The sequence below is a fragment of the Topomyia yanbarensis genome, chromosome 1 (assembly GCF_030247195.1).
Source record: "Topomyia yanbarensis strain Yona2022 chromosome 1, ASM3024719v1, whole genome shotgun sequence".
Lineage (NCBI taxonomy): Eukaryota > Metazoa > Arthropoda > Insecta > Diptera > Culicidae > Topomyia > Topomyia yanbarensis.
The window spans coordinates 51,028,456-51,172,634 of NC_080670.1; the positions used below are offsets into that span (position 1 = coordinate 51,028,456).

General features: G+C 37.9%; 1 protein-coding gene across 2 annotated transcripts; it reads right to left on the bottom strand.

The window, feature by feature from the left end:
- Nucleotides 1-5,128: 5,128 nt before the first annotated feature.
- Nucleotides 5,129-103,606, bottom strand: LOC131677591 (uncharacterized). Of its 2 annotated transcripts, XR_009303399.1 has the most exons (6): nt 103,534-103,606; nt 39,242-40,057; nt 9,687-10,376; nt 7,229-7,414; nt 5,856-6,821; nt 5,129-5,749 (listed from the first exon to the last, which is right to left on the bottom strand). XR_009303399.1 is itself a non-coding variant. In XM_058957483.1 (5 exons), exons 2-5 carry the CDS (start codon nt 40,029-40,031, stop codon nt 6,649-6,651), a joined length of 1,839 nt encoding a protein of 612 aa, XP_058813466.1. In that variant the 5' UTR covers nt 40,032-40,057; nt 103,534-103,606; the 3' UTR covers nt 5,824-6,648. The 2 variants fall into 2 exon arrangements, 1 of the variants encoding a protein (XP_058813466.1); XM_058957483.1 differs by lacking the exon at nt 5,129-5,749 and having other exon boundaries at nt 5,824-6,821.
- Nucleotides 103,607-144,179: the final 40,573 nt, after the last annotated feature.

Genomic DNA, 144,179 nt, shown 5'->3' on the forward strand with positions numbered 1-144,179 from the left:
AACTACGCTATGCCCGCTCTAGAATATTATGCAAAGAGTTTAGTAGTACATGTTGAAACGAGTGAGTACTTCTGTTTATAAACAGAAGAGAAAGACCCCAAAGAGAATCTCTCATTGTTACTCATGGCCTTATCAGAATGCGCTCCAGTTTTGTATTTTTTGACTATCGTCTACTAGATTTACGTTATGTTCCAATTCAAATTATTTCATTCACTTGCATAATTTTCAACATTTCGTAAAGAAAATTAAAGAAAATATTGTTCAAATGTTATTTCATTATATGGAAATAGACGGATAAAACAACGCTCTCTGAATCGTCAACTACTTTTTTCTATGAAGCTCAACGTCCACATGAAAACATTTCAGTAAAACACATTTGATATTACATAGGTATTTCTTAGTATAGGAATGTGAATGATGTCCAGAAGCTTCCTGCGGGCAGGTGAACCCATTCCAACCGACAAAGTTTCTCGTATGGCAGCGCTCTGACGATGGAAGCTAACTCTATAGGCAAACAATTCAACGTAGACGCTCGTTACATCCCGACACTCGTTAGAACGATCCCAGCCTCCTGTAGAATTCTACGAAGTCACAGTCACTGGTCACCGGCAAACTGTTGGCACGCGGTAAAAGCTTTTTAATTGCTGTTAGGTACCTCTGTTTCTCTTTCACTCGTTGTCAAATTTCGATCCAACAGAACTGATTTAGCCGGGAGATCACCACACCATAAAGTTTATTTCTGAAAATTGATTTTCACTTTCCCATCCCATTTTGCGCTATCCCTTTGCGTTAGCACTCACTCCAATTTGTGCAGATTTATGTCGAATTAAACGGTCTGTTTGGTTCCCGTTGAAGTTCACGGTTAGCGAATTTCGACAAGTGTTTTATTTATTTTATCGTTTCATTCAGGATTTGTGGAGACCAATGTTTATTTTATTTTATTTTATTATTTCAATTTGTTTCTGCAAACACCTATTTTAATATTAATTTTCTGATTAACAAACGATTTCTGATTAATCTATCAGCATTGGAGTCAGGACATGTGAATCTTGTATTAATGAAAAATTCAGTTTCGATTAGTTAAGAACCATCCATCATTGCACTGCGAAGTTGTCTCTAGCACTTAATATAATTGGAAAATTGTTCAACCGCAAACTTTTGGGCAGTTGGAGATCGTAAATTTCTTTTCGTTTGCATTGAGTCGAACAACTGTACAGGAGACTGTTCATCGGAAAGTTAGATGGTTTGAACGAAAATGTTTCAAATGTACTGAACGCAATAAAATCATATAGAAATTCTTGAACTCTTATCCTATCCAGACATTTTTTTTTGGTTTACAGGAATCGTGCAAAAGATTTGTCTACCAAGACAGAGTATATGTTTGCGGTTCACAAAACATAAAATATAGTTTTGATTACAGTGGATGCTAGAAGTGCATGTATAATTTACAATCTATCTTTCTGTGTGCAACGCAAAGATATGCTTACATTTCAAGAGGAAAGTCAAAACTTAATTAAATCACGTTCGTTAGATGAAGCAACAGGAATGCGGGCGCACATTCTCATATTGCTTCCTAGAAGTAGAGTGCTGCATAAAAGTCGGTATGCTGGTAGTCTGGAAACTAAGTGCATAGGCATATTTTTTTCTAAATCAGTGTCATTGTCATAATACAAGCACGTAGCCAGAAAAAAATCGATGTTTCGATATACACTGATGTCTTATTTATGCGGATTTTCCAAGTTATACGCTTTTACGTTATGCAAATACATTCTGGAATTGCTATCCTTGATCGGGAACGATCATGACATCGCTACGTGAAGCTCTCTGGATGTACGAAAAATATGGGTGGGTAATGTAAGAGACATGACCGGAGTGAAGTAAAATATCTTTTAGCGTGTTAATACGAATTTTTACTATCATCTGGTAAATTGTATTAAAACCAGTTATTTCGTAATTTCTAATGGAAACACCAAAATAATTTATTTTAATAAAACTTTTCAGAAATTAGTAAAAATTGCAGCCTTCGTATTAAAAGCCTAAAGTTTATGCTACTTCATTTCGGTTATGTCTCTGACATTACCAACCCATCCATTTAATCTAAAATAGAAAAATTGTTCTGGAAACCTAATAATTGCATAACCTAACGCGATTTAAAGCTATATGTTTGTGAAATCCCGACAGAAAACAAAATTACATGTTTGTCCAACAAGCTTTCTGGTCCGTTGTTGTAATGAATTATGGCCTCTTGTTGTGGTGAAGTTTAACCCCGCAAAAATGTGTTTTGCCCCGCCCATTTTTCAAAGCGTAATTTAGAATAGTTTGGAAATATTACATATTTTACATGTTTTTGAACATTTTGCAAAGCGTTATGATCTTTTCCTAAATAATAATATGCTCAAACCTTAACCAAGCAGATTTCTTAGAGTGAAATTTTCGCAATAACCCTGCAATTGTCACGTATGATAACCGACAACGAATGCAGTATCAGGAGTCAGGACATTACTTTTAATGGAGCCTTTCACTTGTTGAGCCGCGATATTCGCAAACAAAATAAGTAAAAAGCACATTGCGTTATTTAGCCGCATATAAAATAAGCCAGCCCTAATGTGGATGCAAAAATCCCGTCATGCATCAACCTGTTATACAATTAGTCTGGTTTTACGGATATTTATTTCACTGTGTTTATAGCATGATGATATGTAAACCTTTTTCTCAGTTTGCCTCGAGGACCGAGTATTTTAAGTTTTCTCGGGTAGTCTAAAAATGCTTTATAAACTCGTAAATAAGCTTTACGAAGTAACTCATATCAAATCATTAACAGAAAATCATAATGCCAGCATCCAATAAGCCAAAACCGTCTCCTTTACACAACGAAACAACCAGTGTTTATCAAATCGTCAATCGCACCCGCACTACCGCTTGTCAGAGGAAACACAGATAAATTCACCACGGTGCACTCTGGAACGTGCGCTGTGATGAATTTATCTGAACACGCAACTGACGCCCCTTGTATTTTAAATAACAAGAGAACGCGGCTCTCTCGCACCAAACCACCCCATCGTCAATCCATTAATTTAGCTCCGAAAGAAAAAGCTTTTTGCTTTTTCTGTGGTGTGTCATCGTTGCATCTACTGTGTATGCATGAAACTGGTACGCCACTACGTCAGTGCATCATTGGAATGAAATGCTATTAGCGCCTGGTGGCAGTCATCCCGATCAGAAACACATAACAAAAATATTTCAAAACTTTATCCCCCGTTGTTTCTTGTTATAATTTTCTGTTATTTTAACTACTAACGAGACCAAATTTATAGCACAATACGTTACGAAAATTGAGCTCTGTTATAAATTTGTTATTTCATTCTGATCGGAATGGGATTTATTACCTACCACCGAAGAATGCGAGCTGGCATGAAACGCAGCAGCTGCTACGCTTACAACGTCAGAACACAAACTAGCGAATTTTTCTTATGTTCCCTTTTTATACGTGTCGAGGTTCACTGGATGACAATGAGGCAGTCCTAGCAACGCTCGCTGCTTGGTCGAATTGTACCGACGAATCATGGATCAGATAATTCCTGCTTTTATAAAATTCATTATTTCCGTTATTTTTAGTTATTGTACATTCTACGGAATTGGATACAAAATTGTTGTAATCTTATTATTTTCATTCAGTGCAATGGCAGATATTCACGTTCAAAAATCGGATAAAATTCCGGCAGAAAATTTTGAAACGTTAGAAGTATTCTAATTCAAAAAGTTCATGGAATTCTACGACTGGTTCAGTACTATATGCTGTTTGGCCCTATGCAAAACTGCCTGAGTCAAATTGAGAACTGTTGAAATATTTCGTGGATTACAAAATAAGTATTCAATTTGATGTCTTGCCAAAAAAATTAAAAACGAGAAGCACAGCCAAATGAGATCAAAATATTTCAGAATATTTTCTAGAAGTGAAAATGGAGCATAAGCCTACGAAAGTCACCTTTCTTCAGTATCAGCACCTATGCAATGCAGTAGAGTCTTGATTCGCTAATTGGTCACTTTTGAATTGAAGCACTTTTTAGTTGGACCTCCGCTAATTGTACCATTGTCCAACACAGCATCTGAATGCCAAAGTCTCATTTCATATTTATTTTGGAAATCAATCTGACAATAATTAGAAATGTGAACAGATGCATTTACACTGATAGTTTTTGAGGGGGTTGCCCACCCAGCGAATCACGACTGTACTGAAATCATTCAATATGAACAATTCGTTTTGCACTACAGCCTAAAATACGGGGTTAAAAGTGACAGTGTTGGTATTAAGATTTCCGTGTATATAAAAATGAAAATGTAGAAGTAAGGCTATCAACGCGTACCTCCGTGAACCAACTGCAAATACACATCACTCGGAGTGGTAGAATCCTTTACACCTGATACTTGGAAAAACTTTTTCCCGGATATGCATAATGATGTTTTTTGTGGTGAGGACGCAACCTCGTCGCCCTTGACTATACAATTCAAACACAACGGAACGAAAATTGAACAAGTCATGTTGTGCATCCATAATAGGCAGATTCCAATGTGCAAGTACTGTAATTAGACGGGACACCATAGAAACCTTGCGCAGAAGATGGTCAGGAGAATGCATTACAACCGATTGCCACCCCATCTACGACAAATCATTCCAACTACCATCACCTGAACTACAAAAGATTGCCAAATTTGTGGCAACTGTTCAGCTGCAAACACAGCATCAAGCACCTCAATATCAACAGCCAGCACCATCAGCACAAGTTTTGGGACCCGTAAGTGCAAAAGATAAGGAAGAATATCTGATCGTGAGCACTAACACGGAATTACCGATTAGAGGTGAGCAGAATGATTCTGTAAAAAGAACTCGATCACATGATTTTTTCGTTCAGTTGAGTTTTTAATTGTATATAGCGAATGATTGTCCAAACAGTCTGATTTTAGAATACCGGAAGGGCACGAAACAGATGCAGTATAATTTCGGAGCGAAAGCTCCCCTTGAACGTTTACCAGCTGAACTGTTACACAGGTTCGATGAAGAAAGTCAATTGTTTATGATGAAATGACAGAAATAGAGTAAGAGTAATTTTTCTATTTTTCTTTTATGTCGTTCTTTCAAACTAAGAGCATCCAGGACGGTTTGTGAGACGGCAGGCCCATTCAACATCGTTCGTTCGCCTTAAAATTGGCCCCTTTGATCTGCTTAGGTGATGGTCAGTTAATTCGTTTATAAGCGAATTGAGTACTACTGTACTCCTGTTTATTCATTTTTTTTTTTGAAGAATCGGGTCTCCTGAACCGTCCGCGAATAGATTGCCCATATTTACGTGAATGACAAGGGAAAAGTAAATGGACCTCAACTTGCATTAGGCGTGCAGACGTGTTTCCCCGCCGCGAAAGAAGCTATTAGATTTTTTACTGACGCAGTTAACCTCACTTCTCTTGACAGTTCACTAGTACTGTTTACATGGACTTAGAAAAATTTGTGGACGACTAGATTCGCTCGAAGCAAATCGTAAAGCATTTTTCTAAGTTCATGTAAACAGTACAAGCGAACTGCCAAAAATGAACATCGAGTTCATTTGTGACGTCAGTGTAAGTATTCAATAGAATTGAGATCTACAAGATGACAACACGAATGAACTCATGGTGAATGAAGTTCATGTTTGACTATTCTCGGTGGTTTGTTTACTTTGTCAGTTGCAAGAGTGCGAGTGCAACGGGTGCTTATCTATTACATTCGATCTCCCGTAACTCCCAAGTAAACAAACCACCGAGACTTGTCAAACGAAGTTCAATCGGCTCATTTTGTGGGGTTATGTCGGTTGGTGTAAAACCGACGGGCAGTCAATAACATTTGGTTTTGTCTTTTGTTATATTTTGTAAACATATAAAATACCCACGGCTCCGTTAAGCCATCGCAATGAGCCGTATCGAATAAACGAATTATAAAAAAAAATCATTCAAGGACAGTGATTTGTTACACTATTCACCACTCCCTAAATATGAACCGTTATAAGAAATGAGTTGCAGAAATTCTACGTTTCTAAGTTTATTTATTTTCTAAATCGCCTGTAAGAACTATTTTGTCAGAAAGGCACTCCCTCTCTTTGCAAGCCGACTGGAGCCGTCTATGAAGACATATTAAACTTGCTTTGTTCTTTGGAATAGGCGTGAGAGTTGAGCAATCATCATTTAATTTTTAATTACACTCCATGTTTCCCGTCTTTTTAAAAATATTCAATATCGGAGGAAACGACTCTCTTTTAAAAGGATCCCTTGCCCCTGGGAATCCAAATTTCAACAAGCAACAGCATGTCAACATTTTTTCAACACCTTGTTTCACTGGCATGAGCACAATGTAGAACATGTCATAAAACGGAACCAAGCCAACCTGCCAACTTGAGTTAAAAAACTTCAAAATGCCCTATTGCCTGCATGTTGGCCTTTCATCCTGTCAATGTGATCCCATTCTCTAGAATCGGTTACTTGGCAAGAAACGCCAATTGTCAAATCCCTCTTGACACCGCAGCTCTAAAATAGCCTTCCAATCTCGAAGCTGCTCTATCGCTTCATCGTGCCACCGCACCGACATGTAGATGTATCTACTACTTGTACTAAATAAGACACTTAACACTTACCGATAATATTGGAGAAGGTCGTCTTGCCGCTGGTTCCACCGATTCCGCCACTGCCCTGACCCGGCTGCCCCGAATCGAAATTGCCCAGCTCGTGGATGGTGGATTCGGCTTCGCAGAGCAGATTGTTCAGATGCAGTCCGACGTTGCTGTTGGCGGCTTGAACTAATTGGCCGATGCAGAGCGGGGAAAACAAAAGACGGAAGTGAGTTTTTGCCAGTTTTGTTTGTGTTTATTTAAGGAGCATTTCCCGTAGGTACCGAAGGGAAGCGCTCTTCTAAATTTAGCATTCTAGAGCTCTTCAGCCCACTCGATGGTGCCGAGGGCTGGAGCACAGCGCCATATTTAATTATCAAATTTAATTAAAAACTAATTATTCACTTGGGAAATTTGAGCAGCCGTCGTATCGGCATCAATGACGCACAAAGACAGAGCTAGCGACAAATAGGACCCGTTAGCAAAGTTAGCTGCCTGTCATACGTGAGTGACACGACGACGAGCGTGTCCTCCAGCTTCAATTAGCAATATAGTGTAGGCAACGTTGTGTACTAAGAACGAGCTAGTTAACTTACTGGTGTGTGCATTCTCGATGGCACCTTGCTGTAGCAGCATCTTGGTCATCGAACGATTATTGCTCAGAACTGCTACATCCAGGGGGGACAAACCGTCACTGTTTAGGCTGTTGACGTCAACGTCGGTGCTCTCGAGAATCGTGCGGGCCTTCTCCAGGTGCCCGTGTTCGACTGCTGCGAAGAGGGCTGCAATGAAGATGGAGAGAAAGAGAGGTAAGGAATTGAAATCACATCGCTGGCTGTCGGTTTTCCACCAATTATAGGTTGCCCGTAGGCTCGGTCGTGGATTGAAACGAATCAGTTCTAACCATGCTCAGTCGTATTAGCATGACGCTGTGGGGATAGAATCTGCAACCACATATATACAAGCAAATCGAAATGAATTATCTATGTTTGTTTAGTACGTCTGTCGCTGCCGACAGAACAAGAGAGGTTTACTTCAATTGTATCAAATGACCAAACCGGGAGCTTGCCAAGTCGGAACGGGAGTGTGACCCAATTAATCGCACTGGAGTTGAATAGAAATTTAATTAAAAACAACTGAGCAACGATGTAATTTGTAATCGAATGACATCAACGTTCGAGCGAGTTGGACGCAAGCTCTGTTCATCTAACCAATTTCAGCCTACAATAGTTGGGTGGAAAGTCGCCAACTAGTAGGTACAACTGAGAACATATTTGTTGAGAGCTTTTTGCTTTTCTGTCGGTAAAATGAAAGGTGTAATACCCCCCAATAGGCATCTATTAAATTTCGTTTGATTTCGAATTCTGGTTCTCAATATACAGTCACATGAGTGCGATCGCGTGTAAAACATTTTGAGTTCCATTGCGAGTTACGATTGTGAGCCTGTTCTTTGTGTTGTTTACCTTGTCGTTGTTCACAGAGACATTGCTGGTGGGTGCGTAACGTTACGGGCATAACTACGGTAGGCATAATGGACATTAAGCATAACGGACGGTTGGCATCACATACGTTAGGCATAATGGACGATATGAATAATTAACAGCAATACATATAAAAGTAATCGGAAGGTTTTCTTCATTGTAGATTTTTCAACATTACGCTTATTGTTTCGGGTTAGAAAAAACATTGCTTGGCTAAACCATACCTTCGTATAAATTTAACGAGAGATTGCAAAATGAAGAACCCGTTTTAATCCACCTAGTGGTGCAATTGTGCCTTTCACATTAATCCAAACTACGATTCCATGGCTGGTTATATTTAATATAATGGTGGAAATGTCTATTAAATATTCAGTGCTATTTACACATACGTACAATGAATCGACAGCTACGAACTTGAGTCGCTATATGTCAACCCTGACGTATCCCCCTGACTACGACCCTGTTAAAATACAGAAAACCTATGCAAATCAAAAAAAAATTGGCCGGGATTACGTTGACGATGTTCAGAGTGATTGCATAACCTATCTATAGGAGAAAGGCAAAAATGTGAATTTGCTGTGTGTCCATACTCTTAAGCCCGTAACTCCGGAACCGAAACTCAGAATTTAATGAAATTCTATAGCAACCTATGGGAACGTTGTACCTTTCATTTGAGACTAAGTTTGATGAAATCTGTTCAGCTATCTCCGAGTATCGGATGTGCGTATTTTTGGTCACATACATACATACATACACACACATACATACGAACACACAGGCATTTGCCGAATTCGACGAACTGTGTCGAATGGTATATGACAGACGGCCCTCCAGGCCGGGATTAAATTGACAATATTCAGAGTGATTGCATAACCTTTCTATACACCCAAAACGAGAGATGAAGTGATTTTATATGCTTGCAAAAATTGCAAGCGGCTTTAACTGCAAAATTGCAAGCGATGCTAACATTATTTGCAAGTAATTGTCGCTTGCAATTATTGCAAGAGATTTTTGTTTTAAGTGTAGGAGAAAGGCAAAAACATTCTAGAAAAGGTCACACAATAAAATTCAATCTTGTACTACCGCTTATTGAAAATTGAATTATTACACAGTAGATGCTACATCTAGACGTTTCAGAAAAAAAAACATGTAATGCTTATATAATATTAAATAACAGTATTCATTGGAATCATCAGTACATCTATTATATGGCATTAAAGCACCCAATCGTCAGATAAGTGGCTTTACAAAGTGTTGCCAATTAATAATATTAAAAATAAATTGATTCAAGCCCGGAGATCACAACATATTTCGCACACCCGCCACTTAATTCATCGTTTGTTGTTGAACCATCCATCAACTGAATTGTATGGAAAATATGCCCATCACACACACATTAATTGACCCCCTTCCCCAATAGCTTCGTTTCAAATTACATTCAACGTACAATCCACGATCGGTAAACAAATGCGATTACAACAAAAGATACAAAACAAATTAAACCACTCAATTTAATTTACAAAAAAAAAAGAATAACCACTGATAGCCAAATAGTAAAATCAACGAAACGTACCATGCAAATGAATATTTATCTGTGTCAACTTGTCCAGCTGTGCCTGAGCCATTTTGTTCTGCTTTTTGGTGATTTTATGCTTCCAGTAGGGATGGTGCGAGTTGGGAAAGGTGCTTCGATCGCTTGGTAGCTTCCCGGTCGACGCTAGCACATCGATACCGCCGCCTCCATTTACAAAATTATGATTATTATTGTTCGTCTCGGTGTGGCTACCGACGGCACCACGGTGGTTAATGGTTTTAGGACTATTGGCACCTATCTCGTCGTCGGCGGAACTCGTGGAAAGGTGTCGTGTTTTCTTGATGATTTTCGGTGAGATTTGCCGCTTGGTGGGTGCCACAGCTGGTTGCGAACCCGGCGGGTGCTGCTGGTGGGGCAGCAGGAATTCCATCTTTTTCCCTTGAGCCGAACTTAGATTCGGCGAGCTGGCGCTAGTCATTCGGCTTAGATTCGGGGCGCGTTCATCTTCCAGGGTAAGAACCACCGGCACCGTTAGGGTTGTCGGAGTTGGCGATGAGATCGGAGATTCGACAGTAGCTACATCTGGTGCGCTGGAGCCGTGACTAGATTCCGTTGGGTACGGGTTGGCATTTTCGTCACGACGTGTCACTGTGGGACATATGACGTTGCACGAGGCCGGAAGTCCGACAGTCGACAACGAGCGACTCACCAGGTCCGGAAGACTGATTTCTAGAATGTAAAACAAATGAAAAAACGAAGGATAATGTAAAAATAAAGTAAAATAAATGCGGATAACTAAAATTAAGTTTAAAAGTAAATGATACTCGTGACAGAAATAACGAAGGGGATAGCAATTTGTATCAACATGCTCCAAAGGCACATTCACGAGTCCCGCATTACGTACTAGGAGTGGGGTTGAATGGTGTAGGAAATTAAACACTTTTCTTCTGTTCCGTGGGGGTTACTCGCACTGCGACACCGTCCTTGAACTTGGATCGCACCGCTGGCACGGGGGTGAACAGCGCAGTGCAGAATTCGGTGCCGATGTATGGTTGGCAGAAAATAATGGAAAATCACTTTCATTACATGGTAATGGTCGTACTGGTGCGTGCGGTTCACCCGGCGAAAGCTCATAGGATACATTCATTTTACCCTGTCCTCAAGCGAGAAATGAGCATCATTATGTCCTTGCGATCTGAGGACAGTAGAGCAGAAGCTCAGCGATCCGGTTGGCCTTTGCTACTGACATTCGCCCGTTTCGACGTGAGTTGACAGTTCACGACAGAGTGTAATTGGCTACGGATGAGCAATTGTATGTGAAGCGCCACATTTTGTGCGTCGCCCAGCACATCCCGTTTGATGAATCGTGTGTGTGTTAATTGTCATTTCTACTGAAATTTCCTACCGGAGGTAACCATGATTGAGAACGATTGGTTGTCTCGGACGGTGCTGAAACATCATTAGTGCTTCCCAGTATACAGTGATATAATCGACCTAATTCTGTAATCAGAGAGGAAAGGGGGAAAACAATTTCCTAGACTGACTTTTCTGCTTTAGTCGTAAAAAGGCAATCACTATAGAAGTCGGTTTCTTATTCACTTGGAACAAGCAGAATCATAAATCATAATTTACCAGTTTGAATTTTTTGGAATTCCAGGGTCGATGCATAGCGTTAAAATAATATGATTATAGAGAGTTTTGACCGATTTATTTCCAGTTTAATTAAATTTTCTTTGAGGAAGTTTGAACGACGAAAGAAAATAACTGGGATAAGTTATGTTAGCAAAATTATTTTTTTGATTAAATTATATCGTAAAATCTACAAAAATAGCTCACTTGTGATTTTATTATTTAGATAGCTGTTTGTCATTATATTAAATACGAACTTCTAATGCCAAAATAAAAATGACGCCCGAGATCGCACAGTACTCATTCGAAAGCTTTTAATTTAATTTAAATTAATTCATTCTCATTGAAATGAGCCTATATTAGTATTGCGAAAAGTTTCAATAAACAGTCGAAAATCTGCAAATGGAGACGCATGGTTATTACTGATAATAACTTCAAATAATCACTTTATAGCTGGACTGATAAGACGATCTGTACAACATGCAAATATCATTGAAAGAAAGTTTATACTTGATAAGTGACAACCAATTTTTCTCCACTGCGAAACTAATTGGGTTAAACTACTTTTACGCGTGAAGGGCACAAAACCTATCACTAGATTAGTTATGGAATTTGCGTTTCGATTTCGTTTCATCAAAATCCGACACTAACTTAGCACCAGGACCAGTGTAGTCACTTTTCTTGAGGGCAGATACGTAGATTTTCGGTTAAAAACAATAAAATGCGAAAAATATACTTATTCTAAAGACTTGTTTTGAGAAAAAGAATTCTTCTTAATCCAACTATCATACCATAAAATAGTGAAAACAAAGAGGAGTACTTTGCTAAAAGCATTAATCAGAAAAATATGCATATTTTGCATTTTTTAATCACCAAATAATTGGGATCTTCAGCGCTGTTAATTGTTTTGTAGATATAAGTTATTTATGTTCGTGTGTAGAATACATTTAAGATCCTGGTTGAAAGTTTTGTCCGGTTAGGTAGGAGGAGTAGCCATTTTCGCCCAATGTGCTTAGTGGAATACAATTTAATACAAATATTGCATTAAATGATATAAAATTTAAAAAAAAAACTGTTTGATAACCATTGTTCACAATGAAAACAGATTTAGTTTGTTTCATGAGTTTGTTAGGATTGCAAATTATTCTTTACATACAAAAGAACGAACACCGAGTCAGGGAAGTGTTGCAAGCAAAGCTATGCCTATAGTCGTTCACTTATACCGCATGCGAGAAGAACTGAACTGTGCTGAATAAATGCGGTAGCTGGTATATGCGAGAAATCGAAGATATGAGGGTTGCACCTCTAAGTAGTAATTCATTTCAGAAAGATCGCAGCTGCCCAAAGAGGGGCACATTAGCTGAAACTTGCACAGTTGTTTTGAAATAATGGTAAATCAATCGCATATAAAACAAGTCCTGGCTTTTTAAGATATCACCAACTAGAATGTCGAATAGGATCTCAGGACCGTAGGCCATTCTCTAACAGGGGTTACAATCAGTGAGTACGATATGCTAAAGATGAACGTCAAACATTTAGATGTTGGACGGACAATAGAATGTAGTCACCGTACCAGTTTCTCATAATTTCATGAGGTTTACCAACTGTTGAGCGTTCTCTGTCAAATTCATTTAACTCGTTAGATCATTGTAAAATAACACTCTATACTCTTTTTTTTCTTCTGAACTAGAAAGTATACATTCTCATTTCCCGAAATTGAAAAATCAAATCATGATCATTTATATCATTTCTCTGTTAAAGCACTCAGAGATTCTCGTATATTCCTCGAAAAATAGAAGGAGAGGCTAAACCGTTGTGTTAGACTGTTAGTGAGGATGAAATAATGGTCTAGAGGCATAGTGCCCATTCTGAAAGTATTCTGAATTGCAGGCAATTCTGTGTGGTAAACGAAATTAGGATGATACTGAAGTGATTTAATTCTTCGATATGTATGTGTCAATGAGGAACACTTTCTCGTAGGCAACGTAACTACCCGTATTTATTTATTTGCAAATATTTTTAGAATCACCTACGAATGAAGGTAATCCGAAATTCCACAAGCCTCCTCTTGAATAAACCTATCGAAAAACCAAGGGAGTTAGAAGTATCTTAAAGATTGACACGATAGGAAGGGTTGGGTTTTCTGGATTATGAATAGTAATTCCTGTCACTTAGCTCCATTCACGAGAAACAATATCTTTTTCAATTGGAATTTAAAATCAAAATATTTCATTCGTTTCCGACCGGTCGAGACACAAGTGTTTTGTTTCCAGCCCGTGCAGTGTATAGCGACAAAGAATAGTTTCTGCGGGTTTACCGTTATCCGGCCAGTGACCAGCGAAGCAGTGTTTTTCTAGTAAGTCGTCTGAATACCGTTATACACACAAGTTAAGTACCGCGATTATTTTAAGTTTCCCCTTCTTGATTCTCCCACTGGGCAATGGGCCCGTGCACAAATGTCTTCCCCTGACAGTGGTTCATCTCAAGGTGAGATGGATGTCGGAACAAAATCGGCTCCCTGGCTCTAAAGTATATCCAAGTTCGGCTACCGGACCCTTCTCGATCTTCTTTCGGACCAAAGACAAAAAGTGTTTGAATCTATTGCAGATTTCTCGAGTTCTGACAGAGCGGTATTCGGCCGTGACAGACATATCAAAAATTCGCCCAGATAAGCTTAAGTAAATAGTTTGAATCAGGCAAAAGATATTGCTGGCTACGGGCCCTTTACGAAGGAGTACAGAGTGTATATTCGAACTAACAGAGTTGAAGTCTGCGGGGAAGGAGCGCGAGGAGAATCTTAAGCGTCCCCCTCAGGGACGCTCCAAGCGATCTTTTGCAGAAATGCTGAAAATTGCTAGGCCATCGGCCCATAACATCTATACTTACTTTTCTGCTGACGAAGGCGATGAACCCGATCAGAAACACATAACAAAAATATTTCAAAAACATATCTCGCGTTGTCACTTGTTATAATTTTCTGTTATTTTAACTACTAACGAGACCTAATTTATAACACAATTTGTTATGAAAATTGCATTCTGTTATAAACTTGTTATTTCATTCTGATCGGGAACCCCGAAAGGGAACATCTGACCCATTAAAAGCATCTTGATCGTCTTTCTCCCCGCAGTAAAAACTTTCTTGATGCAGTTCACTGCGAAATGGCCCCTCCTTTCAGTGATTGTATCCTTCGATGGCTAATTCATCGAACGAGGTCACGGATTAAATCACTGTTCTACAGCGGAATATCAGAAGCATTATCCCGAAAATCGATTCTTTTGAAATCTTACTAAATAACTTGAAATGCGATGCATTGCGAAACATGGCTTATTTCATAAATAGACCTACACTTTCACGAATTTAATATTATTTGCATGTATCGAAATGACTCTTACGGAGGAGTACTTTTGGGGATCAAAAAGTGCAATTCTTTCAATCGAATAGACCTCCCCTCGACACCAGGCATTGAAGCTGTCGCTTGTCAAACCAGAAGTAAAGGTTTGAAGGCATTGCTTCTACCTATATCCCCCCCTAGAGCCTCAGTTCGCCGCCAACGGCTCGGCGATATTGTGAAACCCCTCCCCGCACCTAGGCTAGTTTTAAGTGATTTTAACTCCCATGGTACGGCATGGGGTTGCCTTCATGACGATAATCCATCTACCTCCATTTACGACATCTTCAATATGACTATTTTGAATGCGGGTGAAATGACACGGATTCCGGCCCCTCCAGCGTGTCCGAGCGCCTTAGACTTGTCCATCTGCTCGACATTGCTGCGGTTAGATTGCATGTGGAAGGTAGTCTCTGATCCCCACGGCAGCGACCATTTGCCAATCGTAATTAATATTTCTAGCGGTTCAGGACCACCGAATACAATCAATGTTTCGTATGACTTCACACGAAATATTGTTTGGAAGAGCTAGGTAGACGTTCGCGATAGCCGGAAAAATCTAGTCCACACAAGTGCTTCCTCCGGAGGAAGAGTGCCGGTTCCTCGAAACCGCGATTCAAGCTCAGACTAAACGCGTACCAGACGCGAACTCTCGCGGGCATACTCCCAACCCATGGTAGGACAAAGAGTGCTCAGACGTGTACGCGCGAGAAGGCCACCGCGTATAAGACCTTCCGGGACGACGGGCTAACCGCTAGCTATCGACAGTACGCGATGCTAGTAACGCGAATGAAGAGTTTGATGAAAGCCAAGAAACGTAGCTACTGGCGCCGGTTCGTTGACGGGCTAACGAGAGAAACATCGATGAGCACTCTTTGGGGCACGGCCTGACGCTTACGAAACCGAAACAGTATTAACGAGAGCGTGGAATATTCAAACCGTTCGCCAAGAAGGTTTGTCCGGATTCCGCACGGCACAGAAGTTCTACCGCGCCGCGTTCCATCACCATAACACCGTTTTCGATGGTGGAGTTCTCACTTGCTCTCTTATCATGCAACAATAAAATCCCAGGGCCAGACAGAATCACATTTAACTTGTTAAAGAATCTGCCAGACTCTGCCAAGTTTCTTGAGAGCAATATTGTCCCTCATGACTGGAGGCAAGTGAAGGTCATCGCCATCCAAAAACCAGGGAAACCAACCTCCGACCACAACTCGTATCGACCGATTGCAATGCTGTCCTGAATCCGAATGGTTTGAGAAAATGATCTTGTTTCGCTTCGACAATTGGGTTGCAGCAAATGGTTTACTGTCAGATACAGAATTTGGTTTCTGCAAAGTCAAAGGTCTTGCGTTTCTCTCAACAGAAATTCAAATAGCTTATGCTAGCAATGAGCACATGGCATCAGTTTTCTTAGATATAAAGGGGGCTTTTGATTCACTTTCTATCACATTTTTTTCTGCTAATCTGCACCAGCATGGTCTTTCACCGACTCTAAACAACTTTTTGCTAAACTTGCTGTCTGAAAAACAGATGCATTTTTCGCATGGTGATTTGTCGACATGGCGAATTAGCTACATGAGTCTTCGCAAGGGCTCATGTCTAAGCCCCCTTCTCTACAAGTTTTACGTGAATGACATTGACGAATGTTTTGTGAATTCCTGTACGCTAAGGCAGCTCACAGATGGCGGTGTGGTCTCTGTTACAGGTCCCAAAGCCGTCGACTTGCAAGGACCATTGCAAGATACCTTGGACAATTTGTTTGCTTGGGCCCTCCAAGTGGGCGAGCTAGTCGTATTTCCAAGGAAGCGTGAACCAGCGCAACTATAGCATCAATTAATGGGTCAATTTATTGCTCAGGTTTCAACTTTCAAATATCTCGGGGTCTAGTTCGACCCTAAAGGAACGCGGGGATGTCACATTGGGTATCTGAAACAGAAGTGCCAACAAAGGATCAACTTGCTCCGTACAATAACCAGAACATGGTGGGGTGCCTATCCAGGTGACCTGATCAGGCTCTACCAAACGATATTGTCGGTGATGGAGTACGGGAGTTTCTGTTTCCGCTCCGCTGCGGACATACATTTCATCAAACTAAAGCGAATCAAATACCTGGGTTTGGCTTTGGGTAGCATGCACTGGACTCATACGATGAGTTTGGAAGTGCTGGTGGGCGTCCTTCCGCTGAAAAATCGATTTTGGGAGCTCTCATATCGATTGCTCATCCGATGCGATATCTTGAACCCGTTAATAATTTGCAAATTTCGAGAGGCTTGTCGAGCTCAATTCTCAAACCCAACATATCTTGGATCACATATGTCTGCAAGTGATCCCAAGTAGTAAATTTCGAGAAGTCGACTGCAACAAGATGTTTTGCACCGACGGGTCAAGCCTCGACAGCTGCACTAGCTTCGGTATATTCAATCAAAACCTCACCCCTCATTCAAACTCAATGATCTTGCTTCAGTTTACGTCGCAGAACTCGCTGCTATTTAGTATACCCTTGGGATCATTGATACTTTGCCCAACGATCACTACTTTATTGTCTCGGATAGCCTCATTTCAATCGCGGCTCTCTGTTCACTGCAACCTAGAAAGCACATTCCATATTTTCTGGGGAAAATCTGGGAGCGCCTGCGTGCTTTGTTTATAACATCGTACAAGATTACCTTAGTTTGGGTTCCCTCGCATTGCTCCATTCCAGGTAATGAAGAAGCGGACTTTTTAGCTGAGGTGGGCGCTTTAGAAGGTGATATATATGAAAAACCAGTATTACTCAACAGAGAACCCTCGAAAGCTGGAAAAATCCATGGAGCAGTGGGGAACTAGGAAGGTGGCTACATTCTTTAATCCCTAAGGTATCGACGAAACTTTGGTTCGAGGGGATAGATGTGGGTCGGGATTTCATTCGTGTGATGTCTCGGATCATGTACAATCACTACACACTCGACGCTCATCTCCGATGTATTGGTCTCGCGGATAGTGGTATCTGTTCCTGTGGCAACGCTTACCACGATATCGAACATATTGTCTGGGCATGCGCTGAGTACTGTTCTGCCAGATCTCAACTATTGGATTCCCTTAGAACCCGAGGAAGATGAACTGGCAAACCGCGATCTCCTCTATATGTCCCTCGCATACACCTTGCTAAAAACCATCAACATTCCGATTTAACTGCCCCTATTATTTTTTATCATTCTCAGAAGTGCCCTCTTTCGCCTACCGTACCCCAACGGTGCACAGTGATCACCTTCCATATAAAAGTCGGACAAAACCTCAAAAGTGGCCCGAATTTGATGAAAACTTCACATTACGGTAATTTTGCGATGCTGAATTCATATTTGACGTTTATTTTTTGTTTTTTATTACCTCAAAAATTTGGCACTTAGGGTGATTCGAAAATTCAATATTTACGAATATAAAGTGCACTATTTCCGAAAATTCATTTTCAAAAAATTAGGTACGGTGAATTTTTAGCTGAATACACATTTTTTCAATTGTTGATAATAAGACACATCTATAAATTATATTGGAAACCCTGGGTAGTCAAAGGCTACCATGCGTCTCCTTCAGACGTATCATGAAAAATCACCTTTTTTCATACCTCGGGGCAGAAAGGGGCAAAACAAACATTTTCGGAAAGTACACTAATTTTCAAGTATCATGAACAACAAGCGATCTTTCCGAACCGTTTCAAAAAAAAGTACAGCCACTTTGAACATTATAACTTTAAACTATTGCTCGATTTACTATTTGTTTTCCATGTCTGAGCGAGAAGGAAGGCTTGTATCGACTAAATCGAATGGTAGCTATAAGTCCAGCGAATAACCTTTCCAATGAAATCAGTTTGACCCCAAACCGGAATCTTAACTAAAAAGATATATTCATTTGAATAACTTAGATTTAAAAATAGTTTTCCTCAGAATCCATCATCTATTTCACCTTTGAAGTTCTGTAAAAAATCAAACTCTCGTCCTCATAACTTAATATTTTGAGAAGACTCTATTGAACCTGTTAAAAATCAGAGAAAAATGTTAAATCATGAAAAATCTAAAATAAAATTTTGAGGTTTTGTCCGGCTAGGCGACACTGTGCGATGGTTTGATGCGACTCCAAGATGACACAAAACATCTCTGTCAAACGACCTAACGAACGCGAGACCTACAGCACAACAATACACGCGCAACGCGGTGTGTTGCCGATCCGCATCTGAGCCGTACTACGAAATCGTCTGGAGGAACCCCTGCCGGCTCGAGGAAGACCGCCCGGCGTCCCAATACATGATGCATCCGTCCGAATCTGTAATCCTTACCGTTGATTCCCGATTCCGGAAACGGAAAATTAATATTCCCCCCCCCCCCTTTCAGCCTTGTCCATTCTCTCTCCCCTGTCTCTGATACACAGATGTAGGACTTCACCGCCCCCTCCTCCCCCTTGAATATCTTCCTAACATTTATGTGTCCCCCTGTCTTCTAGTTTTAGCTATATAATCTCATTAAGAAATGCCCAGTACAGTATCACTACTTAAAAATAGCCCTAATTAATTCCCTCAAATCTTAATAAAATTGAACCACTCCCTCTAGTTATATCTATTTTTAATATGCTTGTAAAATGTTACGTTAAGTTAATAATTAATTGCTCCAATAATCCTTCTAAAAATCCTAAAGTGCATTACTATAAAAAACACAGACAATGACCCCCCCCCCTCTAATCTTACGAATACTATATTATCCCCTCTTGTATATGTATAAGTTAGTTTCTTTAGTTTCATTATATAAAAACAAAATAATATTTGAATGTGTACTGCCCATATAAGCATAAGAGTCCCATATGGATTTTTGTCGAAAATGAGATATCTGTTGGATTGTATTCTTTATCACCACTGAACCACAATGTACAAATAAGATTACCAGGTTTGTTCAGAAAATATCGAAAAAAATACCAAAACATGGTTGTCCCATCCATAAGGCTCAATGAAAAATGTAAATCTTGAACAGCGTTTTTCTCGGCTTGCTGTTTTTCAATATGGGACTCTTATGCATATATGGGCAGTGTAGCCTAGTTTAAAAAATTCAAAATGTAAAACAAAGAAAAAATGGCACCTTTATCAAATCAACAAATTGAATAAAAAATGTTTTAGCTAGTAACTTGATCAGAAACACATAACAAAGACATTTCAAAACTATATCTCGCGCTGTTACTTGTTATAATTTTAACTAATAACAAGACCAGATGTATACAACCAAAACGTACTCGGTACGATTTACTTTCATTCATAAAATTGTACATAAGCTGATTGATTTTTATGAAGATCTAAACAGGATGCGAAAAAAATGCTTTTTTCGTTTTTTTGATTTTTCCCATTCTTTGTCCAACCTAAATGCAATAAATACGAGCGAAAATTGCAAGCGTTCTAGTAATGTGCAAGAATTGCAAGAAGCTTCCTTGCATGTAATGCAAGAAACAGAAAAAACGAATTTTGGCTATATATGAGCGATGTATGTGTATTGGTGACCAATATGCGTTAGATAAAAAGGACTGCTGGCATTGTAAAATGAGTCCGCTCGAGCAGATCACTAATCAATACCCAATCTATCTAACCATACTATCAGATAGTTTTAAGTGGATAAAAGTTGTATATAAACACTTGGATGATTTCGCGATCAATGAAAAAAGTAAAAAACGCTGCAGGACTTGAACTCACGTCCTTGCGCATCGCAACACACTGTTCTATCTTCGCACATATGGACAGAGCGTTAAAACTCGTACAATCAGCACATCCGCAATTTGATGCTATATCGTGTGCAATGAATAAGCCACAAAACTGCGTTTGATGATGTTGGTGAGGAATGAATAAAAAATAGACGGAAAATAAAAACTTGCCATGCGTTGCTGTAATACCCAGCATAGGCACGTGAATGTGGTGGTAATCCGTTGACAGTATGTTGAAGAAACGTATGTACGTATAACAAGGGATGAAGAGATTTTATATACTTGCAACAATTGCAAGCGGCTTTCACTGCAAAATTGCAAGCGGCTTTCACTGCAAAATTGCAAGCGATGCTAATATTATTTGGTCGGTTGTCACGGTAAAGATGGACTTGTCTGCCTATACCAGGACACATGTTAGTGAACTCGGGTGATTCGTCGTTATGCTGCTTAAGCTCGACCCTCATTAGCGGAAGACAAAAATTAAGCCCGTACGGTATTAAGCCTGTTCTAATGACCCTGCCACTTCTAGTTTTCCGATCTGTTTGCTTCACATCCTTGCTCTCATTTGAGTACTATGGCTCTAATATTCATAACTTTCCCTACCCAGTAATCTCTAGCTAATTGAATGTCGTTGAAATGTAAAAAAATATTTGCAAGTGATTGTCGCTTGCAAGAGATTTTTGTTTTGGCTGTAACACAGTTTATAACGAAAATTGCATTCTGTTATAATCTTGTTATTGCATTCTGAACGGAAAGCTATCTATGCTGGCTTATTGTGAAAACTTTCAGTTGAAAAATAATTTTAAAACACGTCTGCAAAAAATGAGCAACTGGATAGATCCCCAAAATAAGATACATTGATTACCCGCCAAAGTAGCAACCTGCCATAATAGCAGAAACTCATCCTCCCTGCTGTTGTAGGAAGGATCTGCTCTGCCCTCGCAGGTAGGAAAGATGCAAACACCAAAAAGTCACTGTCAATAAAAATAGTTCCTAAAGGCTTGATGAGATGTTGCGAGGCCCCCGATGTTCTCTGATAGCGGACGCTCGAAGCTCGAACAACAAGAGAGGTCACAAACAAACGACGAACACGTAGTTACTGAAGGAGGAAAAATCACGTTCATTTTATTTGACTACCTGCCGGATGCGTAGCGAAACTTTCATTGGTATCATTCTCGTTGGCCGGAGGTGGTGCACTTTGATGGAAACGATTCTTTGAAGTAGTTTACATTATTGGAAAAAAAATGTTGGAAAAAATTTAATAACAGAAAAGTTTCTTTCTTGTACAATGGAAGGTTGAATCGATATTCGAAGGAAACGCACGGGAGTTCATAACAAATCACTTATGCGCTACCTTCAGGAACCATATCAAAGGAGTCGCAGGGTAATTGACGTTGAAGGCAGTATAATAAAGGTAAGTATTTCTTAACTATGAATAATTAGTTGAACAGATCCCGATTATCATGGACAAATAAAAATTATATTTTGAAAGAAGTCATTTTCTTTTTGGGGTAAAGATGCCAAGCTCAGAACCAAAATGCGAATTAGAGTAGGCACAAAATATGTCCTGTTTCGTAAAATACTATAAATATGTTTGTAACGAGAAATCAATAAGCCATTGTATATTTGTAGTCAATATTCCCAGAAAGTGTTAATTGTTTTATTTTGAGAAATTAAAAGATTAAAGAATTGGTTAATGCAAAATCATTAAATCAATGGCTGATGATCATGCCATCGTTTAATTTCATATAGCCATCTAATTAAATATAAAAAATCTCATTTGAACTGAATAAGCTAAAAAGATTATACCCACTGTTGAAAGGTTTAAGCAGAGATAGCGGTATCACCTTGTTAAAAACCTAACCTATATTAAAAGCTCTGCTTAAAAAAGAATCCGCTCGTAGTTCTCCATCCATTCACTGTCAGCTCCACTTTCAACATAGGGCAATATTAACGAGCATGCTACCAGACTTGCCAGGTGACACAGGAGGTAAGGCCTTGATATCATACGCACATCATCACATGTTCGAACTCCGACCAGGAGGCAGTGTACATAGCATCAGTAGGTGTCCTATACCCTGTGAATCTGCTGTAAAGTCTTTCGAAAATTGAAAGTCAAGTTCCAAAACGAAATAAAATACATAACAAAGGCTTAACTTTGTTTTTACTATCATGCTGTCAGTAGATGCTATATCCAGTACCTATCCGTCACTCTCTTCTCCCAAGAGAGATCAAATAAACCCGTCGGACAACGGATCAGATTAAAATAATGAACTTGTGGCAACTTCAAAGTAGCAAAGGTCTGCCTCTTATACGAACCGCAAAAAAGCTTTCTGCATCGATGGTAAACGGATGGAAAGTGCAATAATCAACTGCTGTTGGATATCAGGAGCGAGCTGTTTCTGAAGACTGGAAGATGTCAAAAGTAAATTAAATTCAATATTTTCTATTCTGTCATCGTCGGTGCGGCAACCAGCAGGCATCACGTCTGCCAAACGAACAATGTTAAAGACAGGTAGAATGAACAAAGACCGAGAGCTGAGAAGCTGAAACAGTTTTCATTTAGAGAACCAAAAGAAGCATAACTGTGAACAATATTTTGCTTCCTCACATGCACTTTTAGTGCAGAGCTTTGACTCGAATTGTCTTGGAAGCTAAAAATAGCAGCACTCAGTTGAGTGATGGAACAAGAGATCCTAGAGTGTCTCAACTGTTCGTTGATGAGAGCCTCCTTCCCCACCCTCCTCAAAGAAAGGTTGACACTATTGTGCCACAGAATAAATATTGGGTTTCAAAACCGGAAAACTTTCCTGAAATGATGCTTCATGTTAATGCTTTACTGCCATTTCCCCATCCCCTTTCGTTCCGAGGACAGCGAACGACACGTTTTTCAACAACGTGCACAATATAAACACATAACGATCACACGCCCCCATTCACCCGAGAAAGTCCTTTGACTGCAACCATGTTCATGGGAGGAGTGTGGGTGGTTATTTTTAGAACGGCTCTCAGGATTTGAGTCAATGAGTTTTCGCTTCGAATGCACTTTAGTCAACCTCTGTGTGTCGGCTACAGACAGCTTCAACGGGCGGCGGCGACAGCAGCCACCTCCGGTGGACCGCCGGATGCTGCGAGGTAGAATGTAACTGCTTTCCTCAAACTCATCCCGGATATTTTTTGTGTGACCTGTGCTTAAGTAAAATTTATCGTCCTCGTTTGTCGACGTTGTTATTTTTTTTCTTTTTATTTTGCTCTTTTCTGGCCAAGTGCAGTCCAACGAGAGGTAGATTTAGTTAGACGTAAATTTGCTCGATAAATTATAGAAATAAGTTCGACGGCGCGGCCGGTGAAATCTGTTCTCCTCGGTGCTGTTGTTCTGTTCTGCGTTACAGAGAGAGAGACAACGTTAAAATATGTCTGCGAGTCAAAGTTTTTCTTCGGGCGAGATTCGTAAGCATCGGTAAGATTGACGATGGAGAAGTTTGTTGGCGAAGGATTCCATATGATTTGAAAGCTCCAGAGACAATTTTGAAATGAGACTCGTGAATCAGTGTCAGATACAACAACATTCTTCGCAGCAGCATTTTTTCCCCGTGGAATATTTTGAGAAGGTTTCTAATATCAGTGTTGTTGCATTTTTTTGCCTTTCTCAATAGAAAGGTATTGCAATTGCTCTGAAAACCGACCGACAGAAACCGAGTGACATATACCATTCGATTCAGTTCGTCGAGTTCGGCAAATGTCTGTGTGTGTATGTATGTGTGTATGTATGTATGTGTGTGTGTATGTGTGTGTGTATGTGACCAAAAATGTCACTCATTTTTCTCAGAGATGGCTGAACCGATTTTGACAAACTTAGTCTCAAATGAAAGGTGCAACGTTCTCATAGGCTGCTATTGAATTTCTAATGGATCCGACTTCCGGTTCCGGAATTACAGGGTGATAAGTACGAACACGCAGAAAATGTCGATTTTAATAAATTCTGCAATGAATGTATAAAGGTGAAAAATTTTCCAAAATATGACCACAACTGCTTCGATTTGTAGTATTAGGTCACTAACATCCATTCAAAGTCTATTTGGCCACATTGGCCACCATCCTCGGTTCCGGAAGCCCCGGCGGAAGTATCTAAATTCAGAATAACAGTCACATCGGTTTCTCGGAGATGGCTAGACCGATTCGACTAAACTTAGCCTCAAATGAAAGGTATTGCGTCCCCGTAAATGGCTATTTAATTTCATCCCGATCCGACTTCCGGTTCCGGAGTTACAGGTTGTGGCGTGCGATCACATAGCAAATTGTGATTCAAACCGATACTCCGATGAAAGCAAAAAAGGTAAAAATTTCGCTAAAATGTCTCTCAAACAACTTAAATTTGCTGTTCTAGGTCACCGACGGCCAACCAAACTTTCGTTGACTACATTAACCACCATAGACGGTTCCGGAAGTGCCCGGGAAAAGCGGCCATCTTTCAAAATTTACGAACTCACATCAGTTTCCCGGAAATGGTTGGGCCAATTTTCGCAAACTTAGTCCCAAATGATAGCTATAATATCCCCATATATGTCTATAAAATTTCGTACGGATCGCTTATATGGTTCCGGAAATATAGACTAAACCGTCCGGTCACATATGAAATTCCCATATAAGCCGGAGACTCAAATTTTTTTTCAAAGGGGGGACCTCATGAAATTTCAGAAATCGAATTCGTATTTTTGATGCCAAACATCTTTAAAATGCATGAAACGTCGAGATTTTATGTTATCTCGAAAAAATTTTTTTTTATAAAAATCGACTTTTTGGGACTGCCGATTTCGCACCTTTTTGCCTTTCTCAATAGAAAGGTATTGCAATTGCTCTGAAAACCAACTTTTTAACGGAGGCCCGGAGGGCCGAGTGACATATACCATTCGATTCAGTTCGTCGAGTTCGGCAAATGTCTGTGTGTGTATGTATGTGTGTATGTATGTATGTGTGTGTATGTGTGTGTGTATGTGACCAAAAATGTCACTCATTTTTCTCAGAGATGGCTGAACCGATTTTGACAAACTTAGTCTCAAATGAAAGGTGCAACGTTCTCATAGGCTGCTATTGAATTTCTAATGGATCCGACTTCCGGTTCCGGAATTACAGGGTGATAAGTACGAACACGCAGAAAATGTCGATTTTAATAAATTCTGCAATGAATGTATAAAGGTGAAAAATTTTCCAAAATATGACCACAACTGCTTCGATTTGTAGTATTAGGTCACTAACATCCATTCAAAGTCTATTTGGCCACATTGGCCACCATCCTCGGTTCCGGAAGCCCCGTCGGAAGAATCTAAATTCAGAATAACAGTCACATCGGTTTCTCGGAGATGGCTAGACCAATTCGACTAAACTTGACCTCAAATGAAAGGTATTGCATCCCCGTAAATGGCTATTTAATTTCATCCCGATCCGACTTCCGGTTCCGGAGTTACAGGTTGTGGCGTGCGATCACATAGCAAATTGTGATTCAAACCGATACTCCGATGAAAGCAAAAAAGGTAAAAATTTCGCTAAAATGTCTCTCAAACAACTTAAATTTGCTGTTCTAGGTCACCGACGGCCAACCAAACTTTCGTTGACTACATTAACCACCATAGACGGTTCCGGAAGTGCCCGGGAAAAGCGGCCATCTTTCAAAATTTACGAACTCACATCAGTTTCCCTGAAATGGTTGGGCCGATTTTCACAAACTTAGTTCCAAATGATAGCTATAATATCCCCACAGATGTCTATAAAATTTCGTACGGATCGCTTATATGGGTCCGGAAATATAGACTAAATCGTCCGGTCACATATGAAATTCCCATATAAGCCAGAACTCATTTTTTTTTTCAAAGGGGGACCCCATGAAATTTCAGAAATCGAATTCGTATTTTTGATGCCAAACATCTTTAAAATGCATGAAACGTCGAGATTTTATGTTATCTCGAAAAAATTTTTTTTTGTAAAAATCGACTTTTTGGGACTTTGCCGATTTCGCACCTTTTTTCAGTTCAATATTACCGTGGCTGTTTTTTTTTTCAAAATTTTAGAACTCGAACTCTTTTAATGAATATAAACAACGCACACATTCTCGTGATTCATAATTGAGAAAGGCACAATTGCACCGCTAGGTGGATTAAAATAGGTTTTTTCATTTCAGAACTACATTTTTTGTCTTTCTTCAGGAATTTATCTGATTAGTATAGATTTTATATGAGAAAGGAATTCCATTAGAAAACGAGTGACCATAAAATATGAGTATCGTCGATTCGAAACAAAACGTAACTACAACGTGTTCGGTTTATGCGTCCCCATGCAGCCAAAATAAATTTATACGAAAAGTTTTGCGCGATAAAAAGATGTGACATTTTTGACAGAAACAAAAAATCATGTTAAAAAATTATATTGCAAAAAAGCCATTTTTTAACTTATTGTTTGTTATCGACAAAAACTTACAAAAAAGGAAACACTAAAATCCAAATAAAATCTTCCAGAATATGAGGTTTTGAGATATTTTAAATTTTGTTTCAACACAAGCAAATAATTCGTAAAATTACGTCATCCACCTTTTTCCATCAACAACTATCAACACGAGATCCAACAGATAATCAAAAACATTGGAAACATATGCAAATATTTTACATATTGTAAACATATCAAAGATCCACGGCACCGTTAAACTATCGCCACGAACCGTGTTTATTAATTGCAGTTAAAAATATAATTTTTTTATAAAAGATAATTCTAAATGACAAATCAAAATGCTCATAACAGGAATCGTCTAAAATGTAGTCGTTATCAAGATATTTTAAATTTTGTTTCTACAAATACAATTACTTCTATGAACTTTTCATAAATTATTCGAGTTTTCCCATCAAGAACAATGGGATTCTCGTAATGCAACTTAATTTTCCTGTAACTTTACTTTTGGCATTAAGGTGATATTGTGAACTATTTGAAAGCTACACGAAAACACTAAAAATTGGATTCATCTACAGAATTGAATCAGCAGACCATGTAGATTAATTATATATTCATTATTTTCGTGTAGGTTTCATATCATATCGCTTTGATGTCAAAAGGAAAATTATAGAATTTTTGGTGATGATGTACTAAGTAATAATGCAAAATGAAATAATGCAACTCTCAAAAAACATTATTTGAGACTTGAAACTTTCAGCTTTTTTATAAATGGTATTAGGAACAACTTTGTTGAAGACATTAACCTTCCTTAAGTGTTAACTTTTTGTAACGAATAAGGTATTAGCGAGTCATATTGACCCGGATTCCGAACTCAGTTTTAAGATACATTTTCAGCCGAATCTATATGAACTTTTACCCAAATTGTTCGATTGAGTTTTAATTTTCAGTTTCTGGTAAATATTACCGTTTTTGACTTGGTTGGCTAGTGGGAATCGGTGCCGAATGGGGTCCTGTTTGGCATACATAGATGTATGCAGAACCGTCATCATAAATAACAGATTTATTGACAGAATACTAATAATAAAACAAACAAAACAAAAATGAGAATGTATATGTCAAATGTGTACATGATAGACCGATCTTGGATGTTCCGGATTACGATTCCGATTCCAGCTGTATAATAATATTTCTCATAATATTGAACGAGTGACAATGTGGTCAATCAATATGTAATTTTCTTGAAAGTTTATATAAAAACCTCTCTAAAATTATATTAATACTTTGACTCAGCTATTGACCCTGAATTCTACGTGAAAATCATCCAGAAGACCCGAAACATCCATATAATAACACCGCAAATTTTTTTTTGCGGATCTTCCGGAAAGTTTCAACGCAACCAGGATCTTTGTTACGGACACAAATACTATTCCTTTGCAATAATAATTCTGAAAAATGATAACCACAGACTTGCAGAGCCAATTACCAGTTAGCCAAGCCGTTACCAATAGGGTCTCTATGCCGGTCAAAAGTACGAATTGATATGCGAATGATATCTCCAAAAATATTTTCGGAAAAATCTCAGAGCTCTAGGACAAGATTCATGAATTGGCCTGCTCCACAGATGTTCCAGATCTTCCATTAGGTCATTATGTAGCAAAAAACATGTGTATACATATTTAGTACGAACTCATTCAAATGAAAAATCAAGAAACACTAAAAACACCTGGTACTAAGACCAACTTTATGAATCGATTAGGTCAGCGAATGTTCCGGACTTTCCAGATGGTCATTATGTGACCAATAGGATAAATTTTTCACTCGGAAGTATGAATTTATGCTAAACAAATGTTTTATGTCAACAAATAATTAAAAAAAAAATCAAAATTCTAGAACCAGATAGATGAATTAGATAGTTTTACGGATGTTCCGGATCTTCCGGATGATTTTCACGTAGAATCTAGTATCAGTATTTAAATCACAGTATTAATATCATTTTATATGGGATTTTATATAAGCTTTCAAGAATATTAGAAACCTTTACGATCAATTTCATTAATTGACCACATTGTCGCTGGTTTAGTATTATGAGAAATACTATTGAATCGCCGGAATCGGCATCGGAATCGTAATGCGGAACATCCAAGAACGGCCGTGTCATGTACAAAACTAACATGTACATGCCAACCAGGTCAGAAACGGTAATATTTACCAGTAACTGAGCACTCTAACGAACAATTTGTGTACAAGTTCATATAGATTCAGCTGAAAATGTGTCTTATAATTGAGTTCAAAATCTGGGTCAATATGACCCGGTAACACCTTATTCGTAACTTTTTTTGTACAGCCCTTAAGGAACGTCCGAAAATTCTGAACTCTATTGAAAATCGTTGCTCTCCATGAAAGAGGGAAAGTCGAGAAATTCAAAACTTCTAGGTACAAAACTTCAAACAGTTCTCGCATTTTGAACGTTCAATTTGGGTCATATTGACCCCAACACCTAAAGAAGGTTAATGCCAAGGTTAATGCTTTGTGTATCGAAAGATAAGGCAACTTGTGGAACGTGTTCGGAGCTATTTGTAGACATCATAAGCCAAGCCATATTGTATTGCCATTTTAATGATTAATCTCCTTAAAAGTGAGAACTTTATTGCAAGTGTATATATTAAGAGTATGTTTCCGGCAAAGTTGTAGAGTATGCTTTTGCCAACAACTTCGCTGAAGTCTTTATCTTAAAAACTTTCAACATTCCTGCTGGTTACTTGTGGAAAGCCAATTCCTTTATATAACTTTTTAAATATCATTCTGACATGTTCCATGTTCAGTAAAAAATACTTTTTGTTATCAAAATATACAACTTTCTATATTACAACATTTAATTATCTTGTGTATTTTCGAAGTAATTCGGCATTTTTTTAAAAATATGCTGTTTCAAATAGTGTTTGGCTTTTTATGATAAAACGACTGAGTCAATAATGTGTTCAGAATGCTTATCAAGAACTTGCTAGGATTTTAGTGATTAATCCTCTTAAAACTGAGATTTTTAATTAACTTCTTTCGTAGAAGAAATTAGCTGAAGATTTCGGCAAAGTTATGGAGATTGCTTTTGTGATCATCTTTGCTGAATACACTGCGTCTCTTGTTTAATTATTTTAGAAGTTATAGCTAAGAAGCTCGTTATATTTAAATGATCCCCACATTTTTTGAAATATCGTTTCAAATATTATTCTAACGAGTTTCGTACATTAGATAAAGTGATTCCCATCATCAAAATATGCAACTTTCAATAACACATATTTTTGTATCTCGAGTATTTTCAAAGATATTGGAAATTTTATTCGTTGAGTTTTGTGTTATCAATATAACGTTTCTTATTGAACTAGGACCGGCTGCCCCTTCAAAAGTTACTATCAATGATTCTTTCGCTAATTTTCTCAAAAATTACCCAAAAACTTCTAAATTACAAGAAATAGACCGATAATCTCCTCTGAATCTGATATGTATTTTGATAAGACGAACTGATGCTCAACCTACGATGTTTGAGTAATTATGATAAAAAAGTTTAAGGGGCCATTCACAAACAACGGTATCGTACAAAACATAATGCGATAGTAGGTCATTATACGCATTACATCTTTGTACATCCATAGTCTCCAATACCATTACTTGAAAAACAAACAATTGCCAAATTTGTGGCTGATGTTCAGATAATATTGACGGGAAAAACTGCGTCTAATATCTCAAAATTAACAGTCAGCACCGTCATTCAGGAAGTCGACACTCATAACGCCCAAAAGGGCACGAAACAAAGATGAAATCAGATATTCGCGAACATAGACGTGACAGTAACCACGATGATGACACGGAAGTGTACGAGATAGAAAGGAACGACCACTAAGACGCTGGTGGTTAGGAAAAATATTTCCAGCCTAGTAAACAGGTCTCCACGCGCAATCGCTAGTCGATCGCACGAGATATGTTGGACAACCATTGCGTCTAACAAAACTCAGATATTGGTCAGAATAAAGTCGATTAAATCATACACAAATTGAATTTCTGTGATAGGTTAGTGCACTGTATGCTTAGTACCCGATCAGAATGAAATAACAAGATTGTAACAGAACACAATTTTTGTAACATATTGTGTTATAAATTAGGTCTCGTTAGTTGTTAAAATAACAGAAATTTATAACAAGTAACAATGCGAGATATAGTTTTGAAATATTTCTGTTATGTGTTTTTGATCGGGTATAAACACCAGGCCTCTTACTAAAGCATGCTAGACAAAAACATTTCAATTAGCTGATGACAATATAGCCGAGAAGACAGTTTTTGTTTTGCAATAGTATTTCTATTGTCCGGAAAATCGTGATATTTTAAACAATCGAACAATATGCAAGAAAAAGGCAAAAAATTAAACAAACCAAAACGTGGTAACACAGCGATTTTTCTGAGGTGTTCATCAACCCACGAATTTTATACTATCGTATATTACAAATGTTGTTGACATACAGAAACATACACAGTAACGCTGGGACTAACTCTCGTGATTTTATCCTTACTTTCCATCGGATGTCAATTGATGGTAAACCACTTAATCAATGAATCATAATAAACTCAATATTGCAACCAGCAGCATCATTTTAGTCGCTTTCGATAGTTTCCAATTAATGTCTATGAAAGTTGGGAAAAAAAACGTGACGATACAGTGAACAGACATCAGTAGGCTATCACGGAGAGCGACTAAAATGTTGTTGGATTATTGTTTCGATTTCTTGTTTGCAGCATATGATTTCCTTTTTTTTGTTTGTTACGGAATAAAATGAGAGAGATTATCAGAGATCACGGAAAAATGGATCAATGAATTGAAACATTGAAACTATTTCTGGTAAAACCTGTACTCAAACCGACATTACAGCTTTGCTTTGTTCAAGTAGTCAAACATCTTCCAATTCGTATGGTAATGGTGGAAAAAAAATTGTGCGAATTATTTTTATTAGAAAACAAACCAATTATTGAACAGATTTGTGTCAATATATTTCTTTAAGGAAGTGACGTTAGAAAATATCACCAAAATCATCATAGAAAGTTGGCCGTACACTTACGTTACACTTCGGCAAAGGGGAAGCAAGTGCGATGTATTCCTTTCCATGTGTCGGAATCAAGAGATGCCAAAATTATTGAGCTTGTTCATATTTATAATTTCTAGTTATTTTAGTGGTGTCATCAATGATACATTTAACAAATTTTACCTAAATTAGAAGGTATTAGTAATCAGTGTTAAGTGATTTTCATTCGATTTGTGGACAATTTTCTTTAATAGAGTAAATTCTGAGCAGTTTCATTTTGTTGATTAAATCATTGCAATATATATGTTGATCCTATTGATCACCAAAAACTCCCTTCCTAATATAGTTTCATTTAAAAATATATCCAAAAATTGTGTTAGCACGATGCCTTAGAACTGGTAATAGTTGCAGGACGCCAGATCGAGGAAATAGAAGTTGAACCGTTTCTGTGCATCTACAAATCGCTTGCTAAATCAGAAAATGTTGTTCAAAATTCAACATTCTTTTAGTTTAAACATTTTATGGATAATTTTCTACTCATTTTGATAAGACGTCTTCTACACCTTTTAAACGTGTAGCTTAGAACACCTTGCGTTTTCCAGCGGCGTCAAGGATTGTCATATTCGGTTAGCGCATAAATGCTGTGAACTCTAGAATATCCATTGTTGTAACAAGAGTAAATTTTAACTTGTAAATAAATTGAAAATGTCTCTTGACTGTCGAGCTTATTTTGTAAGGGATATTTTTCGGCTTATCAGTTGTGAATTAGACATCGAAAACAACAATATTGTTTTTACTTCCAACTTTTCGATGGATTTATTCCACCATTATCAAGGATTAATTTTTTTGTTGTTTTCTTGTTATGTTAAGATTCGTGGACAAGTAAACCGTCCTAATATTTTATAAATAAATAACAAAAATCAAATTCAACATCAATAATTAGTTCAGTTATTGAGCTGATATTTGTAACTGTTAGGGCTAAGGAGAATGGCAATAATCACATGTATTTGCCTTACTTCTTTTTGTGAGCAAATCTTGCCTAATCCAAAAGTTATAGCTGTTTAGGAACGTTGTTTTTTATAAACAACATTGGCATGAAGGAGTTAACTGGTTTAAAGTACTGTCTTATTTCTGATGTAAGGTCAATACCCTTGCTACCATTCAAAAAACTAACTGAACACCAGGCATTGCATTTATCGCTCATATGAGTAAATGCGCCCGGATAGCTTGCTACTGCGACAATAAAAACTCACATTTTCACACGAAAAGTTATTGGCACTCACACAACTTCTCCGGATAAATACAACGTGTTATTTCTCCGGATAAAAAAAAAACAGCCGGAGAATGAGAGAATGAGTTTGTCACGGTATTCTTCATTCGCTCGCTGCTTTCCTGTCGTTATTCCAAAACACGAAAAAACAAGTCTATCATATTTCTTCGCCGCTTTTCTTTGTAATTAAGTGTATTTTTTTGAAGTTTTAATTGATTTCCACAAAATTAGAATTTTATCATCTTCTCCGGTGAGAAGGAAAAAGTCAAATAAATTTTATCCGGAAAATCATTCTCACGCTATTTGTGGAGACGGAGAATTTTGCGACTCATCTTATCTCGGAAAAGTTGGACCTCGGATAAGCTTCTTCTCGCGTGAGTGAGAGAGAATTACAATGCCTGCTGAACACACAATCTAGTTTCGGATGGAATCCGGACACGTTATTTATTATGCAGAAGCGACGGGGACGGATTTTGACAGCGATTTATTTACTATTTTTTGTTCGATTCTAACCTTTACTCGGGTGCGCGACGTTTGGCATAAATACGTTAGGCATAAGTACGTTAGGCAGGAGTCCCTCAAGGGTCTCATTTGGGCCCGCTATTCTTTATTTTATTTGTTAACGACATTTCCTTCATTCTAAAAAATGTAAAAGTTCTTATATATGCTGATGATATGAAACTATTTCTAGAAATAAGAAATGGTGAAGACTTTCAGACATTTCAAAACGAAGTAAATATATTTTATACATGGTGTAATAAAAGCCTGCTGAAACTGAATGTAAAAAAATGTAATTCCATAACATTGAGTAGAAAGAATAATATACAGAACAATAGAATCTTATTGGGAAATCAACAAGTAGAAAAGTGTGACAGAATAAGAGACCTAGGAGTTATTATAGATTCCAAAATAACATTCATAGATCATTATAACACAATAATTAACAAAGCAAACAGCACACTAGGTTTTATTAAACGCTTCAGCTATAATTTCCAAGATCCCTACACAATAAAAACATTATATGTAGCCTATGTGCGTTCAACACTAGAATATTGTAGTATAGTTTGGTCGCCTTTTTCAGCAACGCATGCAAACCGGATAGAATCAGTACAAAAGCAGTTTTTGATGTTCGCTCTTCGTAAACTAGGTTGGACTGGACTACATTTGCCATCTTATGAAGCACGGTGCATGCTAATTGACATACAAACCTTGAAAGATCGTCGTGAATTTTCTATGGTATCATTTGTAAACGACATTGTATCACATCGTATTGATTCAATCGAACTTTTATCGAAACTAAATTTTTATGCTCCTTCTCGACAACTACGTAACCGCAGCATCTTTTGTACAATTCGCCATCGCACTAATTATGCCAAGTTTGGCCCGTTAAACCAAATGATGAATATTTACAACAAACATTGCGAAAGCATTGACTTCACTATGTCGAAAACAAAACTTAAGCAGCAGTTTAAAGTAAACCAAAATTTTAACTAGTGTTAAGTTAGTTTAATAATTATTGTAAGAAACCGGTCTACATCTGATTGACGACTTGAAATAAATAAATAAATACATACATACGTTAGGCATAAGTACGTTAGGCATAATGGACGATAGGCATAATGGACGATTGGCATAATGTACGTTAGGCATAATGGACGATAGGCATAATTCACAAAAATATAAAAATAATCGCAAGGATTTCGTTAGAGATTTCGCTTGTTTTTTCAGGTTAGGAAAAAATGACGCTTTGCTATACCATACCTAACTCTGCGAGAGACTCCAAAATGAAAAATACCATGCGATATATTTAACCCTTGCAAGTGTAGTTTTTTTTTCTATTTTTCTATAGACGAGATGAAGAAAATATCCTTTCAGTTTTAATACAAGCAAATTTTTAGCCTTTTAGATGTATTACCAATACAGTTGCATCCAAATATTTAAAAAAAAAATCAAAATAATGAACAGACTGCTGTAAAGGCATTAAGTTAGCAAGGGACTGGAAGCTGAAGTATATTTTCAATATTAAGAGTCATAGTACTCAAGGGAGAGCAAGGAGTTGAAGATCGATTCCGACAGCATGAAATACAAAGTTAATTTACGCTCGTCCGGACATGCCGCAGACTAGGGTGATTCGCATTTCTAATGCCAAAAGATCCTAACTCATGCGGTAACAGACAAAGGGTTAAGTCGCCGGGAAACTCCAAGCCAAGCTTTTCTAAACTTTTTTTCTTCAACTCCTTGAGTACTATGGCTCTTAATATTGAAAAATATACTTCACCTTCCAGTCCCTTGCTAATTAAATGCTGTTACAAAATTTAACAAATTGACGCAATAGGTTGTTAACTAAAAAATGGAAATAAATAATGAACAGACATTAAGTTTTTGATCCAATGGAAACTGGCAGTGTTATATACAGGATCAACATTAGGCTACGGATTCTACGTTTGTGACGATAACTTTTTCGTTTCGGTAACTCAACAGTACAGGAATAAACTCTCTCACATCAAAGAGTTTCCGTAGTTCTATTTGTGATGGTCTCGAGAATACAGTCATTGTGCTTAAAAATACGGGAGATAATCAATACAGAACCAGCAATTTTCGTATATTCGTTGAATGAATAATAAAATGCATCATTCTTTCTTTCATGAGCTGTTCTTCTAGGTTATATATTTTCTTCTTGGAAAATTACACCTTGCATGCATGAAGAACTAATCTAAGTTAATCCTTACATGCCCAACTTTTTTATAGCGTTCATAGGGTTCAAGAAACACGAAGAACTCGCTTTGAAAGATGCTTCTTTCGCAGTGCTGGAAGCTGCTCAACACAATTCTCCTAGAAATTTTTCAATATTCTATATGCTAGGAAAAGATAGTCGAAGACGGTCCAAATTGATACGCTTAGCAGTTTTCAATAATCATGGAAAATAATGAAGATATATCAAAATTTCTTTTATCAACGCCAACTGTAAATATTAGACTAATAGCAATAACTTCAGTTCTAAGTTCTAATAGTCCCAGTTACTGGTCTTCGTTGTTTTTGTGAGTAAATTCTGCCTAAATCAAAAGTTTTAGCAGTTTAAAAACATTGTTGTTTAAAAACAACATGGGCATGAAGGGGTTGATGTGTTTTATTCATACCTTAATACAAAATAGACTGATTTTCAACAAGAGTAGTTAGCCTATTTTAGAGATGTGCAATTTGTTCATTCGTTCATTCGATGTTCATTCGTTCTGCATCTTTTATTTGAGAGAAGATTTCTTGTGGTATATACAATAGAATAAAATGTTGATCGAGTTTTATCAGAGTAATTCAAAATTTTTTAAACATTTGCGCTCTTACCACCCGAGGCTGTCACCACCAAAAAGTTATTTCCTTAAAGGATACTTCAATATGATAATTTATGCCTAACGTCCATTATGCCTAACGTATATTATGCCTAGCGTCCATTATGCCAAACGTCTTTATGCCTAACGTACGTATGCCAAACGTCCGTATGCCTAACGTATTTATGCCTAATGGGGTACACCCCCTTTACTCAGCAACCCATGAAAATAATCCTGGAAAACGCAACAGTGTGGTTTATTGTCAACATAATTTTTTGCATATTTTCGAGGTGGACATAGTGTAGTTGGTAAATCGATTGCCTTATACGTAAGCTCACATGGATTCGATTCCCAAACCCGCACATAGGATTATACATGGTTCTAACCCGAAAAGAGGCGAATGGCCATAGGGTTAAAACCTCTCTAAACGAAATAAAAAAATGAATGAAATATTAAAACGGATTAATTTTTTTGTTGTTTTCTATTTTTTTTGTTGTTTTCTTGTTATGTTAAGATTCGTGGACAAGTAAACCGTCCTAATATTTTGTAAATAAATAATAAAAATCAAATTCAACATCAATAATTCGTTGATGTACTATAGCTTTTCTTGTGATAAAGAACATGTTATTGGATTGTCTTAGATTTAGAATTGTTTTCATTAAGACCTTTTCAAAACTTCATTTTGTTTCTAGTGAAATTCATTAGAATTTAGGCAACTTTATGCAATAATTTTTTAAAGAACCTCCCGAAACAAATTCCTGCCTACGGGCCTGGCAACCAAGTTTCTCTTTTGTATGTACAATTACAAGCGATTTTCAAAACAAAAATAGTTTTCTTCAAAGCTTATTTGAAAATCGCTTGTAACTGTGCAAACAAAAGAGATAGAAATTAGATTGCTTCGGCGAAAATGTGCATTTACTGTAGTACTAAAAATCTCTAGAACAAAGCATTTGCAGGAAACTAACACATACACAGATATAAAAAGAAAACCAATTTTCGAGAGCCACCCTACCTTAAATATTTAAAAAATCATATCACTTGAACCATTAGCGAAAACCATATGGTTCATTCAGTAAAGTTGCATCAATTTGATTGTTTTATAACATCTGAAGTAACTTCATTATACACATCTAAAAATGTTGATATTTTGAACACCCTAACCACAAGGACCACCCTAATTTAACTAACACTAAAAATCAGCAAAAAGTACTAAGAAAGTTGTTCGAAGACACCATATATCCAAAACTAACGGTTTGGGCGCAAACAGTTTTGTCTTCCGAAATACTGCTTTAGGATCATGGTGCGCTGTGTGCAAGGAAACTTGAGACTGGTGACCCAAGATCGAGGAACCTGGAAGTCTGAAATATATTCGATGATGATTCACACGAATATTTCGACCAAGATAATGACGACTATGTTGCTTAAGTTATTATTAGACTCGACTATTAGGGTTTGAGCGCAGCCCTCTCACTATAAATCGAACGGCTGTTGTTTTTCAACATGCATCACTAAATCCATGTGGAAACGAGTATCCGCGTTAAAGAATTATCAAGAGAAAATTTAATCCCCTTTGACACCTTGACTATGATGAAAACAACTCGTAACGTAGGATTGCAACATTTTAATCCCCGTTCTTCAAGAAAAATCCCGTTTAATCGTTTGGAAAAGAAGTCATGTTCCTAACCTCGTCACAAAAGAAAATACTCCAGAATCCATAAAAGCTGTCAAGTTTTCAACAACCCGAAAATCCTTTTACTTTATATTACGTTCCCCTTCTGCTTGTTGTCAATTTCACTCTCTCTTTCTCTCTCTCTTTCTTTTTCTAGCATCTTGAATCACAATCTATTTCAACATTTTGAGTCTTTCGATTGAACGAATCAAACGGAAGGGGCGGTAAGACTCAGCACCAAAACGTATTGAATTTGTTACCCATTCCAGCGTGACATCGATCCACACTTCAGCGATATTCGCCATCACTCTTACTTCTGGGATAGGGAAGTGTGAAAGTATAGATATTAAATTAAAATTTATTTCATTTACTTTTCGTCGCCTTCAGGCTAGCTTCCATTTGATTCTGCAAAGGATTTTCCCACTCATCCATCTGGGGCTGGGAAATGGAATGGATGGCTTTCGCCACGATTCTCTTACGACTTCCACATTCAGTAATTTAATATTACGTTTTGCTTCGTAACTGGATCAACGCGAACGGAACGGGGTGTGAGTCCCGGAAGTGCCGTTGAAAGCGAAGCTAAAGGTAAACGAAAGAAGTGCCATTTGGAGTGTCCTCTTTTCTTGTTTGCGCGGGTGACACCCATGTGCAAATAAAAGAAGAGTGGGCGGCCGGCTGTCGGTAGGTTTCGCGTGGTCTAAGACAAAAAACGTCGACGGCCAACGACAGCCATTTGACGGATGATTGGGTGTTGTTGAGATTCATAATGCCCTTAATCTGACAGCGCTAAGCGTGATGGTTCCTTGTCGACGACCCATGAAGTAGCTTTGATGGATGTTTCGTTTCAGGATTATCAGATTATTGCTGTTTTCAACGATGTGATTGTTGATTTATTTAGATTTGAAGTTCGTTCATCTCATAATAAATAATTTAGTATGTCTTTGATTAGGCCATGTCATCCTTCGTATCTATGGCATAGTTTCAAACTTAAAAACGGTACTAAACACACATTGAAATGAGCTTCTAACTTTGAACATTCTGATAAAGATTTATCCCCAGAGAAGCCCCCCGAAAACAATCACAAATAATTTCTTACTACTGCTGCTGCTGTTGGCCCAGACGGAGCTTTTCCGGATGGTCGCCGTCCGTGCGATAGCCAGATTTTGGGCATCATCGTTAGCCCTCGCTAATAGCTGCGTTGTCGCTCCCGACTGTAGACTTGTTTTCCGTACCGTCAATTTGCTACTGCCACTGCCGGTGCCAGGTTTACCGGGGGCGGCTTCTACCGACTGTCCTCCTATGGTGGCTGCATATCTGGGTTCACACATGGCTTCGCTAGATATCCGCAGGGACTGGGAACGTTGGACTCTTCGTCGGGTTGGCTCCTCTAGCAAAACTGCCGCCGCCTTCGGTGGAATGTTATGCGGTATTTTGAAGTTAGCACTGCCCCCGGTTCCACCGAGTTCGACGTGCACTTTGGTACTGTGGCTAGAGGATGTTTGCAACCGTTTGAATTCGGCGTATGTTTCCCGCAATTTTAGCAGCTTGGTTTTCAGGTTGGCTTTAGCAGCTGCGGCCGCTGCCGTGGTTAATGTGTGCTGCTGATGTGGCTGCTGGTAATGCTCCCGCCCCGGTGACGAAAGTGGCCCGTATTTTGCGGCTGCCGCTGGATGTTTCAGGCGCGTTTTCAGACTTCGCAGCGAGGTGAAGGACGATCGCATCGAATGGCTGCGGCGGAACGGTTGCTGTTGGCCGTTTTCATTATCGTCACTGTCCTGTGGTGTATTGCCGGGGCTGCCAGCTGGATGGATCCGAGACGCTAAGGAGGAAGATGGTCGGGGAAGTGGGCTCGCAGCTAGTATGCTTTCGAAGCGCTGGTAATCCATGGCTTTTCCAAATTGCTTTCTAGATTCTGTATGGACGGGTAGGATAGAGAGAAAGAGAAAATGTAATGTTCAAATTTCGGCCGCATCCGAAGAGCCGAGAGCGAGAGGGAAAGAGAGAGAGAGAGAAAGAGTGTGACCCATTCGCGGAGTTTTTTTAAATCCAGCAGAATAAAGGTAATTTTTTATGACAGGTACACGTGATAATTTGTTGCGACAAATAAAAGCGTGGTCGTGCACTAAAATGGTTGTTCATCCAAAATGAATGACCACATTGCGTTTAATTTACTTATTTACACGTTAGATAAAAAAGTAGCTACGTAAAAATGATTCAATTTCATCGCTATATATTCACAGCTTTTTTGTAATTTAGTTACTTTTTAATACTTTCGAGGTTACATTGTATAGCAGCAATCAGCACCAATGAATAAAATCCTCCCCGAAAAAGCGGCTGAAAATTAATGTAATCAATACCCTTTCTACAGTTCAAAAGACAATTGAATGAAAAGAAAATTACCGATATCGAGTTATAGGAAATTTTCTCCGACACTAATCCGATTTGACAAACTTTTTATAATCCGATTATTGATATAAAATCCCGAAAAATCCAATCTGTTTCAAGGATTGCAGAAGCAACAGGACTACTTCACATGGCGGCTTTCAAGTATCAATTATTAACTTCTTTCACAAGCACTTTGGAGATTTTTATTGGGTTAGTTTTAACTGAATTCGTTATTCACTTCGTCTCATGAGAGTCCGACGCTAACTTAGTTATTCCATAACTAATTTACTTATATGTTTTGTGCCCTTCAAACGCAAATGAAGTAGATTGTACCTATATTTTTCTCCACTAAGGAGAAATATAGCATAGAAGTTTAAATCCTTTCATGTCCAAATTTTTTCTATAGCATAAAGGGTTCCAAAATTATTTTTCCTTGAAAATGGTGAGGTCAAGAAACTCGAATAACATTTTTCTATAAAGATAGGTGCTTCACTCGCAGTGTTAGAAGCTGCTCAATTCATACCTTTCAATGCTCAATACAATTCTTCTAGAATATCCACCATAGTCCAATTGCGTGGAAAACGTAGTCGAAGACAGTCTAAACTGATAGGTTTTAATAGTTTTCAATAATATTGCAAATAAGGAAGATATTTCAAAACTTCATTTTTCGTCGTCAACGCAAACTGTCCCTGACAGCACTGGTCAGTCGGAATCCAATCAGATTAATTGCAATAAATTCAGTTATTGAGCTGATACTTGTAACTGTTAGTACTAAGAAGAATGGCAATAATCACTTTTTTTTGGTGAGCAAATCTTGCCTAATCCAAAAGTTATAGCTGTTTAAGAACGTTATTTTTTGCCTTTCTCATATAGAAAGGTTATGCAATCACTCTGAAAAACGTCAACCTAATCCCGGCCCGGAGGGCCGAGTGTCATATCCCATTTGACTCAGTTCGTCGAGATCGGAAAAAGTCTGTATGTGTGTGTATGTATGTATGTGTGTGTGTATGTGTGTGTATGTGTGTGTGTATGTATGTGCGTATGTGTCAAATAATGTCACTCATTTTTCTCAGAGATGGCTGGACCGATTTGCCCAAACTTAGCCTCAAATGAAAGGTGCAACCTTCCCATCGGCTGCTATTGAATTTTGGATCGATCGGAATTCTGGTTCCGGAATTACGGGTTTCAGAGTGCGGCCACACAGAAATTTCTCATATAAACTATAGGAAAAATTAAAAATAGAATTTTTATTTTTGATGCTAAATGTGTTCAAGGTGCATGAAACGTCGAGATTTGATGCAAACTCGAAAAAAAAATTTGACTACGATTCACTTCTTTGGATTTTGGCACATTTTTGCCTTTCTCATATAGAAAGGTTATGCAATCACTCTGAAAAACGTCAACCTAATTTTTCGACTCGTTTAGGGTTTCTGGATTTTAACAGGGGCGTAGTTGATGGTTTACGGAGAGGGGTTACACCCCCCCCCCCTCTACTGTTCGCGCCCCTCCTTTAAAAATCTCCTTAAATCACCCCTCAGACCACCACCCCATCCAGCCCTCATACCCCTCCCTTTCAACTCCATCATCTTTAAACCACCACTATATCACAAAGCATACCAATTTAAGCTGGGGAGTCGTTCGTTCATGGGACTTTCGCCCTCTTCACATATCCACCCCCGCATGACAAAATGAGTTAGCAAGCAGATAACATTGATCTAATGCTGATTAGGCTAATGAAGTATGATATTTTTTTGTTTCAAGTGTTTCACCGTCGACACGTAGCTCATCAAGTTCGTGGTTGGCATGCCATTGTGTATAAGTGCAAAGTGTACTAAGAATTTAATGGACATTTCCACGATTATGTTGAACATAAAAAGCCTCCGTGCCATAGTTTAGAGAAATGAGAAAGGCATAATTGCACCGCTAGGTGGATTAAAACAGGTTTTTATAAATAACATTAGCATGAAGGAGTTAACTGGTTTAAAGTACTATGCTACAAGCAAACATCGGATCTGTCTTATTTCTGATGCTACCTTTCAAAAAACTAACTGAACACACAATCGAGTGTCGGATGGAATCCGGACACGTTATTTATTATGCAGAAGCGACGGGGACGGATTTTGACAGCGATTTATTTACTATTTTTTTGTTCTATTCTAACCTTTACTCAGCAACCCATGAAAATCATTCTGGAAAATGCAACAGTGTGGTTTATTGTCAACGTAAATTTTTGGAGCATATTTTCGAGGTGGGCATAGCGTAGTTGGTAAATCGATTGCCTTATACGCAGCTCACATGGATTCGATTCCCAAACCCACACATAGGATAATACATGGTTCTAACCCGAAAAGAGGCGAATGACCCTAGGGTTAAAACCTCTCTAAACGAAATAAAAAATGACTGGAATATTAAAACGGCTGGGCTCCTTTGCATAGTTGGGTTTGAAGATGATTTAACATTTTGCAGTGAGAAAATCGTTCATTAAATGAATCATTCAACCGACAAATCAGTTCGAGGCGAAGGGAATCGTACCGCCCGATACTGATTTAAGGGGCCAATTTCGACGAACAGAACCGCCAGTACTCCGGATATGCATTTTGTCGATTTAGAGTTTTCGGTAAAGTATCTCGGGGTGAATTTAGGTATTTTGATAACTTTGGCTTTGATTTAGATAACTTGAAACTGATCTGGATCAGATCTATCTGTGTATCGTAGAACAAAAATTTCTTCATCAAAGTTGTTTGTTTTGATGTTTGCAAGAAGATACCTATTCTCCAAACGTGAATTTTGAGGATTTTTTAAATTCAAAAATATATTTTTGTGTCTTTGCATTTTTAACAAAATATCATCAAATATTCGACTTTTATTTGTCTCAAACCACCACATAAAAGTTTTTTGAAGTCATATTCAATCTCTAATTATTTTTGTTTCTATTTTTTCAAATTATGTAGTACGTAGTATTTAAGCAGGGTTTTTAGCGTATTGATCTCAGAATTAGTTATTAGGTACTGGATTCATTTGTATGTATAATAATAGTATTTTTTCATATTATATGTATTGTATAGCATTAATTAGCTTTTTGTCATATAAAAAAATGAAGTTCAAAGCCCACTGTCAAATAAAAGAATGAAGTTTAAAGCTCACTGGAGCAGAGGAAAAAATAAGCTGCACTCCAGCGAACCTTTCCCTGCCCCACTAATGAACAATAAACAATAAGACCAATTGCAGCGGGCCGTGATTCTGATCGTGATATTGAGTGAACGGTTCAGATATGGGGACATGGTGATATCATGATTGTGTGGAAACGAGCGTTTATATGTTCGCGCTTGAGACCGCGTTTATAAATTTGTAAGTGCGAACACGGAGTGTTTTCATGTTTGTGAGATCGCGATGGAAGATGTGCGTGTATAATCGCGCAGACTTCGAGTGTTTGTACATTACAGTCTTTGAACGTGTGGGCGTTGGTAGGTCCCATGTGCTAGCTGATATATGAAATTTCACGTGTATAAATGCGATTGTGTAACTGTGTTTACAAATTCAACTTGATTCTTATATGTTTGCGTGAACCGCGAGTCTGGTGTTTAACTTTAAGTATCGGCTAGGAAAGAACGGGTTTCCCATTTCACTAGAGTTCCCGACAAATGTTACCCTTAAACTTGTTGTCTAGTAATGTGAGCGTATTTTTTTGCGAATGGTCCAACTGAAGGCATGGATCTAGGTTTAGAGGACCGAGGGTAGGGGCTTCCAGGAGGAACCGATTCAGTCTCGCGTGGAAGCTCCCGTTTGTTTGCCGTATGTTTTTTGGTATACTTAATCACAGGGGCGTTTTTATATTTGTGAAATCGCGGGCATAGGTTAGGGTGGATGATCCTATAGCATGGTGGATGATATTTTAGCAGAGAGCTCGAGCGATTGTATGTTAACGGGTTTTATAGAGAAGGCATGTGTGCCCGAACAGCTTATAATTTACTTTGAATAATTTGATGATAAAATGTTATTTTCCCAAGATGTTCCTACAAATACTACAAAGCGCCATCCATGAAAAGTGTAGAGTGTATTTTATATCAGTCAAAACTATTTTTAGTGCGATGGTACACCCAAAACGGCGCGCTCAGATTTTCTGTTTTTGGGCTCACAATCTCATTCCCAAAAGCAATCCTTTTTGAACATTGAGCTGTTCGCGCACAATTCGAGATGAGTGCAACGCTCGCGAAAAAAATGATGACACACACTCACACACAAGGAAACTTTGTTAGTGTTTCGTATCTTTCTTCTACACCTCACATTCCCCCCACCCAACCGTACCCAGCAATCCCATCATCATTGCTGCTGAATTGCATTTTGTTTTGTTTCATTCTTTTCTCCGCTGCTATAAATAGCTCGTGACCTGAAACTTCTAGCAAAAAAAAGTCTGATATCAGATTCTAGATTAGAACCGACAAACTTCTATTCGGTAAAAACACCTCTTTACTACCCGTACCATGAAGACACACTGGTGGAGTAGTTAAATGGCATATATAAGTTTCACACTAATGATGAGTGAGATAATATCGTTTGCCTCCCCGCCGCCGTGTCGGTATTTCGCATCGTCATTGACGCATTTTGCTTTGTACCATTTCTCCGCTGTTATTAATATTTCGTTCGTTGGTGTGTTGGGAACTAAGCCTTACTAGAAAAAAAAAAAAGATCAACGGATAGCATCAGGACTAGAACCGACAAACAGCTACTCGCTAAAACGCCTACTTTACACCTTAGGCCATAACGACGCATGATGGGTAGTCGTTCGAATAAGCTATATAAACTTCGCATCATTGCAGCAGCGGTCACAAATGGGACAGCATGGATACGATGGTATGTGTTATTCAAGTTATCCCTGCACTACATGAACCAATAATATTGTCTTATGATAATTCAAAGATGCCTTGTGGAACATGAAATCATAGCAAACCGATTTGACCAAATAAATGCTGTTTCATAAGATAATCCTATGATTTACATACGTGCTACTTGTGGCTAAAAATTATACGATATTCCTATGAAAATCGCTGTATTTTTTGCCTGAGTGTACTAGTCATTCCGTGCATGATCAAGGCACGTGTAATCGTGCTTCACAGAATTGAACCAATTTCGGGGGTATTGCTCATCGGGGGCCAATGGTAATGGGAACACCCTCCGTTTTGACAAATCGCCAAAAACTTTCTTCAGCACTATGTTCACTCCATTGTGCTTAGAGATCTAAGGTGATTCGTCTTTGGTAGTAATTAGATGAGAAGTGAGATAAGCGTGCAACATGCTGCGGGGGAGAAAAATGACAGCAAACAACTGTGTGTTCCAAGTTCCAATCCAAGCAAACATGCATCGAGATGAACGTTTGATCACTAGTAAGTAGTAAACAATGTTGTTAGCTGTCGTCTTTAACAAAACATGACTGATCAACTGAGAATAAAAGCTCTTTGGTTTACTCTAGATTAAATCGGCGAGATGCTTTTAGGTTTTTCGGTGGGATTTAGAAAAAGTACTAGCACGGTGTTTTTCTCGCAATATATAATTTGATTTTGAAAGCTAATGACATCGTGTTTCTCTGACATTTTTACATAAGAAACACATAAAATCTCAATATAACTTGAGCCGATTTCTAAATACACTGTTTTGAAGCAAAACAACTCCCATTTTCTTTTATACGTCCTTTAATATCCAATGGAAAGTGTCCCATTTCATTAGTTCTCATCAGGTTAAAATGAGCTTCTTTTGTTGCAGGACATCGAGCTTGACGTGTCTCCGTTATTTTGGAGCTAACGTCAATCCGGCGCTAGCTGAACCCTGTCCCTAAGCTAATGTCGGATTCTGATGAGACGACTTTTCTTGACTAACGCCATCGGATGTTTCGACTAACGCCATCGGATAACGCATCAAGTTGCGCTCAGCAATGGCGGATCCAGAAAAAAAAACTTGGGGGAAGGTGGGTGTTTTACACAAGCATGTTTGCACAAAACTGGATAATTTCAGTGGGGCGCAAATATGCTTGTGTAGTACACGGTTCTGTTCTGGAAATGTATATTGAGCGTAAACAGTGGGAATTTGAATAAAATTCAGTGAAAAAATTGATTTGATTTAAAAATAAAACAATGTGTTATGTTAACTCGTTACTGTTTTACAGAACGATATCCATTTAAAATTTCTCAACAAGTTGAATATATCGGAGGAGCTCCGAACCCGCCGGACCCCTCTCCTAGATCCGTTCCTGGCTGCCACAGGATTGTTTCCGTACAAATTGAAATTTAGACGAACGGTATAATGTTCCCATAGACTGCAATGGATTTTTTGTCGATCGGAGTTCCGGTTCCGGAGTTATGGGTTGAAGAGTGCGGTCACACAGTAAATTTTCATAAAAACTAGTACCACCATGATATCAAGGTAATGCAAAACTTATTATAATGGACGTAAAATTGCTTGAATTTATCGGTCTAGATTACAAATGGCTAACTAAAGTCGCTTTAACCACAAGAACCACCTAGAACGGTTTGACGGAAACTGAAAAATGATTAGAGATGACAGTCAAGGAAATTTCAGAAATTAAACTTGTATCTTAAAGCGCATTAAACGTCGAGATTTGATACAATTCTCAAGCAAATCTAAAAATCTATTTTGTTTCGAATATTTTTACGACCTGATAGGATAAAAATACTTCTGAGTCGTAACGTCACCTAATCTTCAACTGCCACATAAATGCCCGGCATTAGCATAACCATTTCTCATTGCATGCAATCTAAATTTCAAACTCCTGTTCAAGTTCATTAATTCATTTTCCTATTTTTAACGCTCGAAAAAGCATCTTAAAAAGCCACCTGCCATCCACAGGACGCAACTTTTGCTGTAGTTTGTTTTTTATTTTTTATTCTCCATCTCGATTAGAACCCTCGTTAACATCAATCATAATTTTCGCCGGGATGTCTCTCTAAGAACGAAAAGAAAGCAAAAGTAGCAGCTCAGTTTGACGTCAGCGTTTTACTATTCGGAACGCACAGACTGCCGGATCTCTGTTTGCAATTGTAACATCGATGACGTCGTAAACGTCACGAACCGACCTTTATTTATTAGTTAATTAAATTAAACCGAGAGGGTCCGCGGACAAGTCATAACTCTTGTGCTGGGTGGTGTTTGCTCTCTGTCTGTCGTACATTGTTTATCTATACATAGCAGCCATCCACACGCTCGGCTTGGCCAACGCCCGCCCGGGATGGTCGGTAGCTTCGTGAGTATGTCTCAATTTACTGCACTTCCCGATACGCTTTCTTGTTCAGCTGATAAACGATGAGGGGATCAGACGGCTGATCCTGCGATACTTACAGCACAAATCATGACCATCCTTTATCATCGGATCCCACTGGGGAGCGAAGAAGGATTACGTGCCATTTTTTTCTACGGTCGTCCGACGAATGTTATATCACTTGGTGCATTTCTATCATTTATTTTAGTTACTGACTAAAAACAGATCCAGAAAGTGTTTTCAGCGTCAAAGTTTGCAGCAGTTGGATTCTGCTGGAAACCATAATGGGAAGCAATGAGACGCCAACTTTTATATCCATTCACATTGAATTAAAGAACGGTGTTGGGACTGCACAAGTTTTCTTCAACAAGTGCAAAGTAGATTCACGAGTGTAAACTTTCTTTAGCTGCGCTAATCGTTTCCAGGCTGCCCCTCCGGGGGTTGTGTAGTCTACTGAGTGCGCAACGTTATGGAATTCCGGCGCAATCGGCTGATAGTTTCAGACGGTCGCCCAAATGTAGATAATGACGCGACTGCCGGAAGGTAATTTTTTCTGCCACCATCTTCATGAGCCGGTTGTTTTTATCAAATGAATTTCGCCCACCGGATGGTCTCACTTGATCCTCTTTTTTGAATAAATGACATACCACCAAGCATAACACTATTGTTTTGGCAGAAATTTTTATGTACTAGCTGTTTGGAGAGTTTCCCGAAAAATGATCTGTGCTAAATTTATCCCGATTCGAGTTACATTGCAATCTGAACACCGTTCACTCAATTTTATTCCTCTTATTTTTTAACCAGGGTATTCATTCAAGTGCATCGAATTGTGTAAAATCGTGTTCTACCAGTTCAATCATCATAAGCTGCCCACAACAAAAAAACCTCCAAGTTAATTGTGTCCGACAGCTGCTAACGAGTGCCGGCTCGAGAGCGTAGCCATAATTCCCCCCAGAAAGTGACTTCCGATGACATTGTGGGCGAAATCAATTTTGGTCAAATGTTGCCTTCATTTCTCCGCGGCAGCAGCTGCTCACACTCGAGTGCACAAGTACTGGTAAATTGGACAATTTGAGTGGTCCGTTTACCACATTATTACCGGTATAGTTTCCAAATTTTCCACCAGGACCTTCACCGCCCACTTTAGAGCATTTGCTCGCTTCAATCAATTGTCGACAGTTGGCTTCGGGCCGGGCCGGGCTGGGAAGGTAGTTGCAAAATTGAACAAGACCTGCTGGAAGGGTTCCATGCGAAAATATTTGCTCATCATTCATCACAATTGCTATTGCCCTCGATAGCGATTCTCACCAGCTTCGGAGTACTCAATGTTGAGCCACGGTTTCGCCCCTTAGGGATGCGGCCCCCATGACAAGGTAGTTTGTTATTTGGCTTCAGTTCTTCGCGTCCTTTTGTCTGTCTTATTTTATTCTGCTCAGCTATTGTTATCGAGGGACTTGCTCGTCTCGGTTGTTACTGCCGCGAACCAACATTTGTATTTTGCTATCTTGATTGCATATTGCTTCTCTTCTGGGACGACGAGGGGAATAGGTTAAGTTTCAATTGTTTTGCTCGAAGAGATTTCTGATGGTTCTGTAGAATAACGGTTTACTCTTGTGTATCAAATCACATTCCGGTTTAAGGAAATCGAGTTCACACAAGATTAGTCTCAGTTTATTCCGTAATTGCGTCTTTTCCATATACTTAAACAACGATTTTCAAAACTAGTAACAAATTCAATAATTATTTTGGGATTTAAAACCTACTGATTATGGCCCGTTTATTCGAAAGTGATGAATGTAGTCCGAGATACTTCGTGTAGTCGACAATATACTAGACCTTAAAATGCAGACATTTGGATTATTGTCTCCAATCTTTGTCATAAAACTGTCATCAGCCGATCGAGGATTTCCGAGAATTCTTGAGACCGCTTTTTTAAATTTTTAAGTGGTGAAACGTTCACTTCATTTTCGCGAAATAGAGGGCGTAAGAGGGCGTGGATGATCGAAAAATTGCCAACATATTTAAAAAAAAATGTGAAAATTGCACAAAATTTAGGGAAAACTCATGTTTAATCATCATACTCTATGGTTGAATAATATTTTGATTGTTTTCGTGTAGCTTTCAAATGGTTTACAATATCGCCTTGATGCCAAAAAGAATTTTACAGGAAATGTTATGGATCTTTTGAAAAACCTATTGTTTTTGATGAAGAAAAGAGAATAACTTATGAAAAGGTCGTAATAAAACGAAATAATCGTATTTTAAAACAAAATTTAAAATATCTCGAAAACTACATTTCAGAATTTTTTTGTTATGAGCATTTTGATTGAAAATGTTGTTGAGAATCATATTCAAAAAGATAATTGTATTTTTTACTGCAAATAGTTTATTGAAAGCTTCTCCCTGATCAAAATACACTGAAAAAAACCTTCAGGTCTTTAAAACGATAAACATTAGATTGTTGACATTGTATGATGCGGTAACACGAATAACTTTTAAAAAGGGCATAATTGCACGAAATAATGTTTTTAGCAAAATTCCAAATATCTTGACAACATTTGGGAAGATTTTGGTAAAATAAATTTTGATTTAAAATGGTACTTAGAATTATATTCTGTAATAAAATTACAGTTTTATATGTATATGTAAGAAATTTAAAAACATGTATAAAGTTATTGTTAGAAAATAAAATTTACCATTAAGTTCTCTATCATGCAATACATTCAAAATATTTATTTTCTCTTCAGATTTTTGTTGACAAAATATAAAAAATAAGAAAAATTCTTTTTTTTTGCAATTTAAATTTTTAATATGAATTTTTGTTTTTGTGAAAAATGACATTTTTTTCATTGTATATTTTTTCGTACAGAAGTATTCATTACATCTAACCCGTTCCCAGATAGTTTTGCTGTTTAAAATACAGTAATCAAGCAAAAATTTAAATTAATGCACGTAGAAACGTCTACGTTCTTTAGAAAAATTGCTCTTGTATCAAAATATTGCACTTGGCAGAGAAAATCATGGAGATTCATAAACCGAACACTACTGCAAAGTTTCATTTGAATCGACGATGGTCATACTTTGCGGTAAGCCGGTTTCTCATGGAATCCCTTAAATGCATTATATTTTTTTTTGGATTTGAAGAAACAGAATATAAATTCGGACAAAAATTTTACGGTCATTGATTCTTCTGCGGGTTTTGCAAATCCTCAAACCCTACGTGTGGTGGCTGGAAAATTACAATTTCAAAACTAACAAAAATTGCAGGAATTAGGAATATTATTTGCCAAAAGTTATAAAAATTGTAAATCACAAAAATTACTAAAAAGCACATTACAAACATTACAAAATTTACAAAAAAGTGAATATACAGAGGAGACCCGAATTTATGATTTTACTTTGTCAGTTTTTGACTCGATTTCTTAAGCCTTGTATGTTCTATATTTAGGGATTAAATAAGAATATTTTAACAGCTTCGGTCCCGATTTAAATAATGTCACGGTTTTGTCAACTTAAAATTCATCAAAATGATTCATGATAAAAACGGGTCCTTACTGTATGACAAAATTCACAAATATTGCAAAAGTTTGAAAAATTACAAAAACTACAAGAAATGCAAACGTTGCAAAAATTACAAGATTCGCAATATTACAAGATGACAAACATAAGAATAGAACAAAAACCACAATTAAAATTCCGAAAAAAATTTTGGAATTTGATAATTTTGCAAATTTTAGGAAGTTTGTACATTTTGTAAATTTTGCAAATATTTCAAAATATTGAAGCAGTTTATAAATTTTGAAATTTTGGATAAATTTTAAAATTTTGGATAAATTTTGTAGATTTTGCCAATTTTTTTTTGTTCTTAAAATTTTGCGGACGGTGAAAATTATGCAAATTTGTAAATTTTGTATTTTGCAAATTTTGTAAATTTTGTAAATTTTGCAAATTTTGTAAATTCTGTAAATTTTGTAAATTTTGTAAATTTTGTAAATTTTGTAAATTTTGTAAATTTTGTAAATTTTGTAAATTTTGTAAATTTTGTAAATTTTGTAAATTTTGTAAATTTTGTAAATTTTGTAAATTTTGTAAATTTTGTAAATTTTGTAAATTTTGTAAATTTTGTAAATTTTGTAAATTTTGTGAATTTTGTAAATTTTGTAAATTTTGTAAATTTTGTAAATTTTGTAAATTTTGTAAATTTTGTAAATTTTGTAAATTTTGTAAATTTTGTAAATTTTGTAAATTTTGTAAATTTTGTAAATTTTGTAAATTTTGTAAATTTTGTAAATTTTGTAAATTTTGTAAATTTTGTAAATTTTGTAAATTTTGTAAATTTTGTAAATTTTGTAAATTTTGTAAATTTTGTAAATTTTGTAAATTTTGTAAATTTTGTAAATTTTGTAAATTTTGTAAATTTTGTAAATTTTGTAAATTTTGTAAATTTTGTAAATTTTGTAAATTTTGTAAATTTTGTGAATTTTGTAAATTTTGTAAATTTTGTAAATTTTGTAAATTTTGTAAATTTTGTAAATTTTGTAAATTTTGTAAATTTTGTAAATTTTGTAAATTTTGTAAATTTTGTAAATTTTGTAAATTTTGTAAATTTTGTAAATTTTGTAAATTTTGTAAATTTTGTAAATTTTGTAAATTTTGCAAATTTTGTAAATTTTGTAAATTTTGTAAATTTTGTAAATTTTGTAAATTTTGTAAATTTTGTAAATTTTGTAAATTTTGTAAATTTTGTAAATTTTGTAAATTTTGTAAATTTTGTAAATTTTGTAAATTTTGTAAATTTTGTAAATTTTGTAAATTTTGTAAATTTTGTAAATTTTGTAAATTTTGTAAATTTTGTAAATTTTGTAAATTTTGTAAATTTTGTAAATTTTGTAAATTTTGTAAATTTTGTAAATTTTGTAAATTTTGTAAATTTTGTAAATTTTGTAAATTTTGTAAATTTTGTAAATTTTGTAAATTTTGTAAATTTTGTAAATTTTGTAAATTTTGTAAATTTTGTAAATTTTGTAAATTTTGTAAATTTTGTAAATTTTGTAAATTTTGTAAATTTTGTAAATTTTGTAAATTTTGTAAATTTTGTAAATTTTGTAAATTTTGTAAATTTTGTAAATTTTGTAAATTTTGTAAATTTTGTAAATTTTGTAAATTTTGTAAATTTTGTAAATTTTGTAAATTTTGTAAATTTTGTAAATTTTGTAAATTTTGTAAATTTTGTAAATTTTGTAAATTTTGTAAATTTTGTAAATTTTGTAAATTTTGTAAATTTTGTAAATTTTGTAAATTTTGTAAATTTTGTAAATTTTGTAAATTTTGTAAATTTTGTAAATTTTGTAAATTTTGTAAATTTTGTAAATTTTGTAAATTTTGTAAATTTTGTAAATTTTGTAAATTTTGTAAATTTTGTAAATTTTGTAAATTTTGTAAATTTTGTAAATTTTGTAAATTTTGTAAATTTTGTAAATTTTGTAAATTTTGTAAATTTTGTAAATTTTGTAAATTTTGTAAATTTTGTAAATTTTGTAAATTTTGTAAATTTTGTAAATTTTGTAAATTTTGTAAATTTTGTAAATTTTGTAAATTTTGTAAATTTTGTAAATTTTGTAAATTTTGTAAATTTTGTAAATTTTGTAAATTTTGTAAATTTTGTAAATTTTGTAAATTTTGTAAATTTTGTAAATTTTGTAAATTTTGTAAATTTTGTAAATTTTGTAAATTTTGTAAATTTTGTAAATTTTGTAAATTTTGTAAATTTTGTAAATTTTGTAAATTTTGTAAATTTTGTAAATTTTGTAAATTTTGTAAATTTTGTAAATTTTGTAAATTTTGTAAATTTTGTAAATTTTGTAAATTTTGTAAATTTTGTAAATTTTGTAAATTTTGTAAATTTTGTAAATTTTGTAAATTTTGTAAATTTTGTAAATTTTGTAAATTTTGTAAATTTTGTAAATTTTGTAAATTTTGTAAATTTTGTAAATTTTGTAAATTTTGTAAATTTTGTAAATTTTGTAAATTTTGTAAATTTTGTAAATTTTGTAAATTTTGTAAATTTTGTAAATTTTGTAAATTTTGTAAATTTTGTAAATTTTGTAAATTTTGTAAATTTTGTAAATTTTGAAAATTTTGTAAATTTTGTAAATTTTGTAAATTTTGTAAATTTTGTAAATTTTGTAAATTTTGTAAATTTTGTAAATTTTGTAAATTTTGTAAATTTTGTAAATTTTGTAAATTTTGTAAATTTTGTAAATTTTGTAAATTTTGTAAATTTTGTAAATTTTGTAAATTTTGTAAATTTTGTAAATTTTGTAAATTTTGTAAATTTTGTAAATTTTGTAAATTTTGTAAATTTTGTAAATTTTGTAAATTTTGTAAATTTTGTAAATTTTGTAAATTTTGCAAATTTTGTAAATTTCGCAAATTTGGTAAATTTTGAAAACTGGGTAAATTTTGAAAATGTAGATTCTATTAATTTTTAAAATTTTATTAGCTTTAAAAATTTCATAAAGTTTGTAAATTTTGTAAATTCTATAACTTTCGCAAGTTTTGAAATTTGGTAAATTTTGTGAATTTTCTAAATTTTGTAAATATTGTAAATTTTGTAAATATTGTAATTTTCTAAATTAAGCAAATTTTCAATATTTTGTAAATTTTATGAGTTTTTTAGGATATTGTCAACTTTATAAATTTCACATTTTTTACACAAAATTAAAAAAAAATTGCAGTAAATGCTGTAAATTCTATGAATGTTGTCAATTTAGTAAATTATGTAAATTTTGAAAATTTTCTATATTTTCATAATTTAGTAAATTAAGAAGATTTAGAACATTTTGTAAATTTGTAAATGTTGTGAATTTTGTAACCCTTTTAAGCCTTTATTTTTTTTTAATTTAAATTTATTTTTGATTTTGTATATTTTGTAAATTTCGTATTTTTATGTAAAATTATGTAAGTTATGTAAATTTTGTGTATTTTGTTAATACAAAACTATATCTTTTAGATAGTCTATTATCAAAATAATTTGTATATGCTACGAAGGTGTAACTCATGAAAAAACAAAAAACAAATTTTTAATTCAAATTTTTCATTTTTTGTGAGCATGACTTTTAGATGGCTTTCAGAATTTTTGAGGACCAACTTTTCCTTTTCACTCATCAAAGCTTTGATTGAAGCTGTCATTGTGATCTCAATTTTTTCTCAATTATACCTCGAATCGCTAACTCTTATATATTTCAAACAGAAACATCATTTTTGACGAAAAAGTGCCCATAACTTTACAAACGATAATAGTTAAATGTGTGGCTTGAAACAAATTTTCCGCTCTAAAATAATCTAAGAGTTGCCTAAAGATTACATCAGTTTTAAATTAATACCGCAAAAGTTATATGAATTAAAATGCCTTTTTTCTAAAAAACACCCTGAATTTCTAATTTAAATTTCTTGTGAGTTGAGAAATTTACTGAAGAACTGTGTTCCCAACATCGCCTCTAGGCGGTCTCTTTAAGAGTCTAAATAAAACAACTAAAACATGATTGTACAAAAGTTTTTTCAATCCAAAAAAATTGGGCGATAGAGGGTTAAGGTACTACTGATTAGAAAGTTAATTTTCCATCTTACTAAAATTAGAGCCACCCTAACTGGTGTTTAAACAAAAATAAACTACAAAAAACCTCTCAAAACAAAAAGAAACTACAAAAAACCTCTCAAAGACATAATAAGGCCAAGTTGTTCAATTTTAGTAAAACGTTAAAATTCCTGTTAAATTTGCATTGCATGACTTTTTTTGAGGTACTAAAGCTATTGCACACTACCCATTTGATAATTCAGGATGATCATTTTTATTGGCACCCTAATACTCAACGCTTCTAGATATATGCATAGCTAGCGAATTTTTCTCACCCATTAATACAGAGTTGAACAAAGTCACGTTCGATGGAAAATCGATTCAATGGCGGGTTATACCATCAAGACTATTACGTTCCCTTCTCGAACAAAACAATTCTTTTGAGTGGAAAAAAGGGATCCCCATTGACCTTTTTTCTTGCGGGTTGCGCGTAAGTTGAGTTGGGGTTGGAATGACACTTTCGCAGAAACAATAGTTGAAGTGTTCGGTACCACGATTATAACCTGCGAGCTCGGCAGGCAATAGCTGTAGCAATTAAATAAGCGGATAAACAGCTGCTTTCGCACGGGTAGGACCTTATGAGCATCGGTACGGTAGAAGGAGCTGAATATTTGATAAGGGAAAATGCTGACAGTATTTGGTGAATCTGTGGTACTATATAAAATTTTTATATATAAACACTGTTATATGACAGTCAGTACCTATTCCTGAGAGATACTTCGCATAACTTTCAACGTTTGAATTTAATAATGACCCAAAACATTATAAACCGCACAGCTGCCAGAATAGTTAACCAAGTCACCCGTGTGCTAGGGACATACGTGTATTATGCCCTACAGAAACCATTTGCGTATCGGTCTGTCAGTGTCATTTATACCAATTCAAACAATTTTTATTGTATTAGCAGGTTGATTTTTTTTCGCTAGGTGAATACAATGCGATACAATAATTTCACAGCATCGTCATCCTCGTTCGGGCTACCATCGAGTTGAGTTAATTTACCTATAATTCTTAACTAGAGGTCGGTCCGATGTGCCAGCGAAAATCTCGGAACCGTGTAGGAGAGGGGAAAGAACTGATTAAGCATTGAGATGCTTGATGGAATCGAGACTCGAAAGCATTACTCCTGGGAAATCTTCTCGACAGCACCTTCTCACAACAACAACAACAACAACAATAACGATTTCACAAAGTAATCTTTCAACTGTGATTATGTTTTAGATGCTACGCTGGAGTGAAGGCCAATCTCCTGCCAGGATGTAGTGTTTATTAGATGTAAGTGAAGATGACTGGATGGTGCGGGAATCCTCTGTTTACTTTGAGAAGTCGAAAAGCTTCGTTTTGTTTCGAGCGGATTAATTACGGCTTAAAGGAGAATGAATACTGGGCAAAATTAAATGTTCCCGAGATGCTTGATTAGTAATAATATTTCAACAATTTCCGGATAACTAATCTGAAATGTGAAAGCTAATAGCTCGAGCCTTTTGACATCGAAGCTAATTGACTGTGGCAATTATGGTACTACAGAGCTGAAAATGAAGCAAAATTTTCTTTTGAGTAACCGTAGCTAATGGAAATTGGCTTCAAATTAGCGAATGTCGAAGAAGCTAAACTACAGCCTAATTTCAATATCGTATCATTTTGCATAATTGAATTGAACTTTTTCGAGAAGACCTCGGCATTTCTTGGAATACATAATTCGGGAAGTTTTGCGTTACAACCCAACGAAATATGTAAATTCTGCTATTTACCAAACATTCCATCCTATCCAAAGATTTTTGGGGTGGCGTGCGGCAAACACCAACTCAAAGTGGAACAAACTTTTCGCTTTAATAACAGTTTTATCCTGCCATGAGCCGACAACCTATGTGACTCGGTCTTTCACTTGTATATCCATTATTCATGCTTTAAGTGTATGTTCTTTAATGGATTTCTAATGAATGAAACTTTTTCAAGAGAATCTAATGGAGAATGTTTCAGTCACTTTCGTGACAAGCTACGATTAATTATATGGAATTTCTTAATTAATAGAAATCATGGAAAGGTAAAAAATAGCAAACCTAACTTTGGTGTGTCTTTCTCAATAGTACATATTAAACAACGTAGAACGTAAAAACTCTTTTAAAAATAAGCTGTAAACTATACATTTTTTTGCTCAGCCAAAGATTATGTTGGCTATTGGTGTCGTAAGCGATCTCCCTAGCAGGCTTCATCAGTCAAAGGTCAAATCATCAGTCAAAAGTTTTTAGTTTTTAGCTGTAGTAAAAAGTACTTTCAACTATAATCAGCGCCATGGTGTTTTTTGTGTTTTAAGAAGTTGCTTCAGATGTAAGTTGTTCAAAGAAAAATTGACAAAAACTTTTTTGGTTCTTGAAACAGAGATTCATCTTATTTGGACAAACAACGTAATTCAATGTGCAATGCCACGACCGCATAAATTAAAAAAAATCATTGTAGAAGAAGATACCCATCGCAAATATTACTACATATATCGATATCGTTACTATATAGAGCTTTGGTATATTTCAAATATATAACACTTTTAAAAGAGTTAATTACTCATCCCATGGAAAATGAATACTGAATGAATATACATGAATATATGCGTCTTTTTATGTTTAGAAAAGTTGTCGAGAAAACCGAAATCCTCCAAATCAATGGTTAAAAGTTGATTAATTTTGATCGCGAAAATTGCGTTTTGAAACACTCTGTTATGGCGAGTTTGATTCAGTTAGTTGCTAGTTTTGTATAATATTCACAGTTTACTGGTATTTGATATCTTTCTTGGAGTCTCAACTAGGTATAGGACAGGAATGAGTCACGCATGAGTTTATTAAGGACTTTAGAATATAGTGGCACACTCCATGATCGCACTCCTGAGTCGATTCCTAGTCCCACTAAGAGTACCTGATCCAAATCTGAACTTTATTAGTGAAGAATGAAAGTTTAGAAAGCCGTGGAATTGGGTCATATGAGCAAGCTTAGAATTCGACGACACTCAACAATTTGTCTTGTACCGCAAGAGTTATGTTGTTATGAGTTACTGCCCATGATCGCATATTTATCCCCTTTTATATAGGATTTTCTAGCTTTATGGGACTGATTTGCGATCATGGGCAGTCTAGCTACCAGACCAACTTACTTGAAACTTGTAAGTAATTGTTCGACACATGGAAAAATCCTGTTGCTCGATATTTTTGCCGCAAGGTGCAACTATATTAATAAGCCTATCGCCAAAAGTGAGCTTCTGAAACATAATTTTATTGGTCACAACTTTATCGAAGACTAAAAATCGATCCAACTTCAATAGGATAATTTTTCTATAGAGTGGTCTTACTGGAGCTGTATTCTCGCGTGGGTTCCCTGTCAGAATTACTCACTACAATTGCAGACGAGTCGGGGAATGTCACACGTGCTAAAATACTTCTTAAGGCCACTTACAGCGGGTCGTGATTCTGATTATGATAATGAGTATACGGTTAAGATGAGGGAACGTGGAGACGTCATGACTGCGTGGGAATGAAAAACATTATGGAAATGTCTTTCATTCTTATTACACTTGGTAAGTATATATAAGAGCACCTTTTTGCATTCATCGCGGTATCGGTTTGAATCGGAGTTTGCTATGTGATCGCACTCAACAACCCGCAACTCCTGAGCTGGAAGTTGGATGGAGATGGAACTTAATATCAGTTTCCGGGAACGCAACACCTTTCATTTGAGACTAAGTTGAACAAATGGGTCTAGCCATTTTCTAGAAACCAATATAACCGTTATTCTGAATTCGGATGCTTCCGAATCCGTCGATGGTGGCCAGTGTGGCCAAAGAGACTGTTGGTGACCTAGGTCTACAAATTCAACAGTTGTGTTTACATTTTGGAAAAAAATCACTTTTTTACATTCATCGCAGAATTCGTTAGAATCGGGATTTGCTGCGTACGTATCACCCTGTAATTCAGGAACCAGAACTCGGATCCACACAAAATTCAACAGCAGCTGATGGACCTTTCACTTAAAATCAAGTTTGTCAAAATCGGTTCAGAAAATTCCGAGAAACCGATGTGGACAAATCAATAAATTTTGTTTTGTAACCATACTCTTCAACTCGTAATCCGGAACAAAATGTCGGTTGAAAATGAAATTCAATAGCAACCTATGGGAATATTATACCTTTCATTTGAATCTTAGTTTGTAAAAATCGGTTCAGCCATCTCCGAGAAACCGATGTGGACATTTTGTTAACAAATCCGCACATACACACACATACATACATACATACATACATACATATATTCATACATACATACATACATACATACATACATACATACATACATACATACATACATACATACATACATACATACATACATACATACATACATACATACATACATACATACATACATACATACATACATACATACATACATACATACATACATACATACACACATACATACACACATACATACACACAGATATTTTGCGATCTCAGCGAACTGAGTCGAATGTTATATGAGACTCGGCCCTCCGGGCCTCGGTTAGAAAGTCGGTTTTTGGAGCAATTGCATAACCTTTCTATATGAGAAAGGCAAAAGAATAATATTTAATTAGCTTAATCAGCATGAGTTCAATGTTATCTTCATGTGATTATATTTTGAAATGTTGGTGGAATGGGTTTGAAAGTGGAGGGAATGGGGGGATAGTAGAGTGGAAGTGGAGGATGCGTCAGAAATCCTTCATCTTATTTCGGCATACGGGGTGGATGAAGGAAATGCGGGCGTGAGGGTGGTCCAAGGGGAGGGGAGTGATGAAGAAGGGAGGTGTAAGGTGAAGGCGGGGGGAGGGGCGGCGACGCAATGCTCAACTGCATATTTTGCCTTCCATTTGAGACTTGGTTTGAGAAAATCGGTTCAGTCATCACCGAAGAACCGATGTGACTTTAATTGTGGAATATGCCCGGAATTCCGGACTTCCGGAATCGTCGATGGTGGACAATATATTCAAAGAATGTTTGATTGGCAATCAGTGATCTAGATCTGCGATTAGAAGTAATGTGGTGACCATTTCAATAGTTTTTAGTCTCTGAGGTATTACGATTGTACCGATTTATATGGGAAATTCCAGTGTATCCTTACTAACACCCCTGTAACTCCGGAAGCAAGAGTCAGAACCGAATGAAATTCAGCAGTAGTCAATGGTATTACTGTATCTTTCATTTGAAATCAAGTTTGTAAAAATCGGTAGAGAATTCGTTGGGGAATGGGTGTGATATTAGCTTAGGAACTTGGCGGGTTCCCCGGGAGCGTCATGAACCGTCATAGGTGGCCAGTGTGGTCAAAGCTGCTTTGATTGATCATTAGTGATCCAGACCCGCAAACTAGAGTAATGTTACATCTATTTTAATATGTTTAACATCATTTGAACATCATGGTGGTACCAGTTTATATGGGAATTTGCTGTGTGACCGCACTCTTCAACCCGTAACTCCGGAACCGGAAGTCGGATCAACTAAAAATTCAATAGCAGCTTATGGGAGCGTTATACCTTTCAGATGAAACTAAGTTTGCGAAAATAGGTTCAGCCATCTCTGAGAAAATTGTGTGAGTTTAAATGACACACACACACATACACACACATCTCGACGAACTGAATCGAATGGTGTATGACACTCGGCCCTCCGGGCCTCGGTTAAAAAGTCGATTTTTACAGTGATTGCATAGCTTTTCTTTATATGAGAAAGGCAAAAAATAAAAGGAGACAGTAATAGATAAAAAATTTCAATTTTTTCGCCACGCCTCTTATGTATACCTCGAGCGTAATTAAAACTTAAAATGCGATTTTCTCGAAGTCACTTTTTTGAGCTAAAATGATTTTTGATAGTTTTGAAAATTCTACAGTATTTTCATAATTGATTTCTTCAATGATGTACATAGGTTTCCTTTACCGAATAAATATGTTTTTTCATAAACAGTTTTGTGTCGACTTGTATTACATTTTCTACATTTTTCACCAAAGATGGCGCCATTTCACCATTTTGTATTTCTAAATAACGAAAAGGTCTTACATACATCGCATATTATTGTTATAAGAAATCGAAAAAAGTTACGTCAAAAAGGAATCGAAAAAAGTTAAGTAAAAAATAATGGGAGATAGATTTTGGGCCGCAAACCCTTTCAAAAAAAAATGCGCTTGTGGAAAATGCTGTACAGCTGCCATCTTATGACAAAATTACTTGAAAACATTTTTTTGTACTTCGTAACTAGTATTATAAATCCCAGTTTACAAGATCTCGAATCATCTCTTAATTACGTTAATGAAAATAACCGAAATATGCCTAATTTTTCGTGTTATACAGTGAAGTACAGTGGAGTTCACTTAATCACCGAGATGTTTTCGTGTATGCGAGATCACGGTAGTAGGTTTGCGTGGATTATCGCGAAGGCCTCAAGTGTTTGTATGTTCACGTGTTGGATCACGTGGGCATTTGTATGTCGAGCATACTAACGTGTCTGTGATTTCGCCTGTAGGAATGCGACTATATAATCATGTGCCCATTTACATATTCGCGTGGGTTGTTGTCGCAGACCGCGAGTTTGGCGTTTGATTTGGAGTGTACTGTTCATATACTAGAAGACAGTGAGTTCCCCCGTATCACTAGAGGTCCCGGCAAATATCGCCCAGAAACTTGTTGGCCAGTTTTTATTGAAAATGGTCCAACAGCTTTAAGCTTGTAGCAGCGAGAGTAGGGGCTTCCGGATGTAACCGATTCGGGTTCACGTGAAAAGGCGCGTTTGCATAATCGGACTTTAAAGCGAGTTTGTAAATTCGTAGGTGTTAAAACGTACACTTAATCAGCAGGGTTTTCATATTTGCGAAATCGCTAGTGCAGATTTGCGTGGACGGTCACAATTGCATACTTGCGCCCTGAGACTAGTTGTTTACTGCATATAAGTTTCGTATCTTAGAGTGTGGAGCTGCTGGACGAGTATGATGCATGATCAAGCAAGTGTGTTCATTTGCATATTGGTACATGAGACTGCGTTGCATTGCGTAGTGACGATGATTTTGGCGGATTGCACACTGACTTCATCATGTTTGTCTGCTGATTATCTAATAAGAGTTGCTTAGGAAGTGGTAAGTAGGAATTCATACCAATCCGACCCATACTAAAACCTCAACAGCATGATAGCCATCATTGCCGGCAGCCCCCATCTCCATCGTTCACGTGGAAGGATAAAGGATAAGGTAGACGGGAAGTGTTGATGATTCACCTACTTAATGGCAGGTAAACGACTCATCAGACTCTTTCATAGGTATCGCGGAGTTGGTGGTTTGGAAGGGTATAAGGACTAGGTTTCGCTCCAAGCAAGCGATGCGACCTGTAAAGCATGGTTTACATTGCCACATGAGACTGCGTGTATAAATTCTTAAGTGCATCCACGCTGGCTTAACCGCGGTAGCTGTTTCGTCTTTTAATTTCTGAAATCTCCCATAATTTCTGTCTCTTCTATCGTATTCTTAAAATAACAAAAATTACGTCGGGCGCTAGGCCCGTGCATATATGAATTCTTCTGAGAAAAAAAAAACTTAGCCGATGGTAAAATGAATATCGAACATTCGTTATTGAAGACTCCGACTTTTAGTAAAAAATCATACACATAAAACTTAGTCTGATTTATCTTCTGATTAAAGAAAATATCCTCAGCATTCTAAAACTTTCGTAACAACTGTCACAGAAATTTTCTGCCATTATCTGTCTCGAAAGTTCGGCGAGATAAGTTCAGAATTGTGATATACTCTAAAGCAAGCAAATGACGTTACTGTCGTCAAGTATTTTATGAAGCACTACCGTGTCTACATGCCCGCCCACAATGCTAAGATCGACGGTGTGGTCCTCGATTCGAGTTTGTCATGAGTGGATCTACTGAAGCACGAGGTTGGTTGTTTCATGCATTTCTTGCTTAAGTGAGCAAAGATTATGAGTGGCAATCGCACAACACGGGACAAAATTGTATGTATGTACAAACAGCGCTCGGAGAATCTGAAGTGTTCCCTTAAAAGACGCTGCGAAATTCACCAAGACAATCTATTATACTCTTTTGGCTCAGGAAGAGATCCCTTTGTGAGGACAACTTTTATTTTCTCTTGATTCGCAGACAAATATGACAGTTCGATGAAGCTCTGATACAAAGCCGAAGCAAACAGCTACTGGTCATAGAAATTTAAGATCAAACGAGGAGTTTGCAGTGCTTCCAGGAGCACCAAAAAACTCAAATGGCTCAACATTTTAACCAGAAAGTACTGTACCGGTTGGGCTTTGACAATTTTGTGTTATTGCGGAGCTGCTCCCAACACCAAGGAGACTTCAAGTCTCACAGTAGACAAGGGGTTGTCTTTTCGATGATAATCGATCTAGTTTACTCCACGATCTTTGCTACAGCTTTAAGGACCCATGAATGGGGTGTGTCACATTTATGTTTATACGAAACTGAGGAAAAGAGCAATGAAGTTTGCAAGAGTTTTCGTATGGAAATGGCACCCTTATTCTAACTTATTTCATGAAGTAGACCAAGATTTCAGCGGCCCTCTAAGTACGGTCCCCATGCAACATAACAAAGACCTAGCCGGCTTCCTCGATGAACCACCTCCGAGGCGTTTCGCAACGAATATCCTACAACAAATTTTTGTTAGAGATCAATATGAAAAGCTACAATTACGTTCAATATAATATGAAAGGGCTATTTTCCTAGTTGACACTTAAAATGGAGGTTTACGAATAAACTGTTCAATAAAAACCTGTTTTAATCCACCTAGAGGTGCAATTGTGCCTTTCTCATTTCTCCAAACTATGATTTAATAGCTGGTTCGTACAATATAACATTATGGAAATGTCTTTCATTCTTATTACACTTGGTAAGTATATATAAGAGCACCTTTTTGCATTCATCGCGGTATTGGTTTGAATCGGAGTTTTCTATGTGATCGCACTCCACAACTCGTAACTCCGGAGCTGGAAGTCGGATGGAGATGGAATTTAATATCAGTTTCCTGGGACGCAACACCTTTCATTTGAGACTAAGTTGATCAAATCATTCTAGCCATTTTCGAGAAACTAATATAACCGTTATTCTGAATTTCGGATCCGGCCAGTGTGGCCAAAGAGGCATTGAATGACTGTTGGTGACCTAGATCTACAAATTCAACAGTTATGTTTATATTTTGGAAAAAAATTCACCTTTTTAGATCCATCGCAGAATTCGTTAGAATCGGGATTTGCTGCGTGACCGTGCGTATCACCCTGTAATTCAGGAACCAGAACTCGGATCCACACAAAATTCAACAGCAGCTGATGGACCTTTCATTTAAAATCAAGTGTCAAAATCGGTTCAGAAAATTCCGAGAAACTGATGTGGACAAATCAACAAATTTTGTTTTGTAACCATACTCTTCAACTCAGAATCCGAAACAAGATGTCGGTTGAAAATGAAATTCAATAGCAACCTATGGGAATACTATACCTTTCATTTGAATCTTAGTTTGTAAAAATCGGTTCAGCCGTCTCCGAGAAACCGATGTGGACATACATACATACATACATACATACATACATACATACATACATACATACATACATACATACATACACACATACATACATACATACACACATGCATACACACAGATATTTTGCGATCTCGGCGAACTGAGTCGAATGTTATATGAGACTCGGCCCTCCGGGCCTCGGTTAGCAAGTCGGTTTTTGGAGCAATTGCATAACCTTTCTATATGAGAAAGGCAAAAGAATAATATTTAATTAGCTTAATCAGCATGAGTTCAATGTTATCTTCATGTGATTATATTTTGAAATGTTGGTGGAATGGGTTTGAAAGTGGAGGGAATGGGGGGTTAGTAGAGTGGGAGTGGAGGATGCGTCAGAAATTCTTCATCTTATTTCGGTATACGGGGTGGATGAAGGAAATGCGAGCATGAGGGTGGTCCAAGGGGAGGGGAGTGATGAAGGAGGGAGGTGTAAGGGCAAGGAGGGGGGGGGGGCGACGACGCAATACTCAACTGCATATTTTGCCTTCCATTTGAGACTTGGTTTGAGAAAATCGGTTCAGTCATCACCGAAGCACCGATGTGACTTTAATTGTGGAATATGCCCGGAATTGCGGACTTCCGGAATCGTCGATAGTGGACAATATACTCAAAGAATGTTTGATTGGCAATCAGTGATCTAGATCTGCGATTAGAAGTAATTTGGTGACCATTTCAATAGTTTTTAGCTTCTGAGGTATTACGATTGTACCGATTTATATGGGAAATTCCAGTGTATCCTTACTAACACCCCTGTAACTCCGGAAGTAAGAGTCAGAACCGAATGAAATTCAGCAGCAGTCAACGGTATTACTGTATCTTTAATTAGAAATCAAGTTTGTAAAAGTCGGTAGAGAATTCGTTGGGGAATGGGTGTGATATTAGCTTAGGAACTTGGTGAGTTCCCTGGGGGCGTCATGAACCGTCATAGGTGACCAATGTGGTCAAAGCTGCTTTAATTGATCATTAGTGATCCAGACCCGCAAACTAGAGTAATGTTACATCAAATTTAATATGTTTTACATCATTTTAACAGCATGGTGGTACCAGTTTATATGGGAATTTGCTGTGTGACCGCACTCTTCAACCCGTCACTCCGGAACCGGAAGTCGGATCAACTAAAAATTCAATAGCAGCTTATGGGAGCGTTATACCTTTCAGTTTGCAAAAATCGGTTCAGCCATCTCTGAGAAAATTGTGAGTTTAAATGACACACACATACACACACTGAAACTGAATCGAATGATGTATGACACTCGGCCCTCCGGGCCTCGGTTAAAAAGTCGATTTTTACAGTGATTGCATAGCCTTTCTTTATATGAGAAAGGCAAAAAGAAGATTTTTTCAGTCATGTAGTTTAAAATAAAAAAAATTCAACGAATTCAGTATTTTTTATTTAAAAAATAATGCTTATTCTCCAAAAAAACGTCAAAGTATATTGGAGTAGTGGCCCTGATCAGCCGTACGGCGTAACTTAGACGCGATGCTCTCACAAGAGCGCTGGACGGCACTGACGTCCATCTTCCGGATACAATTCCAGATCGAACAGGTCACCTGCTTCGTATCCTTGGCCCGCCAATTATTTTTGTACACTAGGGCACTGAGGGAGCCGAAAAAATCCTCAATGGGACGGCACTGGGGCAAGTTGGTCGGATTTCTTTCTTTCGGCACGTACGGTATCTTTATCTGCTCAAGATACTCCAGTGTCTTTTCGGCGTAATGGGAAGACGCCTTGTCCGGCCAGAAGGCGTACTTGCCATCCGCATGATGGTCCTTTAGGAACGACAGAAGAATTTTCTCAGGACACTTCACGACAAATATGTCAAATGGTCCTAAGTGCAAATGAGAGCCTAACTTGGTTTCTCTTTCGATTATTACGGCGTCATCTTAAAACTTTTCAATATTGTTTCAGGATATGCGTTGCGTTGCGTTGCGAAGCACGGTGCTATTCGTAGATTGCATACTAACGATTATCATGTTGCCTATCGGTAATTTAACTCATCTTGCTTGTGAGATAAATGATCGGAAATGAGCATTATCTCTTTTGAGTTCAGTAAACCAATAGCATGAGAATCGATATTGCCGGCCACGACCATCTTCACCGATACTTAGGATAGGGTAGGAAATGTTGATGTAATATCTACTTAAGGAAGGCCACCGACTCAGCGACGCTTCCATAGGTATTACGGAGTTGGATTTTGGGACAGGTATAGGTCTAGGATTCGCCACAAGCAGGCAATGCGACCACGAAATGAAAGTTTTTATGCGGTGGGATGGTTAGTCTCCGAGTATACGAATACTCAAAGCAAAAAGATATTTAGTTATGTTTTTTTGTGTTTAAACTCTGGATAGCCGGCCATCGAGAGTGATTTACTTTTTCCCTAAACTTCAGCAACTTGAACTCCAAACAGCCGGCCGTGGGAGTATTGCTAAAACTGCGAGCTAATCTGATATCTTTAATCGACAATCGGTACGATCGCGCGTAATGTGGACAAAAACTATATATAGTGCAAAATAATCGCGATATATCAAGAATAAAGAGTTTGTGAAATTTTAGAATAGATCGCGTGAATGAATGAAACGAACGTCTATATAGCTTTACCTACGATTTTTGACGGAAACAACACTGATCGAGGTGTATTACGATGTTTCCGTACCCGAATCTATAGAATAAATCGCATTTCTAGATTTTATGATAAACGCGCCGAAAATTTTCAACAAAATGCTTTGCGATCTTGACAGCTACCCACGCGCGGCGTTCAAAGGAGAAAGATAAACAAACATATCGCGACGCGTTCAAATTTCAAAGCCAAACAAAACCCACTCGTTGGATTTAGCCCCCTTATACATTTGATATTTCAAATGTTCGAAGCCCCCTAGACTATTATTTATTTCGAAAATAAACAACTGACTGGTTCCCCGATTCAACCCTTTTACCTTCGTTGATATCAAGAAAATATTTGTAATGTGAATATATTCCTACCTTGTTCGTTTGCATTTCACCCCGATTCATACTTGCCAGAGCCCTTTTTCAATATTGTTTCAGGATATATCGAAAAACTCTGATTTCGACAAGCTTATTTTGCTAAGAGTTGAGTAACAAACGCATAAACTGCTGAGTTATTAGCGAAAGAGAAAGTAAACAAAGAGAATGTTTGGCTAGACTTGTTGATTGATGGCCATACCGCGGTAATTCTTCGTCATCCAACGGCACTGCGATTTCACGATCGCTATCTGGTCGTTCGTTTACTCGGGGGACCGAGTCTTCTTCCTACAGATGATGTCCTCCATCTTGAGGGTTCGGTGAATCAAGGTATGGGAGCAGTGATATTTTCGGCCGGCTTCACGCCACCTTGTTCCGTCCTTGTTGTCGAACAGCTTTTCAACACATCCTTCTTCTTCTACGTCCTTTTCTGCGCCGGATGCCCACTACCGACCTTCCCCTCCATGCTCAGGGATGCCAGGTCCGGTAAACTGTACTCACGTTTTCGCACGTGTTCGTCTCGAAAGTGATCTACCGTAAACTTTTTTCCACGATGACTATGCCTTTAGTAAAACCGTACAACACGCTCGCGGAGTGCAGAAGCAAGTAATTACAGAAAGGTATTGAAATCGTTCTCATTTTTTTGAACACCCGTTAATATTACTTATCGCATAAAACGTTTGTAATACCGTCAATCCAATCAGCCTGTGGAAGGGACATAACTGAGATAATTACTATATTTTCCTCTCTAAAATTCTGGAAAGCTATTCCAGTGAAAACAAGTCAATCACTTTAAATCATGCGGGATGACTACGTGTTTACGTTGCGAATATATTCGAAACTGATGGTTGTTTAATGACATTAACATACTAATTACACTAACATACCAAAATAGTAAGGTTAATAACACTAATACACTAAAATAATAAGATTCAATGAAGTAGCAACATTTCCATTATCTCGAGCCAATGAAGACAATTGCATGACAATCTATTTTATTGTTCTAGGAATCGAACTTTGTCATTGCCTTTCAAAACAGTTTTTCAATATAAGCAGCCCTTCCATATTTTACACATCGAGATTTTCGAAATAATACAACAAACGATCAGCTTTCTAAAAATTCTCGACAGCCGACTACCCAGAGTAAGTAACACACGATAACACTTCTAAGAGTTGCACAGATCGTATCACTTATCAAGGCGAATCCAGATTTATGTTACTACCCGAGCAAAGTCGAACATCAAAATTACAACAAGTAGAAATCATATTTTGATAATACCATCAAATTGAAATCCTATTTTGCTATCAGTTTTAGATTTTTTTAAATATGACATCAAATTTTCATCTCATTTTGCTATCCTACTTTCTTAGAAGAATTTTCTATGTTGATATTTCTTTGGTGAAACATCAAAGTGAATACATATTTTATCAAAAAAAATTTCAACATCTCGATGAGCTTTCAATTTACTCTCACTGATAGCAGAATTAGTTTTTTGTTTGATGTCATAGGACAATTTTGCTGCTCTCCATTTTGATCTTTTAACCGTTAAAACGACCAAAACGACAACAACCTGAGTAATCATTTGCCGAACATCACAACATCAAGTTTAGTTTTCATTTTGTTGTCAGACTCTGCTCGGGTATTTATCCCATCCCGCTAACAAAACCTCTTTTTCATGAAAACCGTGGAGATGCAGAGGTTTAAGCTATCTCCATAACAACGGTTATCACACTAACATTCCCTTTCTTCCCCGATGACTGTAAGGACGTGACCGGCACCGTTATTGACATTTCAAATTATGGAAAACTCGATACATTGATAATGTATAGATGTACATCACAGGGTCCATCCGTTGGTTCTCTGTGCTATTTTGCTTGTACGGGTCAACCACGGAGTAACAACTACGAATTGTATGGTCATCACGCTCATGATAATGCTCATGCTAGAGGCATTTGAAGACAAATAAGTCAATTATAGGAAAAGACCAACTTTGTAACTTTTGAGATTTAACGAAACGTATTGAAATATTTTTCCCCCAAATATCACCCTTCGAGTGATTCTGAAACAACCTGTATATGACAACTTTTCCAAAAAATCAACACGATACTCGTAATCCTTTGAAATTATCATAGTGTAGGCAGTACGTTGCTAGGTCAATATGAACAAAAACTGCTAATGAATCGGTTTTGCCAGCTGCTACAGCGCATAGTATGGACCCGCATCGGAATTCAGCCGTACCGTTACATGATACCATAATTCCATTCGCTTTGACACCTACATTTTTCCATTCACTAGACATGTTTCTCCTTTCCGACATTCGAAGGAGAAAGGGTCACCTTACTTGCCTTATCTTTGCCAGTGTTCCGGCTGACAGACCAGACCACCTTCCTAGAACAGTAATTCTCCTTTGGATTGCATGGTAGTGCCCCTTTGAAAGGTGGAAATAGCGTCGTCTTTCATTATATTTCAAATTAATTTCTCGCTTTGTAGCCTGTGCTTTATCGCGGAAGCTTATCTGATTGACTGTTAATTGGGGAAGCGTAATTCTTTGTTTCCCTTGCTAGATTTACATTTATTCTATAATTTTGAATGACAAACTTCCTCCGAATAGCCCCGAACTTCGATACAATCTAATCCGGCTTTTGTCCCGGGCATAAACTTTGCAACAATACACCCATTCTTCTTAGTAATTTCCAACAACAAACTTTTGCTGAAAAGTAGCATTGCAAGTACACAAAGCTCCGGAACGAAATTATTACTTAATTCAACTTTGTTTTATCTCGTTATCTGCACTCTCATTCGCTGGCTTTCGTAACATTGCATAGGGAACATTCTCCCACGACATCACAACCGCTCTGGCCGAACTCCTCGGTCTTCTTCAGTTCGCTTGAGTGCGGAACAAAACGGATCGTAACGAAAGTGAAAACTTTTCCCCGGCCAAGTCATGCACTAAGATGGTAACTATTTATATTTTTTTTCTTTTGTACGATGGCACCTGTTGGGCCCGTCTGTTTCGACTGGGGAAGTAGCGTGTGGAGTGCATTCCACCTTAAGAGGACAACCAACAATGGATCATCTCGTCGAAATGAAAGAGAATCTGCGAAATGGCGGCATAAGAAGAACGGCTCATTGACTGCTAATGAATGGCAGTTGGATAAGCGGTGTACGGTAAGGTGGAACGAACTCTCGTTTAGTTACAGCATTTTGTTTGGTGTGAGATTTTCTATACGTATGGTAACGAGCTTTTTGCCATCACTTCGGAAACAGGTGTGCCAACGATGAATAATACACTCGTACATGAGAAACAGGCCAGGGTGCATTGTATACTACTAAGGATTCCGTAAATCGTAAGCAAAACTTCACTAGACACATCAACACAAAAAACCACAACGTCCTCAGACGTTCACCGACTACTGCCTATCATCAATATTCAACAATAGTCCTGCGATTTCCTGCCCTTGCCAAATCATCTTGCTCGTTACTCATTGCGCTGTCACAACAAAATCAAGCAGCCCTCATTATAGGACAGAAAACAATCGTTCCTTGGAAAAGCGTATTTCATTCGAGATTGGCCGGTGGGAAAGAAGACCAATTCGGGTGAACGAAGCATGAAGCAACGATAATATCGGTATTTTTCCTCACAAAATTATCCACCCCCACCGATAGAACGAAACAGAATCATACGCGCCACTGGAATTCCCCCGGTTAAGCTCATCTCAAATGAGATTCTCACCCCGGGAACAACTTGCCCTTTGTATGAAATAAGCCAGGCTGACCGAAGAAAGCCAACATCTATCTTTTAGATAACTCGAGGGAAATTCAACCGTCGATAATGGATATTTTTGCTGCGTGCAGTACGATTCTCATTGGGTAATCTTGTTGTGAGTTTTTTTTAGCAGGAGTGGGGGGGGCATACTTCGGGGAATCCTGAAAACGGTTGTAAATCCTATTTTGATATTTTTATTTGGTTCTGAGGCGATGGTACGTAGGTAGATGATGCAATAAAGTAATGGTTTTACACTTTTTCACGAGCTTCGCACTCATGGTATTTAATCTTCGTTTGGCCGTCCCAACCTTGTACTGCTTGGCGCCTACGCGTCTCCATAGAAATTTCTGTTCTGACAATCTGCTACGGCAGCAGCGTGAAATTTAATTAACTTTTTTTTGCTTTGGTCGGTCTGGCGGGGTTTGCACGACAGTGGTCGGTTGAGGTTAAAACTGACGATTGAGCCTTTGAACACTGGGGACATTCAGCACGCTTCCGCGGTAGTTTACCTTTTTATGAAGATTATGAATCCAGCACAAAAAAATTAAATTGTGAATATAATTAGCATCGTATGAATAGTAAAGATAATCAAACATAATAAAACAGTGAAAATAGTAAGAAAAAACGAGGTTCACAATTTTCTCTCAGATTGTCGTTTTCGAACTCTTATCGGATCGTATATAAACTTTCTCGAGCTAAAATTTATCAGAGGTACGAATTACACGGACAACGCGCCAATCAGGACTTCACCTGATGCTCATTCAGACCAACTTTTCCATGGTTTTTAGCATTAAAATGATTTACTCGACTAACTAGGTGTAAAACCAATTGTAATTTAAAATTTGATCCGGGTCACGAACATGTGGTATAATTTTAAACGATTGTACTACCGTTATACGCATAATTGTCTCATGTATATAGGGAATCTCATAGAACATGGGACAAATATGCGTATAACGGCAGTGTAGTTCTGTCAATTGTTGATAGATTTGCATAATTTAATCAGCAATCGATTTAGTAAAGTGTCCAACTTAAACGACACTAAAAACTGTTTGCAACCTCATTTTGGTATTTCAATTGTATACTATTCTAAAAGTCCGTATTATTGTGAAAACATTGTGAAAATGTGAGAAAGCTAAGTTTTCGCTTACGTTTTGTTAATTGTTGATGGAGACCATTCCAAATAGAAATTGTTGTTTAATTTATTTCTTTGGCTTAATAGTACACTACAATTTCCGCAAAGGCTTTCCCTCACACAGCCATCATCATCATACTTATAAGCGTCATAAAAGTCCAATCGCATGATATAAAGGAAATATTTCTGATCGAATGCCTTCACTACCATGCCTACTCCGTTGGCTGGCTGAGTAAGATTATAGCTTCTGTTTATCCTAATAGAATGTTTCCACAAAAGATAATAAGATGCCGAATTGTTCTTTCATCTATCATTTCACGAGATCATTGGACGGGACACGTTCGGCGATGCGCACTGGAAGAATTATGGCGTTCGTGGGCTCAAGCGATGATAGCGCAACAGAAGCGAGATGCCAAATCTTCCTACTAACTTGATTTACCTTTGCGCTTGTTAATAATTAAGTTCTACAAGATGACGACACGAATGAACTCATGATGAATGGGTGCTCATCTGTCACATTCGAACTCACGTAACTCTTATGTAAACAAACCACCGAGAATTGTCAAACGAAGTTCATCCGGATCATTTTCTGGGGTTATGTAGGTTGGTGTAAAACCTAATTAATTCTGTGGCTTTATCAGTGAATAATAACATGAAAAGCAAATCTTCCACAAATCAATATTTCCAATTTTTTATTAATTGAAATAATCCCTTGTGCATATATACTTGAAAAAAGTCCTCCTTAAATTAAGTTTGATTTTTGTGTTTCGAATTGGTTAATAACTAGCTACAGCTCAGTGTCTTGTTAAATGATGTATCTAAACTAGTACCCAAATTAGCACTAGCTGGACACGAAAAATCCAAACAGTTCACATGACACATGTGAACGTCTATAGCAACTTATTTGTCCCGAGTGATGTCCCGGGAAGCAGAAGCCCTGGTTTGCTGACGAGAAAGCGAATTCTTGTCTTTTGGCAAGGGAACCAAACGCCTGGCATTACGCAATATTAATCCTCAATAGGGATTATCAGGTAAAAAATACCCCGTACCCGCCCATTTCTAGCGTTAACCATGTCACTAAACGACACTAAAAAGGGGGCGGAAATATTCTCGTTTATTGCACGAAAGGCTACCTATCCATCTGCATCGCAAAGCTTATAAAAGACGTTGCCGTGTTCCAAACGTCCATGACACGAGCTACGGAAACGAAACGTTCGTCGATGCATGCTGCAAGGATTCGAGGTTCGTTGTTCGAAAGGGTGATTGCACAACAGATGGTGAGATGCCGAATTGCTGGTTTATACCGTGCGTATGAGCCGTGCCAGTAAGTTTCAAATTGTTTCATAGGATTCTCGACCCATATCACAAAGCGTGGTTATCAGCAAACCGTCTTTGTTAGGACTAACATATAATGGAAAAAAACATTTGAATTAGAAAAATTCTTCTATTAATTTGATTTACCTTTGTGCATGTCAATGATGAATTATATGCCTTAACTGAAGAATAATAATATTTGAAAATGATATCAAGATTGTATAGTTATTCACCATTTTAATATTATTTTGTGATGAATCACAATAATAAATAAGTTGAATCAAAATGCGTATCACTGTAAAATTGTTTTCATTCATCTGTTCCGTACCACCGCACATTTTGCCACATTGATATGTGTTGCAGGTTAAACGATATTTTAGTTGTGATGGTGGAAACAAACAATTAAAGCATGCCTTATACCTCACAACTTGCTATATTTGCTCTGCAGATAATGACAGGAAATAGGTATATTTGTACGACATACTTGCCGTATAAAAGAATTGTATCATACTGTGACTGTTTCCTCTCACAATCGGCAGTGATGCAAATGACCATCACATAATTTGGGGACGTTCAGCTATCTATTTGAGAACCTTTGAATTGATGGAATACCTAAGCTGCATAAAACAGCAGATACACAATGCAGGAAATCTCCAATCACTTGCACCATCTGGCAAGGATAAGTTGTTAGATGTAGCCCTCTGCTCCAAAAGTATTACACATGAATTAGAAAACTGGCTCGTACCGAACGTGCTCGAATTATTATCTGATCATAATACATCATCTTCGATTATTTAAACATCTCGGTAAAAATTGTTAGATATTGTAATTCCAAATCGACGGACTGGGATTTCTACGAAAAGAGCTTTGCGATTAGGTTTTGTGGGTATTTTCCAACGATTGGATCTCCAAGGGACATGTACGAGGTCGTTGATAAAACAAACTCACGCATAGTAGCAGCTTACCAAAAAGCTTGTCCGCTTGGAGTTATGGGTGCTTGAATAGAAAAACCCACTGGTGGAATGGCGAGTTTGCTAGATTTCAAAAGGATCTTGGAATCACAGACGCAAAGACGGATCGGAGGCATTTGGGTCTGCTCGTAAAGGTTACATAAATGCCATTCGATTCTCTGAGTGAAGTAGTTGGAAAAGCATTTGTACAAATGTCTCAACACTCAATCAGGTTAGTAGATTAAATAAATTACTTTCTAATACTTCTATATAAGTTCAATTAGCAATGGTGAATGCTATAGTCAGTGCTTAATCATAGCCTTCCATCAAAACTGAATTTTATTGACACTGGATGGGTCCAAAAAATTCCTCCGAATAGGCGGAGAGACATCCGATTCGTTTGTGGCGTTAGATGAATTGAAGTAGAGTGATGCTCTCTCTAGTTTGCTGCTCAAGATAGCGCTCGAAGGTGCGATACGAAGATCTGAAGTGCATAGGAACGGAACCATTATCATGACATTATTAGCGTTGATCGCAGAGCAGTGTAAGAAGCCAAGTTTTTGAAAAGGACCATAAATTCTCACAAACCAGATTGCAGCGTAACTAGTAGAGAGTAAGACAGTCAGAACGATGTTGGTTCTGAGGTGGAAATCGAAATAATTTCCCGCTGCTTTGGGGCATCGATTATACGGTACTTTTACTCTGTCGCACTAATTGTTATCAACCAATTTAGACTTCACGGCCATGCATTTGGAGGTCGTACGTGAATGGGTTTTGCGAACGGTCATCTCAGCTGAGTATTTTGCTTTCAATGACAATACGCTCCCTGGAAACCTCTTGGTTTCTAGCTTCCCCATCGGGTACAACACTAAAAACAGCGTGCTGAAAGGACAATTGCTAGTTTGAAGTCCACGCCACTTCAGCCGAACTTAACCCTTCTACCAACAGTATTGAGGTGTACTATCAGAACATCGGTGGCCTAATTTTTTCAGCTATTTGATCGGTATCACCGGCTCCCGATATAACGTTATCACATTGACATTGCTTGATAATCGAGCATTGTCTCGCCCACTGCCGCTTTCGGCATTTGCTGTCTTCTGCTGTAACCCCAATGACCCCTACAACAGAAAACATCAGGTGGTGGTGTGCTTATCGCTATTCGCCAACTGAGAGCAATTGTGGCCATGAGTAAATCTTTCCAATCGAACTCTATTCCTGTGTGTCGTAGTTGGATAAAAAATCGGATGAAAATCTGAACAACGACGACATAAAGAATGAAGTTGTGGTGGTTTTTAAAGTCTTAGTTAGCAAATCAACCGTTATGCGCCAAAATAACAAATAATTTCGAATAAATAGACTCCCTGCTAAACGAAATTGATTTAAAAAGTTCTCGAAGACGTTTACACTATGGAACCATTACTTCAAACTAAATCAAAAATATCTAAACAACAATGCAGACACGCCTGTTGCAGACTCCTGCGAAACGTCAAACGCCAATTAGATTTTAAGTTTACTGATGTGAATAAGTACCGAAAAGGATCTGAACTACCATCATGCATGTCGTTAAATGGAGCTCTGGGTGCCGACACTACAAAAAATTGCCAACGAGTCAACATAAAATCGCAACAATCAAGCTGAACAAACTTGCTATTCGTGGATAAATTCTTAGTAATTTTATCAGTTGTTTGTGGATTGTAAGACGGCGTACGATTCGGTAAAGCGAAAAACCGAAAGCGGATAAGGTGCGAACATCGTTTTCCGACTAGAGTGAATCGGGGGGGGGGGGGGGGGGGGGGGGGGGGGGATTATCAGAATAATCATGCTGAGTCTTTGTGCATAGTTCAAAAAATTTCCACATTAAAGACTTTTTTTGAAGACTTTATTATAAAAATGGTAAATCTTTTTTTTTTTTAATATATTCGATAAATTTGAATATATCTGAAAAAATGTGTCGATTTGCGCGTTAATATCTCCCAATTGAATATTTTAATGAAAAAAAAATTAAAATGGTCTTCAAATTAAAAAAAACAAGTTTAAGTTTTTAACACTTTCCCACGCATAAAAATTCAGTATAATTTAAACCATTTATATAATAATCCCTCCTTAACCCTATTCGTTAGACTCTGGAATGGTTAAAATCAAGCGTTAAAACGCTGAAAAAGACATCCGACTAGATTGTGCTAGATTAATTAGAGCAGATAGTTCCACATTTTTAGTTACTGCTCATGTGTCATACGAAGATTTCATATGATGAGACAGAGTGCATTCATGTACAGCGATAATCACAGCCAATCTGCTCAAGTCTCATATTTTGCAAAAAAAACTAACAAACAACAAATGTTGCCTGTTGTTAGATATAATATCCTTACGAATACTAAATGTTCTTCTCATGTGCTATATGAAATAATATTTGAAATTCGTCATAAATAGGCTGCAATGAGAAAAAGGAAAGAAACTTTATTGATAACGCGCTAAAAATAATATTACTCACAACTTCTTCAAAACAAAATGAACGGCGACATAAACACATTGGAGAATGTATTTTATTAGAAATATACAGCGACAGACACCGCGACAAATACGATACAAATGAAAAAAGCGAAAATTTTCTCTCTATTCAGAAGACAATATCTCAAAAAAAAAGAGTCGGAAATAATTAAAGACAAATTAGATTCGGAATACCGTTTGGTAGTTGTAAACTACCTAAAATTCTGAAAATTAGTTAAGCATTAGTGTATCAAACAACATTTTTCAGCTGTTTCTGATATCCCACAAGGAAATCATCTCGGATCGTTCGAATTCTCACTGTACTTTAATGAAAAGAATGATATGCCAAATAAAAGCTGCAAAATTCAACCAGACGGGTGCTGGTCTTATTAACTCAATACTACAATACTATATACTACAGTGGCAAATGGTACAAAGCGAAGTATATTTAATCTCTAAAAGAGATTGTTTTTATAGGGAGATCTCGGTGGAATATTTAATCCTTGACAAGAATTATAATACAAACTACACTGAAGCTACCGTAAGCATCTATTCCGTTCAATTCGAGCTCCATTAAATAACACGTTTCTTGTTGTATTTCCAGCAAACTTTACCATCAATTTAGCTCCACAATCAGCGTTCCTAAACTAGAAAGAAAAGCTTGCATGTTCAACCGACGTTATCGACCTATCACCAACCGAACGGAATAAGCTAGAACAAAAAGAAACTAAAACTAAAACCATCAGAATGTTTCTAACAACAGGCAATCCTTTCTGGAACAAACTTTTGGAGTAATTGTACCTGTTTTTGATTAAACACAGACAAAACTAATGGAATCGTAAAAAAGTGTAATTTTTCAATGGATCGTTAGCAACCCAACAATTTCGAATCGAACCGCACTGGATCGTTTGCAATTTTCAGTGAACCGGTCCAACTAACTTGTTTATCGAGGCGTGAAAATAGGTGCAACAACCCCACATTATACGCCGGAATAGATTTCTGCGGGTAACAAAAAGGTGAATCGGAAAAGTTTCTTATTCCGGATTGCAGATATATTTTGTTTTTCGTTGCCAGGTTGAATTTGTAGAGAACCAAAAAAAATCGGTTCGTTTCGGTGAAAATTAATCAAACCATATCGTTTCCATACACGTACCGGTTCGAGATGGAAAGAAATGCTACTCTATTGGCTTGCTCGTGTTCTCACCGACTGTGTGTCTTTCTATTGCTGTTGAGTCGGAGTTTGTGTAGGATGCTTTGACTATGTGTGTACGAATGTGTGAGTTGAAACAAGTTTTTTGGCTGTGCCCCTGTATGCTGCTGCAGGTTTGGTGGTTTTGATTTGAAGTGCTTATTTATCTTTGGAAACTTTTCCGAGCGGGAACTGAGTTTGGGGATTTGTGAAACGATTAAATTACATTTTATCCGATTACGTTGCCTTTTACCTTACAGGTTAATCGCTTCACCGAGCTCCATTTGTAATATTAGCTCACGGAAGTCGGTAGACGACAACTTCAGCTTTTAATAGCAACATTATGAAACGATTGGCGAAACGGTCGATGGAAATAACCGAGGATATATTTGTTCGTTTTTTTCCATTTTGAGTAAAGGTTGCATACGAAAATATCCGGATTGTGTAACGAAAACTTTTGGATTAATTTTAGTTGTTATTTATAGATTTACTGTATAGCGTTCGGAATGTGTAGACGACATTCGCCAGACGAATAAGTTTTAGGGGATTGTAAATGACATCTACATCTGTTATGATGCGATAGGTAAAATTGTTGCAATTACTGGCTAGTCTCACTAATGCCGCAAGCTTAATTTGTATTGTTTTGTTAAAAACTTTTTTGGTGACATCCAATGGGGAAAACAGTTCGAAATGGTGAGTTAAACCAAAGCAAGCATGGGACGAAAAATTCTCCCCAGTGGCAGGACTCGAACCTGCAACCCTTGGGACTCCGGTCCAATGCAAAAAAACCTTTATGATATTCCTGGGCTACGATGACGTCCTAGGAAGAATGCATGATTAATGCATTGATGACATTGACGTACCTCTAGAGCGAGACCACATACAACCGTTGCCACCCAACACATTTGATATATTTAATTTTCCCGCTAGATACCGACATAGTTTGTACATGTTTGTACATCATGAAAATACAATATACAATATAAAAATTATCCCGATTGTAAAAATAATAGAAATTACAAAATTTATAAAGGATGTACAAATTGCAAAATCATAAAAAATTGTAAAGTCTATAAAAAATAAGACAATAAGTAAGACACAGCCATTGCCTTACACAATGTAGCAAACCCGCCACGACTGTAAGAACAGTGACAATAGTCTAATAAAAATCTATTCCGGCATTCAAAAGGCGAATAGAGATGAACAGCAGCAATCATCATTAAGATTGATACTAATCGTCGACAGGTTTTTAGTGGTGATCTTGCGTGGCTTAATTTTTGCCGGTTGTCACGGTAAAGATAGATACGTCTACCTTTATCAGGACACATGTTAGTGAACTCGGGTGATTCGTAGTTATTCTGCCTAAGCTTGACCCTCATTAACAGAAAGCAAAAATTAAGCCCGTACGATATTAAGCCTGTTCTAATCACCCTGCCACTTCTAGTTTTCCGATCTGTTTACTTCACATCCTTGCTCTCACTTGAGTACTATGGCTCTAAGTTTCATAACTTTCCCTACCCAGTAATCTCTAGCTAATTGAATGTCGTTAAATCGTAAAAAAAATGAAAAAAAAAATTATGAAAAATATTTTGTTTTAAATTATAGAAATTGAAAAAAACTATTAGAAAAATTATAAGTAATGGGGTGGTCGTAGCGTATTGGTAAATCGATTGCCTTGTACGCAGCGCACCTGGGTTCGAGTCCCGACCCCGCACATAGGGTTAGAAATTTTTCATAAGAGATTTTTCTAACCCGAAGAGGCGAATGACCTTAAGGTTAAAACCTCTATAATCGAAATAAAAAAAATTATAAGTAATAATTATAAAAACCTAAAAACATCTAAAAAGAATGTAATTGGAAGGAAAACTTCACAGCTATAAAATTTCTTTTTTAAATAGACCTTTCTCGTCCGACCTATTTTTTCTTATTTTTATTTTTTCGACCCATTTTTTCTTATTTTTATTCAAAAGACTACACATTTTTAAGAATATTTCCGTTGAAATGAGACTATTTGGAGCTATCGTGAGTTTTTAATGATTTTTTTAAATTTGAAAAATGCAAGAATGTTGAGTATTTTTTCACCTTTGCAAGAATGATGGGACTCAAAATGTGTGTTTGGGCAACACTGTTTTGTATATTTTTGCTTGAGTTCCTGGCAACGCGGCAAATGAAGTGGTGAGTCGCGGTACAAAGTTAATTGATTATGTAAACAAACTAAAGTGAACCTCTCGGTGGAGAACATTGCATGATAATGTTTAACCTCACTTTTTTGCCAGTTCAGAGAGATTGTTTACATGGTCTTGGAATTTTTGTTGATTCGATCATAGTATGAGAAACTTGGTTTGGTTCGCTGCCAAAAGTTAACACTTTCCAAACAAGGTCGCTCAGCTGTAATTTTTTATTTGATGTCGGCATCATACATTATTCAGTTAAATTTAACATTTTTACTTTTCTTGTACATGATTCATTGAAGAAGTAAGGAATTTCTAGCCAAACATTTGAAAAAGGCCTACTGCCAAATGCAAACAAATCGAATTTTCATGTTCTCTATTAAAATCCTGGGACAAAACCTGTTGATAGATGTTTTCTTTTTCATTTTTTCTGTTCATTTGATCTCTTGTCTTGCATAGCCACTCTTTCTTCCTCACATATTTTAAATGGACTGGCTACATTTGACAGTTCCCCCTGACTGCATTTGACGGTTCCCTTTGGCTGCATTTGACAGCTCCCCCTGGCTGCAATTGACATTGAGTTTTTTCGTATCCACACGTCACGTCCCAGTTAAAAACTATCTATCTGGCCATGTGCATAAACATAACGCAACAATGGATTATGAAGAATTTTGATAATGATTTTATAACAAATTATAAAAGGCCGGGCATATAAAAGTCCTAACTAGCAATACGCTTATTATAAAATGATTATAAAGGATTATTGTAACTGATTCCAAAAGGATTATAAAGGCAGTGAAATACGTACTCAATGAATTAAGGGGAGTGTCTGATGTAAACAATTTGCGCAATCAAACTAAATAAAACAGTATTAAATTTTTAAATAGAATTATAATGAATTCGACCAAAACTTCTTTTGCCTTTTTCTCAAGGTTTACGTTTGGCAGTTAGACCCTTTTCCAATGTTTCAAATGTTTGGGCAGAATTTAGATTATTTTATCGTTGTTGCGATCAATTTCATTTGGTTTGTTTTGTTCACAATATTAGTCGCAGAGCATTTTGGTCATCTAAGGCAATTGATGACCTTTACACCCCATACTAGGTCCGCTCCTGTAGCAGCTGTTTCGCCCTGTCCGGCACCGAGTCAACCGATGTCCAGCCTGCGCCGCACTCGTCTGTCGCTATGCCAATGGCAGGGACTTGGATTGAAGGCTAAAATGTCAGCTACGGCTGGTGGTGTTGCTGAAATCGGTTTGCCTTCGGCCACGTTGGACATTCGGCTAACAGGAATATTCAGCGATTCCGATTCGAAGGAAGCAGCGCCAGTAGCAGACTGCTTCGGTTCAACAATACGCTCCGGTATCGGACGAAGCTAACACTCCGGCAGGACGAAGGTTTCAATGAGGGGCTCAGGCATAAGTAGCAGAGTCCTTGCACTTACTGCTTGTCGAGTGAACAATTCCGACGAAACCACTGCCGCTCTCGCCAAGTTTGATCACCGTGATAAGTGCGACGTCAGCGGTATAGTGCCACGAATAGTCGAGAAGAGTGCCAGGACTGACTTGCCTAGAGCTACAAGATTAAATAGCAGGGCGTTTTTAAAGTGACCGTAGTATAACGTAGAGGCTTTAGGCAGATGATTTATTCAGCAGAATAAGATAGCAAAATTACCCAAAACATAAGAGCTGGCTGCCGAAGTGAATCCACACACATCATCACCTACAGAGGCAAGCAATATTGGAACGCAGCGAAATTCCTCCCAATGAATTGATCTCGTTAGAAGAAATTCCAGGAAGTACAATTTTCATAGCATAATTTAATCGACCGAAATTGTAGCCCTCAGTCGAGAGAGAGACTGATAGAGTAGCAGCAGCTAGGAATTTTCTTTCGAAAGCTAGCAGCGGTTTCGCGTATCCTGCGCTAAGTAGAGAGCGTCAAGACAGATCTTCGAAGCATGTCAAGTGCTATCAGATGAGAAAAAACGTCGCATCTATGACCAGTACGACGAGGACGTCTGCTGACCAACGGTTCCGTCCAGTACCACCATAACACACGGCACCGGCGACATATATATTCACAACATACTAATTACTTATCCTTCAGAAAAAGTAAATAAATTGACTATGAAATCTATCATTCGCTGCCTAGTTATTTCGTGCCAATAGGGATCTTTAATTTGGAAAAATTGTGCCAGTTTTTCATATGTATTGGTAGCGGGTGTCCTTACGAGTACACTCATATCATTCTTAAACCTTAATTATTCTTTTATGATTTTTAAATTAAAAAAAACCAAATTAAATTCAACCAGCAAACTGACAGTTGTCCTACTAAATGACGTATCTGCAAATATCTCGTTCGCCTCATTGTTAACCGGGACAGCACCCCACACAGCATGATCTGGTACTTTGCCAATCCGCTAGCAACCTGCCATCCCAAGTTTCATCTGCAAACTATGGTAGATCTGATAAGGCAACCTATAGGGTCGTGCAAGTCGCATGGGTTTGGATGTGTTATTGTCCTAAAAGGAAACAAACTAAAAAATGTTTTTTTCAATAGTTTCGGGCCAAAAAATTGAAAAAGGACTGAGATATTAACTCACGGTACTAATCTGCATCAGAATATGCCTTAATCCGCACACCCCTAAAGATCCCTATTTGAACACGACAGCAGTTGCAGATAGCTTTATTGCGGTGCCAAAATGATGGCAACTCGGGATATAATATAAATTTACATATAATTTCTCCTCCCTGATATTCTACCAGAATATATAATGCTCTGCATTATTATCACTCCAATCAAATCCTTCTTACTCCTTATCGTCAGTGCCGAGCGCTATTTTGCATTTTCCGGCTAAATCAACGACAATGCGATAATCGACGAAACTTTTACTGTAATGGAACTTGAACACGAATAATAAATGATTGTTCCATTCGAAAGCGATAACCTTGTTGTCCTCATGTTTGCAGCTATTATACGCTGGTAGGCATTTTGACCAATGGAAACGTTCTTCGATATGGGCATTGAACGATCAAAATCATTTCAACAACTTATCATCGACCGAATTCGTTACCTATATAGTTCAGGTAAACTTCACCACCTAAAAATGAATAATCAATCGGATCATCTTGTTAGGAATTAACCCACGAGCAAACAAACAAATGTGTACAAATCCTTATCCATCATCCAGAAAGCAATCGTTTTATAGCCCAATGCTTGATCTTTCGATTCAGCATATGCCACCGGGTTTTACATCCAGCGCCGATTGGTCAATGTATGAACCAGGTTACCATTGTTCCAATCCTCATCCCTCTTGAGTTGATATTCTTTCAAAGAGCATCGAAAGTATTCAAGTAATGTAAATTTTAAAAGTCCGTGTAAACAAGTCTTAGGTAAACAAGCACACCGAACTGTCAGAAAAGTGAGGTTATACATTTTAATACAATGCTCTATATTTTTGACAGATATATGAATGAATCATTTCAGCATCAGTGATGCCAGGTCTATTTAAACAATAGCCTGCAGTAAAAATATAAAAGTCTGCAGATTGCTACAAAAATCTTCAATAAATGCGACGTAGAAATGTAGTATGTATATCATTTAAATGATCAAAAATGTTGAAGGCTGGTGTATAAATATGCTGGCATAGGCTGTGTTCTGCTAAATATTTGTAATCTGCAAAAGATCTGCAGTGAAAATGCAAAATCTACAGATTTATAATATATATGCAGATATGGCATCCTTTTAGTATTCCCCACAGGAAATTCATCCAAATGGTGTAAAAATACGGGGAAACAAGGCAAGATAGGTATTCAGAATATGGAGTTAAATGAGAAGCTTGCACTATTTTTGATTTTTTCAATAGTTAGAGGTACCAAATCATCGCGACAATAGGAAGTAACGAATTGGGGATAAAAAAGAAAACATCCTATCATATAAAATTTTTTGACGAGAAAGGTCTATTATGAAAGCTAGTAAAAGCAAAAAAAGGAAAATTATAAAAAAATACCAAAATTCTAATACACATAACAATAATAAAAATTAAAAGATTGGAACAAGTTATAATTTTCCTTTTCAAAATTATTGAAATTACTAAAATTACTTCAATTATAAAAATTATAAATAACATCAAATTAACAAAAAATATAAAAACTGTTACAAAAATTAAATATAGAATCTACAAAAATTCTAAGAACGATAAAAATCGAGAAAATATTAAAATTATTGAAATTATGACGATTTTAAAATTTCTAAAATTATGAGACTTACAAAAACTATTGAAATCGTAGAAAACTTGGAAAATTATAAAAATTACAACAATTATAAAACATTTAAACTATCGTAAACATCAAAATTATAATAATTATGAAAACTTGAAAAATCGTTAATTTGAAAATATAAAAATAATTAATAAATTAGAAAAAAGTCGTTAAGACTATAAAAATAGTTCTGAAATATAGAAAATTTGTCAGAATTATAGGAATCATAAATATTATACAAAATTGGTTGCAAAATTTATGGAAATTATAAAGAATATTAAAGACACAAAAACAAAAAAGTACCAAAAGCAAAAATTAAGAAAATGCGAAATCTATAAATATTATAAAACATAGGAAAATGATGATAATTATGAAAATTTCATAAAAATTTTGAAAAACCATAAAATTTGGGTAATATCTGTACTAAATCAACCAAAAACATAGGCGGTCGGGTTTACCCCACCATTTTTGAAAATAGCAAAAATGTACGTTTTCGTAAAACGCTTTTATCTCAAAATTTTCCCAAGATACGAAAAAAACGCTATATATAGAAAGTTGGCCAGAAGTTTAACCTTTAATTTGGTATATAAAACGACTTGAGACGATGTAAACTGAGCATTTTACAGCTAACACCATTTACTAGGTCAGATTTGCCCCACCTTACCCTATTAATATTCTGAAATTCCCAAGAAGTTCTAAAACATATAACAATAATGAAAATCATTAAAATTATTAGAATCATAAAACATTGTAAAAACTATAATTGACATCAACTTGGAGCCAGTTAGATAAGTCCAAACTAGCACCAAATTGGCGCCAGTTTGACTATAAATCCATTATAAATTGTTTGAACGACATTTAAGGAAAAAAAATTGTATAGTGCCAGGCGTTGAGTCCTTGAACCAAAAGACTACTTTTGGATTAATCTTCCTCACCAGCGAACCAGAACTTCTGTCCTTACTACCTAAAAATCTGATCAGGGCTTTTGGCCTAATGGCCCGACGACTATGAGTTACTGACGAGGAGAATCCAAAACACAAAATATGAGGATTATTAAATTTATAAAAAATAAAAGGTATACAAATTAAAATAAAATTAAAAAAATATTTGTTTGAAATTTTTAAATTATAAAAATTGTTAAAATTACAAAAAAAGTAAAGCTATAAAAATTATTAAAGTTAATATAAAATAAATTTAAGAAAATTGTAGGAATTTTAAAAAATTATTAATATAATGAAAATTAAAATAATTGCCATAATAATGAAAATTATAAATATTTTAAAGATTATAAAAATTTGAATATTTATGAAAATTATAAAAATCTTAAAAATATAAAAATAATATATTTTTAAGAATTATAAAGGCTTTAAATGAAAATATTAACTACTTCAATGATAATAATATTTTCTTCGAACTTCGAGTCAACAAGATCTTTTAGATTTACGCGAAGTCTCTTGGAATATGCTTTTGTTTTTAAAAATTTATATCTTGAAATAGATTGTCCCTTAACTAAACGAAATTCGAAATCTTTTAATCCACAGAAAAGCAGCATCATTCTAGCCATCGCATGGAGCAACTCAACGTGTCAGCACGTTGAAAATTTCAGCGAAAGTGCGTTTGTTTGTGTGTCTCTCAGTACTCTTTATTCTAACATATCAATTGCCACCTAAACATCACTATAACAGTTTGAAAAAAAAATGAGTGCCACCCACCCGGAGTCAATTTTGTCTATGCAGAAAGTCAACTCGCCCATTCATTTTCGTCTAGCTATATTGACCGCTATTCGTTTGAGAAATTGTTCCAAATAATAAAGTTGCACAACTTTTCATCGGCCGTACACACGAAACACAAACCCCCATCAGTCAGCGGAGTGAAAAGTGCGACGACAACACCGCGACCGCATCCACCATCACCAACCGCCAGTCAGTGTCATGACGAGTGAGAGAGAGTGTCAGTCAGTCGACAACGTAAACAAATTACCGGCAATAACTCAAATGTGTTCTGCCAGGCGCCGTAAAGTCTGCTTCGGCTCATTATGTGCGATAAATTGATAAATTTCAAATTCGGCGCTCGGTCCCATGGCGTGCAGACAAATAATAGTGATGTCTGCGAGTGGTTCAGTAGCTTCGAATTAGGTACAAGCTTGTTACTCGAAGTTTGAAACCGTACCCCACTCTCAGGTTTGGAAAATGGCTACACCTGTGCAAATTAGGATGGTTCGAAACTGGATCAGCGTAACGATGTTGTTTGTTTTCGCTACGCAGCATGTTCAAATAGCCAGCGCGAATAAATGTACCTACTTAAGCAAAAAAAACTTGTTTGACAACTGTACCACTTCACAATTTTCACCATTCCACCCTGTCTTGTTTTGGCGGAGATTCGCCCAGCGAAACAAGAACAAGCTCGTAAAAGAGGCTTTCCTTACAAGTGTCGAACATTGTGCTTGAGTGTAGGCAGCTAAATCGTAGCAAACAGCTGGCAGCTGTTGTTGTTCAATTTCGTGTTTTAATGCTTTAAAACACTTTTCAGCTGATGCACGAACATGATCGATTGGAACAGTTCGAAAATAGAACATTAATTACCAATCCCCAGCGTGCGGCAGATAACGAATCGGAAAGCATCATTCATCTGAAATGAAAAACAAAATGCGAAAGCCTAGGGAAAAGAAGATTTCCGCTCGCCAAACAAGCTCGTTCTGTTGTTTCCACGTACCTACATCCGGTTCGGTTGGAAACTTGGGACACTTTTCCCTGGCGGAAAAACGGTTCACCCCGAAGGCAATCAGCGAGAATGAGCACCTTTTGTTACTTTGATACAGATCGTGGAACTGACTTGTCCTCCGGGGCTCCCGAGCAGGGGTAATAAATTTGCATGAAACTGAATGTACCTTCGTAAGATACTTGTACTGTTACGTGCTATTTAGTGCTGATAGATAGAGCCGTTTTTTCATCAAAGGCGTTTGTACTTTTAACTCTGTTCACATTTTTTCATCAACTATAGAGTTTACATGTTATGAGCATAGTTTTGAACTGAGAATTGAAGCGCATATTGAATTCGTATACGTGCTAGTACACCTATTCGTATTATAGACACAGCAAGTCAGAACAGAATGCGCCAGCGTTAATTGGAGGAAAGTTAATCTGTTCCCTTATTTAGTTATTTGTCATTGATATGGTGGTTTCGAGGGTAAGGCGTTGGTCTTAAGCAGGGCCGTAGCGTGGTCTTCTGGCGCCCTTGGCGGAGTCTCAGTCTTGTACCCCTCGAGGAATATTTTTTGAAAACGATGTTTTCAATCAAAAATGCCTAAAAACTTCACACTAAGAATGATTTGAAAGGCCATCTTTGTAAACGAAAAGAGCAGTTTTGAAGATCTGACGCAAACATATTCAGCTTTGACAGATATATCGAAAGTTCGCCCAGAATTGATATTCTATATAAAGTAGGCAAATGATGACATTGGCGATAAGCCTTTTATTAGCGATTATCACGTCTACATGCCCACTCACAAAGTTGAGATCGACGGTGTAGTCACCGATTCGAGTCTTTCATGCGTTGATCTACTGAAGCACGGGGTTGGCTGTTTCAAGGAATCCTTGCTCCAGTGAGCAAAGATTAAATGGAAATCGCACTGGATAGGACAACATGGTGTGTCTCTTCAAACTCGTGTCGGGTGAACTTCGGCCGGAGTGCTTGGTGTTTAATTACGACTTCTCCGAAAAGGATAGCCATCCTGTTATTCCATCAGTTATTTGCACAAATGACCCATGGTAACAGTAAGGCGCGGTATGACAATTGCAAAGAGAATTATGAGAATCGCTCATGCATTGGGAATGCTGAAAAGTGTGCCTCTTGTGGAGTGAATCCACATGATCTATTACCATTCTCCGCGTGCAAACTGCTTCCGAGGAATGCTTTTAGCGTTGCTTTAAACGGCGCTCTAAGTACTCTTTAGCCCTTCGTTACCAAGGATTCCTGGTACTCAGAATATCATTACTTTATTTCGAATTGCCAGCTGTTGTAAAGATGTGATAAACTCCCAAACAAGTTTGGACTCACATTTCGATGACCTTATTGCCAACTAAGATGGGATGTTCGACTGGTGATTAATTAATCTAAAAGGTGCGTTTCGGCAGTACAGTCAAATTTCTTTTGCGTTGATTATTTCGTTATCTTCCCCAACGTTTCGACCCGCGGTTTGGGCCTTCTTCAGGGCTCGACAAAAAACGAAAAAAAGTCACAAATCGTTTAGTATACCGGGTAACAGTCAAACAGTCGGTTAACCCAATCGAAACTGACTGTTACCCGTATATCGAACGATTTGTCGATTTTTGAGGAGCCCGGAAGAAGACCCAAACCGCTGGTTGAAACGTTGGCGAAGATAACGATATAATCGAAGTAAAACAAATTTGACTGTAATGTCGAAACGCACCTTATTGCTAACTCGCGTCATTGTACATGTCCATGCAGCGATCGCTACTGTTTACTTGCTGTTCATGGTTGTTTGTTCTTGTTTGTTTATTGTTCTTATGGGTCACTATTGTATATCTGTCTTCGTCAACGTTTGCTTGTTTATTGGTGTTGCTGGCTGTTGATTTAGAGGCACTGGGCGCAATCGCTGTTGCTGCTTAGTTGGAACTGGCAGTAACTTTCAAGATACAAACTCCATCATTTATTGGATGGATTTTTGATAGTGTTTTAGCAACGTATGTCTAAGGTTGTTTATTGGTCTCGATTGTAGTAGGTTTATTTTCTTAACGGCGGGCCAACACATTTGACCAGAGTAGGTACACAGGTTACTTGCTTATATACTTTCGTCCTTTGGATGTAAAATTCAGATAGGAAGAGAAAGGTTAGATAAGCCAATCGTATAAACGCCATTTTGAACGCTAGTGAAATGGTTTCACCTAGTATTGCATATAGCGGGTGTCATTTCTCCGCATTTCAACATGAAGCTTTAAACGTGGTTTGATTTAATTTCTGCGTGGTGCTAGGTTTTTGTAAACGTACGTCGATTTTATCGTCATCGATGTATCAATGGGGTCTTGGTTTTAACGTTACCATATTCGATGTGGTATCCTTGAGATTAACGCTCCGGAAGTCGGACATATGGCCCACTAAACGAGCAGCCGCAGGTGCGCTACGACGATTTCCCTAAATTTTCAGAGCAGCGTACACTCAGTGCACTAGCGCGACTTCCGGAAGGTTAAGATATATTATTTTTTATAACCGGTGCACACGCACTGTAGGTATAACAGGAATAAATCGAAGCTGTGTTTCCCCGTAGTACTGGCAATATTATTTTCTGTGGCTCGCTTATTTGACTACACAGCCAGATGTAACGATACTGTATTGTTTGTGCAGTGGATAAGCAACAAAATGGTAGTCAGTATTGTTTGCTTACTTTTCTGATATCTATTTTGCTTTTGTGCTGTACAAGTTGGAAAGGTAGAACGATTTTCACAGTTGTTTGTTGGCCTTGACTAGCCTTCCTGCAAGCAGGGTTACCGTACAGTACTGCCTCAAATAGCTATTTGTAGCATATGAGTTAGACATGATAGTATTAATAGTAGTACACAGTGAGTAAATGAGTGATTGCAAATGCCTCGAGGTTTTAAAGAATATTACGAAGGGGCCATCGAATTTTTTATTGTCTTTTCTGAACTTATTTCAATTTTTTTTCAAGAACGGTAAGAAACAATATATTGAAGTTTTTTATATTGTGAATCACTTTAGCGTATGTTGACCAAAAACAGAAAACACAAATCACATTTTAGTGGCATGCCAAAAATTCTTTTTCATTCCATTCCCGGTTCCTTGAAGTTCTTAATGTAAAAAATAAATAAAATGCGGTATCAAAGCTCATACTTTCGTCAGAATTAAAAAAAATCAAATAGCGTCTCAAACCATATTTAATCACTTCGTCCTTGACGCACCCTTTTCAGAATTTCAATTTTTTTTCCAAGAGTTGTCCTAGTGGAGCTGTAGAGATGGATTTTCGGAAGGGCTCCCTGTTAGAATCACCCACTACAATTGCAGACAAGACGGAAAATGTCACCCACTAAAACATTGCTTACGGACAATTGCAGGTAATTCTGATTGTGATATTGAGTGTACGGTTCAGGTTTGCGGGCGCAAGCGACTTTACGATAGTGTTGTAATGAGCGTTTATTTGTACGCGGTTAAGACCGCAATAATCATATTATAAGAGCTACAGCGTTCGTTAAATCATCGGGGCGTTTCTGTGTTTGCGAAATCTTGGGCGTAGTTGTGCATGGATGAACGCGATTGCATGCTCGTCTTTGTGTGTCACCGCGAAGGGCTTGGGCGTTTGTAAGTTAACGTGTTCGATCGCGTGTGCGTGTGAGTGTCGCGTGGGAGTTTGTATGTCGCGTGTGCTAGTGTGTATGTAACTTAGCGTGGATAAATTCGATTTTGTTACATTCGCATATTCCCCTGTGTTCTTGAATGATCGTGTCGACTGTGAATCGGATACTTATTTTTCAGTATGCGGTTCAGATGCTAAAAGAGAGCAAGTTTCCCCATATTACTATAGTTCCCGGTCATGTCGCAATGGTGAGTATTTGTAGTAAAATATTACTTTTGCTAGAAAACTCGCCTTCAATTGCATCAAGAAGTTTTAAATTACCCGAATTTCGCGAAAAGTATAGGTTATGGAATGTTCTTTGAAATCAATACAAAATGAAGAGGATAGCTTGGCACTGACCTCGGGCATGGTTTCGAGAAGTTTTATGTACGATTTGCTTGTAGACCTAAAATAGTTTCAGTTTAAAGTTGTTCATTTAGATAAGTTATAGTTCTATTTGTCTGAAATTTTTAGAGAATGCTTTCAAAAGATTCTGCTTTTAGAAAACGCAAAATAATCAAAACGCAAAAAAATTTCAATTTTTTAACGTTGTTTTCTCTTCTCGAAGAAGTGACATGTACACAGTTACACCACGCGAGAAACTGTGGCCATCGCAAAAAAAAATATTCTCAAAGACTCCCATCTCACATTGTGACAAATGTCAAAGTAGACCCCCGCCCACTTCGTTTGAAATGTTTGAAATTGGTTCTATGGGAAAAAAGGGAGGAAAAATATATTAAATCCTATAATTTTGAGGTAGCACTTAAAAAAGTACAATTCACACCCCTTTTTAAAAGAAACAATCTAAGTATTTGAATGGAGACATTTCCGTTTCTCGAAAAATATGGGAAAGTGGGGTACTTGGTCATTTTGTCCCCAAAATCCCCAATTTTTAATAATTTTTCTGCTTCGTGATGCAAATCATAAATATTTTGCAATTTTTCTAATATGAAAAAAATCAGAAATCGAACGGAACCTTTTTGACCTTTGTCCGAATACGAGAAGTTGGGGTTATAGGGTCATTTGTCATTCATATTAAATTTTATTATTTTCTCGTGCATATATCTCCATTATTCTTCCCTCAATTTTAATAACCTGTACCTTTTTGAACGTGGAAAACAAATTAAAAATAGAATCGTTACCGGTAAAATTCAAAAACATCAAATTTTCTGATATTCTCGTGCGGTCGTTTTAGTTATCTTCAACAGATTTCCTGGACTTCTTCATAAAAGAATTAATACATTTGATATTCAGCTCCGTTCTGAAATGAAGGGTCAGATTTAACTTCACACTTGAGTATTGAGAAGAATTGGGGTAAAACGGGTACACACGTTTCGTGCGGTCCTTCTAACTATCTTCAATTGATTCTCCGGACTTTTACATTAAATTAGCTACTTTGGATGAGCCGTGTTCGACCTCTTCCCTAAATGTAAAACCTGATTTAACTTCAATCTTAAATTATACAAACAATACGGGGTTAAACGGGTTCACACATTTCAAGCCGACATTTTGACTATCTGCAATCGATTCCCAGGATCGTTTTATATAAGCAATTCAACTATTGATCAACTGCATTGAGACTCTTTCCTAAATATATTGCCATGTTTAATTTCTCTCTAGAGTTTTGGGGAAAATTGGAGTAAAACGGATTCATAAAACCATGATTTTTTTTCGTAGATATAGAAACATTAGTTCATAAAATCAAAATCTTCTGACTATTTTTTCGTGAACTATTTCACGAAATTCGGAATTTCATTCATGGATCCATTCAATCCTCGTAAACTAATTCATGACCCCTAATATATTAGTCACGATCCAATATCCGTGCTCGTGAAATGGTTCACAAAACGATCAAATATTATTCATGTATTCGTGAACTGGTTCATGATTCCTAATATATTAGTTACGATCCAATATCTGTGCTCGTGAAATAGTTAACGAAATTATGAAATATTATTCATGTATTCGTGAACTGGTTTACGATACTTAGTATAATAGTCACAACTTATCATTCGTTTTCATGGAAAAGGTCACAAAATCATAAAATATTATTCATGTATTCGTAAACTGGTTCATGATTCCTAGTACATGATTTATGATCTATCTAGTATCTATTTGCGTGATTGTATCTATTTGCGTGAACATCGCGACTAAGATCTTGAAATCATGAACTTTAATCCTGCTAACATCATGAGAATTCACAAGGATCGCGAATAAGCTCTTGAAATCATGAACAACGTTTGACTGTCGACTGTGTAGTCCAAAATCATGAACAAGAATCACAACAAAAACTAAACATGTCCACGGAACAACACCAGTAACCCATCCAAACCTTCTAATGCAACGCCACGCATATATCCGGGGCGAACTGGTTTTTCGAATACGATGTTTATTATTCATAATTTCAGGAACTTGGTCACGGTTTTCGTGAATCGTTCAGTTCACGAAATCGTGACGTTTTGTTCATGAATTTATGAATGGTATTTTTTTTTCTGTGTGCGTAAAGTTAAACTAAAAACCCAACATTTGGGGAGAATTGGGGTAAAACGGAGTAAAACGTTTTACACACGATCTTTTTATAGAATCATTGAACTTTTTTGTATAAGAAACGATAACTATGGTAGTCCGCAATCCGTTTTCTTACAAGTTATATAGCCAGTAATAAAAATAAACACTAACAAAAAGGGGAATTAGGGCAAAACAAGCATGATAGCGTACTTTGAGATCATTTTAAATACCTGCAATCGATTCCCCAGACATGTGCATATTTTCGATAACCGCACTTAGCGGCCTATCACGCTATTGACCGAAGTCGCGTTTTTGATACTTTTTTTCCACTGTGCGATGTGTCAAAACTAACACCAAAGTGGCGTCAGTCAGACACTAAAACCAAACAGTTCACACAATATGTGTGAACGTCTACAGCCTAAAGCAACTGGCTGGTACCGAGTGATGTCCCGGTTAACCAACCACAGGAGCTCTGGGTCGCTGATGAGTGTATAGGAAAACGAATTGTTTTTTGGCATGAGAGTCAAACGCCTGCGAGTATGCAACCTGTCTTTTACCTAAGGGGAAATAATGGATTAATCAATTTGCGCATAAGGGTACATTTAGGTGTATTTATGGGTTGTTGGGACCAGGTGTTTTGATGTTTGTTAAATATCGCGCGAAAAATATTTACAGTCTTTTTAAGGACCTGTATGGTATTTGAGCCCACGAGAATCTTTTTGGGATACCAGAGGGTACCAATAAAAATGGTCAACCAATTTGTTAATTGAGAAATCGAATTCATATTTTTGATGCCAAATGACTGAAACGCATGCAACGTCAAGATCTGGCTTCAATTCGAAAATCGAACTAGGATCATTTGGCGGCATCGCAATCATAAGTCAGTGTCAGATACTGATGAGATGAAGTTGAAACGCTTAGTAAGAATTATTAGTTACCCTGTTTACTGGACAAAATCATTTTAAAAAGAATCGTTTTTTACAAATTAGTGTTATTAACAGTAATTACAGGAAGGATAGATTCTGAAGTTAGCTCCCTAAACTACAATTTGGATTCCGGATCCTTCGTGAAATCTGGTTTCAAATTAGGAACAAATTAATGGTTCCGTTTTGCGTTGGCTTCATCCGGAGGGGGTACAATTTCACGCTACTTTCATATTATAGCTTTTCGCCCAAACTGCACCTAATTCTAGGAATTTAAGAACCCTAAATGAAGCAATTTAGTCAGCTAGACGTTACATCTAGTTGGCCATCATTGCCATTTCCCCACACCACCCAACTTATATGGCGCCTAGACAATAGAATGTGATGCGATACACGGTTATGCAGAGATTTATGGCTGACGATACGGAGTCCGAATTGGGGCGCTAAATTCGACACTCATTTATTTGAAGGTGAGCGTTTCCTTGTAATGTCGTTCATTGCATGCCACATGATCGTTTCTACAAGTTGCTTTCTTTATCAGAAATAGCTGCTAGAGTTTTTGTATATGATATTACATTGCATCTGGAACTTGACCTTTGGCTGTACGTAGTGTATTAAATGTATTTCCATTCCACAGATAGTTTGCTGTGTAAGATGCTTGCTTTCTTTACAGCTGCTTGTTGTGAACCAGCGTTATACTGGGGAAATCCATCGAAAATGGGAATCGAACGCAGGTAAAAATGAATTAAATTCTTCATCTTCTTCGCTCCTTATAGCAGTTGAAATCCTGCCATTTTCACACCGGTCTTTTAATTACGAGTGCTATCAAAATCAATTATGTTTCTAGTGCCAAGAATTAAATCGACACACCTTCACGTGTAAAGATTATACGATGCGCTCCTGTTGCTCACTCATGATAGCCAAAGAAAATGAAATCGATAAATCTCGAACGACCATCGCTTTGTATAATTACAATTGCCACGCTGCACGTAAAGAAGCCTCCCCTTGGTCGGAGATTGAAACGAATCGAGCAGCGAGTATCAAATCAACGTCCGGCAAAAGCAAATATCGATTGTCCGCCGACTGTTGATATGAGTTTGTAAACCCACTCGTTCACCTGAGGCACGTTCCGAAATTTCCCAGTAGCTGACGCCTTGCATCCATCACACCAGAAGCAATGCTTAGTTTGTTCGGCAGCATAGGAAATCAACAGTTATTTTCCAGGTGAAACGTGGGATGGACAATAGCAATGGTGAGATAGGAAATTGAACATACAGTTGACTGATAGGCAATATTTGCCGAACCGGGTACAGTAGAGTAAACAGTGATCCTGGGATGCGGAAGATGAACATGTTAATTTGAAACACATTTTTGATGTTCTTTGAAGCACAAACCGATAAACAAATGGTGTTACTCTCAAACTCGACCTAGCAAATATAGTTTCACTTTTCAATCAACGTGTTCGGAGCTACTGCGCCCCGTGAATAGGTATCCAAAAATAAGACATCATCACCACCCGTACCTACCTCAACTAGATCATCTTTCATGTTTCCCGCAGCAGTAAACATATTCCCAAACCGCCTCACCATTCCACTTTCGCCAACATTATATTTAACTTGACGTGTACTTGTTCCTGCCAGGGCCGACACAGACCGCGACACGGAAAAGTCCAACCATGTAGCAAAACAAAAAACGACGAGAAAAATGAAAGCGAAATTTTTCTGGCTTAATAATTACGACACTCATTTTCTTTTGTTACAAATGGCTCCATAAGCATAAGCTTAGCAGCGCGTATTACAGCAACCGGGTGGTGGAAACAATGGAAAAGCATCCCGCGGAAAGAGCAAATTTTCTGCCAAACAGAACAGTTAAATCGCAGTAAATGAAAGAGAATATTACGTGGCCCAGCAGAAGAGGAAAGGAAGAGGTGCACTTTACGACAGTTGCTTCCGTTGCGGCTTGCTGGAGGCGGTGAGGGTCAATAATGCTTTTAATTTTCATGTGATCCAAATCTTAGCTCTGGGAGGTTTCTCCTCCAAGAGCTTATGCAATAAATGATTTTGATCTTTGAATGCATTAACAGCTACACGAATCAAAAGAAAGGCAGAGAACAGTATTCTGCACCCATTAAAGTCAAAAGTACTAGTCTAGTCTACACAAACACAGCTAATACATGTAGGAATCCTGGAAAAATTTAAACGACGTACTACAATTTTTTTTGTGGCAGATGTGGTATGCGACGTTCTCCCATGCCGAATTCACATAGTGCTCCAAAACTATTTTCTTTAGTCGTTGGGGTCAAGAAACTCGAAAAACTTCCTTCGATCAATATCAGAGCTTTTCTTGTAGTTCTGGAAGCTGCTCAATTTTTACCTCCCGAAGCTCAATGCAATTCTCCTAGCTTTTTTAACAATAGTTGAATAGCTTGCAAAATGTAGTCGAGAATAGTCGAAATTGATAGGTTTTACTATTAGAATTGAGTGGGGTCAAGTAAGTCAGTTTTTTTGGCTACCTCGTGCGATGGTATTTTTGTACTGATTTTGGCAAACAGGCACTCATTGGAAAAGTTATACATCTGGCAACGTTTTGGCAATAATGATTTTGTGCATGGCTAAATATTTTTCAAGCTAAATCCAATAAGGTGAAGGTACTTTCTACGTCAACAACACCTTAAATTATTATATTGTTATCTCATGCAAAATATATGACACGCTTTCATTGATGACCAGCACTTTCCTTTCACATGAGCACGTAATGTTTTGAACGGAATTTTGAATTATTTAGAAGTTGATCGAATACTGGCGCCATCTTGAACAGATGCAATTGCGTTCTTTATGTCCTCTTCGCTTCGTTTTGGCGTATTCTGCAGGAAATTAAGCACAATTTTCCCTGTCAAAATAATTCAAATTTACATTATAGTAGTAACCTATAGTACCCCCATACGGCTGACCTATCGTGCCCCCTCTTGTTGATGTCCGTATTTTTTTCAAAAACAAAAATATCGAAAACCGACACATTACTCGCATTCAGCCATAATTTTTACGGAGGAAAAAACTCACTTGACATTTTTTGACAAGGATTAAATGTACTGTAATGAGGACGAAAAACAATGAGACGGCGCCTGTGGTTGAGTGGTAAGCGTGACCGCCACTCATTCCAGTTGGCCTGGGATCAATTCCAGCCGAGGTCGTTGAGATTTTTCTGAGGTGAAAAAATCTGTGGTCACGTCTTCCTTCGGAAGGGAAGTAAAGCCGTTGGTCCCCGGTCTATGAGTTTGGTAGGTCGATATCTAATCCAGATAGTGAAGTCACCTCTCTGGTGTCGGTAAAGAAGAAATTATCCAACTTCTATATTCTTACTAACAAAAATATCCTCCTCCTGTGATACTTGTGGAGTGCGCAGTAGTATATACGGCCTCTAGCAAAATCAAGTATCGGACTAACCATCCCTTCCCTTTCCTTCCGCGATCTACGTTCGGGCCTGGCCGGCACCGGTATTGATCAATAAATCTTTAGGATTACCAGGAGTTGCACATTGAAAGATGTCCCAAGCATTAATTATCTACTTATTCTCTGTGCAACTTCAGCTAGTCCAGATCGATAAAGGAGTAGCAGCCAGGGGTGGTCGCACAAGCTCAAGCCGTAATGAGGACGAAAAACAATGCGTTTTCGCAGAACAACACGCGAAAACATAAACGACGTCATCGATATTTGATAATTATGAGTTTTTGATTTACTGCGAAATACGGAATGGGGACCCTCACGTGTCAACTATTCTATTGACTAGGTATAGAAATAATACTGTTATCTCGTTATTGGAGACGCGTTTCCGAGTTTCTCTAATCATAATTCGACATTAACTTAGTGACAGGACTATGTACCGGATTAGAACCAGCTCTAAAAAACAAAAACATTTTATGTGTTTCTGAGGAAAACTTTAGTCCTGCGTGATGTCCCCTCAATACTGTGGTGTACAATCGGTGGGATTCAAAATTAATAAATTATATATTCGAAGTCGAAGAATTGTTCAAATTAGAGAAGAAAGTAATCTAAATAGTATTCATTTTTGTATTTCAATAGTACACTATTGAAAAACCCATAAAAATGAATAGATCTTGGAAAACGTGAAAACTCCTATACGCGATTCAGTCTATTCCTCTTTGACTCTACCAAATACTCAAGTTATAAATAGAGATGCCGCGAGTTCGTTTGAATCATTCAATGTTCGAATGCCAAACGAGCAACATACTGACCATATCGTCGATACGGCACAATAAGCGGTAGACGCTATGGATTTTCGGCACAGTTAAACCGTGTACAATTTGCACCAGTGTCCTTGCTGTGTGCAAAGTGTGCACCCTTTGTCCTGTCTGTTGGACATAAAATTTGATCTCCAGGCCATGTTGAACTTTCTCCAATCGAATTATTGTGGTAAAAAATTTAATTTTTAAATACTACTCTGGCCTTTAAATCGTATAGAATCCAATTCCGAATCTTTTTGAATTTCAACTTCATTATCTAACGGCTTCATGAACGTAGGAACTGATTATTATGATTTTACTTAATTGTTTTCAAAATAGGCTAGTCAACCCATGGATTTCACAAAATTTGGCGGACCCTTATACTTTGTCGGTATAAGTCAACCACACTATTTGAGCTTGTACATAACTTTTGCAATAGAATTCTTACGAAATAGAATTAACTCGGGCATCCAGTAAACTGAGTAAATTTTTGTGCTTTTGCAATTCTAGTGATGATACAACTGTTATGTACAACGTGTAGATTTAAAAAAATCTACAGAAACTTGTTAACATACGCTACGATGCAACTAAGTTCATTACAGTGGATAAACTTTTGTTGCGCCTTTTCATTGCCTACTACTATTTCCAACAGTACAGAGTCTCACAAAACGAAAAAAATGCAATTATTTTTGTAATGAACCTGATGATAAAGTGCTGAGGCAATAAAACATGCAACGTACCTTTGAGAGATTTTGTCAGGAATATTGTACAAACACTAATTTTGTGACGTTGATGGATAAGCTTTTTTTCCTACTGTGGGTACTGTAGGGTAATGAGCCTATTGACAGACACGTTTCATATTTCGAATATATGTGATACGTTTTTTCATCACTAAGGCATCTGACCACATGCTTCTGAAGGTATTTCCCAAGCACGGGCGAACTGGACTGGATTTGCGCCTACTGAAAGGCGTGGATTAGTTCGAGAATTTGGTGGGCGAATAGATTGAGTTATGTTAGATAGATTTTAGTTTTAATTTGTTTTCAAAACGTTGCGAAGCTAAACTATAGTGATTCTTGGTAGTCTACCCAAAAAAGTACTACCATTGGACCAAGAGAAAGCACTGATTGCTTTTTATTGTTATCACAGATTGCAAACGTTAGTATTTTATAGCAATCAAATTCCTAAGGGAATATTCAGCAGCCTAGTATTTATTACGGGAGTTTTAAAGTGAAATTGAAATGGAAACAATCCGATCCCCAGCAGAGTGTTTTAACTGATTATTGCGAATAGTTTTGTTTCGAACGTATACGCCGTTATCTTATTAAACACGTTTAAAATTATGTTTTGAATATGTAAAGAGTATTCAGCACTTAAACTCAAGTTCGATAGAAAAAATAATACTTTCTGGAATGGCTCAGTTTTGGATTCATAAGTTTTAGTTCTATAACATAAAAGTTAATGCCTTCCTAAGTATCTTCGAAGAAATAATTCCGAGCTCTCGACAATTCCGGGCTCGACAAATGTAATCTTTGCATTAGCCAATTTTTTTCAGGTTAAATTTGGCATTATAACGTTATGTAAATAGGCCTGTGATTATACGTAAGTCTTTTCGTTTTAGATCCATTAGTTTTTGGCTCTCATTGTATCTGGATGCAAGAATTTTTGTTTTCTTTTAGTAATTAATCTCTTACCTAAGGTGAATGATTCAGTTTGATAGATGGGGTTGAGGCGAGATGTAGGACTAAAATTTGAAATTCGATCCACGTCACGGAAATGCGGTTCAATCTTAAACGATTGTGGCTAAATTTGCGTCATTTAATCGCCAATCGATTTAGAAAAGTTTAACTTGAAAAGTATTTGCAACTTTATTTTGGATTTGGGGTGCATCCAGACGTGACTGATTCATGATTGCGTGGGGACGCGCGTTTGTATAATCGCACTTGAGAGCGAGTTTATAAATGTTCTTTTGATCAGAAGGAAGTTCTTACGTTTGTTCGGGAGCGTAGTTTTGCGTGGATGATCGCAATTGCATGTTCGAGTTTGTGACCAGAGCAAATTTTCACAGTCCCCCTTCTCATATTGTGACAAATGTTAAAGTAAGCTTAGATGATAAATTTCACATAATTTGGGCTCCCTTTGCTTGATATTTTTGACATTGACACTATGGTAAAATATGAGAAAATAAAATATTAAATGCTATAACTTTAGCATTCGGAAATTATGGAACATTCTTAGTATGTGATTGGAGATAATTTCAATATATGAAATTGGTATATTGAGACATTTTGTCCCCAAAATCCCCTATTTTTAATAACTTTTCTGTTCTATTCAGCAAATCATACATATTTTACAGTTTTTTAATATAAAAAAATCTCAGGAAGCGAACGGATCCTTTGCAATGTTCCGTTCGATTCCTGAGAATTTTTAACATTTGCTAAACTGCAAAATATGCATGATTTGCAACATAGAGCAGAAAAATTATTAAAAATAGGATATTTTGGTGGCAAAATGACACATAACCCCACTTTCTCGTCTTTTTCGAGAAATGAAGGTTATTTTCTTTCAAAAAAGTGTGAAATGTAATTTTTTGAGTGCTCCTTTTAAAGTTATACTGTTTAATATATTTTTCCATCATATTTTCCCATAGTTCCAATGTCAAAAACTTTAATTGAAGTAAGCGGGGCCTAAAATTGTCCAAATGGAAGTGAAATTTGGCATCTGAGGTTACTGTGATATGCGTCACAGTATGAAAAGTGGGAATTTGAGAATTCAAAAATGAGTGCCTTTTTTGCAATAGTATATTATTTTTTATATTATCATGAAGGACACGAGTGTTTCTATGGTAACGTGTTTAATCGTCCCGGTGTTTTTAGGTCGCGTATGCTAGCGTGTTTATAACTTCGCCAGTTTGAATTCGTTCTTATAATCATGTAGCCGTGTGCATATTCACGTGGGTTTTGGAAGGCATGCGCGAGTCTGCCTCATTCTAATGATTAGTTTTGAGTGTACGGTTCAAATGAAGGAATAAAGTAAGATCCTCCATCTTACGGGGGTGTATGGCGGTCTGAGACTTAATGTCTAGTGTATATAAGTTCTCGGACGAATATATTTCACGATCGCGCGAAAGTTGGCGTTTTTTGACACATGAGACCCCGTGTATAAATTCATAGGTATGCGCGTTTGCGACTGGATTTCTATTATCGCGAAGCTCTCGAGCGTTTGTATGCTATTGTTTGTATGCTATTGTTTCGTTTGCATATTCCCATGCTCGTTTGTGAAGCGTTTTTTGAAAAAAAAGTTAGTTGAGTTCAGTGATTCTAAAAACAAATCGTTGAAGAAACCCGGCGAGGGTGGCTGTAAAATTGTACGAACCATTTCATGAAATACACGATAAAGCTTTTTAGGATCATTGTTCGTATATATTACGTGGTTTTTCGTGTATTTCATCAAACAATTGGTACGATTTATGAAAAAGATTCTATATAGTTTCATGAAAGTTGAATTAGTATATTTTACGAAACTTGATTCTACGAAATCTATTCAGTTGCAGTTTTGCGAATATATTAGTTCAGCGTGCACTTCATTCACTCATCGAGAATTCCACCAATTGCATGATTAGGTCACTGCTCAAAAATGTCCGCACACCTCGAATAGCAACGGGGTTGCGATATGCATTGTTTACACACCGTCCCGACAGTTTTGTGCGAACAGGGCCACTTCAAATGTCCATTTTCTTTTCATATCAGGGTACGTTCGGCCAGTAAAAAAATTCAATATGTTTGATGGATTGAACAACGCGGGGTAAGCTTCATTTACCATCCCCATTTCATATCAGAGTGAAATAATTAATTGCATGCACTGAACGGAAAACGATCCATTTAACGTCGAACTAAGGCAGACAACATAGTAAAACGCCGACTTTCCCATCATTTAAATCAAGTCAGCCGCATTTTATTATCTATAATGCTCAAACAATCGTCATGATGTAAGCGATTTGCTTCTACACTGCTTCGCGAGCAACGGGCGGTTCGATGAACTGACAGAAGAAAAAGCCCAGATTCCTCGAACGATTTGAATTTGATTTTTTCCCACGAAGGTCACCCTTCCTCTTTTTTCTCTCTCCCTCTCGTTTTCTTTTCTAAATCGCTCGTCGTTATTTTATTTTCTGTTTCGTAAGCCAATTCGATTAAACCAAAATCATATTTACCGAAACATCGTATGCTTTTCCTTCGAAACGCGGGTTAAATCCTGTTTTCCAGTAAGGCCGGATAGCCGGAGTGCCACTGCAGAATCACAGCGAGGCGTTGTTTTCCCTTTCGTTGGGTTTCCACTTTGTAGGCTGACGGCCTGCTTATCACATACAATCGAATCTAAGCCTGCGGCGGCGCGCCATCGCACGGCAGCGTCTCATTCATTCACGGAATCAGAAATTTCATTCACTATCTGTTGGATTGATGGTGGTGGTGGTGGTTTTTAGTTTCCGTTTAATTGAATGAATTTGTACTTTCGTTCTAATGGGCTGTGGATTATGATACACATTGTTTATGCATAGCGATGGTTTTGACGTTAACGTGAGAGGGTTGAAGGGCTGGTAAAGTTTTTTCGAGCAGCTGTTGGTTACGGTTCTCTATACTTGGGTGATTTTGATTTATGTTTTATATGAATTACGTACATATATTGCTTGTAATGGTATAGTTTAAAATCGACAATGTATGACGCTTTACAGGAACTTTCTATACTATTTCATTTTAACGTGAAATACCATTTTCTCATATGCTTAGTAAAAGAATTCCATTCCACTTTCCAAACTTTAGGTCACTCGAACCAAACTTTCCAAATCTCTGAACGCATACTCGTTGAAAGTTTCAACAACAATGTTCACAACGTTTAAACATATGTAAACATGTTTATTCTGAATGTTTCCCTCTTTTTCGGGTTAGACCAAATTCCTTACACGCCGACCTGCTTTCCACCCGTGCTACACCGGAAAAGTTGTAATGATTTAATCATCATACTATTGTTGTTTAACGACTTCTTTCTGCACGGGTTCACTTTATCTTCGTTTGGGTTTTTCATTAACTGCCACACAACCACAACCGCAATAACACTGGACGAGAAGGCTTTGAACTTCCAGAAACAACAACAGTAGTATCCAAAACCGACCTCTGGGTCGGCGAAAAAGCTGGCTTGCAAATTACAAACAGAAGGCACTTGCACCGGTGGTTTTTACGTATAATTCACTCTCTTTCCTCTTGTCCTACCGCGCTAGTCTGCCCTCAGCCTATGGGTAACGGATTTAAACGAGTGGTACACTCAGACGACGGCGATAGATATTCAAAAATGCGTTGCGTAGATCACTAACGACGATCAAATAGAACTCCTTTGTTTGAGCTTCTTCTATCTATCAACCATCCATCACTCCTACTTTCAATACCCATAAATTTTCACTTGCTTTTCGACACGCAAACACACTTTCGTACTTCTAAAATGCTAATTCCGCACGAAATTTATGGACGCGTGCCTTCAAACTTCGCGTTACCGCCAACAATCGACCGTCGAGTCCAAAACATACGGCTAGCGGAGCCGCTTACACCAAACTGATTACAGGGCGAAAAAAACGTTCGTCAATTCAAACGGCAACTTTAGCGCGACGACTGACGATCTGCTCGTTTGACAGTCTTTGTTTGGGCATGAGGCGGGCCTCCTCATGCCTGCTGTTTGTACATACATATGTAGTCTATATGTATGTGGTATGCAGTCGTCCCTGCCGCAGTTGCCACAATCTGTACAGCCGGGACGGCCACTCTGTACATGTACAATAATATCAACAATAATAGCAACAACAACGGCAAACGACGACCGACAGAGTGCGAAAAGTACTTGAAACTTGTGAGGAATATGCTGGAAAGGGAGAGGGACATAAACAAGACAGCTGCCACAATCATGACGGAACGACTCCCTCCGAGTGCTAGGGATGATCGTTTGTTAGACGGAGCGGTTATGCGAGTGGAAAACTAGGAGCAAACAACGTCGAAAGAATGAACAATTAGATTGAATTGTTATGGAAAATATGCCTTTTATCTTTCGTATCAAGCTTGCTGATCTACACAACAAGAAATTCACTGCGTTTCTGATGTGAAGGAGACATCATAAGTTATCTTCCCCTAAAAGTAAAAGTTTTAGGCTTCACTGTTTATTCCTACATGAAGCTGCTGTGCTACGAGAACAGAGGCATATCCTATCAGTCAGTTCTGGGGAAAATTTTCGATCGGATCTAAGTAGCAATGAGCGATTTTCGTTATTTTCTGTACTGTTAGTCGCTTTTACATTCGCCCTTTAACTGTATGTATAATTTGTATAAATAGCGTCATCTTTCGATCTGTACTAGAAAAAAAATTAGTGGAAAGTTTTATAGTTGCGTCTTAATAATAAAAAAATAAACAAAGAGAGACTTAATGTTACTTAGGTCTTACGGAACATTTCCGTAGTGTTAGAATTTTGACTGACAAGTGACAACCAAAAACATGTAATATTGAACAACACTCGAATAGCGTATAAAACCTTCTCTGTCCTAGATCCTAACCCATATTTGAAGCACGTTTGTATCTTCAACACTTGTGTGCGTTCGATGATCATCCTTCGTTCACAATTACCAACGTGAGCAGTCTCAACAAAGAATCCTTATTCGAGGATGAGCTACCTGTTGAATAAAAAAAGCGTAGCTAGCTTGCTCCTTTTTAAAGTGATCAAACTATGCGCCAACATTTTTGAAAACGAGCTTAAAAAGCTCATGTTAAGAGTTGCCAGATATGGAAAAAGATGGTAGATGGAATGAAATGATCAAAAGCAGCTCATATAAATATATACCATTCTAGAAATCATTCGAACTATTTCCTATTTATGTAATACTCAGGGATGCCAAAGGTACTGGTAAACTACATTTTTTTCGGTATATTTACATTTGCACAAGCCGTACAGCCCGCTACAGCGACGCATCACTACAGCTCTTGCCAGAAAGGTAGCCAAACTGAGTACATTTTCCCGTAGAGCAGTAGAATACATTTTTGTTTTGCTGCTGTACTCCGACTGCTCGGTGAGAGTGTGGCGTAGTAAAGTTTGTTCTCTCGCTTTGTACACTTTTCTCTGCGTAGCCAAAGGGAGAGGTTCGCACACGAAAACGATGATGCCGGTCTTGGCGTAAACGAACCGCATTTGTTGCCGCCGTTTATGATTGAAAATATTGAATAGATTAAAAATATTAAAAAGTGTAAAATAAGGAAAGAGAAGCTGTACCGCTCGCGTCTGGTGGCTGTACTGGGGGCAGTATTTCTTTGTCATGTTACTGCTTTACTTACAGACTGCCGTACAGCGCTGGGCGTCCTGCAATAGCGAGCGACAGCAGCGTCAAAAGAGAAATGAGAATGTAGGCAGAAAAATTACAGCCGCAGAAAAGGTAGGCATTTTGCATCCTTGGTAATACTAACTATATTGCGAACACTGCTTACTGCTATATTCCAATCATTATAATGCAGCTATTAAACAACCCTACTCATTTAAAGTACCATTTCAAATAACTCCCGTATATAGCATTGCATTCGATATTGTACTTTTGTGTCGGAGTTTAATTCTCCTCTGGTGGTTTTTGTTGTTCGTATGTCTGTTTACTTTGTTCCAAAAACTTGTACATTAACATGATGAATCTTGTTGCAATACTACGGTGATAGCTCAACTGGATAAGTCCACCAGTGTCAACAAAGATATGTTCAGAAGACGGCGTCAATCTATAGAATTGAAAGTGTGAAAGAAGGTGATTGGAAAGAAACATTTAAAAGTTTTGTTTTTATTGGACTCGTTGTCTTTTCCCCGTCTCGCTAGCTTCAAAATATTCATGTCGCCATAGGGTAAAGTGCCTATTTTCACCATACTAAGCAAGGTGCCTCACTAATTCGTTAAGGTTCAAGTTACCTTTTTTGAGCATGTGTTAGTTTTGAACGCTGGGTAGTATGAGTAGGAAAAATTGTGTTCAGCTTTGCCACCGGATTATACATTTAAACCTTTTCAAAACTCTAAAAGAAGAATATCAGCCGATTTATCAGATCATAACGATTCAAATCATACAAAATAGCTGCTGGAAAAACTATCGGTTTCGCTAAATGGTGCTTTTGAAAAAGTGGCTGTGATTTTTTGTCACACTACCACACCGTGCTGGGGTACGCAACACAACAGCGCAATGAAAAAACCACAGTCACATTTTCAAAAGCACCATTCAGCTAAGCCGATGGCTTTCCCGGCAGGTATTTTGCATGAATTGAATCGTGATGATCTAATAAATCGACTGATATTCTTCTTTTAGAGTTTTGAAAAGGTTTAAATAGATAATCTGGTGGCAAAGCTGAGCACAATTTTTCTTACGCACACTACCAAGCCAGGAGGTAACTTGAGCCTTAATTTCTCGCTCTACAATCAACGAAATGTGTAAAAATTGACATCAACAGCTTTGCTTCGTTGTTAACAACCAATATCATAACACAAATGCACTGAAAAAAGTAAAATTCTCGCGTTTGAGCGCAACGAAAACTCGAATCGAGTGCCCCTATTGTTGCGCTACCATTTGACTCAATGCGTTGAACAAAGATGGCAGACACTGCTCTAACCAACGGCTTCAAATGGGTAGGAAGATAATAGAAACATGGCGCAAATGGGCTCATCACCCTATATTATATGGTTCTTAAATGGTATGTCGTAAAAAGGCGTAGGGAAAAACGCACGTTTTGATACGGTGACTGTTCTTAACAATGATTATTTTCGGTATGGTATGGTCAAAAATGGTTATTTTCGGTATTATACCAGGCAATGGTTATTCTATTGTTTATTGAACCACACTTTAAATGGTTTGATCAAGAAAGATAAACTTTTGATAATATTGTTGGTATATGGTACACATACAGGGTGTTTGATACATGGTTAAGAATCTCTCGAGGGTTGGTAGTGTTTGGTTCATTTGAAATTATTGATATTGTTACTCTGTACCTTTTCTACATATATCAGCCACGTTGCTCCTCGTCGGCCTGCTTTGGGGTGTTTGGTTGCCAGCTATAATCCACTTGACAAGCGATTATGCGCCGAGAGTAAGTTTTTATCGTACCTAACGTTCGTAAAATTTTGCGTCACAGGTGTTCACTGTGTTTGTATAACCGCCTAAGGAACCATTCATATATTACGTAACGCGTTTAGGGAAGGAGGGGGTTCGGCCAATTGTGACATGTCGTTACATATGTGGGAGGGGAAGTAATCTAGAACGTTACGCAACATGTTTTTATCGACGAAAAAAAATTTTTTTTAAAGAATTTGTTACGTAATTTAGATGGGGGGAGAGAGAAATTTGTGACAATTTGTTACATTTTGCGTTACGTAATTCATGAGTGGCCCTAAGCTCGCTCGTAGATACTTGTAGTTGGCGATGTTTTTTTTCTCATTCAGCTGTACTTTTTCTCTACCTGTGAAGTGTACAAGTAACGCACCCATAACATAATTTTTAAACACCCAACTTCGTCGAGAGACGCCTGAATGTTTTAATGAAAGTACATACCAGATGCTACACCTCAAAAAGATAGCTGATATATTTACCGAAATTTCGCTGTAGGTAGTAGAACGTTAGCTGCGAAACAAAGCTAGGATTAAAAAGTAGCACAGGAACCTTTTTAATTAAATGGCATGCTGTGACAATTATTTTCGAGTATCTACAACTGAACCAAAATAGTTAATCGGCTACCAAGTCGTTAAACAATGCAAACAGTAGCTATAAAACATGCAGTATTGTCTTTACGCTTGGGTATAATAGGTTCGGGCTAGAGGTTCCTGGTTTTAGGGGACCCACACCTACACTGATAATATAAATTCGAAAATATAATGAAATTGATCATTCAATGCATGAGTTCATTCGTCGTTTTCTGCAACCAAGTATTTTCGTGCAGAAAACGACGAATGTAAATAATAGGTTTCGCTCATTTCATGAACAAGAATGGCCGCTTGGTGAATGAAACTTTTCGTAAATTTTACATATTTAGTGTACACTGCACGAATATTATTGTTGATAACGACATTATTTTTCGTAAATAAAACGAAATGTTTTGTTTATTTTAATATGATTTCGTTGGTCGCACGAATTCATTTCGTTCATCCTAGAAAAGTTTTCGTATTTATTAGCCTCTTATTGTTTTCATTCGATCTTTTGGGATCGATTTTAGACAACACCAACTTTATTTTATTCATAAAATCGATTTGGCCAAATCGATTTTATTGTGGTATGAAGAAATGGCCGCTTGATAAACGAAAGTTTTCGTAAATTTTGCTTATTTAGTGTACATTGCACGAATGTTATCGTCGATAACGACATTATTTTTCGTGAATGAAACGAATCCATTTCGTTCATCTACGAGAAGTTTTAGTATTTAATGGCATATTATTTTGACATTGCTCCGGTAGAGAAAAGCTTAAATTCATACAAAACCAACGAGCATGGCTCAACTGAATCCGTGCTACCCCGAATTCTGGATCAAGTGGAAGCGAAAGAGGTTTTATTATTACAAATATATCTTAAGTGGGTTGATAGTAAATTCTTCGGTCACAAATGTATTCTGTACAATCAGGTGAAACAGTTCGGAATGGTCACTTATTATACATTCCATGGAAAATCGTCTCTACTTTTCGAATTGCAAGGTCTCGCTTTGCCCCTTTTTCTGGAGGGGTTTAAAATCGACATTTTTGCATGTTTACTGATATAGAGGAGCATGGTGCAAAATAACAACTGAATAAAACGTAAACAAACACTTTTTGTAGAGATTTAAAGAAGTTCTATCCAATTATTATGTTGTAGTATAATAATAAGGTTACGATGGACGGTGTAAGGTGTGTCAAAATTACGGGCGGCCTCTCGGGTCCGTTTGAAACACGCAGGGGACTAAGACAAGGCAATGGGTTGTCCTGCCTGCTGTTCAATATGGCACTGGAAAGTGTTATGCGAAGAGCGGGGTTCAACATGCGGGACACGATTTTCACGAGGTCCGGACAGTTAGTGTGCTTCGCTGATGACGTGGACATAATCGGTAGAAACAAGGAGACGGTAGCAGATCTGTATACCCGACTGAAGCGCGAAGCAGCACGAGTAGGACTGAATGGAGTAGGAATATGTCTAAGACGAAGTACACGTTGGCTGGCGGAACCGATCGTGATAGGGAACGCTTGGGCAGTAGTATTACGATTGACGGCGACGAGTTCGAGGAGGTTGACGAGTTCACCTATCTAGGCTCATTGGTAACTGCGGACAATAGCATCAGCCGGGAGATCAGAAGGCGTATTATCTCTGGAAGTCGTGCTTACTATGGGCTCCACAAAACTTTGAGATCCAGGAAGCTTTACCACCGCACTAAATGCGTCATGTACAACACACTGATTAGACCGGTGGTTCTCTACGGGCACGAAACGTGGACAATACTCGAGGAGGATCTGCACGCACTCGAAGTCTTCGAAAAAAGGCTTCTGAAAACGATCCTCGGTGGTGTGCATGAGGATGGCGTGTGGAGGAGAAGGATAAACCACGAACTTGCGCGACTCTATGGTGAGCCAACCCGATCAGAAACACATAACAGAAATATTTCAAAACTATATCTCGCATTGCTACTTGTTATAAATTTCTGTTATTTTAACTACTAACGAGACCTAATTTATAACGCAATATGTTACAAAAATTGTGTTCTGTTATAATCTTGTTATTTCATTCTGATCGGGAAGTATCCGAAAAGTAGCTCAAGCTGGAAGGGTATTTAATTAAAAAATAATTAAAAAAGGTTTGTCCAAATAAATAATAAATACAAACTTGAATCTCGACTTATCGGCAAAGTAGTGTTAAGAGAAATTCGTTTTATCGACAATCTTACAATATCGACCAACGAATTCACGAAAACAAATAAATAAATGCTAAAAATTGGAAATATGTTAATTATTATGTAAGCGTTTATTGAAGTACACTGAAGTCTTTTTTATGCGGTTTTTTATGCGACTTTGTTTTATGCGGATTTTCAAAGTTATTCGGTTTTTTTATGCGGATTTTCAAAGTTATGCGATTCTTTTTATGCATCTTCCTTTTAAATTTTAGGGTATCACCTGAAGCGACTTTTATCGAAGGATAGATCCTTGTAAATGCACATGCTTAAACAAAGGCATAAAATGTTCATATTTTTATTTTAGATTATAAATTACTAGTCATTGGGTTAAGGACATGAGAAGCATTCTTGATGCAGTGAAAATAAAAACAAAAAATGACTGAATACCTTTTTACCTTTCTCATAATAAAACTTCTGCAATCGGTCGGAATTTCGACTTTTTAACCGAGGCCCGCCGAGCCGAATCTCTTATACCATTCGACTCAGTTCGGCGAGCTCGGAAAAAAGTCTCTGAGCGTGTATTTTTTTTACTTGGTGGTAAAACTTTTACGCCGACCCGGCACACGTTCAGTAGTTAGACCATACTACTGGGCGGGGCCAGTTTGTGAGGATGCCGGACAATTACCCCACCAAGTTGGTTTTCACCTCCAACCCGGCAGGTACAAGACGAAGAGGAGCGCAGCGTTCCCGGTGGCTGGACCAAGTGGAGCAGAACCTTAGCGAGTATCGGGCACCTGGGAGGTTGGAGACAAGCAGCAACTGACCAAGTGACGTGGCGGAATATTGTGGAACAGATTAAATCATGATAATATGATGCATAATCAGGAAATATAATATATGTTGTGGTATTAAGCTAATAAGAAAGGTTCGATAACACTATATGGGAAAAAATATTTTTGAAAATACTAGAAGTTGACTTTCAAATTAGAGCCACTTATATTCACCATATCTTTTTTTATTTCGATTAGAGGTTTTAGCTTCATTCGCCTCTTTTTCAGATTAGATAAATCTCTACAAAAATCTCTAACCGTATGTGCGGTGTTGGGAATCGAACCCAGGAGAGCTACGTACAAGGCAATGAATTTACCAACTATGCTATACCTGCTAACACAATCTTTTTATTATGATTTTTCATTCAATATGATAACTACTACGCCTTTTGTTTAAGTCTTGATGAAACAAAAATAGTTTAATTCGAACACCGAAATAAATTTAGAGATAAAACTGATTGAATTTTCCATTTTTAAACAGCTTCCAAAAATAATAAAAAATCGTACCTTTTTATAATGTTTCTCCATTTGAGCCGTTATGATGCCATTAAATTGCCACAAAATTTGGTTGTGAGTTCAATATATGGGAGCTGGTTGCCCCGGGCTGAATACACTTGACGTATTTTTTAATCCGTCTATCATACACAACTGGTATTAAAATAAATTGTGCCACCTTTATTAATAGATTCTAGTCATTTTGATGCTTAGGTTTTAAGCCAATATTAAACAAACTTTACCTAGCAAAAATGCATTGAATATTTTAAATAATTAAGAGGCGAACGACGCTAAAGTTAAAACATCTGAAGGGTAAATATTCAAAGTCGTAAACCGCCAATTTTTCAAAAATCGTTTTATTTATTTTTTTGACACTCTAAGCTGATGCCGTCATTTTGGCGAGAAGCAGTATGTCAAAATTTGCACTAATTTTATTGTGAGAATTCTTCCAAAATTACAATTTAAATCTTTTTGACCATATTTCTGTCAAGGTAAATATTCCGTCTTGTTTTTAACGTATAAAAAAGTAATTGAATGTTGAAAATCGCCAAATCGTGCGTTTGATAATATTTTAACATTAGTTTACAGTGCAAACTTTACACACATTGTGGTTCATGAAACAATGTTGTAGGTCCTATATTTCCGGAGAAAGCATGGTTAATCACGTCGCAAAAAACAAGAAACGATGCATCAGCGGCAAAGAGTTCACTACGACTTTGGGAAAACGCATTCCAGCGAAAATGATTCCCAAAGGCCTAAGTCATTTTCTGTGGTATTTAACGTTATAATTAATTAAAAATGTTTGTTCAAAGAAATAATGCATACAAACTTGAATCTCGTCTTATCGGCATAGTAGTATTAAGAGAACTTCATTTTATCGACAATCTTAGAATATTGACCTACGAAGACCTACCAATTCGAAAAATAAATAAATAAATGCTTTATGTTAATTATTATGTAAGCGTTTATTTAAGTATAGATTATAGAATTCCCAAAAGGGAGTGGGCGTAGCGTATTGGTAAATCGATTGCCTTGTACGCAGCGCCCCTGGGTTCGAGTCCCGACCCCACACATAGGGTTAGAAATTTTTCCTAAGAGATTTTTCTAACCCGAAGAGGCGAATGACCTTAAGGTTAAAACCTCTATAATTGAAATAAAAAAAAAAAAAAAAAAAAAGAATTCCCAAAAGTGATTTAAAACTTTCGCGAAGTTTACTTCTCTGACTTCCACTTCGTGATGTTTCGTGGTTTTGAACTAACTTCGACTTTTACGTGTTCAAATTTCAAGTAGGCGTATTTTCCTCAATTTAAATTTAAATCATTTCAAACTTTGACAAGTGTCATATTACTTTATAATGAACAAACAATCGCGAGATTTTGTTTTTTATATTAAAAATGAAGAAATGTGAGCGTTTTTCTGTCCTCCTGCAAAAAATTGGAAAAGGCGACTTATACGACTTTGAATATACCGTGTATTTGCTGAATTTATTGTATCGATTGCCGATTTGTCATATATTTTCATATACAAACTTGAAAATTCTTGTGAGTAAACCAGAAGCATACGCCCAAGTTCATATTTGACATCCGATGTATATACACAATCACCTTTCGATTGAGCGGTGTTCCGAAAAAAAAAATTATTTTTGTTGCCGGTCTAATATACACCCTTCATCTATAGGGTAAGGTGGGGCAAATCCGACCTAGTAAATGGTTTTGGCTGTAAAATGCTTATTTACATCGCATCAAGTCGTTTTATATACCAAATTAAAGGTTAGACTCCTGGGCAACTTTTTGTATATATCATTTTATTTGGATCTTGGGAATATCTTGAGATACAAGCGTTTCACAAAAATGTTCATTTTTGCTGTTTTCAAAAATGGTGGGGTAAACCCGACCCCCTATGTTTTTTGATGATTTAGTGCAGATATTACTCAAATTTTATGGGTTTTGAATGATAAATCAATGAATGTTGTGTTATTGAATTGTAACATGAAGAAAATGGAGTTCAATGTCAATCTTGGAATGCTAAAATCACGAGCAGTAGCACGTAATGATATTCCCATGTGCAACGGAGCAATTGCTCGACGAATACTGTAATAATCACGTTTTTGTATCTTTCATTTGTAATTATGAACCATTTTGCATAAAAATAATAAATAATAACAATAAAATATATTTCAATTTGATAAATACAAATTTTCTTAGCAAAAAAGCGGACGGATTTACCCCAATATTTAGAGGTCGGATTTGCCCCACCGCGTCATTTTTCATTACGATGCTATTAAAAAAAATATGAAAAAGGTTGAACTAAATTCATCTATGAACTTTGTAGGACTTAAATCAAAGAATTAAAATCCACTTACATTTATTATGCAATCACTTTAACAATCAGAAATATCTTGTAGTCAATGATGCACAAAAGTCAAATCAAAAGTTGCAAAAACACACTTTTTGTCGTATGAGCACCTCAATGTAGACTAATAAAATGCTGTCATACCACCATTATGATTATTTTCGATGCTCTACACGACAACATTGATATTAGTTCGCGTAGTGCTTCTGATTTTCGGTAACAGAGGGGGGGGGGGGGGGGTCGGGTTTACACAACGGTCGGATTTGCCCACCTTACCCTAATAAAAATAAATGATAGTTCAAATGTACAATAAAGAATTGTTGTAAAAATTTGTCCGCATTGTGTGAATCAACAAATCTTTTAGTGGTAGATGCCTACAATAGCAATGCGTGCCAATTTGTCAACGAAGTTTAACCTCTACTGACATAAAATAATCCCGGAGTGAAACAATAAAGATGAAAATCGTATTCCTTGAAATATTGAAGATTATTTAAACTGCTCTTTTACGCATAATTGTCCCAAATATATCCCGTGGAACAAGAGACATGTATGCATATAACGACAGTAAATAGCATTTAAGAAAATAATCTTGCCACATTATGAAGTATAACGAAATCCATGCTGGCGTGGACCACGAAGTACGAATTATGAATATGCTTCCAGCCTGGCCTACTCCATTATTCCGCATTCTTGGGCAATATACTCTTCAACAACAAACAACGGTATGTAACCTTGGAACCAGATTACAACGGCTTAATTCTATAACACAAACATATTTCAAACCTTTATATATTTTGTAATCTTTCCAATTGCCATTATAATATGACTCATTGTCGAAAATTAGGGCTTAACACGGTATGCTGAAATTTTCGCGTGTTTTTTTGCAAAGTGCCAATAAACATACTGTCAAAATTCAGAGGAAATTCTGGACAAACCGCCGATTAGAAATCACAGCAGCAGACGAAAGAGAAAACTTTTCTCTTTCATAAATTGTTAACATTCATTCTCGGCGAGTTATGGTTTGTCCGGAATTTTCTCTCAAAGTGTATTTTGATAGCATGCTTATTGGCCATTCTCAAAAAACACGCAAGAATTAATCATTTTTGTGATGCGATGCTCTATCACTTTCAAAAAATGTAACTCTACATTTGTTTTCACCGGCTTAATTATAGGGGCTTCTCAGTACAATGATGCCCAGGGGCTCCGAGTGGTCTTAAGACGGCCCTGGAAACATGAGGAGTCACAATTCTATGAGTACTACATCAATTTGCTGGTTAAATAGGGATAAGGTTACGAAAACATTTTTTTTAAAACTTACCAAAGAAAAAGAACGATCGCCACGATTTACACATGATTACAAAAATATGTGAGTCCTGGAGTTTGTGTGGTCGGGTTTCTCTATTCTGAATCAGATCACTGAAGTGAACATGTCAGTTCGGGGATACGATTGATGTGGGGTGCGTTCAGTGTTGACCTTTATTAATGGCATGTTATATTCAATATTCGGACTATAAATTTGGGATTTAAATGTTAATCAAACAAAATCGCTATCGTAAATATATGTAAATATACGAAAAGTATTCATTTGAGAACATCGTACAGGTATAGGGGTTTGCCAAGAAACACAAATAGTGTTTTCTTTTTTGGAGCTGGTGTTAATCCGGCACTAGCTTAGTCCTGTCACTAAGTTAGTGTCGGATTCTGATGAGACGAAGTCGAAACAGTAACTGCATAACTAAATTATTTAAGAATTGCTTGCAGTTTTTGTACGTTTGAATTCTGGTTCCTAGAACTGGATGGAGAAATACAGATATGGTGAATAATCATTTTTATTAGTAGGTAACCATCTCCAGCGACTAGCTCGACTACCATGCGGGTTTTATCCTTCGTATGCCATTTGTCGAATTACTAGTACAAACCTCAACTATCGATTTCTCCGGAAGCAAACAAACCAAAACAGCTATCTTTGCAGCTGCAATGTTAATTGGCTACTTCGAATTGGTATCATTCATCTCGAATAGTTTTTGATGTTCTAAATTTGGATTTATCTTGCTAGAAGCTTCACGAAATGTAAGTCATTTTTTTTAAACTTACTTGAACCAACAAGTTTTGATCAAACGTAGGAACGTTTTTGAATGAATCTTATACATCTCAGTCTTAAAAAATCTGCATTTAGCAATTCATTGTGTATTTAGCTATTATCGGATTCCTAAACTTGACATTTCCAGGAAAATTGAAATAAATCATTTTCTCTCCGTAATTGAAAACGCCACCCTTCAATCGGAAATTGCGAACAGCATTTCAGGCTGAGTTGTTGAGCAGTTTGTGTGAACGCGATCAAAGAAAACGAACAGAAACAGTTAAATAATTCGAAACATTTTACGAAATCAAAAGCGCGCCCCCACCGAAATGGTTTGCTGAAAAAAGTGACATCTGAAAACACGATTGGTTGGTACAAAAATAAAAAATAAAACCGGCAACAAGAACCATCGTCGTCATGCTGGCAGTAGCTTCGCGGAGAAGTACAATTGTCCTGGGATGGTACATCCGTCAGTTAGGATCCGTTCGGTGTTGGGTGGGTGGCTGATTACAACTTTGCTTTTGTCAGTTTGAATTAGGTTAACTGCTTTGAATTGGCATTGTTTATGAGTTGCTACATCGTTACATATGTTGAACAATACAGTAGTAACAGATATCCATCAAGTAGAACATATCACCATAATAAATACGTTGTTGGTATGGAATCGCGAACCAGGGCGGTCTAATTTGGGTTACTTTAGAAACGTCAAGTGTCTAGCAAGTGTAGTATGTAATTAGGTTAATGTACAACTTGTTTTCGAATTAATTGACATTCGGAACTGGGAAAACATAACTAAACGTGAGCGTTGCTCCGGTTAGACATCGAACAGAAATACACGTACAGCTTCTGTTGAAGAAAAAAAACGCACTTGTGTTTTGTTTTTCTGTTTTCGTGAAACGAATTATGTAAGAAATCGCTCAACAACTAATGTTCCACCCGAGTGCCATTGTAGTCTTAATGGAACGAAGTCGTTTGTGACCTGCATAGCTCCTTACCACTCGCGGTTTCATTTCGATGCTGAAATTTGGACGAATTCAGTTGACAATAAGCAATGGTACAAAATAAAAAAAATGCATATCGAATATCGTTTGCCTCGAGATCGTGAATCTTCCTGCCGAATCTTTGCATTACTCTCTGTGTTATATACAATGAAATGGGGAAATGAAGGGCAAATGACAATTTAGTGTCATTTTTTTCGAGAGTTGTCCTACTGGAGCTGTAGAGCTAGGTTTTTGAAAGGACTCCCCGTCAGAATTATCGTGAAGGGCTCGAGCGTTTGTACGTTAACGTTCTCGATCGCGTGTGCGTTTGTATGTCGCGTGTTCTAATGTCTAGTCTAGCTCTTGAATACACAGCCAATACATGTAGGGATCCTGGGAAATTGCAGACGTTCGCCTACAATTTTTCTTGTTAATATTAATGTTTGTGGTACATATGATATGTGACACAATCATTAAAGCGGCCAGGCCAACTGTGCAGCGTACAAAGTGAACATGATTCAAAATTATACGGCAATTAAATTATTCATTTAGGTATGTCGCGTGTTCGTATGTGTACGTAATTTCGCGTGCATAAATTCGATTTTTGTCTCCATGGAATGTGTTGTTTAGTTGATATGAACATCATTTTTTGTTTGGTCCTGCTGAAGACATTGAACCTATGCTATTAGGGCCTAGGATAGGGACGGTGCATGATAGCGCGAACACGGGTGTTTGTAAGTTCTCTCCTGAGACCGCGTTTGTTAATTTATAAGTCTGAAACGTTCACTTAGTCACCGGGGTGTTATCCTGTTTGCGAGATCGCGGAAGTAGGTGTGCGTGGATGATCACGAAGGACTCGAGCGTTTTTTTGTTAACGTTTTGCATTTCTCATATAGAAAGGTTATGCAACCACTCTAAAAATCGCCAATCTAATCCCGTCCCGGAGGGCCGAGTGTCCTATGCTCAGTTCGTCGATATTGGAAAAAGTCTGTATGTGTGTATGTGTTTGTCTGTGTGTTTTATTATAATAAGGTTTAAAAAGCTTAAAAAGCCTGGCCTGCAGTGTACTAGTACTATGTGGGACTCACGACTCACGTTCGTGCCTAACCACTAAAAAAAATTCCTTACTCTTTACGCCCTTCTTTCCCACGGAACTACGTCAAGGTATTACTTCGTGGGGATCGTTGTGCTTTCGTCACACCTCTTTCTTCTGCTCTATCTCGAAGCCTCACTTGGTTCATGGAATGGCTCGACCTTTGAGCTTTGATTTAACTCTCGATTCTTCTCTTACTTTTTGTGTCCATCTAATACATCACCGTTTAGCTCTCGTCTCCATGAGCCATTCAAGAGCTGATTCCTTGACCCACTTAGTTCATGTCTCCGTGAGTCATTCTGCTCCCAGCCTTATCACCATCTACTTGGATAGTCCCAAACGGTGAACTTACCCTACTCCGGTCGATAGTTCCCCAACGAAGGAATTTCCCCCGACACCGATACGCGCTTCCTTGATCCATTTTGCTCCCAGCTTTATAGAGATCAATTTGGATATGATCCTATTCCGACTGAGAGTTCCTCGGCAACGCAATTTCTCTCGGTGCTGGTGTTTGTTTCGTGAACCAATTAGGTCCCCGTTTCGTCACGATTATGTCGGGTAGTCCACTGCGGCGAACATAGTCTACCGTGAATTCCCCGGTTCTGAATTACTCCCGATACCGATGTTCGTTTATGTGAGCCATTTGGCTCCCCGCTTCGTCTATTCGGTCTAATCTCCGACGGTGGACCTAGCCTACTCAACGGGCCTGCCAGTAGGTGCTGAGGTCCATTCAGCGATTCCGAGAGGAGCGTAGCCACTGCTAGCTATTCTACGTGGTCAACTCGATCTAATCCTCGGCGGTGGATCTAGACTACTTACGAGCTACCCGATAGGGTGTCGAGGTCGGTCCGGCGATTCCGGTGAAGACTGACGTCTGGTTCACTGGCGCCCCGACGACCCGAACCAGGTGCTACGTCGCGGACCTAGTCTCCCCGGTGGCGGAATTTCTCTCGAAACCCGATTTGTGGTTCCATGGCGGCGTTCTTGCCAATGGTGCTTCTTTACTTCCTTTATCTGTCCTTGTACGTTGCCCTTGCTGGTCACGAATTCGTAAAGTTCTTCGATTTTTTGCCTCTACTTTGTTACCTTAGGTAACCCAGACTGCTGATCTTGGGCTGCTCGTGCTCGGTATGGCCTCCCTGGGTTGCTCTCGTTGCTATTGCTATTGCGGTTGCACTTGTTCGTTATGCTGGGTCGGCAGCCACTCTAGCCCACCTTTGGTGAACGGGTTCACAACACTTTCTCCGTTATTTTTTTATTTTTGTTTTTATCTTCTTTCATGATTTTTGGGTCCCAACTCCAAGCCGCTATCTACGCCCGTAATAAGTAATCGCGTCATATGATCCTATGGTTACCTTTGCGAGCAGGGAAGTCGCATGCATGGGTTGAGGGGGTCGCGTTCAGAGCCGGATCGGCGCTAGTCAGGAGCCTTCAACTGAGTCTATTTCCGCCGGCTAAGTTACCGGGTTTCGAACGTACTTGGAGTCCTACCAAAGTTTTATTGGGACCGGGAGCAGCCAGTACCATTTGCCCACTCACCGTTTCGGGGACGTGTCACCCATCCTTACTAGGGTAGTGGAATGGCGTGGCTCCTTATTCACATCCGTGTTCTGCCGCCAGCATGCCGTAATTAGCATCTTACTGGTATCGACCCTAATGTGGCGGTTGGCACTTCTGTTGGGTGAGGGTGCTTTAAAGTCTTGGATAAAACTTTAGCCTAATGTCTTGGATAAAACCTTAGCGGAAGCGTAACCGACTTGCTTCGACGGAGCTGCTTTCGGATTTATATGGCATTTTCTAGATGTTTAGCAGAGCCCAACGTTGCCTTGTTCCACCATATCCTAGCAAGACTCCCCAGCTCGCAGTAGGTCCGGGGGATCGCTAAGCCCATGAGCTTCTGTCCTCCAGTTCCTGCTGCCCCCTGTGTCTGTTTGTTTCTTTTTTACTTGGTGGTAAAGATTTTACGCCGACCCAGCACACGTTCAGTAGTTAGACCATACTACCGATTTCATCCATCGTGTGCCATCTGGACAGAGAAGATAACTCTGAACCCTACTCCTCTAAACTCTACCAAGGAGTCCGACATTTGCCTGATCCCCCGGATTCCATTTGAAATGACTACTACGGGAGGAGGCGTGCTAATGCACTTCACTTGATTCCAGGTCTAGCTGGTCGTGCTAGAATTCGCTGGTCTCATAACCGCCATATCAGTCCTGCACGGCACGATATTCTACATGTCCTTCTCTCTACGTTAACCAGCTGGATGCCGTGGTCGTCCAGCGATTCCGGTTGGTGGGTGGCTTTCGTTTCACTGATGTCTCGACGACTCTATACTAGTGGTTTGTTGCGTTCGGTGCTACTTGGCGTAGTGCCCGACGATGGAGCTAGCCTACCTCGGCGTAGAGTTCCCCTACGAAAGGATATCTTCCGCAACCGTTCTTCCTTTGTTGCAGTCCGGTAGAATGCTGAGATCAGTCCAGCGATTCCGGGTGGAGGATTGCGTCCGGTTCACTGGTGCCCCGACGATTCAAGCCGGCGATTCGCTACGGACTGCTCGAAATAGTCCCCGGCGGTGGGCCTAGTCTACTCTAACGGAGAAATTTTCCGACGTTGAAATTTCTCTCGAAACCGTTATCGCGATGCTGGTCGTTTAAGTGCCGAGTTCAGTCCTGCGATTCCGGGGGGAGGATGACTTCCAGTTCTCAGGTGCACCGACGACCCACCGTCGACGATGCGTGCGCTCAATCTACTCCCCGGCCACAGTGGCTGAAGGCTGGCCAAAACCTCAAAAATTTATTTTTGAAATATTAATATTTTATATTTTTACCAAATTTCTCATGTATTGAATGATGTATATTCAAAATTTTATGATCATTGGATAAGAACACGATTTTTAACATCAGTTTAAACGTAGCAAAGTCCGGATTTTTTAATGATTTTCATATCCGAAACCACTGTTGCTCTGTTCACTTCAAATGCATGTTGTTCTTTTGATTTTGGTCCGATTTTAGCACAACTAGTTTCATTGTGTAGGGGAACGAAAGAACTTGGTTAGTGAATAAAATACATTTGGTAAATTTGCTGGGAACTATAACTTTTTAGTTTAAATATGTTTGAGGTGGTCAGATCAAAAATACTTTTTTCACTAATGTAATCTGTACAAATTTCGGAATCATTTCGGAACGGTCACATAGTATACATTCTATGCGAAATAACCTCTACTTTTCGAATATCATGGTCTCGTTCTGCGCCTAGGTGCGCAAAATTTTTAAGGAGATTTTGAAGCTTTGTTGCTGATATGGAGGCGCATGGTGTTTTGTGTAAAATAGTTAGACAATCTACAGTAAACCAACACGTTATACAATGGATTTAAAGTAGTGTTCTTCATTTTTTATGATATTGCTGACATTGGTGAACAGTAACGGAAAATCTATCATGAAAACGGGATCATAGTTATAAGAAAGGTTCAATGACACTGTATGGAAAAATGCATTTAATATTTCACGACTTTTGACTTTAAAAATGAGCTCAGCACCTCAAAATTAGCTTAAATTGTGATTTTCAGCCAAATTAGGTAACATTTGAGGTTTAGTCCGACTTTTGTTTGAAGACCCGCCACTGTCGGCGTTCGATCTTGCCTACTCCGGTCGAGCCGGATGGTCTACTTTATCTCCATTCCTCAGACTGACTTGTCAAGTGCCATGGTCGGTCCGGCGATTTCAGTTGGAGTGTAACTTCCGGTTCATCGGTGCCTCGACGACCCGAGACCGTGTACTGCTACGTTGCCGGTCGTTGCTTCTCTCGCCAGCTACGTTGCAACGCTGACATGATCTGAACGACTGTTCTGTTCACCGCGTGTCATTTTTCTTTGGATAATATTGGTCATGTTAACGTCCTCGCCGACAATGGTTCTCATTTCGTTTCGCTCGTGCTCGAATCGCGGGCATTCGAGGACCAAGTGCTCAGACGCTTTCTCTGCATCTATGCACGAGATGCAGAACGGCGAACTCGCGTGGGCGAACCTTTTTGAAACAGCCATGACCAGACAAGAACAGCGTCATGGAAGTTCACCTCACCGTGCGCTCTATTCACCCACACCGACAGGCATGGCATTAGTCGATGGTTCCATCTACCATTTACAGCGTTATCCCACTGATGCTGCCACTTGGTTAAGGTGTCAGCTCGGGCTCGTTTATGGACTCCTCCCCGATCAGAATGAAATAACAAGATTGTAACAGAACACAATTTTTGTAACATATTGTGTTATAAATTAGGTCTCGTTAGTTGTTAAAATAACAGAAATTTATAACAAGTAACAATGCGAGATATAGTTTTGAAATATTTCTGTTATGTGTTTTTGATCGGGTCTTGTACCTCGATTCTTATAACACTTGCTATCTTCTTGGAGTAGAAGGTTTAGGGGAATCGTTCCAGCTATCACGTAGGCTGCCTCTTATAAGACACCCGCATGGCCATCAGCTTGAACGTGCAGTTCAGCCGAGGTGTTTATTACTGAGCTTGATTTCCTTGTTAAGTGCGACTCTTGTCGCCTTGTACGCTGGTCTTAGAGCATCACTTTCCGCGGCGTTTCGGACTCTCTGCATCTTCCTCCGGGCTCGGAGGTAGCATGCACGTAGGTCGGCAATCGTTGAATTCCACCAGAAAGCTAGACGGCGACTGTATCTTGGTTTACCTTCTCTTGGCATGGTTTCATCGCACGCTCTTGCTAATGCCGTTGTCACTTCATCTGACCGAAGTCTATGTGATTTTACTGTCTATTGCTTCCGATAGTGTACCGGATCGCTTGGTGGTCACTGTGGGTGTACTCCTCGCACACTCTTCAATTTAAACTTTCAACCAGTCCGGTGCTGCAGAAGGTATCTTCAACAACTAAATAGGTAGGTGCTGGTTGTACCATCGTCTGCAACTTCTACGTTCAGCTTTGCAAAAGCATCGAGCAGACTACTCCCCTTGAGTTGGTAAAGCGCCTGCCCCATTCTACTACCCGAGCGTTGAAATCGCTGGCTATAACGACAGGTCTCCGATCGCTAAGCTCTTCTGTCATTTTATCGAGCATTTCTGTGAATCGATCTGTCGTCCCCTGCGGAGGTGCGTAGTAGCTGCAAAAGAAGACTCCATTGATTTAGGCGATTACGAAATCTTCATCCGCACGATAAACCACTTCCAGAAATGGATATCTCCCCGTCGTACAAATCGCTGCTGATTTTGCGTTATCTGCTATCCAGTTTCCATGGCTGGCCGGGAAACGGTAAGGCTCCGAAATGATAGCAATATCGCATTTGGACTCCGCTACAGATTGCTGCAGCAAGTGTAGTGCTGTGTCGCAGTGATTGAGGTTGATTTGCGTTACCTTCACTGTGAATTCGTTGCAGTCGCATGTTAAAAGGCCGGACATCCTGCAACGAGGTTGTTACCTTCTTCGGTTGCGTAGATCAGACAACTCGGAGCCTGCCGGCAGTTTTTATGCTAAGTGGCCTTCTTATCCGCACCTTCTGCATAATTTGCTCCTGTAAGGTTCACTGCAGTTTCTCGCCAGGTGGCCGAACTCTTGACACTTGACACTTTCGGTCGCTGAGAGACATACCGACCAGCCAACTGCAATCTTCCTAATTTTAAGTGCCTTGTTTGCTGCTTCGACTGGAAGCCTAACTGAAGCCGCTTGCGTGACGATAGGTCTCTTCCTCATTCGGATCATCATCTGCACTTCTCCAAGCTCGCACTGTTTTTCCAGAGCTTGTCTTAACTCAACTTCCGAAGATATCTCAAGTCTTTACATTGGATGGTTGCCTCCGGGGACAAGGCTCTCACTTTCACCGCTTCGTCCATAGTTTTCTCGGTGAGCTCTTTACAAGTAGAGCTGTTTGACTTCGGATTTTTTTCAGTTTCAGAATCATCTCTCCGGTGCGGGTGCGCCTGGTTTTCTAGACATCTGAACCTAGCTCCTTAAGTACCGGGTTTGTGCTCATTGCGCGCAGTACCTTCTTGTATGAGTCATCATTAGCTTTGACTATGAGTGCTTCACCTTTGTTTCATCCCTTGAAAAGCTTTCGCTTTTCGGACCTATCCTTATTTTTCGCCTTTCGTTTTGTGCTGCTGGCGTCTTCCCATTTGGTAACACTACGCCAGGAGCCTCCTTGTGTTTCTTGGAACCTCTTGGTCCCGCATCATCTGGAGAAGCTCTTGGCCTCTTCGGTGTAGAGAGGGGGGGTTTGTTTTTCGCCTCGTAGGTTTCCCTTACATTCGGTTTGCCTTATTTCCAAGGACTTCTTGGCCATCAACAGCTCCTTTCCGGTTACCTTCGCTTTCTGCTCCAAGGTTCTCCATTCCTTGACGGCCAACCCGAGGTTTCCTTGTATCTTCAGGGCCAGTGTCCTTGTGCACATTACTCCTTTTGTCAATAAAGTTGTGCAATTCGTCCATCAGTTTTTTTAGCTACAGCTATACTCTGTCTGTGTGTGTATGTGTATGTATGTGTCAAAAATAGCACTCATTTTTCTCAGAGATGGCTGGACAGATTTTCCTTTACTTAGTCTCAAATTAAAGGTACAATCTTCCCATTGGCTGCTATTGAATTTTGTGTCAATCTGAATTCCGGTTCCGGAGTTACAGGTTTAAGAGCGTGATCACACAGAAATGTCCCATATAAACTGGAGCTACTTTGATATTAAAATGATGCAAAACTTTTTTAAATGGGTGCAAACGTACTTGGATTTGCTAGTCCAGATCATTAATGGCAAACCGAAATCGCTTTAGTATTGTCCACGACGGTTCCTGGGTGCATAGAAGCAGAAATTGAATAGTGTTAGAAGGTGGGGAGTAAAGAAAAACTTAAAAATTGTCTAGTAAATATGAGCGTCATTTTTGTTGTTGGACCAAGTGAATGCATGAGTCTAGGCTGTTGGGTTCATGCTTGAGACTGCGTTTGTGAATTTATAAGTGCTAAAACGTTAACTTAATTACGTAAGTAAATATGTGTGAAAAATTGCAATTGTATATTCGCGTTTGTGACCAGGTTTGTGTTATCGCGAAGGCCACGAGCGCTTAGCACAAATGTAACATTCAATCAAACTACTTGAACCCGTCTAAATGTCGGTCTCCTCTGTGCACCACTATCGAAGCATGATGCAATAACTATCTTACAGCAATTGTCTGTCAGAGGTTCTTTAAAACTGATGCACGAAATATGCTTTATAATATTCGCAATACCGTCAAACTCATCTACCTTTGGGGGGGGGGGGGTGAATTCCGTGTCCAACGGCATTTTGATCATACAAATCGGCAGAGACATTCAATTTTTCCCAAATTACAGCATACTATACCACGGATTAAGTCAAGAAATGAAACGCCACCAGATACGGTATCTCATATTTGGACTTAAAAAAGATCTAGATCAGATAAGTCGATAGTCCCTATAGACGATACAACAGCACTGAAACCAAAATTTCTTACAGGCGCTATCAATCAATCGTAACTGTGGGATGGAAACTCATCGTGCCACGCTCGGTACGATGTTGTAATGTAACAAACGACAATTGCCACTTTGGGATTATTATCCGACCATCGAACGGTGGCACGGCTGTACGTGCCATTGAGTTGCTATACAATGTCTAGGAACAAGGAGACGAAATTGGAATTGCTATTTACTATGCCCTGGACCATGGGATTACGAATTACAATAATGATAGCCTAGTATGATTGGAATTCGCGAATCGTTCCGTGGGTAGGTATAAAACACACAAGTGTGAACCGATAGTAGAATTGGAAGCCATATTTTATTACATTGGTTATACAGGTTAACTAGCCTACGTCTAGTAGGTACATCGAATGGAACGATACGTCTAAACAAAAGCGCGCTGATCCGGTCAGTTAACGTTGAGTTCGTGAACAAAAGTGACAATTTTTGAAGTGATTTATCAAGGTGCTATCTTCGGACAATGTGAATGTAGAACGGATGCCGTTCCCTGGACAGTGATGGATTGGAAACGAATGAAGATAAATGCTGGAATCGAACGGTAGCAACCAACGAATAATGGACCCTGTAGTAGGAACACGTTCACTTCTATCAATACCTAGTTGTTTGGCGACGTTCCAAATTGATTACTTCCACGGGTCCAGTGGAAAATCAAATCACTTTTTCACACTTTTGCTGGAAATGACCTACTCAACCCATTAGAAATCAGACAAACGCTGTTTGTCAACCGTCAAACGTTTGTGTGATTTCTAATTGATCGAGACGGCCTCTCTTTTCCACGATAAACAATAGCGTTTTTTAAGAACAAAACAATGTTAATTCGAAAGCCTCATTCACACGTCTTTTAGCAGCTAACGTCAAGCGCATTGAACCGTCCCGAGCGAAAATAGGAGAGCCATCAGCTCGCAACAAACTAGTAACACCAACTTCCTCAAGCATACATTATTTGCTTCAACTACCGAGGCGAACGGTTCTGACACAGTCTAAAAATAAACCATTCATCCATCAGTCAGACAGCGATGAAGCCTCACCGGAAATGGGAGTCCCGGCAGCACACAACAAACAAACTCAACGCTGTTACGCTACCTTATAGGATATCACTTTGCCATTGCATTGGTACGGTTCACATCGTATCGATTCCAAACCCATAATGTGTTGCGTTATTCTATCGCCACCAGCCAGCAAACCGATTGCGAACTAGACATATATGTACTTGAACAAAACGCACAACTACCGTCCGTCCGTCACACATCCGACCTCTGCTTCTAATGGCCGATAAATTGAATAATTATCCAGCTCAATTAATTATGGGCATCAAATATCAATAACGCCCGGCAGGCGGAACGTTACCACATCAATACAAGTAGCCAACACACTCTAGTTCACTGTCTAAAGTGGGTATGTAGAAGTGCTCCACCCAGCACCAGCCTCCTCACTCTTTGTTGCAGTCGGAACGTGATGATCGTCTCACCTGTCTAGTCTGTGTGGCAGTTTTAGTTTAGTTATTACTCTAGAACCATCAGAGGTAATTGATTTTTAATGTGCTGATCCCTTCCCAACGATTTACTCCCTAGCTATCAACCCTACAAGTTACAGCATTGCACAACTGTCTGGTCGACCGCAGTACCTACATACAGTGCCTCAATGTGATACTATTTATGATGGACAAGTGGATCCGTAACCTAGTCTAACGTTGATGGTCGTGTGCCGTACCTACATCAAGCGCGTGAAACGATGGTGATGGACAAGTGCTGACAGTGGGATGATGGGCACCGTTTGTTCTCGTTCGATTCAGGTGGTTAGTTACATTGTAGTGACAACCCATGGAACAATGTATTGGAGTTTTATGGAAGGCTTAGCAATATGACTTAATAAATTTTGGGTAGGGATTATGCAAATTTGGTTTATCTGTTCTGTAGGCTTATAAATCTTGAAACGGCAGGATTATGCACTAATCACAAAATTAAAATATTGTCACAAATTAAAAAAACGAGGTTATTTTTACTTACAAAATGCGACGGATAAATTTCTATTAAGTTTCTATTATCTATCTGATAATAGATCATGCCATAGCGCATTTCGGCATTAATCCCTTATTACCGCAATGAATGACCAGCTTTCAAAGCTGTACATAAGACAGAATTTTGAAAAAATCAATCGGTATACCTTTAAGTCGATTCGTAGTCACGCCAGGAGTGTCTAGTACATATTTAAACTTTTTGTCAAATCGATTCAATCAACTAACTAGGTAGTCAGAATTTCACTAGAAGTTTAAAGGATAAGTTACGTTATTGATGAGATGAATTCCAAACAGAAAAAAATCAACTTTATCTAAGATAGGCGTTCAATTTAGCATAGTACCCGGCGTTTAATTTTGCATAATACTAGGAGTTTGTTTACGTTTTCTCATCAGAAAACCACAGCTTTCGTGTTTGTTTCCCAAGATATCACTCGAGACCAACCAGTTGTTTTAAGAGTTCATACAAGTTGAGCAACTGTTTGGATTTAGTATCTAATTCGTACCATTTTTGGCGCTAGTTAGCATATATCATTGAATTGGCCTCATGTTAGGACGAGTTATTGATGAGAAGAAATTCGAAACACAAATATCCAACTTTATATAAATTTATATGCCTGTTATTTGTCAGCGACTGCTGATCGACTTAGAAATATCCGGTTAAGTCCGGTGAAGATTTTAAACTCCACCCGAAGTAGTTTCTAAGCTAGTAAAGCGAACCGAATCACGAGAATCGTGACCAAGTTTCTGAAATCTCGCACTCATGAAACTATTTGGGTTTCCACAAATTCAAATGTTATAGGTTGTAAGCATAGCTAGCATGGTTTTTCCTGTATTACGAACTTGATTAGAAGAGCTCAACAGCCATCAGGATTGTTATGGAGGACAAATCCGCGCGGTTCTCAAACCAAATGAATATAGCCTACACATCTCCAAAAATTTACAATGGTTTTAATTTAAAACTGTTAAGAAACTGCTCATGTATTGAATCTGAATCTTTTGTTAATAGGACAGGCAACTCGCGTCTCGTTACTGGTAAATATTTGTCGCTTTCGGAGTTATTTTGATTTTTTTTCGAAAGTTGTCCTACAGCTCGGAAGGGCTCCCCGTCAGAATCACTCACAATTGCAGACGAGACAGGCAATGTCGCTCACTAAAACACTGCTTAAGGCCAATTGCAGCGGACTGTGACTCTGAATGTGGTATTCATTGTACGGCTCACATATGTGCGGTCGTGGTGACTTCGCGATCGCGTGTATCATTGCGAAGGGCTCGAGCATTTGTACGTTAACGTGTTTGATCGCGTGTGCGTTTGTATGTTGCATGTGCTAACGTGTATGTAACTTCGCGTGTATAAATTTTATTTTAAAACCGCGTGCCTTTCTCATATTCCAGTAGATGATCGCGCGCGAGCCGCCCGAGCCAACGAAAAGCCCATAATACACCCATGCCCATGGGGTTTGACATGGGTGTTTGAAATGGGTTCAACCCATGAAAACACCATCACCATGGTCCGGTAGATCCCATATAAAATACCATATGTTGGTATATTTATGGGTTACTGAGACCATTTTATGGTGTCTTGATGGTTGTGAATATTGGCACGGAACATGTTGAAGGTCTTTTCAAGGGGCTATGTGGTATTTGAACCAATGAGTATTTGGTCGGGCGTCGATCTGCTACTTAATTTTTCGTGTACGGTTCAGATTCTAGAAGAAAGTGGGTTCTTCCATATTACTAGAGTTCCCAGTCATGTCGCCATGGAATGTGTTGTCTAGTGGATGTGTGCTTTATTTTTTTATTGGTTCAATTGAATGTATGGACCTAAGTTGCTAGGACAAAGGGTAAACAATTCTGGACGTGACCGATTCATGATCGCACGAACACGGACGCTTGTGGGTTCGCGTTTGAGACCGCGTTTGTAACTTCGTAAGTACTAAAACATTCACCTTATTACCGGAGTGTTATCAAGTTTGCGCGGTCGCGGGTGCAGGTGTTCGTTGTTGATCGCGAAGAGCTTAAACTTTCGTATATTGTCGCGTGTGGTCACGTGTATGTGACTTCGTGTGTATAAATTCGACTTTATAACCCTGTGGCTATTCGCGTGTGTTCAAGAATGATCACGCGGACCGTCATTCTGAAATTTAGTTTTCGGTGTACAGTTCATATTCTGACAGGGAGTGAGTTACCCCATATCGCTAGAGTTCGCGGTCATGTCGCCATGGAACGTGTTGTCCAGTGGATATGAGAGCCTTCTTTTTTATTGGTTTAATTGAAAGCATGGTCCTAGACTTCTGGTATCGAGAATAGGGACTTCCGGACGTGACCGATTCATAATCGCGCGAGTGCAGGAGATTCTAGGTTCACGATCAAGACCGCGCGGAGGTTCATTCTTGAGATCGCGTTTGTGGATTTATAAGTGTTAAACCGTTCATTAAGTCACCGGGGTGTTATCCTGTTTGCGAGATCATGAGCGTGGGTGTGCATGGATGATCTCGAATGACTCGAGCGTTTGCATGTTGACGTTTTTGTCGAGTCTACTAGTGTGTATGTAGCAAAAAGCAAATTCGGATAACTAAAAAAAGAATTCTAATCGGCATAGTCTGCGGCAAATCCGTCTTCGAGAAGGTTATAAATATAATCGAGCAAGCAAAAAATCCATTCAAAGCCTCGAGTAACAAACAGTGGTCAGAATACAGGTCCGTATGCTGTTTGGCCAGGTGCTGATGGAGCTTGATGAATGTGTTTAGATCGACGATGAACCTATGCGATAGCCGATTGTAAACAAATTCTACGGTTCAAATTGTTCGCAGATTAGATCCCGAAAAAACATGATTTAGCAAGGGATCTGTTCTTGTGACAAGAAAACCAGTATTTTCGTGCCAGATAACACTACGAATTCGGAAGTATAATAAGTTCCTAAACAAACGAATGTAACTCCTCATTAAGTTCCATGATGGACCGGTACATTTTGGACAGGCGTAGCCATCCGCCACTGTCGAAAATTGAATTCGCGTCAAATCGACGCAATGCATCAATTTGATATCACGCACCAAATCCGAAAATTTTCGAACTACCAATCATCATCATTATCATCGAACAATCCGGGTGCTCCGAACCATACCCCACTGTATTTTTCAGATTACACGACTTGTGTCTGTCGCCATTTTCTAGCCATTTTGAACACCCGCCGATTGCACGCAGCCAACGGAGGGGGTCTTTTTAGAAGTCGAACACCTTTCACAGATTTTATGCAGAACACAATTTTAGCTGGTCTCTCTTCCGGTATTTGGCCTAGATTACCAGCCCACTGTAGTCTTCTGTATTTTATTTGCAAAGTCAGCCTGTTTGTATGCTTTGAATAGCTCCATGCGTCAGCGTCATTCTCCGTTTTCAACAATGCCGCCTAGTTCTAATGATGTCGTCCGTGAGACCAAGAAGTATGTGAGATATCGTGATGTTGGTTCCGTTCCTATGCATATTAGATCTACGTATCGCACCTTCGAGTGCTATTTTGCACAATAAATTAGAGTGCATCGTTTATCTAACGTCATTTCATAGACGATTTGGCTGTTTTAACGCTTTAACTTAATCAGCTTTAACGACGAGGCATGCTTAAGCATTATCTGCCATATTTCGTTATGTTTCATTGAATCGAGCGACGCTTTGAAATCCATAGACAAATGTGGGGTTTGTAAGTTGTTTCCCGAAATTTATTCAGAATATGCTACATGGCAAACATCTGATCCGTCGTTGATCGTTCTTCTCGAAACTCGTTTTGGTATTCCCTAACCCGGTCCACTACGAGGTTGATAACAGTCTATTATCTTTCTCCGGACAAAATCAGCGTAGAGGCCGTGTAGCATCCGGCGGGTTGAACTATCTCAGCCAAGAATTGATCCACTGGGTTCCTGCCCCCATGTCGTTAAAGGCGACTGAGAACAGCGGTCCTCAAGCCAAGGTTGTTCTTTGTGCCGAGGACTGAATGGCTGACTTAAAAAATATTCCAGTCGTGCACGGAGTATCATGGGGCTTGATTGAATCAATTAAGGACATCGTGAACAGAGTTACAAGCTGGTAGCTAAAATGGCTGCCGTCGTTTCTGCTTCTTCTTTTTATTTCATCGTCAAAATAAAAACATTGCATTGGCGCAAAATACAAAATCGTTTGAAATTTGAATGTCTTAAGTCAGATTGCTTAGAAATTGTATCACTGTATGTAATCATGTTAATACATGCAGAGGAATTGATTCTCGTCGTGGAATTTTGATTCGTTTGGAAAAATTGTACCTTTTTGTGTTTCAAAACAAATGAAACACGTTAATCAACTGCTTACCGAACGATAAACTTGTGTGCGTGCCATTTCTTATCGGTATAGTACGTTCTAGCGCACACAGATTCTGTAACATAATCCGAACATAATTGAACCTTTGTTGTGATTTTAGCATCGCTTCACCTTCAGCTAAAATATTCCAGTCGTGCACGGAGTATCATACCTGTGTCAGGTGAGGACTTTTGTATCTTCAATAATCATGGTATACGAACGATGATCATGTCCCTAATACCCATTTATGGGTGCACTATAGGCGATTAGAAGCCAACGCGTTTGGTATCTTCTAGTCGCTGTACAACAAGTGCTGATGATGACATGTGTAGTGCTGTGATCGAGTATGGTTAGAGAAGCACAAATTAATATTCAGCATATACAAAAAAAGCAAAAACTTCCATAACTTCCAAGAACTGTATTTCCATAAAGGAAACTTCTACATTGGAAAACTACTTAAACGCGTCTTCGTAGCTTTTAACAAAAATGGCATGGCAAATCTACGTGAAATGCCTCGTCCACTTGCGAATAGCACTATTGACGCATGTTCCATCCTCACAACTCGCGATATTTGTGCTGTCACGGTCAATATGACTATTGATACCATAAACAAGAAATACGTAATTTTTTGGCATATTTGCTGCATAATGAACTATCACCTTCTGATGATTTCTGAGCGTTGTATCATACTATAGCAGAAATGAGATTCCACTGGCAGTGATGCAAATGCCAACCTAAAAATTTGGGGCAGCTCCAATATCAATTTGAGAGGCACTGAATTGATGGAATACTAAATATGCATATACATAAGTGGTTACACCACTATAGAGACCGAAAAATAGTATATTTCGGAAATTTCTCGGGCTCATTGAATCGAGATGAATCGAGATTTTCATTTTTCGCAAAATGGCGCACCATTAAGTAAAAAAATGCCATAAAAAATTGACACAAAAATAATAATTAAAAAAGCAATATAAAATTAAAATCCTACTACGCCGCTGGATTAATCAATCTCGAATATACTGTGAAAATGTCTAAGCGATCAAAAATCATTTGTTCGAGTTACCTTTCGAGAAAAATACGGTTAAAGTTTTCAGTGTACTCGAGGTTTACATGAAAGGCGTTGCGGCTATTTCCGTTTTCCATTTTTTGGGATATCATTTTTAACATCCTAAAGCACATTTTAGGCTATTAAACGAAAATTCGATTTTTTAAAAATTCAACGATAACCCCCTTATGTAGGAAATAGCCGAGCACGATCTGACACAGAAGAGGAATTAAATGAACTCTCTGCTATGGCGGTATTACGCATGAGTTGGCTTACTGGCTTTTGCCCAACGAGCTTGTACCGTCGTTATCTGATAATAAGCACATCGTCATTGATCATTTAAACGTCTCACTAGATATCGTAATCCCAAATCTTCAAACTGGGATCTCCACGAACAGGGCTTGGCGACTAGGTTTCATAGGTTTTCTCTAATAATTGAATCTCTAAGTAACATAAATGAGGTCTTGGATAGAACAAACTCTCTCATAGTAACAGCATGCCAAGAGGCTTGTCCGCTTTGAGTTATGCGGGCTTCTAGAGGAAGCCTTTGATAGAATACTGAATTTGTTCGGCTCAAAAAGTTATGTAGAAGCGCTTGGAATCGCAGAAGCAGAGACGGGTTGGTTTGCATACAAGCATACAAACTGAACAGCATGCCCTTTGACCTTCTCAGCGAAGTGGTTGGAAAAGCCTCTGCACAAAGTCTTAAGTCTCAAGGAAATTATGGACCATTTATAAATTACGTAACGCATTCAGGGGGGGGGGTACGACAAATTGTGACATGTTGTGACATATGGGGGAGGGGGAGTTAGCTAGATCGTTACGTAACATGTTTTACTGAAGAAAAAAAATATTTTCCAGGAATTTGTTACGTAAGGGAGGGGGGTATAGAGAAATTTGTGACATTTTGTTACATGGGGGGAGTCAATTTTGGGCAATTTTTGCGCTACGTAATTTATGAATGATCCCTTAGTGGATTAAAAAAGTTACTTTCTAAATCTTTCATGAAAACTTTCATGTCAGTTCGCTTAAAATTGCTAATGGTGAATACTCATCTGACGAAGATGTAGTACTCAACTGTCTTTTAAACACACGCTTTTCGAAGCCATCACCAACGATTGCTTCTGAGTTCTTGTCAGGTAGTTCTTAGGCATTTGCTCGGGGAATTATGACAACCGAATCGATCAAATGGGTGATTGAATGTTTTGCTCCGTATAAGTCTCTGGGAAAAAATGGGATCATTGCTACATTAAGAAAGCTTTTTCGCTAAATCAATCAAGCTTAGAAATGTTTCTTGATATTGAGGGTGCATTTGACAACGTATATTTGAATCGATTTTAGAAGCAGCACGAGGTCATGGAGCATCTTTCTATATCGAGAACTGGATACACGCAATGCTTAGCAACCGACCGGATCTGTGGTCATTGTTAAGACAAGTAGAGATAAGGGAACTGCGTGTCTGCGGATGTCCTCAAGGTGGTGTGCTGTCACCACTTTTATGGAACCTTATTGCCGATGGCTTATTGAGGAAACTTAATAAACTTGTGTTTCCGACATATGGTTTCGCCGTTGATTATCATGTAATGATCACCGTCTTTGCATTAACATACTTTTCGATTTGATGCAGCAAGTCTTATGTGTTGTCGAGCAATGGTATCTGGTGTTGGTTGCATCAGTTAATCCAAATAAAACATCAATGGTGCTTTTCACGCAACGAAGGATTTTAACTGGAGCTCATCTGTTACAGTTCTTTGACTCTAAAATTATTGTCGCAGATCAAGTTAAGTGCGTAGGGATAATTCTGGACTCAAAACTTAGTCGTCTCACATCGATTTCAGAATCAAAGGAAGCTTGCATGACCGTTCGGCCAATGTAGACAGGCGTTCGGCAAATGTTGGGGACTCGAACCCAAGTACATTCAATAGATCTACACATCGATACGGGTGCCTTGTGTAATGGCAGATAAGAGAAGTCACGACAATCTAATCGAAGTTAAACCATCTTCAGAGAATGGTCTTGTTGGCGATAGCTGGTGCGTTCAGAAAAACAGCTACTGCTGCTCTAGAGTAACCTAGTAGATCGTGCAACTAGCCATGTAAGACTGTGGCCCCAAATGGTTACTTAGTATATTACTTGCTCCCAGTGACCTTGCAATAATCTATGTGTATCCAGTACCATGCATCTTTGGAGTCTAATAAAAAATACGAAGGTTAATTGATATAAAAAGTGTCTCTTCGATTGCTCGGATGAGTCTAGCTTCAATCACAACTGCCTAAAGCTCTAGCCTAGGGATAGAGTGTTACTTCAATGAAGCCACTTTGGTTTTGGCTGCTAAGTGACAACATTCAACATCTATAGCATACATGAAACAAAGGTATATTGGGGATGTTTTGGATAGAGGAATCGATAGGAAATAAGAGAAAGGCACAACTGCACCTCTAGGTGGATTAAAACAGAATTTTAATACTGAAGTTAAACCATATTTAGAATATGAAAAATATTGCCTAATTTTCTCGTAGGAATTTGTATTTTGTATATTGTGTAGATCATTTTTAATTATTTCTTCAATATATCTCGATACCTAGGAAATATTCGGCCAAAGAAAGGTTAAGCAACTTTTTTGGTTAGTAGCATTTGACCCACAAGCATTCGGTCAAACATCATTCGATCAAACGGTATACGACCAAATAGTGTTCGACCTAGTGGCATCCCAAATCACTAGACTCTGACTGTCCGGGAGTTGAAAGAAGCAGTTAAGCTTGCTGACGGATACAAAATTTAGCTTGTGCAAAGGCAATGAGACGAACGGTTTCCGTGGTTTGCTTGTATAACATTCACCTGGCCAATGCTCGCAAAGATTAAAAAGCATCGGATTTCTTGGATATTGATGAGACTTTGGATTCATTTTCCACCAACCTTCCTTCAGAGAAACGAGCAAAGTGGCAAGCGTGATTACACCTCACCGCAGTGGGTCTGGGTTCAATCCCAGCCGGAGTCGTAGAGATTTTCTGAGAACAAAATCGCTCTGGTAACGTCATTCTTCTAAAGAGAATTTAAGCCGTTGGTCTTAGTCCATGTGTTGTTGGGTCGATATCTATGGTCCAGATGGTGGAGTCGCCTCTCTGGTGTCGTTGATAGGCATTCAGTGCGGACAGGGGCCGACGTAAAATGAATAGGAAATTAACTAGATGAAACTATATCCTGCGTTACTTTCAAGTGATGATCCATACTCTGCGTAACAAGTTAATTACTATCATCTTAATAAGTTTTTTTTTCTAACGACCTTCATCATCATACCCACTTCCCAGTGTTCAAAGCCACGTGGGTGGCACATTGTTCAGCTTCAACAGCCCATCACTGGACACCGGAGCCCCTCCCCCGATGTAGATTAAGAACCGAGCTTTCCCAACCAGGCAACTGCACAAGCTGTGGCAGAAGAGCAAACTAGCGTAAGTAATTGATATGCTATTTCACACGGAGCGCCTGCTTCGAGGGAGCAGCACGATATTTCTCAGCCCGTATCAAGTTGTTATTAATTTGCTGCAACCGTTCTATCTTCCAGCGAACGAACGCTGCCTGGTCGTCGTCGGTTATTGTTATCAATAACAATCTATAATGTTTCGATGAGATAGAGCAGAAGTCGCGAAGGCGGTCTAATATTCAGTTGATTGCTTCATTGTTTCCCCCTAGTTTGGATACCTGACTGCATGCCTCTACCTATATAGGGCAAGGTAATAAATTCCGGAGAGCTATAAAAAATATTTTTATTCGGGTTCATGCTCCCTCACCGGACAAACACTAAACGCACCCCTCTAAATCCATAGCGATAGAAGAACACGATCCTATCAAACAACATTAACTAATTATCGTCACTTTTTTGGTTTTTATTGCTCATGCAGGTCCTTCAACAATGCCGGACTTTCTTTCATCGAACCGTACTCTCACCAGGTTGGACAATCTCACACGCGGCTCTCAGGTCATGACCGGTTTATTGACTTGTTTTTGACTGCTGCGATTGGCACTGCTGGGATCCCCGACGGGCGAACAAATCGACGAGAGACGAAACCGAACGAACTGTCTACGGTTGACTGGCGCGGCAAGTGTTCCACCCTGAGGGATGAGTAGTGCAGTGCCGTTCTACAACCCCTGCTAAGTACTTACTAAAGGAATTTGCAACCTGCGATAGTACAAAAAGTGTGGGAGAATCATCGCGGTATGGCGTAGCGCAAACTATTCAAGTACGCATGAAGCACACACACATTGAATCGATAAAACCCCTGGTGTTTAATTAGGTCTACTGTTTACCTGTGGCGGTGCGATTTTAGCTGATTGATTTGCCGACCTCGGATAGGATGATGCGTTCGTAAGTGTACGCTGAGAGAAATGAGTTGAAGTGATTTCCCTCATGGGAAGTTTTATACGAACCAGAATGGCCTAATTGGAAAATGTTGGCTGCATGCTTTAGCCCTCCCAGTTCAGAAATAACACCGAACAGAACAATTTTGTAGCTTCATGTTTACACGGAATAAATACCTCAAGCGTTTGTCGATGACACATTTACTATGTTAAACATCAGCAGCACGAAAACACCCAAACACGGTTTCAACGTTGTTGACACAGTGCGGCCTCCGTACTCTGAGCCGGTGTTTTCGCTGGTTTCATCAATCGCGTTTCAACCGATCCACTCATCCGCATAAACAAACATGTGAAACTATGACGCCACGCGAGTAAACAAAACCGTACACATCGACGCCAGCTTTATTTTAGAATCATTGCGCCCCCACCCTCTCTAGACGATAAGGGGCGGAAGTATTTCTTTCTTCTGCAGTGAGGAATTATCTGCTGTACTCCACCCTCGGATTTATTTTCCGCTTTAAATCATCGGTTCGGTTCCAATCCAATTACAAATACATAGTTGGTTACGACTTTACTATGCTTCAATAGTTTGATACGAGATGTGGTGCATTAACCCTATCGATCACACGGGATTATAAGCCCTTCGCGAAACCAGCTGAAACATTTTACAGAAGGTCGTACTTACTGGTCGAACAATTTTAATTCGAAGGAATATTGGCATAGATATCGCAAAAACGGTTTGATTTATCGACATGGTGTGTTTTGAAAAGTCGTAGATAAATAAAGGGCAACTCTTGAAAAAATATATACGTACAAATCGGTAACTTTCGGTCCTGTAATAGAGACTATCCCGTCATCTGCAACCTGCCTTGGAGTGCAGTTGTGATCGGAAGGTTTTCCCGGTTTGGGAGGATGGCGACTGATTCTCATTTGCCTCTATCTATGGGCAGCTTTCCTAACAAGTTGAATTACATTCTGCCCAATTTCGGAACGCGAACACGACGCGTTAGATCTTCTGTGCCGTGATAAAGTCGGGACAACGGTTTGAATATTGCACGATTTCGTTAGTCTTGATTCGGTCCACGTTTCTCTTATTAACCCGTCAACGAATCGGGGCCAATAATTGATTTTTTGGTTTTCATCAAACTCCTTATGTTAGCTTCTAAGGTCGCTCACTTTTCGAAGTCAGGAGCCTTGCAATGTAAAAAGTCTATAAACACAGAGGCCTTCTTTGCATACACACTTAAAGGGTGATTATCATATAAACGGTCAATATCATACTGAATTCAAAAAAAGTTCCCGGGCTTAATTATTTTTACTTTGAAATGAGAATAGTTTAGTAATTATTGTAAAAAAAACAAATTATATGCCGAAAAATAATCTTCAAGTAGTTTAAAGGTGATGTTAGTATAAAATAAAAACTTCAAAAAGTATAGAAATAAAACTGCTTTTTTGGGAACACCCTAAAGCTTACATTCGGATTTGTCGTTCAATGGAAAGTATGAAAGATAGAGCTTGTGTGTCTTGAAAAATTTTCCCAAAATGTGTTTTTCTACAATTTCAACGAAGACAGTCAAGCCCTATCTCGAACCGTTAAAAAGTTCAATTTTAAATCTTGCTAAAATTAGAACCACCTTGGCTTCTATTGAAACGAAATGGAGGGCCTTGTCAAGCATAACCACTTTTCTAAACAAATTGTAAGACTAAGTTATTTAGTTTTAGCAAAATGTTAAAATTCCTGCTAAATTTACATTCTGGACCACTAAGCAGAGAAGTCGAGCAAGGGTACAAGTCATTCCATAAGAAATTACCGACCTTAAAATATGACCATCACCGATTCTAACAAAACTTTGCAGTTGTACTTTGTTTATGAATTTCCATGTTATCCTGGCCATTAGAACATTTTGACACAAGAGCAACTTTTCAAAAGGGCGTTTTTGCATGCATTGCCTTCCAAAACAAATTTCGGTTATCGTATTTTAAAAGGCAAAATTATTCACCTGTTCTGTCTATCTTTAAATACCTTCAACTCAAGAAGTGTACTTTGTATTTTGAATGTTTCAGTTCAATTGGAAAGGTGAGAAAATTTCCTACTGAAAAAAATTCTGATATCTTTTACTTAATGGATATAAGTAACATTTTAGTGATTCAAAAGTTTGTGGTTTTGATAAAGTTTATGTTAGCTTTCTCAAAATAATGAATAAAGAACATAACAATACCCATTATCCAAAAGTTAAGCATCAAGACGAGCGTTTGTACAATCGCACTTGAGACTGCGTTTATGAATTCGAGGATTTTAAAACGTTTACTTAATCATGGGGGCATTTTCATGTCTGTGACATCGCGGACATAGTTTTGCGAGGATGATCGCAATTGTAGGTTCGCGTTAGTGGTCAGGGTTATTTTATCGCAAAGGGCTCGAGCGTTAGTATGTTAACAAGTTTGTGGGCCTTTAATTACTTGTATAGTCGCGTGGGCTTTTGAATGTTCGCACGTACGTACGTGCGTACGGTTCAGATCTAAAAGGGAGTGAGTTCCCCTTAGCACTAGAGTATCCGGCCCTAAGAATTTTTAATTTATATGAGTTTTTCTTTAGACGAAGACTAGAGGCATGCACATAAGTTGCTAGGACCAAATGTAGGCAGCACCGATTCATGATGGTGTGGGAACGGGCGTTGGTTTATTCGCACTTAAGACCGTGTTTATAAGTTCGTAAGCACTAACATATTGACTTGATCACTGGACTGGTATACATGGATGATCGCAAGTGACACGATTCGTAGTATCGCGAAAGACCCAAGCGTTTGTATGCAAACGTGTTTGATTGCTTGGGTCTTTTATGTCACGAATGGTAGTGTATGCATAACTTCGAGTGTTTGAATTCGTTTATATAACCGTGAAGCAGTTTGCATATTTACGTGAGTTTGAATATACGATTCAGATGAAATCCATCCCACTGGAGTCTTCAACTATGGGGCCTTGAACCTTATTGTCTAGTGTGTAAAAGATCCGTGTTTTAATGTGGAAGCTCCCGGATGAGTATGATTCATGATCGCGCGAGAGCGGCCGATTGTATATTGGCGCTTGTGACCGTCTTTATAATATGTAAGTGCTGTCATGTTGATTTAATCGCCAGGTTGTTTTTTATGACTGAGAGACTGTGGGCATGGGTATTCGCGACTGATCATGTTCGCGGGTATATATTATTATATATTAGCGCCAAGGACCCGGATCTCAAAAGCCCAAGCCTAGGCCATAGTTTCTTCGGATTTGTGGCAGCGGTACCTCGATCTGTTATATTTGGTCCCCTTTATGGAAACCCTAATGCCTTTGTAAGAAATCTCTGGCGAGAAAGTATTTACATTTTCCTATAGCTTCTAGACAGGTAATATGTCCTACAGGGGGAGCCTCAGAATGCACTCAGCCTGAGACAAGAGATCATAATGATTTGTAAATATAAACACAGCTGTGACATTTTTCACAAAAACAGTAATTTATGTTAAAAATTGTTATAGAAAAAAACCCATTTTTTACATTTTTTATCTTTTGTTAATAAAAACCTAAAGAGAAAAAATATTTTAAATGCAATTGCGGAATGGTATCAGTGCCTAAAGATACTTTAAGCATGTTTTTAAATTTCGTCCAAATCGACAGACGAATTGGTCTGTGTTAAGTTAGACCGGACTAAGTGGCAAAATCTTAAAAAATGAGATAATGATAGCACTGGATAAAAAGTTTCATCGGCTACATTCGACTTTTGCCAGATTTGAAATATGTTATAATAAGCAAGAATATTAAAAAAATAATTTCGAATTATAACGTAAAGGATGCTGCGATTCAAACTTTAAACTCGTTTTTCTCGAAATCAATTCAATGTCACTTAGTCCGGTCTGACTCAATTGTAATTTGATTCTGAAATATTAATCCAAATGTCTTTACAATTCAAAATGCAACTAAAGAAAATCTTCCAAAATAAGACAATTTTCGAGATTTGGAACTGTGTTTTAATAAAAACAATTAATACGAGAAATTGTGCCTTTTTATAAGTTATACGCGATTCTCCATCATTAACTACCAACAACCAATTCTTTATTGTTTTAAATATAAAAAGATTTTTTTTCAGTATATTTGGATCATGGAGAAGCTATCAATAAGAAAGTTTCTCCAACAAAAACATATTTTTAAAATTTGTTCTATTTGAAGTCGAAAAATTATTCTCGTATTGAAAATTGTTCTAAATGCCATTTCAATCAAAATGCTCATAACTATGATTTTGAAAATAGAATAGTTTTCGAGATGTTTTAAATTTTGTTCCAAAATACAATTATATCGTTGGAGTACGACCTTTTTATAAGCTCGTTTGGCATGCGAGCAACAAATGATTCTAACAAATACGTGGCATCCCTATTTATAACCTTCTGTTTTGATTGAGCCACTTAGTGACCATTCATAAACTACGTAACGCATTACCCAAAATGGACTTCCCAATTGACACATTTTTTTATTCTCCCCTTTTCTAGTACGTCCAAATCTCTTATTTCTTCCATAAAAACATGTTACGTAACGTTCTATCTCACTCCTTCTCCTCATATGTCACAACACGTCACATTTTGTCACACCTCCTCCCCATCTCAAAGTGTTACGTAATTTATGAATTGTTCCTTAGGTGATTCCTATCAATTGCTCTGCCTGGAAAAGCAGCTTCATGAAAGATAATTTTATCGATTTTCAATCGACTACTTCCATTGCACAGTTAAGTGATAAAAAGTAATATTCAAATTAGGCGATTCTAAATTGGTTAGTGTCTGAATTAAAATCCATCTAGTAATAGTTGGAATAAAACATTTTTAATGTCTAAAAAACGTTTTGTGAAATCCATATATCTTATAAAAAACACTTAAAAACACCAGAGCAAAATAAAATGTTATAAAATTTATTTCTATTGGTAAGCTTTTTTAAGCTTCAGTCTACACTCTTCTAGCCCACAGTAGAAGAAAAAAACTACTCTATTACAGCTATAAAAATCATTCAATCGATGTCGACTGCTTTGTTGCTTATCCACTGCACAAACAGTACAGCATCGTTCCTTCGGCTGAATAGTGAAATCAGAAAACCACAGAAGTAAAGTTTGCCTCTACTAGGAGAATTACCCGAGGGACCATAAGCATTAAACCACTGCTCAATAATGGCTATACATTTGCACTAATGTTGCATTGAAACTCCATTATAGCATTAACAATGCAATGAAGCTCAATATTAGCATCATTAATGCATATACATGCACAGCCGAAATATAGCATTATCGCTTGCTCTGTATACGTATATAAAGCTGACGGCATATTTCAGTTCATTCGAACATATGCAATAGAGCCTAGACAGCAAAAGCTGCGCACTTCCCGTATGGGACGAGGCAAGGTACCTTTGTTCGAGACTTACATAAGACATAAAACATTCATATCGTGTGAGAACGAAATTCCGATAAGGATATCAATTACAATGCATTAGAAGGGAGTCAATTACTGTTCCCAACAATATTTTTATATTTTTCCTTTTTGTTCATCATACCGAAAAGGAAACATAACAAATCGTTGCAAAACCATGTTGCGGAAAATGACAGCCAATTCAAGCTTTCTAATAGCATGACATTTGTGCACTGGTGCTATATAATAGTATTAGTACTGCACAAACGAGCTGTCAATTTCTGCACAGTAATAGCACTATATTTCGCTTTTTCTGGCATAATAATGGCATTACATCAGGATATATGGTATAGTGGCTCTTTAAGGCTGCTTTATATCTAGATCTAATGCAGATATTAGGCTACGTTATAATGCTTATTGGTTACTTGGGTAGCATTGCGACTGACTTTAAACAAATTCGTATTAGACCAAAATTCTGCGCTTGG

Coding starts and splice junctions, on each gene's coding strand:
- LOC131677591 (XM_058957483.1), bottom strand. CDS start 40,031: ATGGATTACCAGCGCTTCGAAAGCATACTAGCTGCGAGCCCACTTCCC. Junction 7,415..9,686: donor GATAAATATTCATTTGCATG/GTACGTTTCGTT, acceptor TCTTCATTGCAG/CCCTCTTCGCAGCAGTCGAA. Junction 6,822..7,228: donor CATCGAGAATGCACACACCA/GTAAGTTAACTA, acceptor TCGGCCAATTAG/TTCAAGCCGCCAACAGCAAC.